The 124931-nt window shown below is 40.0% G+C and overlaps 5 protein-coding genes and 1 long non-coding RNA gene across 15 annotated transcripts; 1 reads left to right on the top strand and 5 right to left on the bottom strand.

The window, feature by feature from the left end:
• Positions 1 to 10040: 10040 nt before the first annotated feature.
• CHRNA9 (cholinergic receptor nicotinic alpha 9 subunit) lies at positions 10041 to 17602 on the bottom strand. Its single transcript, XM_079306471.1, has 5 exons — positions 17393 to 17602; positions 15041 to 15186; positions 14079 to 14233; positions 12900 to 13432; positions 10041 to 11576 (listed from the first exon to the last, which is right to left on the bottom strand). The coding sequence occupies exons 1-5, from the start codon at positions 17460 to 17462 to the stop codon at positions 11032 to 11034; spliced, it is 1449 nt and encodes a 482-aa protein (XP_079162597.1). The 5' UTR covers positions 17463 to 17602; the 3' UTR covers positions 10041 to 11031.
• Positions 17603 to 27808: 10206 nt separating this feature from the next.
• LOC306802029 (uncharacterized protein) lies at positions 27809 to 29967 on the bottom strand. Its single transcript, XM_079305741.1, has 2 exons — positions 29884 to 29967; positions 27809 to 28850 (listed from the first exon to the last, which is right to left on the bottom strand). The coding sequence occupies exon 2, from the start codon at positions 28705 to 28707 to the stop codon at positions 27904 to 27906; it is 804 nt and encodes a 267-aa protein (XP_079161867.1). The 5' UTR covers positions 28708 to 28850; positions 29884 to 29967; the 3' UTR covers positions 27809 to 27903.
• Positions 29968 to 30709: 742 nt separating this feature from the next.
• On the top strand, positions 30710 to 32223 carry LOC306802325 (uncharacterized protein; the record flags this gene model as incomplete). The annotated part of the gene is made up of 2 exons (XM_079306339.1): positions 30710 to 30838; positions 31346 to 32223. The coding sequence occupies exons 1-2, from the start codon at positions 30715 to 30717 to the stop codon at positions 32221 to 32223; spliced, it is 1002 nt and encodes a 333-aa protein (XP_079162465.1). The 5' UTR covers positions 30710 to 30714.
• A 16110-nt stretch (positions 32224 to 48333) lies between these two features.
• Positions 48334 to 65441, bottom strand: RHOH (ras homolog family member H). Of its 7 annotated transcripts, none has more exons than XM_079307258.1 (4): positions 65131 to 65441; positions 63963 to 64067; positions 59217 to 59286; positions 48334 to 51238 (listed from the first exon to the last, which is right to left on the bottom strand). In XM_079307258.1, exon 4 carries the CDS (start codon positions 51021 to 51023, stop codon positions 50448 to 50450), a length of 576 nt encoding a protein of 191 aa, XP_079163384.1. In that variant the 5' UTR covers positions 51024 to 51238; positions 59217 to 59286; positions 63963 to 64067; positions 65131 to 65441; the 3' UTR covers positions 48334 to 50447. The 7 variants fall into 7 exon arrangements, with proteins under 7 accessions (XP_079163384.1, XP_079163385.1, XP_079163383.1 ...); XM_079307259.1 differs by lacking the exon at positions 59217 to 59286 and having other exon boundaries at positions 65131 to 65187; positions 65329 to 65377; XM_079307257.1 differs by lacking the exon at positions 59217 to 59286.
• Positions 65442 to 74033: 8592 nt separating this feature from the next.
• N4BP2 (NEDD4 binding protein 2) lies at positions 74034 to 109501 on the bottom strand. 4 transcript variants are annotated; one of them, XM_079306088.1, is made up of 19 exons: positions 109356 to 109501; positions 105120 to 105234; positions 104659 to 104831; positions 101344 to 101682; positions 98414 to 99644; positions 97606 to 97730; positions 96352 to 96440; positions 94759 to 94835; positions 92907 to 93062; positions 89346 to 91639; positions 87880 to 87965; positions 87132 to 87171; positions 85925 to 86160; positions 84414 to 84532; positions 82952 to 83090; positions 82664 to 82849; positions 80296 to 80464; positions 78372 to 78495; positions 74034 to 77657 (listed from the first exon to the last, which is right to left on the bottom strand). In XM_079306088.1, the coding sequence occupies exons 4-19, from the start codon at positions 101558 to 101560 to the stop codon at positions 77612 to 77614; spliced, it is 5334 nt and encodes a 1777-aa protein (XP_079162214.1). In that variant the 5' UTR covers positions 101561 to 101682; positions 104659 to 104831; positions 105120 to 105234; positions 109356 to 109501; the 3' UTR covers positions 74034 to 77611. The 4 variants fall into 4 exon arrangements, with proteins under 4 accessions (XP_079162214.1, XP_079162211.1, XP_079162213.1 ...); XM_079306085.1 differs by having other exon boundaries at positions 89346 to 91651; positions 109321 to 109358; XM_079306087.1 differs by having other exon boundaries at positions 109321 to 109358.
• An 870-nt stretch (positions 109502 to 110371) lies between these two features.
• Positions 110372 to 113738, bottom strand: LOC306802042. The gene is made up of 2 exons (XR_013774258.1): positions 113589 to 113738; positions 110372 to 110714 (listed from the first exon to the last, which is right to left on the bottom strand). It is a non-coding gene; the product is annotated as an uncharacterized lncRNA (long non-coding RNA).
• Between the last annotated feature and the right edge of the window lie 11193 nt (positions 113739 to 124931).

The following is a 124931-nucleotide window of genomic DNA, read 5'->3' as shown; positions in this document are numbered from 1 at the left end:
GCAGCAGCAGAGATGGCCCTGTGCATTTCAGTGTACAGAGCAGAGGCTAACCAGAGAGCTGGATGCAAGGAACAGCAAAATACCAGCTTTCTGTGATGACATCCTGGTACTAGCTTGCTCCTAGTTACCTCAAACAGTAATAGGTTCGTTTAGGGCCCCTGATGCCCTATTTGCACTCAGGCATAGCTTTGGAAAGTGTATCTTATGCTCAGAAGAACACACTTTCATGAGTGAGTTTTCTGCAGGGGCTAGAGTGAAGGCTGAGTGCAGTTTGTGTGACTTTAGACACCAAAACACTGTGGTTTTATTCTCAGGCTTTGTTCCAGTTTCACCAGCCCAGCAATGTTCTCAGCAAAGGCAGAAAGTTTAGAGGGAAAGCAAAAGCAGCAGCATGACTTCCAGTCTTATGAAGCAGAGGAAGGCACCTATGCAACACACAGTTCAGGATCAGATTTATGTTTGTCAAACATAAACTCTTTCTGATTGTGCCCCAGTAAAATTACAGGTTCCTAACCCAGCTCTGAGATATGATGCAAAAATTTGATAGAAGTGAACTACAAAAGCAAAAGAGCTTTTCTTTATGATGAAACCTCAGAAGAGTAATTAATTTAATCAGCAGACTTCAACACTGCCTTTCATAACCTGAGATGTGCCAAGAGGTTAAACTGTGGAGGCCAAGTTATCTTTGTGACCTTTACCACCAGGAAAATTTACAAATGGCAATTAGTAGATTCAGAGGCCAAAAAAATTAACCCAGACAGAGAGCATGTAATAAACTTCTGGCATTTAACTCAGCAAGGTTGGAAGTAAAAATACCAAGGCAGAAGTTAGCCTGTGCAACATCCACCAACAACAGCAAAAGGAATTAGCATTGATCTCAGAATAGGCATGCAAAACATCAGTTGTTGAATACTGAGGTCATGAAAGTAAACTTATTTCACATGGGATCCAGAGTTGTTGGACAGTATTTAAGAGAACAAAAGCAAACTACAAGTGATTGTATAGATCCTTGATAAGATACTTTTTCCTCTTAGTTTTGCCATGAACCTTGGAACTTCTTGCTCCCTACCAGAGTAAAACCCTTTTCTTTCAATAGCATGCAATTAGGAGAATTACCTGGTGTAGATAAAGCTGCTCTTTGGAGAGATCTTACTTACAGTGACACAGCATGATCCATAGGAGCAATAAAAAGAGGGGAGGCTCACGTACCAGGTAAAAAGTCAGAAAATTCCAACTAAGCTGTGTTTTGTTCAGCACATACTCTCCACCACAGCTCTTTCTGGACTTAATAAAGTCTCTATTCCCCTTACCTACAGATTTAATGCATTTTAAGAGAAATCTTTATCTCTGTAATAGAAATTGCCTGTGTTTATTTACTCAGCAATAACACCTGGGTGCACCTGAATGGTCGATCCTGAGACCTGCAGAGCTGTAGGAGACCCTGCCACACTTGTGGGATAATTCCAAAGTGGTGGTCCTGCTACCAGGGCAAGAAGCACCTCAGCAGGACCCAGAGCTCAAAGCAGCTATTCTAGCACGATGCTCTGCTTCTACAAATGACATCTCTAAACCTGCCAACAGATGCTTCATCTTGGAAGAAAAAAGCTACAATTGTTAAGTAAAAGGAATTGGGAAATCACTACCAGTATACAGTGTCCTAGCTAAGCACCCCCACTAAATACAGTAAAGCAGACAATGAAAAAAACCAGTATCATTCTGTTCTGCCTTGTATTTACTCCAACTAGAGCAATTAATTTGTACATCCTGCTAAAAGGAAAAACACAGGTTGCTTGCTGAAATACAAGCCACAAGAGCAGGTCTCAGTCACAGCAAGACAAGCAGCAGCAGGACCATGGCCCAGAGCTATCATAATACTTTGCTGCCTCATCCTTTAATGAGTATCTCATTAAAACTAAATGCCACACCACTGCAGATCTGCCCATTGGTTCTCTCCAGTCTGTGATAAGACCCCATCATCTATGTGCAAAACTGCAATTTTAGGTCCCACTGCATCTCCACAAGGTTTCCTTTTTTTTTTTAGTTCATTGCTCGTAACTTTTCTGATATCTGGCATGGACATGAATTTCTGAAATCAGTCATTGTGCCATGTTCCTTCTCTGTAGGCAGGGCTTTGTGCATTTAATGGATTTAAGACAATATTGATACAGGTCTGATTAGCATTTACCTTCTTGTTCCAGATATTTTTTTCTGGTTTTGGGTTTTTTAAAGAAAATACAAGTTAGAAAAGAACAATGTAACAGTGACAGTGGCAGCACAGTGGAAGTGAACAGTGACTGATGCTTTGCTGCTGCATGAGATGAATTCTTCCCCCAAAACTGGTCATACCACACCATTCAAGCAAACACAGCCAGGCTGATGGCAGAGTCTGGCAGAGTCTGCAGCCATTCTGCCTGCTCAGCAGCACTGCCTCCTCCCCTGTGCCATGTGCAGGGACAGCTTCAGATGTGAGTCCCTCTGGGATGGAGAGGAAGAGGAGGGAGTGTCCTGCACAGCTGGTCTCAGGAGGACACCTACAAAGCACAAAAAAAGGCAGGTACAGTGGAAACAGTGTCATGGAGGAGGGTTAGAGCATAAACCAGGCCCAGGCAGCAGTTAAAGAGCTCTGGGTCTCTTGAGCTGGACCAAATTATCTCCAACAGTCTTATTACATCTGTTACCTCACAGGAGCAGTTGCACAGTCTCTAAACTCCAGGAATCCTCCAGGGGATGGCAATCTGATGCAACAGTGAAAGTTTAAGTTGGTGTGGTGGGTTGACCCTCACAGGACACCAGGTGCCCACTAAATCATTCTTATTCCTCTCCTCAGTGCAGGGAGGGAGAAAACAAGGTGGGAAAAAAATCCTTCATGGATCAGGATAAAAACAATTTAATAAAGCAGAAGCAAAGACTGTGCATGGAAGCAAAGGGAACAAGGAGATTTATTCTTTACTTCCCATCAGGAGATGATTTCCAGCTTCTTCCTGGGAAGTAGAGCTTCAGTACACATAGAACTTGCTATGGAAGAAAATTCCCCACCCCGTCCCTACCAACACCCTCCCTTCCTCCTTTCTCATAGGTTTTATGGATGAGCAGATGTCTTACCCTATGGAATACCCTTTGGTCAGTAGGCCAGCTGTCCTGGCTGTGTCCTTCCCCAAAATCATGCCCAGCTCCTTGGCAAGGGGAATGTTGGAGAGACAGACTTGCAGTGCTCAGCAGCAGCCAAAGCTCTGGGGTGTTGGCCATGCTTTTCTAGCTACCAATGCAAAGCCCAGCTTTGTGAGGGCTCTCATAGAGAAAATTACCTCCAAAACCTGGCCAAGGGCTCAGGTTCCTCCTGTCACAGCTCCCAGAGCCTCCAGCAGGCATTTTCTCTTGGCCCCAGTAAAAACCAGACTATTTTGACCAAGTGTAGGGATCAACCTCCACAGCTTGTGAAACCTTCAACCTGCAGTAATTCCAGGACCAGCAGCCTACCTCAAATCAGATTTATTCCTAAAACTCTTAGCCCCTGAATCACACTATGAATTAAAGCATTGCTAATGAGGAAGTAATGAAGCAGCCTTTCAGAATAGCAATCTTTGTGCTTACCCATAGGATAGAATTCTTCATTTACCTGTCAATTCTTCATTTACCATGTTAATCCTTAATAGAGGATTAACAGGAACAGCTGTGCTAACAAGGCTGCATCACTTATTATGACTTGGAGAAAACAGCACATTTAGGGTTAAGTGCAGTTATTGGGGTTTTTTTAACTTAAAAAATTGCTTACAAGCATGGTCTTGAAGCACCTCAGCAACTAGAACAGCACTTGTATGACCCCTAGAGGTCTCAGGTTTAGGTGAGGAACTAACTCCTCAGAAGGAACTTTTGCAAGGTGCTTTCACAGCAAAGGCACTCGGGCCCTGGATTTATTTTTTCTGTCCCTCTTAACCTCTCTACCATTTCCCTGAGGGCAGGACTCCCAGGCTGGTTTTCTGCTGGTGCTGCAGAAATCTAGAGTCTCATAAAATGCTGCTAGAGACACAAAACTTGCTGGCTTGAAGCACTGCTGGAAATTCATGCAGTTCAAGGGTGCTGTCCCAAATAACACATTTATCCAGCCATGGTGTTGAGAACACTGTTTGTTTCAGGTCAAACAACCTCTCCAGGGTAGTGAACATGGCATCCAAAGCAGAACTGAGGCACTGTAGCTGAAGGTGAGGATGTTTTGCCTTATACCTGAGCAGCAAATGACTGAGCTCACTTGCACTCCACTACTGTTTCAGAGTGAGGGAGTAAGAAGCCAGTTCACCCTTGGGTTTGGGATGTTAGTGTTAATCCTTTTTAAAAGTTTTTCATAAGCTCTCATCCTTTAAATATGAGGAAAGAGATTATGTTGTGACCACCATTTTGTATTCAGCTATGTTAAAAACACTAGATAAAAGCAGCAGAAGTTTAATTCACCACAGATATCTTGCTGGCATTCACCTAGAATATTAAAATGCTAATCAAAAGTAGGCATAACCTGCAGGACAGGAAAATACACCTATAACAGCTCTGAACCATGTCAGGCCTCCTGTGGAGGAAGCTACCAACTTTCTGTGACAAAAAATTATTTGAATAATCATGGTGTCAGAAGGAACTTATTGCCATGAAGTAGCCCAGAGAAACCCAACCTTTCAGACTGTGCCAGTGACAATCTTCATACTGGAGGCCACCAGACACTCACTTTTGGGAACTGAGCAGAGAGATGAAGTGGAACTGCTTCACCAGGAGGTGATGACAGTGGGTCCTCAGGGTCCCACCAACCCATCAAGTGAAGGTTTGGACACATCACCATGATTTGGGGTGAGCTGACACCCTTGTCCACAACAGAGCCCCAGGGCTGCTGACAGTCCACCCTGGACAGGCTGGCCAGTGATGGGTCATATAACATGAAAGTAGCTATCCCACAGCTTGAACATGCTCTAGTGAACCCACAGGTGCTGAACAACAGTCTCAGTAGTTTACTATTTTTCACTTCAAGTTTAGTTAGCTTTTCCCATCTCTTTCCCCTTCCTCATTTTGCTAACATTATGTAGCATTATTTTGCAATGCAGCTGTGTCTGCTCCCATCCTCTAACCAGTTGTGGCCCTGTGAAAGTCAAACCAATACCTTCATCCTCATTGAACATGGACTCCACATTCTAGCCAAATGCTTTCTCTGTAAAGATCTTTTCTAACTTCTGGAGATTACTCCATCTATTTTTACCATCTATTTAACTTTATTGTTAGGGTACACTTTTGCTGCAGTGAAACATTAACAAAAGGCACTCTTGTCACGGAAATGTCATGAGCAGCTTGGTTGGGCTCAGCTAGAACTGAAAATACAGAATGAATAAAAGAACCACATCTATCACTTACCTATGGCACACTAACAACAGAAGCATGCAGATGTGTGCATTAATGTCAGTATAATTCTTTATTTGTTCATATTATAGTGTCTCAAAAAGCTTCCTGTTAACTTGTGGTTAGCATGCTAATGGAGAATTCAAAGGTAAATAAAACCAGAATGTCATGTGATTATACAGTATTTAAGACCACTATTAATCAAGTTGTCTGTTAGTGGTGACAGACACATAGCAAACAAATAACCCAGTGATTCCAGTCTAATAATTTTATTCATTGAAACACTTTGCCTACAATAATCTGGGTTAGATTTAATTAATTTTTTTAAGACGTGATTTTTTGCTCCACTCTTCTTTTGCCATGTCTGTCATTGGCTTTAAATTAATCAAACTAGTGCATTCTTCAAACCAAGGTGAAATGTAGGAAAGACTGTGATGTGCAGTCTTCTCAGCACTTCCAACACCATAGTTAAAATCTTGTGTGGTGAAGAATGACATGAATAGAAGTAATGGCATACAAAAATCTGGTCCAAGTTCTTCTAAAACAGAGATAAAGATTCATTGTGAGTAGCTGTGTGAATGTCAAGACACAGAACATGATAATGGCAGAGGAAAAAAGTGAGACCTGCTTCCCAGAAAAATCCATAATCCTAGATGGGTTACTTATAAGGTAGTACTGGATCACTTTTTAAATAAATGTTCTTACTAAAGTAGAATAAAAGCCCTACTTGAAATTGCAGATGCCCTTTTTGTTTTTCATTTCCTGGATGTTCACTAGATGGACTTCTACTCTGAAGCAGGAATACTCAAAAAAGAGACCATGGCACCTCCAGATTTCAGCTTTTCCACAGACCATGGTTTCCACCTGCTATGTTCCCCATAAGCTTACATCCCACCTTCTACAGTTAGATTTGTATTTCATCCTGATGCACAGGTACCTCTGGATTGCCTTCTCAACCACAATGGCTACAACCACACCTGACAGAGCTTACAGTACTGTCATGGCCAGACAAAGCAACTCATGTGACTTAGGCATGACTTAGTTCACTGCCAAGGTCCATCCCTGCACCCCAGTAACCAGGAGGCACCACCTGAGACTCTCACTTTGTGGTGCAGTGCATTCCTGGCAGATCTCCAGTGGTCTGTGGCCTGCAGACTAGGAATCAAATCTACAAAAGTATTTAGAAAGACAGACATAAGAACAAAACTGAGCTAAGTATTTGCTACCTCTGATACTCCTTACTGCAAAGGTAAAATGGAGTTCTTAAAAAGTGTCTGTAGACAATGAACCCCTAATTTGCACAGCACAAACTAGATACAAACACTTCCACTACCTCTGGTCTGTTCCACAGAGTTGGACTTGTCTCTAACAAAGAAGAAAGATTTCTCTTTTTTAGTAGGCTTCAAAGAACAGTGAGAAAAGAAGCTCAGCTTGCTCCTCTCCTTTAACTGAGCTCTGGGTCACTCACTCTGCCTGCAAGCACAAAGGAGGTGGCTGCACACAGACTACAGAGTCACCTTTGGTCCTACATACTGGCACTGATGAAAAGATTGTAAGAAAGAAAACAAGAGCCATTATATTCTTTTCTTCAATGAATAACAGGAGTTTGTAAGAAAAGATGGATTCTTCACACTTCTCTAAACAGAATGAGAGGAGTTGCCTTTCACCCCACAGTCTCCTTTTCCAACAATCATACTCAGGTCCTCAGCTTCTCAAACTGGGACTGGTGCACAATCAGGAATTCTTGCCACACTCCTGCATTTCTTGAGAAATGACATCATAATCCTGGCAGTGTCAGAGAACCAAGCTTTGCTAACCAGTGAACAAAAGATGTGGATGCTTGGAATGTGATATCTGAATTCCTGAAACATGGGAATAACCTCTTCTCTCTCAGAATGTCATTTATTGCTCAAGATGATCCTTTTTGGTTTAGTCTGAACCCTCTTGCTTCAATTTCCACAAACACAAGCAGATTTCCTATCTTAGGAAAGGCCATCTTCTACCTTTCTGCACCATTGAAAATTCAACACCCCAACATCCTATTGCAGTTCAGCTCTGTAATTCTGCTTGTGAAAAGAGCAGTGAAGGCATCACATGAGACAGTTTATATTTCTCCTCATTTCAACACTGCAGTGACTCAGTACAAGAAAGGAGAGTTGATCTTTCTGCCAAGAGATGGTACAACAAAAGAATCTGTCAGCTCATCTCTTGAAGGCCTCTGCAGCACACAGATCTAAAACAGTATTTTTACAGCATCATTGTCTTCCTCAGTAAATATTAAGTCACCCTGCTGCCTTCATGGTAAATAGAGTTACTCAGTGCATAAACAGCTAATTTTCCATTACTATAATCATAGTTATTAATAATTTCTGGATTTGATCTTCCTCAAAGATTACTGGATCTAAGCACAAGGCACACAAAGAAAAGAGGAAGAGACCAAGACAGACAGAATTAGATTAAGCAGTCTTGTCTCACTCAGCACTACAGCTGTCATGTACTGTTCTGCCTACTAACACACAAGGCTGATTTAGAACAGTTTCTTCTTGATGAAATTCATGTATGGAAAGGATTGTCAGGCATTGGTATGACCTGCCCAGGGAGGTGATGCACTCACAATCTCTGGAGGTGTTCAAGAAATGACTGGACATTGTACTTGATGCTGTGGTCTAGTTGACAAGGCTGGTGATGAGTCAAAGGTTGAACTCAATGATCTCAGAGGTCTTTTCCAACCTAAATGGTTCTCTGATTCTGCAAGCATTAAGACCTAAGCTGCTGTCCCTTCAATTTAGTCAGAAACTCCAGAGCTAGCTTGAAATCAGGTAATGCAGTATCATGGGCCTTGAGTCAGCCCTGTCACCAGAATCATGGCCATGCAATGTCACGTCATGTTTTTCACCCTGAACAATGATCAAGTCCAAAGACATAACTCAATTTTTTTAGCACCACAAAAAATTCAAGGACCAGCTTCTACTGGCAGTCATCATCTGCTGCTCACAGTCTTTATCAAATCCAGGGCTCTTATGAACTAAAAATGGAAAAGTCTTAAAGTCTTTCTTACAAGGCCAAGAAAAATCACTATATGTAAATAAAGGGTGAAAAAAAAACCACTTGAGAATGTCTGGTGATCCAAAGAAAAGGATAACAATTTAAAAACAAATTTAATAGTTAATAGGTTCAAATTACTACAACTATTTTTCAAATCAAATTCTTGCAAGGAAAGTATTTCTTATGCCATCACATCTTCACATAAAAAGTACTAGGGCATTGCAAAGCATGATTTCAACATCATTATCCTAGCATGCAGAGTACTGAAAAGCACCAGCATAACAGACACCCACCATCCACCTATGATTGCAAACTCTCCCTTGCACATGGAAATTGCAGCACTTTGTTTTGTACAGAGTGACATGAACAGACTCTGAATTTCTAACAAAGATACTCTGAATCAGACTAAAGGGCTGTCTGAATCTTGAAGCTGTCCCCCAGTGGGTGCCACCAGTGGGATGAAGAGCACTGAAGAACATATAGTCATGAATTCCTAAATATTGCTCCTCTTTTAAATGCTTGGTGACTGTATTTAGAAGAATGCCAATAGATTTTTTTTTTTTTTTGCCCCTAAGTCTTGAAATCCATATAATATTTTTACATTCACCAGTCCTGTTGCAAGGAGCTCCTCAGCCTTATCACATTGTTGTGATACTAGTGCCACATACTGTGTACATTTCCTGTACCCTGTTCCTGTATCATAAGAGATTGTGAACAGTAGCTCTTTATGCCACCCATAAGCCTTAAATGAACTCTTGGTCATCAGTTTTCCATCCTGAAGACTCATGTTCTGAATATTTTACCCTTATCTTTAAATACCTCACTCCCTCAGCTTTACAGCCAATAATTTTTTCCACAACAAAGAGCAAACCAGTTTCCTCAAGCAGGCACTGTAAGTGCTAAACCCTGAACTACATGGCAAATGGATGCAATAATTTTCTGCACAGTGAATGAAAATGAACAGTTTGTCTTCTAAAGGAGCTACTCGAAGTTACCCTGGTTGAGTGGGAACTGATAACACTCAGTGAACACACTTGAGACTTTTTCCACATACTGAGTTTATTCTTGGCTAGACACACAGTTTAGCTTTACATTAAAACCTGGACTTTAAGGTCTGCATTATGTATGAGAATCCAGATAAGTTTACAGTGTTAATTATTTCACACAAAAGAAAACTTGCCATTAGCAATTCAATGCATCATTTACATCATCAAAATAAAAAGAACAATTCCCTTTCTTCTAATAAATTTGGGCATAAAAACTGCATCACTTTACCAGTTTAGCTCCTTGCTCTTAAGTTACTGATTCACAGGTATGCTCCTATTAACTGTGACAATTATGAAAATTAGTTTTATCACATGAACTTTTGACTGGGATCCATTACAATGCCATTCTGCCTCTCCCACTGCATCTAGAATATCATGGTTTCAAAGTTCAGGGTGCTTTGCAAAAGCAATTTATTTTGCCATGTGCATGCCCAGGGTACTGGTTTCTTACTTTGCTGCAAGAGACATCCTCCAGAGCTCTATCAGGCTGAGAGGGTTAACAGAAATTAACAGACAGAAGAGGGATTTTTGGTGTTGTCAACAACAAACATTTTCCCATACTAAGTACTAAGGTGTTGAGCAAGGAGTGTTGATTATGGCACTATTTTAATGAGTCCCCAAGATCATGATTTTGTGCTAAGTAAAGCACAGAGCAACCTCGGCATTCCTGTAAGCTGTTGAAAATTTAAGTATTAAAGAGCATGTAACAGTGAACAAGGGACACAAAGGGTGAACACTGGAGGAGAGAAGACAGAAGTCACAGCCTCCTGTTTCAGCAGTCTCAAACAGCATTTAGAGGCACATCCTGCACAAAAGCCCAGGTCAATGAGACATGTAGGAAGGAGAAGTTCTTTCTATTCTTAGGCTCAAGAGAATGAGTTGAAAACAGCCCTCTGACTCAGTGAGGAAGAAACCCTCGGAATCTGGAGACATGGTGACAATACATTAACATTCAGCAGCAGAAAATTATAAAGAGAAAGATCATATTCAGTAAGCTCAACCATATCAGAAGCTAAAGGCACAGCAGATAGACCTGTTGAGCCTATGAAATGATAGGAACAGAGATCAGTGAACTGTAACAAAAAAGTAAGTTTTCAAGTCAAGCTGAAATGAAAGAAAAAAAGGCATTGCCATGAAGGGATTATCTACAGAAAATGTCACCATGTCACTAATACACCTTCTTTTTCCCCTGGAAGAGAGAAAGGGCTGATCAAATGACAAGGTGCAGAGGTGCAGCCCTGTGAATACACAACAGCCTGCTAGGCTGTCTGCTCCACTGCTGCAATGCTCTGGCCCAGGCAGCACAAAGCCATGGCCACCACCCAAGCTGGAACACTGACTGCTTATCCTGCAGCCCCATCAGCACACCCACACTAAAAGGCAAGGGCTGTCACCAGCAAAGTCCTCAGTTATGCAATATCTCAACTCACTGTCACAGCCTACAGAATAAATTTTTTTGTTGCTATAGAATGCAAGAGAAAGATCTCAAAAGCACTCCTATCACAGAACTCCTCCTAAAGAAACTAACATAGAATATTAAAATTTACAAAAGGAACATATTCATTTTCAGTTAGGCAGCTTTCCCAATGATCAGCACACTCATAAAGAACACCATGATAAAGAAAATCCACATGAAAAACCTGTCCATCACTTTTGCAACTTTTTTCCACTCAATTCCTTTGGCCCGGTTTGCTTTATGGTCTCTTACACAATTAGCAATATACTCGATATTTTTAATCAGCATTTTGTAACAAGAACAGCAATTAACAGTCTCCCTGGCATTTTCACCATGAACTCCATAGCTTTTATTCCAATTTCCATTGAGGTTGCAGTCATCATTCCTAGTGGGAAGAGGACTCCTTACCTCTTTGTGCCTCCTCTGGCACCCATCATCCCCTTCTAACCTGCGTTCTTCTTCCTTCTCTCTTTTTGGACTTGTGCAATTTTCACCCACATCATAAACAAAACAGATTTTCGACATATAGTCCAAAATAACCACCTTGGCCCACTGTGGAACAGGCTTTGCTTCTGAGCCACAGTGATGGAGATTCATTATAATGATTGTCAATGCAGTGGAAGCTGTGATCATGGTCATAGTTGCTATGTAGTACTTCCCTAGAACACAAAATAAAATAATATTGAAGATGTTGCTCTAATAAAAAAATTCAGTGAGAAGTAACAGTGTGTTATAGTGGTGTTAAGCATAAATGCAAGTGAAACAAAGTTTCAGTCACTCCAATTCTCTTAGATCATGATTCACCAGTTAAAATCACACGTTAAATTTATTAAAATAAAATCTCACACTCATTACTGGCATGTCCTTATCAGATAAGTAAGTGACTACTGTATAAGCATGATAAATATTTGCAAGCCAACACCTCTGATTACTTGAAACACATCCATTCAGAAAGCAGATCAAAAATGTTTCTCAAGAGCCTTGCTCTTTCCATAGCATCTCCAAAATCCCCATGCCAATGGTTTCACATGGCACCTTGGAAATCCCACTTCCCAATGTATTAACAGCAGTGATGATAACACTTTGAGCTATTGGTGCACCCCACACCAGCAGATCCATGTTTCACACATGCCAGTGAATACCCAGACCTTGTTGGTATCCACAACCAGTGTGCTGCTACCCCAGAGGTCAGAGCACAGAGCTGAAGACTGGTGAGCTGGAGGGAATACAAGTTGTGCTCCTCTGCCCCTGCTTTTGGCAACTGAAATGCAGAGCTGACCACCCAAGCCACCTGTGCAGGCAGGCAGCTCCCAGCCCTGCTCCTCAGCCTCTGCAGGAAAAGCAAGGGCTGACAGCAACACACAGGACGTGCCACAGACAAATGGAATGTGAGCCCAGTTTCAAGGGGTTGGAAAGGATGGCAAGGGACAGTGTGGGAATAGGGAAAACAGACTGAAGCTATAAGCCATGTCCCTTTCATTTCACATGAACTTTTCTGAAGTATCAGATATAAATTAAATTTCAGCATAATGGATTCCCAGGAACCATAATCCAACGTAGCAATTGTCAGATATTAAGCCAACTGTGACTATGCCAGCCAGGCCATCCAACCATCTGGACCTGACAGAAACATGTCTTGAAACAGTCTGACCTTGTGCTTATATCTCTTGATTCTACTTCATGTGTTAGTTCTAAAATTGCTTTCCATTACTAGCTTTATTTCAAGATGTGATACCATAATTCTAAATATCTAACTGTATTTAATAAGTATAAAATAGCTACCGAATGTATAATTTAAAAGAAACACAAAATAACTTCAGAAAACACCAGCATACCTATATAAATTCCACACATATTTTAAGTACTTCATTAAGTTTCAAAAATGTAGCAAAATTCACAAATTACAAATTACATAAAGATTCGCTGATGTACAACCCTGCTATTAATAAGTCATGCTTAAAGACAAAGTGTGTAAAGCTCACCTATCAAAGGTACATTTTCAGATGGGGGCATGATCTCTGCAACCATCAGCTGGAACACAGTCAGAGCAAGAAGAACTGTAACACCCAGAGACACTTTCTCACCAGAGTCTGCAGGGAGATAGAATCCTAGTGGGGCCAGGAAAGAGATCAAAATGCAAGGAAGCAACAGATTAAATATGTAGAAAGAGGACTTCCTTTTCAAAATCAGCGTGAAGGTCACATCTGGATAAGGCTCAGAGCAGCAGCCATAAGTGATAACATTCTTAACTGCTGGCATACCATGAATCTCCCATTCCACATCTTCTATGAAGTCAGAGAGGTCACCACTATCAAGAGAATTGATGATGTCTACCTGATTACCATTATAGGTCCAGGACCCAAAAGTAAGGTTGCACTGCTGGCTGTCAAAAGGAAAATAAGACACATCCACCACACAAGAGCTCTTTGTGATAGCAGGTGCATCCCAAGTGATTTTTCCATCATATCTCAGCACTACATTAGTATTTACTGGTTCTGAAGAGTCATCATCAACCCTAAAAGACAGAAAAATGGCAATCAGGATTGGCAGACAAAAACTTAAGGGTGTGGGCTAGAGAAGGAGGATAGTGGGGAAGACAGTCCTTTCGCACCATTAAAAGCATGCTTCTGAAATCATATTTACACTGAATTTTATAGGAACTTACTATTAACCATTATTTACAGGTATGAGTGCCCATGAATGCCAAACATCAGTGCTGCTAAATTATGCAGTATTTGTTGGTCATAGTTTCTTCAAACTTGCCCTCAAACAGGACACAGTAGGATAAGAGTCCATTAAAAGATGAAAACAATCTGCAGGTCATTATTGACCTGGGAGAGCAGACAAGGAGTGCAGCCTATATGTATCATCTTTTTGTGGACAAACTTCCACAGGAGCCTCAGCAGAAAGCACCTCAGACAGCCAGGGTATTCAATTCCCAGTGCAGAGAAATTCAGAAAAGCTTTGTTGCATAATTTTCAGATCTTGTCTATAGCTTTATTGCAAAATATTTAGATTTTCAACAACAAATGTTAAGACAACAAACATACCCCTTGCTAAGGTAGGGTAGAGTTGAAAGTTCTGACTTTTGTAGGCCAGTTACTCCTTCAACCCCCTCCCTCCCTCAAATATGCAAGCTGCTTTTCTCCAGCCACACTCACTTGTTATATAGGACAATATCTGGCCTCCAAACCAAGTTGCTTGGAATCCTGATAGAATCCAACCCATCATATTTATCTTTGTCCCATCTGAGGTATGCATCATACCAGCTTTGTCGAATCCATAAGTAAGCTGACAAAATTTGGTTCCTTTCATCCTGTATAAAAATGCAGAAATATTTCTAGATGAAGGTGACAAAATCACATCTTAGACAGATAGAATTTGTGATATGGCTTTGATGTAGTGCTCAAAACAGGCAGAATACTAAGAGGCCACAAAATAATTCTCAGACAGGCATCTAGGCCCATGCACTGTACAGGGAAATCACTGGTTTGGACTTTGGCTTGTGCAAACCTTCTTCTCTCACCACCCTCCCTAATTTTAACCAGTGTCTAAAACTCCCAGTTCTTCCTAATTTCCTTTTGCAAGCTTCAGAATAGCAAATAGCTAACAGATTCAGGCAAAGAAATTCTTTGAGAGCTTGGAGAGGCCTTGAAATTATAATTCAGAAGTCACAAAAATAATCTTTCCTTCTCCTTCCAGACACATTTTCTTTTGCCTTAAAGGTGTATCTAAAAAAAACATATTTATAAAAATTACTGAAGGCTAATTTTAGGGATTTTATGTGGAAATTAATTGCATCTTAGAAAAAGCATTTGCTGTATTTAAAACTCAGCAAAAGTTGCCTGGAGGGTGTGATACCAACACCTAACTACAAAAGAAGTCTTAAAAATTCAGCAGCTCTAAGTTTCCAGGCTTATAATGGAAGCCTTAAGTGTTGCAACCAGAGAAGAATCTGGAAAATCTGGAGAGCAGGACACACCCCCACCCCTCTCCCCTGCCCCCGAGGAAGTATTTCTGAAGTTGTGACAACAAAATGCTGCTTTTCCTACTCCAAACAAAAGGCTTATATCTAGTGTATTCCTGTATATTTTTAGAAAAACAGAGCTATACTTTTACTCACCATGTCTTTAATTTGGGACAATGTGATCTGCAGGGTGACATTCAATACTTTATCTGTGTCTTCCACTGGTCTTAGAGCATTGGAGTAGTCCTCAAACAGCTCATTAAACAGCATGTGAGCATATTTTCCTTTGGCTGATTCCACAGCTAGATAACATGAATTTGTTGAGTACATTAGATTAAGCACTGAGCAGCATCACAAAACACCCTCTTTCTGCTGCTTCAAGCTATATTTGCTATAATCATATTTATCATTCATATATGGTAGAATATCATTAGTTGAGATACAGAAGCACCTGATGAAGCTATTCAAACAAAGACAGTGTTCACCTGAAGCAAATGAACAGCTAACTTAAGCTTTTCACACTCATTAAAAAACACTGAATATAGTGATTCCTATATTTTTTTGAAGTAAATAGAATTACTTTTATTTTACCAATGACTTTCACTTACTAATTTCCACTCAGCAAGGTCTGAAATCACACTGAAATCATAGGCTAATTGTTTTTGGTATGTCCCCAAATGCAACACTAGAAAGATTCCTGCTGCTTCCAGAATTTTTCATTTTAAATTACCACCTGTAAAATGTCTGAGCTGCTTTTCTTCACAAGCTGGCAATTGCATGATGTGTGAATACATCTGTGCACCAACATCTTTTCCAAACCATGTATTTGGAGATGCTTCTTGCTATCCAGACTTAGATACTAAAGATAATTGACTGAAACTTGAGGTTTTAAATGACACTTTTGCTGCTCATACTGTTTTGTACATCACACTTTCTCCAGGCAGCCTCTGTATCACCTTCACAAAGATTCACAACTTTCTGCAAGCAAAGGGCAAGGACAACAGAACCACTCTGTTACAACCACCCCTGAAGGTGGGGTAACTGAGGTTCTTCTTAATAGATCCCTTGGGAAGGATAAGACTGAAACACTGAATGACTGGTCATGTATAAATACATATATTTATGTATGGCATGTTTCTTTTAGAACAATTTGGTTGCAATGGTGTCACTGAAACTACAGGAGAAACAGAAACTCTCCAACATCTTTTCAATGTTAGAGAATTATGCATTATTTTACTTTGGGCAGGATGTTATTCTGAGCAGGACATGAAATAGAAATTATTTAATCCACACATACTCGGATTGTGCAGTGAAAATCATTCCATCATACATGATTCTTTACCTGACTTTTTGCCTATTTATACATAGAAACCCCAAAGAAATTCACGATCATTCATCTCAGTTTACTTCTTTATCTTTTAAGTGTTCCATCTTCTATTGGTTATTGATCCTTTCGCCTTTGATACTAATTTGGCCCTCATTCCTTGGTTCTCTTATCAATCTTTTCCCAGACCGGGTGTCTCCGTGGGGTAATGCCCATTAATGTTCGTTTATTTCTTGTGTATCTTCTTTCTATTCCCTATCTGTAGATGTTAAACTCATCAGACCTCACCCGGTGACTTTTGAAGAGAAATTTCAATTCCCCTCCCCCTGGGCAAAGGCGAACAAACCCCTGACTGAAGTCACCAAAAAAAAAAAAAAAAAAAAAAAAAAATAAAAGTTGCATCAATTTCAAGAATGGGAAAGAGGTACGTAGTCGTATAGGTTATTATATATAGAAATGAAAAAATAAAAAAGCATAAAGATTACACTTAAAACACAGAAGGAAAAGAAAGAAAAAGAAAGGAAGGATAAGAATAGATAATGGAGAGGACCGATATCACCATGCATGATAAAAAGTATTATCCTATCTCACAGGATCTGCTTCTTATCGGTCTTCTCCCTTATCTGGTTCAAAATCCAGCTTGTTGCTAAACAAAGGTTAATTTATCGCTGTGATCTCTGGTGATGGGTGCTCATCCCTTTGCACCTGGTGTGTACTTATGCAGGTTCAAAACCTGTCCCCCTCCCCCCGGATTGTGGGGTGCAAATCCGGCCCCATCAGAGCACCCGCTGCTTTTGCAAATGGCCAATTGTTTAAGTCGTTATCACTTCAGCATTTCAGCCTCTCACACACCCGCAAGAATTGCGCAAATGCCAGGTGGCAATATGTAGGGAACAAGTGCTCTGGAGTACATCCCTCTCTGGTGATTCACACCGACTTCCTGGACTAATTAAGAGTTCAAAGCAAATTTTCCTGGCTAAAAAGATATCCCAAAAAAAATCAAAACTTCCCCAAGAGCACTGCAATTCTGGTCGTACATGACAGTTTTGTCCATGCATCAATGAGACCAAGTAAAGCTAAACAGATTAAATACTTCTGGGGCTCAGCCATGTAGGGTGCAAACAAGATCCTATCTGAATAAAATAATTTCAGTGCAACATTTAGTTGGCAAGCAGTATTCTCACCTGTGAGTATCACTGCTGTGAACAGCAACCACAGAGAGACGTAAAAGGAGGAGAGGTTCCTTATCTTCATTTCTGGACCTTAAATAAAACTGTTCACCCAAGGGCACAGAAGTGTTTACCACCATCCAGAGCTATCCAAAAAAGTGAATCAAGCTGCACAGCAGCATCAAGATGCCGACACGCGGATGCTCCTCCAGGAGCAGCTCGGTGCTCCCCGAGCAGCTGCCAGAGCCCTGCAGGGATCATGGATGGGCTCTGTCCCTGCCACCGCTGGGGCTCTGCTGAACCCTCCCTCTCAGGAAACCTGAGCGCTGCCAGCCCTCGAGCTAGTGCTGAGACAGAACACCAACAGATACGGTATCAGTGCCAAAATTGCATTCCAGTGCAGTTTTACTACAAATGTGAATGTCCAGTTTATGACAAACCCTTTTTACGGTTCTTTGGGGGCTTTGTTTTACTGCGCTTAAATTCTGCAACAGCCTGCTCAGAACCAGTTCCATGGAAATTGTGGACCTTCACAAAAAAAGTGATCTGACTCAGTACTTCAATAGGAATAGTAACCCTATACATCACACATCCAATATCACACAGAAAAAAAAACCAAAAAAACCAACACCCACCGCCCCAGCCTACTCACTTCCATGCTGCTGAAACAAGGTTTTCATTACCAAAGTGTTTCTACACGGAAGAGATGCATTTGCATCAAAGTCAGAAAACACATCTAATATTTCCAGTAGCCCAATATCACTGTGCAAACAAGAACTTCAGCAGGTGTAGACAACGTGGAGACCAGTACTCTGCACAGTAAATCAGGAGCAAAACTGGAGCCTGTAGGTAAAATGCCATTTCACTTATACAGCATGATTTTTCACATGTGAACTTGACCAAAAAAAAAAAAAAAAAAAAAAAAAAAAAAAAAAAAAAAAAATTACAGTTACTGGACCACATTTACATTTAACCAAAAGAGTTTCAGGAGAAAAATATGGACATGAAACAATACCTCACCTGCCCTTCCATCTCATCCTGATGGCCAGAACTTCAATAGCTCTGTCTATATTACTCATGTTGTCAAGTTAGCTCCCCAGTACCACAGACATTTTCATTCAAGTTTCTCAGACAAGAGATTACTTCCTCCTCTCCATAGTCTAATCCATCCTTCCTGATACACTTCAGTACATTTTGCTATCCTTTCAGAACAGATAACAGAAAACAGTCACTAAAACAGAAAGTGAAAATATAGAATGAACTACCAGAAAATAAATTGGTCCAGAATAGCCATGACCCACAGAAAACATAAAATACTCTTGCACAGTCTTTTGGCTAGAAGTTATCCTTCCATACACATAATTTCTACACAGCAGCACTACAAGCAGTCACTGGCTAATGATTGTGCTTTTGTGGGTTTTATAAATCAATTACTTTTATGGCCAGATTTACTAGGTAAGCAATAAATAATTACGGCCAAAGCTCCTGTAATGAAATCCATCTCTGTCATTTCATTTGCTGAATTGTCAAAGGAGTAAAAAAGTGGAAAACAGTTTAGAAGTCATAAAGGTCAGAACAGCCCCTAGGCAGTATGTAATAACCTGCATTCTCTGGGGGATGAAGGTATATGATGCTAGGGACAACAAAAATCATGGACGGAAGATGAAAGATTTTTTTTATATGGTCAGATAAGTGAATTCTCAGGGGATAAATTTAGTCTAAAAAAATTTGCCATTCTGTCAGCAAGGAGCTACTGCATAACATCTCTTCCTGAAATCACAGGAGTGATCAGGGGTACTGCTATTAACACTGCTGGAACCAGAGCTAGCCTTGCTCTGCCACAGGCTTGAGACAAATGTGTGACCTGTTACATCAGCAATACATGTCAAGCAGTGTGGACTGAGATGTACCTTAATTTGCAGAAGATCATGTATATTAAAGAACTCTGCACATTTACTGTAACAAAGTTTTCTTGAAGGGAAACAGCAGGTCCCCAAAACACCCATTAATAATGTTTACATGTTGTAAACCAAATTTATTCTTATACACACAATTCCATAATATTAATTATTAACTTGCAGAGGGATAGTTCATAAGCTGTGATTTATAACCTCTAATATTTTTAGTCATCACACTGGACATACAGAGAGGTAAACATGAGCACACATACATTAAATATGCTTGTTATGTTTGAGATGCTGCATTGATTGCACTATGCTTGCAAAAGCAAACTAAAATACATCCAAAAGCCTTTTCCATACTGAAGGCACGAGAAATTTAACAATGTTAGTATGACAGACCATTTGGCTTCTTTATGTGTGTTCACAAGATATCTGATTTGTATTTTTGATCAAAATATCCCTAATGTATACATTTTGTATGAATGCCAAGCATTAACATTAATTTCTCATTGATTTGTGAGATCCATCTACAAACCTAGACCTCCTCTGAACATAGTTTTTGGCATGATGTAAGGCAATACTAGCCCCATACCAAACATCCCATTTAACTTTTGAATGGAACTTAAATTTATAGTTAAAGAGCTGTCTTTGTTTAAAGTAAAAACTCTGCTACCAAGTCAGAAATTAATGCAACATTCGAAGCCGCTTGCAAAGATAATTTAAGAAGAGTCAGGGGTGTTTGGAAGCTAGAATGAAGCCATTAAGCGCTCCCAGAGTCGCTCGCAGCAGAATTCCCAGGGGCTCTGCCGGAGTCCCTCTGCCAGCAGATGGCCCTGTCACCCAGCCGCAGAGACGAGGTTCATTATCCAAAAATCACAACGCATTGTAGCCTACTTCCATCGCTTTCGCGGATTATTTGCCTTACATTTGATGTAAGACACGGTGAGACAAAACCAGATTTGGGGCACACGCTGCTGCTGCTGATGCGGAGAGTGATTGAGGCTCGTGGCACAGGATCCAACCCTGATCCCGCACATTTTGTTCAAACATTTGACTGGGTGGGAATGAGTATGGGCTATTAGCAGAGTGGAGCACTGTGCTCATGTGCACACTCTGTGGCACACATTCACTGGTGCACTGAGCTCCTACACCACTCACAGAACACAGAGTTTTAAATGCTTCTAGACACACGTAAACTATTATACAGACATCCCCAAAAATCTGAATTCAGTGCACTGCCATGTAAGGGAAGTTTGACTTTCCATGTGCTCTAAGAATAGACTGAAGTGGAGATGACATAGGAGAGATCTCTTTCATATTAAAACTTCCAAAGTTAGATATTTATCTTAGCCAAACTATAAGCAATGTAAAGAAGTGCAAAAGCATTTAGAATTTTGTTCTTCCAATCCTTCTTCTCCTGCATAAAATAATAATTTTCTCTTGAGCCTAAGGTTTTTATGTGTACATTTTCAGATTTTTAAGGGATTCTTGCCCTTTTTTGCATAAAAACCATTAAGAGTTTTTAAGCCTTCAAGTGGAAAAGCTGCAGATACTGTACTGTCACAGTCCCCAAGGCCATCTGTACCATTTATAATCCCTCCCTTCATCAGAGAACAATAAAGAAGAACAGATTGGTTTCTAAGCACAGTTTGTAAGAAATGTCTCACAGTCTGCTTCTACTTGCTTTCCTGCCAATTTTTCCCCACAGAAGCTGTTGCATTCACTTACTTCACAGCATTTGCTGCTGAATATTATCTTGTGATAGGGTCAAGCAGCACACTGACTGTTCAGAGTCAGACTTCCCTCCTTAGACTAACTGCTCTCAGCAGCACGGGTACCAGCAGCTCTTGCTGCCAGCAGAGCAGCCTCACCAAGCCTGCTCTGGAGAACACAGCACTTCATTTAGATGCAACATATTTCTCTCCACCTCATTTTTTCTCACCCACCTACTGCCTCCTCCTTCCTTGTCTCTAAAAATCCCCTACCACCAGAAACCAGCACACTCATTCATATTTTCTTCCACCCTGCTATGCACATGGAAGATAGGAAACACATTAGGAAGTGTTCACAATTCTAGGTCATGAGATAATGTAGACTATTAGCCACATTTTCCAGAGGTGGGAAATCCTCATTTGCATGTTACAGTTGTGGGTTTTTCAGAATATAAATTATTCAGGTGCACTTACACAGGCAGCTCTGCCAGCCACCTCCCAGCCCCAAAGAGGAACTTTCTGAACCTGAAAGTCTGATATCACTTAATATGGTCTAATATTCTCAATTGGGATAACTGCCAGCTTTCTTGCATGCCTTTGAATGGCTGATTGCAAAGTCTGTGCCCTACACAAAGGCAAACTCTGAGCCTAGACACAAATCACAAGTTTACTCTGATAAGTAGCCTGATGCTCCAAACCAAGCTGAATTAGAGAAAAATTCCTGTGCTGTTACAAGTGTGCTGACAGACTCGAACATCTTATTGATGATCACTCTTGAGCCGTGGGAGGCAGCACACTACCTCAGCTTTTGGAGCAGAGGGAAGTCCCTTAGCATTGCAGGCTGAGGACAGCTCTAAGTGCCCCAGCTTGTATGCTTGTATCACAAAAAAAACCCCAGACATTAACCCAGTGTCTGAAGAGGTGAGACTGAAAGGCAACAGTTTAGGCACTAACTCAAAACTAAAGTTTCACTCTCTCCAAAATTTAGAGGTGGATGGGAACATCCCTTTGAAAATACCACCAAAACTCATCACAACCACAGGAGTATCTGCATAGAGGGTTTAGCATTTCCTGAAAATGTATGCTTTCCACATACACCTTGCAACACAAAATATGGCACAACTACATGGGGGAGGACACAGCTCTAAATTACCACAATGCATTTACAGCCAAACAAACCTCCCTGTGGGATAAAACAAGCAGCAACTACTCATCTCTGAGGGAAAAGAACTTTTGATAAATTATGGGTTTAGCTACTGAAGTGTCTTATGGTACACAGGTGATGACACTCTTTAAAATGTCCTAGCATGAACACACCTACATTATGCTATGGTTTAAGTAAAAATATAAATATTTCCTCTTGAGCAAAATTGTAGTAAACCTTCTGATTTATTCAAACTCTGCAGCTACACTCATCCTGGCACAAGAGAGTGATTTATATCTGGGGAACAAAGCATCACCATTTCAGCTGAAGACAGCATCCCTTTTCTTAAGTTCCTGTAAGCACAGTGGCTCAGTCAAGAGAGACTATGCTCATATTGTCAGTTTTCATCTGCAAAATTCCAAGCAATTGTCCAAAGACATGACATTATTTTCTTTTTTTCAACCCATAACAAATGCATTGAAATGAAGTACTTCCAAGGGAAAAGGATAAGTGTTAATACAAGGAGTCAGCACCAAGGAACATCTTTTCTTTGGCTGAGTGGGCTGAAAAAGCTTATTTTGCCAATAAAGACATAGGATTTGCCATCTAAAAGTGTTAGCCTACAACACTGACCTGAATCTTACAGGCTTAAGTAGCTGCTATTTTTCAAGTACTGTGGAAGGTGCACAGAATATTCTTAGTTGGAAGGGACCCACAAGGTGATATGAGGTAAAAAAGCTGTTAAGGGGGGGAAAAAAAGTGCTTTAATATCAAATTACTACTATAACCACATATCATAGCTGATTGGTTTGTGTGCCTTGAAAAACATTTGCTCCTTGCTTGCCAACAATTGGCAGGAGGCTGTGAAGAATCTCTGCCAATTGCTCATCTGCCTTTAGATTAAGGAAGTGCATTTTATTCTGAAACAGAACCAAAATGCTTGATGAAATGCAAGAGGGATTAGTGCAGCTTATAGCTATAACAAAGCTATGGGAGGTCAGACTATCCTACAATCATCCTGAAGTTGTTTGAGCATTTGGAAATGTACATAAAAGTACAAGAACCAGTTCCTCAAACTAGTAGCAAAGAGTTAGTATAAAAACATTCCTAGAACATAGAACAATTTTTTTTAAAAAATCCATATTAGCTTTACTCCTAGGCTCTAACAAAAGGAGCATATTACATTCCCAGAAGATTTACATTTATTAGATTAGTACTGAAGTAATGCACAAGAAAAAATCTTTATTTTTTTCTAATTAAAAAAAAAAACAAAAAATCTTAAGCACAGATATGTAAACCAGGAATGGAACCTCAAAGAAGGCATTAGAAGCCTCCTTATGACCACCTGAAGAACCTGAACACACCCAAGTCTATGGGACCTGATGAGATGCATCCCAGAGTCTGGAGAGAATTGGCTGATACAGTTGCTAAGCCACATTCTATGATATTTAAAAAGCCATGGCACTCAGATGAAGTCCCAGATGACTGGGAAAAGGTAAACATTGTACCCATCTTTAAAAAGAGTAGAAAAGAAGACCCTGGAAACTACCAACCTGTCACCTCTGTGCCCGGGAAGATCATGGAACAGATCCTCCTAGAAGCTGTACTAGGGCACATGCAGAGCAGGGAGGTGATTTGAGGGAGCCAGCACAGCTGCACCAAGGGCAATTCCTGCCTGACAGCCAGTGACCTTCTACAAGGGAGTGACTGCATCAGTGTAAAGAGAAGGGCTACAGACATCATGTATCTAGATTTCTGTAGACTTTGACACAGCACCTCTCAACATCCTTCTCTCTAAATTGGAGAGAGATGAATTTGATGGGTGGACTGTTAGATGGGTAAGAAATTGGTAGAAAGGTCACATCCAGAGGGTGATGGTCAATGGGCATCAGTGGTGCCCTTCAGGTGTGCCCCTCAGGGATCTATATTGGGACTATTGTTAATAAATATCTTCATTAATGACATAGAAGAAGGGATAAATGCACCCTCAGCAAATTTGCAGGTGACACCAAAGCAGAGTGGTGCTGCTGACATTCCCAAGGGACATGATGCCATGAGGAGCCTGAACATGCTTGAGAAGTGGACCCTCATGGTTTAACAAGACCAAGTGCAGGGTGCTGCACCTCATTCAGGACAACCCCTGATATCAACAAAGGCTGGGGGTGAACAGATCCAGAGCAGCCCTGCTGAGAAGGACTCAGAGATGCTGCTGGGTGAGAGGCTGGACATGACCCAGCCATGGGCACTCCCAGCCCAGAAGTCAAACATGTCCTGGTTGCATCCAGAGCACCGTGAGCAGCAGGGGAGGGAGGGGATTCTGTGTCTCTGCCCTGCTTTGGTGAGACCCCACTGCAGTGCTGCATCAGCTCTGGGGTCCAGCACAGGAAGGACATGGAGCTATGGGAGTGAGTACACGGGAGGCCACCGGGTTGGTTAGAGGGATGGAGCACCTCTCCTAAGAAGAAAGGCTAAAGAATTGGGTTGTTCAGCCTGGAAAAGAGAAGGCTTGGGGGTGACCTAATTGTGTCCTTCCAGTACCTGGATGAAGCCTAAAAGAAAGATTGAGAGAGATTTTTTACAGGAATGTATAATGTGAAATGGATCCAACTAAAAACCAGCAAGTTTACATTAGATATTAGGGGAAAAAATGTTTTGAGAGTGGTAAGATTCTCCCAGAATTTCCCCAGAGAAGCTGTGGATGCCCCATTCCTGGATGAATTCAAGACCAGGCTGGATGGATCTCTGAGTAACCTGGTCAAGTTTCTAAAGGTGTCCCTGCCCATGGCAGGGGGATTGGAACTCATTGGCCTTCAAGGTCTCAACACAAACAGTTCTGTGATTCTATTATTCTATTACTTCCTCTTTAGTCTTGAATAGTCTAACTGGTTAAATTAGCAATTATAAATTCTAGAAATGTTAAGAGTTTGAGCTTCCACATTAACCAGTATCTGCACATAATACAGTGAATTCCCATAGCAGAGAGCCATCAGTAGTACAAGAGTTTTTCAGCTTTTTCTATGGTCAGTGCACTTAGCCTTTCACCCTTACTATGATAAAAATGCATGAAACCATTAATTAACATGGTAAGAAAAAATGTGAGTTGAAATAGTCACCTGTTTTGCATCTTGAAGTAAGTGCCTTTCTTATTACCTATTATTTTTCTATTCTTTGGAACAGCTAAATGAAAAGAGCCAGTATATTGGGAGTGCATGGCCAGGTTTTGGTAGCAGGGGGCTACCAAAGATGTGGCTTCTGTGAGAAGCTGCCAGAAGCTTCCCCCATGTCCAGCAGAGCCAGTGCCAAATGGCTCCAGGGCAGCCGTGCTGCTGGCCTGGCCTGGGCCAATTAGAAATGGTGGTAACGACTCTGTGATAACATATCTAAGAAGGAAGATAGAAAGTTATTGTGCAGATGTAATTGCAGCCAGAAAAGAGAGGGGTGAGAATGTGAAAGGAACAACTCTGCAGACACCCAGGTCAATGGAGGAGGGGCAGGAGGTGCTACATCTCATGTTTACTTCCCCTTAGGAGGGGCACAAGATCAAAACCCCAGTCATAGCTATAGAATGCAGGCAGAAATAAGATCAAAGATAATTCTCCTTTCTGCTTCATGTATCAGAGACATAGAAAACACAGACAAGACAGGCATCCATTTTCCCAGTATTCCTGAGCAATCATCATGGCATTTGTTTACCAAATACTAGGTTCCCCAGAAGACACACTTATCTAAAACCATTCAAAACAGCACTTATATTAAAGGTGCAAGCATTAATACAGCCATTCCTGTCTGCTAGGACAACTATTCACACCCCTAAAATACTGGCAAAAAACTTTCCTGTGTCCCCATTTGGGAAGCACAATTTATTGCTGAAATCAATTAAATGGAAGAGTCCTAACAGGTAGTAAAATTTTGAGGCACATTCACTGTTAAAATATTTGGGTACTGGGCAAAAATATAAACAGGGCAGCCCCTTTTACTTCTTTCTACAGAAGCCATCCCTACCATCCCCCCTCCTACCACTCCTAAAGCAGAGCAACTTAAAGCCAATATAGAAACCTCTCACAGCAAGGCAACAGACAGTACTAGAAATTAACTGGCCTGCCTAAACACAGCACAAGGAGTGAGCAGACACATCTCATACACAGGGGACAGCAAAAACCCAAAGCTCCCACTGAGCACAAAGCACTTCCTAATGCAGGCATGTTCTAAGCATCTGCTCAGTTGGTGAGCACCTCAGAATAATTCCTGGGGCGATGCTACATTTGCACTACCTTAGCTCTATTTACACTTCAGATTTCATGCACAGAAATAGAAATTACTGTGCAATGCAGGTGAACAAAGGAAAGTAATTAAAAAGACAGCTTTTAGCTGAGCTATTAGCTTATATCTCTGATACGAGCATAACCACAGAAGTGTTGCTGCACTGTAAACTCCCACAGTGAACTCAGCACCAAGCACAGTAGAGTAGCAGATAGATGCTGCCCTGCAAGGACAGAGTGTATTTCAAGTAAAAACAAAGTGTCAGAAACCACAGCTGGTTATCCATATGAATATCAAGCCAGCATTAAATTTCAGCTAGCTACCATCCTTCTGTTCCCCATAATTTTGTTAGAGTAGGGTATAGCACAGACCAAGATACAAAACCAGCCTGTTGAGCTATAATCATAGTCCAGGACTGAAGCAGTGATAGTAATAAATGAGATCTAAAAGGCTTGCTCACCACAGATCTCAGACAGAGTACTGTCTGACTCACCAACTCCTGTCCCAGTCCAGCCTTATGATAAAAAATATTTTCCACCAGAAGCTATCAAAGTGCTACAAATGCTATTAACACCAAGATTAGAAATACTCGAGCCATTGTACTTTATGTTTATGGTTGAGAACTCAATTTTTAAAAGTAACTAAAAATTCAGGAAAAAAGCAGGTCAAATTAAGGCCAGCAAGTATCATACCCTAAGGAAATCATTAACTGTTAGGTGAACCATGTGCTATTTTTGTTATTTAAAATACTGATTAAACTAATTATGCTCACAGGGAATTGAGTCTAGAGGATTAAATTAAATCTTTTCAGAGGTAGAATTTGATGAAAAGTTGCTATCATCCATTTAAGCAGTAAAAGGTATCATTTTGAACATCTAATAATTATCAACATTTTAGAAGATCATCCCTTGGTGTCTGTTATTTGGCGAATAATGTAGCTTATATTTTCCTTTCAAACTTAGTGAAATGTGAGTGTTAAAATGTGTACAGCTATGCCAAAAGATAATACCATTTAAATACTTCCTCTTTACAAGTATTATCTTAAAAGCTCAGTTATTCTTTGCTCTCAAAGCCAAGATTATGATTTCTGAGTAAAGAGCAACAATAGTAATAGTAGGCAGAAACTGTTTTTAAAAAGGCAATATTTATTATCTCAAGATAATAAAGATACTATACAGTAAGATACTATACTATAAGATACTATATATATATAAGATACTATACTATAAGATACTATATATATAAGATACAAAACACTATAAGATATAAGATACTACAAGATGTAAGATACAATAAGATATGAGATACTATAAAGATACTATACAGTCTATGCACAAAGGTTTGACTTCCCTCCACCTTCAAATACAGACAGAACAAACAAGTTCAGGATGAACTTAGGATCACACCACTGTGATGTAGAAAATCAATTTGAAGTGTCAATACTAAATCCCTGTCTAGAGGCTAGAAACTATACAGCTAAAGTTGACTCTACATAAAGAAGATGATTCGTTAGCTTCTATTTTCCTGTTGGTGCCACGGTTGGAATCTTCCTGGGATCTTGCAGGGCCATCTTGCCAGGCGAGTGACATCCTCCCCAGGGTAGCCGCAGCGCGCAGCAGTGACGGCAGTGCCCAGCCAGAAGGAGTGCACGCCGTACTGCTCCGGGGGCAGCCCCAGCAGGAGCAGGGCACTCCGCAGGACGCCCAGGAACTCCCTCTTGGTCACCGTGCTGCCGTCCCAGTGCACAAAGAGCGGCCCTTCCAGCCGCGGGCGGGCTGTCAAATAGCCCCAGAGGGCCAGCACAGGGCACACCCAGGGCTCTCCAGACAGCGCTAGGCTGATGACGTGTCTCTCCTCATTCGCAGCAGAGTAAGGCAGAAAAAGCAGCACTTTCCTCGCCATCAGCTGAAGATCGCTGCGGTACAGCAGCTCAGGCTGCAGTACATTACGGTGCTTTGCCACCATCTCTCCGATTCGAAGTGCCCCAAAAAAAGCGACAGTAAATAATGCACGGAACAATAAGCATTCATAATGAGTTGTGCACACAGACTCCAGAACTCCCAGGAGAGATCGCAACATCTCAATTGTTACGGGCAAGTATCTATCCCTCAGGATACCCGCTCGACGTTTCAACCCTGTCACCATGAGACAGGTTATAGGATCGTCCAGAGGATCCGAGTTACCGGTCAATTTTGATAAGTAAGAAAGTGCTGCAATGTATAAGAGTGACTTCGAGGAGGAATTATTAGATTCCGCAGCCAAAAATCCTCTGGTTTGCTCCACTGGAATTGGCCAGGCTGCAGGCATTCCCATGCTTTCCCTGAAGGCAAGGAATTTCTTCAATCCTTCGAGGTAGGCTTGCCAAAGCCTACTGTCCCCTGAGCGCTCCAGCAACGACAAAGTCTTCAGAGGCCAAGGTCCCAAGGAATGCTTCTGATGACGGCTGATCACGCTTCCTGCAAGAGAAGATCCACATCAGCACATGGTGACAAGAAGCACAAGCATACTACTCAAGCGGCAACAAAGATAGCACTCCTGAGTGCATTACACCGCCAGATAATGCTATGAGCTTATCTAATAGACAGCTCACACACAGCTGCACCAGAGATATTTTTTCAAATGAGAAACAAGCAACATATCAGGCCCATTTCAGGCTCTGGATGTGGAAACATTCCGCGAATCTACAGGGTTGCGGAATAGTAACGGAGAAAACAAATATAAAGCAATTTTTAAACCAAGGGACAGCTTACAGAAATTACAACAACAAAGGTCACACAGCACACTCCCTCCAGTAGGCAACATTATTTCCCAACTCAGGGGAAGAATTCTCTCGACACATCCCGCCAAACCCTCCAGCCTCTCGTAAGAACACGAGCAAAACCAAGGAGCTGCCCGGTCGGGGGCACGGCCACCCGCGATGCGATGTCCAGGGGCAGCGCCCACCACCGTCCAGTCCCGTCCCCATCCCGTCCGTCCCATTCCGCCCCCGTCCGTCCCATCCCCTCCCCGGTCCCCTCCCCGGTCCCGTCCCCGGTCCCGTCCCGCACTCACTGCCCCGCGGTGCCTCTCGGCTGCGAGGTGCGGCGCTGGCTGCCCGCCCTGCAAGGCTCAGCTCCAGCCACTCCATGCCCGGCTCCCGGGCCAGCAGTGCCAGCATCTCCCAGAAGAGATCGGCGGCAGGCGCGGCCGGAGCGAGGGCAGCGCAGGCCATGGCAGGAGAACGGGCAGCCGCTGGAACGGAGACTGCCAGGGATGAGCCCTGGGAGCGCTTTTATCGCCGGGGCCACCCGGAGCAGCCCTGGAGGTCAGGAGTGCCCGGGGCGATGCGAGAGGGGGATGGGAAACAGGACGGGGCCTGAGAACTGAAAGGTGTGAAACGTCCAGGTATTCATGACGTCCTCTGCCGGAGCCTGGAATGTGATTCTGGCAGAAAGCGTAATAATGGATTTAGTGATAAGGTTAAAAAGGTGAAAAAAGCACTTGAGTTACCTCCCAGTTATTCTTCTGGGCTTTGCAAGATATGGTTTCCAGGTTTGGTAGAGAATAGATCAGGGCAGATGGCTCCGTTCTGAATTACTGAACAGCCCTCCTTCGCTGTTAAGTACAGGCTATGCACTGAGATGCTTTCACACAGTTTAGCGAGACAACAAGCCCGGAAAAATCCACAGTAGCTATCCCAGAAAAATCCATAGTAGCCGTTCCAGAAATATCCTAAGAAAATAAACAAAGCTACCAGGCTCTTCAGCCGGCAACATGAGCCTTTGGTACAGCTTTGAAGAAAGTTGTACAGGGGTACAGAAAGCTGTACAGGGAAGGGGCCCGGCGGCCTCCTTCCCTGGGAGCGTCCGCTCCCTCCAGATTTGACCATCACTCCTGGCGGTCATGGAGACCTGTGCCGCGTTTGTACCCCCCTGCTGCCGGCTCTCTCCTCTTTAGTAGCAAAATGGCACAGGTTTGTGCCAGGGGAATGAACAGGACCAGGGACAAACAGGTTAAGGCACCCGCGGACACAACCTCTGCTCCTTCCTTAGCCCTCAGCGGTACACAATGGAGGCGATAATGAGCCGCTTAGGATATTCCCAGGTACTGATCTCGTCTTCCCGGTACCGCCCCCACAGACCCGTGGGCAGAGAGAGGAGGGGGCAGGACGGGGGATCCCGCATGGACCCTCACGCACAGACTTGGATAGGGTCGCAGAAGGGCAGGTAAAGGGGGCGTTCCGATTTGGATAGGATGTCCAGGGTATAAAAGGACAGCACGGTGGCACCATCGAGGAGTTGCTCATCGTGCTTCTCAAGCATGGCTGCTGCTCTCGTGGCGATGCAGAGAAGGGCTGAGCTGCCTGCTGCCCCCTCTCCCTTCTGGGCCCTGCTGGCGCTGCTGCGGCGGGAGCCCGGCATGGGCTGGCTGCCGTGCGGTCCGGATGGCTGCGCCGAACCGAGCGGTACCGCGCCATGGGGCTGGCGGGGGAAGGAGCGGGGACTATGCCCTTGGGGGGACAGCGACGGGTGGCGGGCAGCTGAGTGGTGGGGGAGGTGGGTAGAGTCCTGCCAGGTTCTTCCATGTGCTCTGACCCCACTGTTGGAAGACTTCTGAGACCTCTGCACGCTCCTGGATATATCCTTACTTTGCGGTGCCTTTGTCACTCCCGGCTACTCGTGCCCACTGATGGAGGTCTTGAGGTCACAGAAAATTTGCAACAGGGTGTCAGATAGGCCACCAGGCTTGAGATGTTGCTTTAAATAGACAAATAGATGAGGGGTTATGGATTTTGAGAATGTAATCCTTGTCCTGTGTTCTGTCCGGTGGAAACTCTGCAGATGAGGCTCATAAGAATGCATGGGACAGGCTTTTTTCCAGAAGAGTTCAAGTAAAGGCAGAAGCATGTTGAAAGGGAGGGAACTTCTGTCTGCTTTCACTTGCCATTCCTAACACGGTTTTCTTTCAACAGATAAGCTCAGCCAGGTTCCTGAGAAGCGTTTCTTGGGCCCTTGTCCCCTGAAGGCTCTGCTGTTACTGGAGGACTCAAGAGAGAGCCACGTATGGCAAGTGTACCATGAAGGCCTCAAAAACTTCCTTTCTTTCAGAGAAAGCATGGCTCTGTCTGCAGTCTGGCCAATTCCAGTTCAACAAATTAGAGAGTTTCTGATGGCCATGGAGTTCCAGGATCTGCCTGCCACAAAAATAATAATGTACGTGGAAGGACTGTCCTTCATCTCCAGAATGGTAGATCATACTGATCCTCTTCCAGATCCTCTTATCTGTTTCATGATATCAAGGCTGAAATGCAGGACTCGCCGTTCAAATGATGAATACTCTCCTGTAACAATTGAAGTGTTAAGATCTCTCCTGGGAACTCTGGAGTCTGTGTGTTCGTGTCCTTATGAGTGTTTGCTGTTCCGTGCCATTTTTACTGTTGCTTTTTTTGGTGTACTCCACATAGAAGAGATGGTGGCAAATCACCAAAACACAGCACAACCAGAGCTCCTGTACTTGAGTGACCTCCAACTGACAGAAGGGAGTGCATATCTTTTTCTGCATCCGTCTCATATGGGCCCACAGAGGTTTTTTATCCAACTGAGATTATGTAGAGAGACATGGGTATGTCCTGTTGAAGCTCTCCGTATCTACGTGGCAGCACGGCCACGAGGAGAGGGCCCTCTCTTTGTGCACTTAAATGGTATGGCTGTGACAAAGAGGGACTTCCTCACTGTTTTCTACTCTGGTCTTCAATGTGTTGGACTTTCTCCAAACCAGTATGGGGTGCATTCCTTCTGGCTAGGGAACCCTAACAGGAGTATCTCATGGGTGTTCCCACAAAGTGTTTAATAGAATGGCAGGGTGGTGGTGGTGATGAAGAATCTGTGAAAGACATACTTCTGTCTATCTGTTGCACTTTTATAGTAGAGGGTATCTTCTGCAATGCACAAATCTTGCACAAATGCTTTAAATGGACTAAATTTCTGTAAAGTTACAGAAAAGGAGAAGAATTAGTGGAAGGTGACTTCTCACAGTTGGTGGTGGTGTTAAGAATGAATTGCCATGGTTTTAAATCTGGGGCTTGTGGGGCACTGCGCGTGGTATTTAGCATGTTTATTCTAATTGCACTTTGAGTTTGTGTAATCTTACATTAAATAGTTTTTCCTTACAAGAACTTCTAGGTTGTTGGATTTTTTGTGGTTTTTTTTTACACCCTGGTCAAAGGCCATTCGTTGCAGTGATGACACTGTAACTTGATACAAGACTGCAATTTTTACTGTCTAGTGTGATGAGAGATAAAGCTAACTGACAGCTGCTGATAATGTGACACCAGCAGTGAAGTTACTCTGTTGTCCAAATTACAGTTCCATCGCAGCTGCATCCAACCTCACCTGCTGCTGCTACAGTCTCAGTCTGCTTACCTACAGAAGCCTTCCCCTTGACAATTTTAGTATCCTTCACTGGTCCTTCTTGAAAGGATGTATCAAACCTGGATACCAATCAAAACTAGCCTTTAATTGAAGCCTGAACACATCAGTGTTGGCCCTGCTCAGTTCAAAAGTGGCAGAGGACACACAGATAGCTAACATAAGTAACACTCACTCTGTAACTGATGCACTTGTTAGACTTTTAACACATTAAATGACTAGTGTCTGAGCAGCACCTCTCATACATAAGGATGTTTGAAGAAATGGCATCCTGTGTAGAGCTTCACACCAGGGTGTTCAGGACACAACTGACCAAGGTGACAACTACGTATTCAGAAAACAGCCAGCATCATGCTGCACTCCTCAGTCCTCCAGCCAGTTTCCAAGATCTTTAGTTAGAGGAAGCTCACTCTGCAGAAAATGCTGTGATAGAAGACAACAATCTGTTAATTCCTTGGAATACAAAGTAGCTCCAAGCTGTAGTCCCAGTCATCTTGCTCATATTCATGAATGTGAATCTGGGTCCACTGTCATATTCATCAGGTCACGTTCAAGTATGCATGATGCACTACTTGGGGGCCTGCAGCCTTTTGGGCACTTTCAGTCACCTGATCCACAGAAGTTACTATGGCAATTGGACTGCCTGTCTCCAGGGGAACTCAGCCCACAGCCCAATAGGTGGCTTTTTGGGTGAGGGACCAGGGAGCTCTTAGTTCCTGCAGCTAAGAGAACCCCTCTCAGCTTCTGTTTCTGTTAGCATAAATCACTCTCCCCATTTAAAGGAGATCTTCAAACTTATTTAGTTTCAGTCTCTTTCTGAGTCCAACCATCTTCTATTAATTTAGCCAGTTCAGTGAGAGTAAAAGGTATTTCTCTGGTAATTATGAGAGGGAAAGCATTGTTAGTTCCATGATATTGATATTCTATTTTAATTAACAGATATATTTTTTCATATCCAGTGTCTTGGCTTGCAAAGCAGGATGTTAGCAAAGGTATGTATTCTATCAGCATCTTTTGAAAACAGATGGGGCAGTGATCTTTATCTCCAGGGGACATATCTTCTGCTAATGGATCATACGTTAAAACCAGGTGGAGCAGAGTTGTTTATCTTTTCCACAACCCATCCTTCCTCCAGAGATGTATCTTCTGCTAATGGCTCATTGAGTTGCACTGAATGAGTGATAAAAATACATCATCCCATTGTGAGATGCTCCGCCCAGGGGGAGGAGCCAAGCCTTTCCTACTTGGGTAAAATATGAGATTTTTAACACCAAAGCAGCCTTTTCCACTGGATTCCAGAGGAAAGCCAAACCTTTCCACATCATCAATGGACCCTTAGAGGAGAACTGCACCCTTCTACAAGACCATTGCTTCAACAGAATCACATCTGTCACTCCAGGGGTACTGCAGCCACCATTTAATCAAACTGCTACCAATACCCTGACTGACTGGGTGTCAGGTTGTATTCTGACTCTGTCAGTGGATTGGTTCTTCTTTTTTCTTTTGTATTACTGTATTCTTATTTTAATTTTTCCCTTGTAAATAACTGTTATTTCTGTTCCCATATATTTGCCTGAGAGCTCCTTAATTTCAACATTATAATAAATTGGAGGAATGGGGTTTACATTTTCCATTTCAAGAGAGGCTTCTGCCTTTCTTAGCAAACACCTGTCTTTCAAACCAAGACAATCAGTTGGCACAGTGAGATGCTTTGAACTTAAACCAGTGTACTGAATCACCTCCTGACCTGTTGCTATAAGGCTGGAAGTTTCATTTGGGGCTTTTCTTTACACAGCCCAAGTGAACACAGCCTTTCAGCAGGTGTTTCCGGCAAAGAAAACAGGTCCCTGTGGTTAAGCCACATAGTATACTTGAGTTTATTCACCAACCAGCACCAAACACAAGAAACTCCCCCACCTCATCTGAGCCCTTGTGAACAAGCTCCAGAGCCAGGAGAGTATTTTAACACCCACCATTAACCTCTGTACTTAATGTCACCCAAAGGAGGTAGCTTAAAAAAACCAAACCCACAATTTACTTAGTTTTCTGTGACAGAGGCTGCAGAAGTTGGGCTAGAGCAGTGAACATCAGGTACTACCAGCAGCTGTCATGAAGCAGGAGAAGCTTCCCAGCCTTCCCCAGCCCCCTGAGCACATCCCCACTGCTGGACTCGCTCATCCTAACTTGAGTGGAAGTGTCACTACCTCAGGGAGACAGGAAAAGTAAATTAAGCTGAAAAATCTAATGATGCAACAAATGGTAATAATCCTACAGGCCAAGTGCAGCCAAGCCCAGTGTGAGTGCAGAAAAAAAAAAGAGACTTCCTGGGCCAAAGATTCAGCAGCATGCCTGCCACTACACCTCTAACCATACAGTAAGCACTGATTCACATCCAGATTTTCTTTTTTTTTTTTTTTTAAGGTGTACAAAATTGCCCTACCTTGTCCTACAGAACCCAGTAATATTATTTTTTATTGTTCTTTTTGTGAAGAACCCTGATGAAGGGATGTGGGTGCACATCAATTTTAATTGGAGTGTTGGCCCCTGAATTGAAGATATCATCTGGAACACTCCATCTCCCATTTCTGCCAGCAGTATCTTCCCTTTGCTGTTCTCCAGGGCTGACCTCATGTGCTACCTTTGAGTCAGACTGAGACAGCCAAGACCACGGGGAAGCCTGTAGGCACACGATTTGTGACCATAATGTTTCAAAAACATTGATTTTCCTACTACATGTGCACAGAGGCAGCTTTGTTTTGACATTGCATCTTCCTCACACTGTTCCTCACCCACCATCCAGAAACAGGGTGTTCCTCTGGCTAAAAGCATGAGAACACAAATAAATTTAATTGACAGTGTGACTTTACAGTATGTCATTTATTCCATGGTAACTAGCCATGCATACACACTCCTACTCAGCAAAACATATGGCAAAAAGGTGTAAATTACTTCACACTTCATCAAAGAGCAAGAACATCACCCAGAAGTTTGTAACCAAGCAGTTTACTCTACTGCTTACACATAAGATTTGCCTCTAATCCAGTCCAGATTGTGTCCTTTGAGGAAATTAGCTCCCTAGCAAAGCTAAAGCTTTCACATATCTTCTAATCGAATTATCTGTCTCTATTTTGGGGTCATATTTCTGTTCTGTGCTATAGGATAAAAAAGACCTTAACTCCTTTTTAAATGGTCAGGCTCCCACTGAATAGGATCTATTATGTCCTGTAAAGTGGGAGATAAAAGGACCCAGTAGCCAAATATTTGTGAGCGCAGAACTCAGAGCTGTCCAGTGGTTTCATTTATACAATTGTGGGTCTTCTCATCAAGGTAAGAACCTGCACTTAAAATTCAAAAGAGGAGTAAGATTACACTGTCAAGAGCTCTTATCTTGAGCCAAGAATCTTATCTTCAGACTTGCAGATGTACACTTGCAGTTGATCAGTCAGAAGCTTCCAGGTCACTTTAATTTATGTCAAATGGACAGTTTTTTGTCACTTTGAACCCAGAGGCATCTCACCATCTTCCCATTAAGATCTGAAGGAGGGGTGACAAATGCTGAGAATGCCAGTGACAAACTTTTCAGTGAAATATTTTTTGTTCTGAAATCATCATCTAGGAAAAACTCCAGGAGAAGTTTAATGTAAGGATTAGTGAATGTTAAAGTGGGAGGATACTATTTGCAGTAGGATATGCTGGAGACCACAGAACAGGGAAGGTATTAAGTAGCCAAAGCCCTGTGACTGCTGTCAGTAATTTTTGGTATAGATAAGAAAGTTGCCAAAATTAATATAATTTATAAGTGCATACCAGGCATACTTACAATAAAAACAATTCCTACATCCTAGCAGCAGCTCAGCACAGTGATCTACAGATGTACACAGTAAGGGAGAGAGAAGTTCATCTGCTGTGGAAGTAGGAACTCTGCATCTGAGAGCTGCCCTTTCTTCTCTCATTACAGCCTTCTGATAAAAGCATAGGAGCACGTCCTAATCTTGCTGAAGATTTTGTATAGCAAACAGTGTCTGGCACACAGACTGCAGAGGCCTCCCTATTTCACTGCAATTTCTTATGTGTGTGGACCTTTCCAGATCTAGGTCTTGCCCTCCTTTTCTTCTCCATGAAGAGGATAAGGACAGCAGGTGTGAGATCTCAGCTACTCCATGAAGGTACTATGGATTAAATTATTGCTTGAACTGTGGGTATGACACCTACTGCAGCAGTTTCAGCTCTCCTCCCCCAGAACCTCAAGTAAAATTACCAAGTTCTTAGCCAGGTAAAGGGAATAGTATTTCATTTTGATAATTCAGCTGGCATACTCTTCTGTAATGAGACCACATCAAAAAGTGAAACTGCAGTCTCATGCGGTTGTTTGCAGAGCAGATGAGTCAGAGCCTCTCTCTTTCCATGCTGCAGCTCACTAAACCTGTGCTGAGTTTAATAATTTCCATTCCCTTCAGGACAGAGGGATATACTCAAGAAGGGTGAGTGCCCAAACAGTCTGCACCATGTTGAGAAAGATTTTAAAGTCTTAACCTTAATGAGTCATTGGTGAACGATTCTTTATTTAAATGGTTAGACTTATAACACATCTGCTTTGGCAGAAAAGCATCACAACTACAAATCCAAGAGCCGACAAATTTCACTGTTAATTCAGTGTTAAAATGAACTCTGGATGCAACTCCAGCTGCAAAGTTAACAGGGACTCTTTTATGAGGGAAGATAGTTAAGAGGGAGGGCTCTCCCATTATATTAGCATCAGGCTATGCCTTCACACTGCACAACCCTCACACCCCATCTATGTCCATCCCTGTCTCAATAAATCCTGAATCTGACATCAAGTCATCACAACTGACTTCATGCCCCATGCAACAGGAAAGCTCTGAAGTGGCTAGTGTGAGATTAAACACCTCAAATCTACAGGGCAGAATATCCCTGTCTTGATCTTGATAAAGAAGCTGAACTCCAAAGATTTAGGCACATATACTTATCTTTGTCTCCAACTCCTCTGAGTTTTATTTGATCCTACATCAAATATATATGGTCATACTTCTATGCTGTTTTCTGCTGCACAGTCATTCCTGGCAGTTTATAGTTCTGCTTCTGGTGGGGGAAAAAAGAAGCCTCCAAATTGCCATTAACTTCAGAAAGACAAACAATAAGCTGTGACGAGTGCCTCCACCCCTCTTGATGGCATTGTAATATAAAATAAGGTGTAAATGAAAGCAGAAATCTGTTGTATGTGTGCTCACAGTTCCAATGGCAGTGTCTCAATTGTGTATGATGCTGTGGAATATGGTGCTTGGAAAGATTTTTCCCTAGGGATCAGACTAAGCACAAAAATAAGGTGATCACTCTACTCCCCTCAATTCCCAAGAAAACAAGGCTGATGTGGCTGCTTTCTGCTTGTTTTCTCTGTTATAGCTGTTCATGAGTTGCCAAATTTCAGTTAAATTCCATGGAGGAGTAAAAACCTCAGAGATATTCAGATATTAAAAATGTCATGAAAATGTGAAAAAGATGTCATCTGAGTTGGACTCATCCACCTTTGAGACACAGATCCCTGGGAAAGACAACTTCACCCATTCTGCTGTGACATGGAGGCACCACAGCAGCTGTAGCTGTGTCAGGACTCACCACACCCATGTCAGAAAAGGCAGAGAGGGTCTCAGAAGTTGTGCTGTAGTCTGTGACAGTGTCTGTAGGCAAGGCTGGAATGAATCTCCCCACCTTCAGATGTCATAGTATGGATACCTATGGCTGAACAAGTTGGTTTTTTATGTCTGAGCAACACATTTTTCTGGGCCATGGTTCACCTTACCAATGTCTGAAACAGATCAAAGGAATCACATGTCAGAAGTACCTATTTATCTCTGCCACACTTCTGGGTTTGCTTTTTGGGAGAGTGGGTGGGAGGCAGAAGCAGAATCCTGCCCACACGGCTGCACATCTACAAACGGCTGGCACTGACAGAGCCCATGAGAACACTTCTGCAGGCAGAGGAGAGAACACAGCCCATGACCACATTGCCAACAGCTGTTGATTGCTAATCTCACGTTTCTTCAATTCTGCAAATGCTTCTTCCCTGACAATACTTCTGCAGTGTTACACAGGTGGACACGTGGATCTGAAACACGTTGAAACACCACCTGTGGGGCCAGCAGCTCAGCTCTAAGCTATGCTCAGAATCAGTTGTGCCAAAAGCAAACTCTGCAAAAACCCATTGGTATGTAGAGCTCATATTCCAAGGGGACCCTGTGCCATCAAAAGTCATTTGGTCACTCTAACATTTGCAGGACTCCATAGAAGAATGCCAGTCCCTCAAGACATGCTCTCAAGGCTTGCGTTCTGTGTCCCTTTATCTTAGGTACAAGCTGGTTTTTACTCCAGTCACTCCACTGGCAAATGAGACCACTGCATGCTTGTCAGGCTGCTCCTCAACAAACCCATTCAGCAAACCCTTAGCTCCAGTCCCAGCAGAGTGAAAAGCTTCTAAGATGCAAAACTTGCTTTGGGTGAGGCTGTGTCTTGGAAACCTTTTCTTTAGCAAAACTAAGCCTTGGGTTTCCCTATCACTTCTATAATGTTTGTACTGATCATGCAGGCTCCACAAAGCACCAAAGTAAAAGAATATCAGTAATTTCACTGCCACAAACACAACTCCACCCTGGCTGCTACCACTTGGTGTCACTGGCTGTCATAGTTCTTGTGCCACTCCACACCCCCAGGCATTCAGAGATATTCTTCAGTCCTCTCTCCTCAGCCCTCCTGACCCAGCACCACTGAAACAGCCACCCCAACTGCTCCTGAGCTCAAACCTCTTGTGAGCACAGGTCCAAGCCCCTGACCCTGGGCAGAGCTGCACAGACCAAGGGGCAGCTTCCCCATCCCCCATGCCACAGTCCCCAGAGCCAAGGACACATGCCCTGGGCCCCAGACCAGGTCTGGGTGAGGAGAAGTGGGGAGGTGAGCATAAGGCTAAAAGCATGAGTGTCTCAGCCTGCTGCTGTGCAGGTACAAAGCAAATTGGCTTTTTTAAGGGTGCATATTAAACTTTGCCTTTAACTCTGCCTGAGGGTGCTGAGCTGGGGTTGGCCTTACATGTCCTTCTGCACTCTCCTGCATGGCAGACTGACCTCACTGGGGAGTCCTTCAAATTGACCAGCAAATGCAGGTCATTCCTCATGCTGCCTTTTTTTTTTCCCCAAGGAATTCCTAGCTGGGATATCACATTGGTCTTCTCCTAGTAGGAACATCAAAATAAATTCTTCAAATACATTCTTGTGCTGCAAACCACACCATGAACAGCTTTTGAAAACAGGACTCCAGGGCTGACAAAAAGATCCTTCAGCCTCATGGTGTCTTCTCTGCTTTCTTCAGTTCTCAGCAACTTTTTTCACTTCTTACAGTTTCAGCTATTTCCTTTTGCTCTGCTTTAGCTCCTACCGTTCTGCTTATAGCAGCCCACCTCTCTCCTCTCCTTCCCTCCCCCTTCCTTCTTTGAAGACCTTGAGAGCAAACCACATCCTTACATTCCTCTCATTGTTAGAGCTTCCACCACTGCTGCTGTTAAGGTTCTTCATCACTTTTTGATAAAGTGGTCCTGGCACAGCTATGAACCTAAGTGCTCTTCAGATGTTCCCATCTGCAGGTGTGCAGACTGTCTCAATAAGATTAGTTTATTATATGTTTGAACTAAGTTCCCCCGAACTATCCCATATGCCCCTCAAAATTATTCCTTGTAATAAGTGCAAGCTGTCCATGAATTTGAAACTCCGTGCAGGTTTGTGGTCCAGTAAAAACAGTTTGCTAAACAAACTGCTGGACACTTCAGCAACAGAAGAAAAAGATTATTCCTGTTAGTGCCATTTACTCTGAGCTTAATTTTATGGCCATCAATGTGCATTGTTAGAACATCCAGGGATTACTCAGACTTGAGCTCCCTAAAGCACAGGTATATATATGACTGAATTCTCATTACACTGCCAGCAGCATTTGCTCTTTCCTACAAAGGGCATGGAGAAGTGATCACAAAACCCAGCTTGTGTCAGGTTTTGCAGACTGTATAATTTCTATCCTTTGTCTTGATGATATTTTTCATTCTGTGACTCTGACCCTCTTTGCACTGTAGAAATGTCTGAGTTTATATTTGTCTTAAAGGAGTTGCCTTGCTGTGTTCAAGCAGCACCTCAGGCAGAATTAATTGGTTTTGCAATTTGATCAATATTTGCTACATCAAGAGGGAGCTTTCTCATTGACCTGGAGCACACTGGAGTCACAAGACACAGACCTGCTTCTTAGTGACCTGTTTCACACATTCATGCATTCAGCCTGTGAAAGGAAAATGTTTTTGCAAAGGTTGTACTGCACATGTTGGAAGATCAACAGTAGAGGCCTCTGGACTGAAACAGAAGGAAATCTGCTGTGCTAAACTAGCCAGACAGGGAGAAAGAAGAAAGGCATATTGCTCTTTTGACATCGTGTTGCATTTGGGTTCAAGCCCAAGAATGTGGTCACCATATCAGCAGAATGAGGTTCAGTCCAGTACATCTTGTCCCAATAACCTTCAGTAGTTGAATGCAGAGGAATTCACAAGGGAATTTTTCTCTCCAAGCATTTAGCATGGCCAATGGAAAGCTGGCTCCCTAGGCCAAGCTCTGTTCCTCATGGAGAAGAAGAAAATATGACTGACTGCATTGTCCAGGACAATGAATGCTTTACACCTCCAGCTGGTGTGATGAGACTCATGACAGCTGTACTTTACACATCTCCTGCCTCATAGTTGAGTGCAAATATGTTTGGCACCAGCCTCATGTCCAGATCCTCAATGCACAGAGAAAAATGGAGCTCCTGCCCTTCATAAGTGACAATCCTATCTACCTAGCTGATGTTTTGAAGCAGTTACTACCAGACCCCTTCAGTTCCATGGCCAGTGAATAAGAAGTACTGACAGAAAACCTATTTTTGTGGATTTGAGTGTGGCCCTGCTGGTGTCTGATTCTGTCTCCTGTTTTCCCACTGTCCTGCACAATATCTGTGAAGTCAAGGATGATGTCTTGCGTTGCAATGAAGGATGTGACCAGAAATGTGTATTCTACCACCATCTGTTGAAGATGGGTGGGGCAGTGACCCTTATCTCTGTGACACATATTATCTGCTAATGGGCCATCTTTATAACCAGGTGGGGCAATCATCTTTATCTTTTCCACAACCCATCCTCCCTCCAGGAAAATATCATCTGCTAATGGGCCATTAAGTCTCCCTGTATGACTGATAAAATTACATCATCCCACTGGGAGATGCTCCAGCCAGGGGGAGCAGCAAAGCCTTTCCTACCTAGGTTAAAATTGAGATTTAGAGCACCAAAGTACCCTCTTTCCACTGATTTCAGAGGAAATCTGGACCTTTCCACATTATCCCTGGACTTTCAGAGGAAAACTGCACCCGTCTACAGGACCACTGCTTCAGCTGTACCACATCTGCCATTGCAGGGGGACTGTAGCCACCATTTAATGGGACTGCTACCAATACCCTGACTGACGGGGTGTCAGGTTGTATTATGACTCTGTCTCTGTTTTGGGATTGTTCTATGTAGTACTGTATTTCTATTTTAATTTTTCTAGTAAAAAAATATTATTCCTAATTCCCATATCTTTGCCTGAGACCCCCTCAATTTCAAAATTATAATAATTTGGAAGGAGGGGGTTTACATTCTCCATTTTGAAGAGTCTTCTGCCTTTCTTAGCAAACACCTGTCCTCCAAACCAAGACACCTCATCTCCTCTATTTTGTTTTGGTTACAGCTTGGCCTTCTCAGGTTGCTGCATCTGGGAGACCTTTTCAGCAAAATGGCTGATTCATCATCTCCTTTCCTCTGGGCTTCAGAGAAAGTGTGTCTCATTTCTCTCTAACCTGTGTCTGCCAGGGCAACACCAGCACAAGCTCATGCTTCAGAATCTCACTGTCCATATTTCCCACCAGAAAAATCACAGCATCACCTTCACAGAGCATCAACAGTTCAAGAACCCCTTGGTCCATTCAAACAGTTTTATTTCCCTATTTTCTTAAGCACCTGCAAGTCCTCAGAGACCCTGTTATAACTTCTTTTCCACAGCCCAGGGATTTTTTCAGGGGTTGCTTTAGCACTACAGTTGCTTACGTATCTCTGCACTGTACAGAAATGAATGTAATTTCCATTCACATTCATGCTGACTTGGCCCATCTCCTGCTGCAGCTTTGTTCACTGCTCTTGTGAAGAGCACCTCTGAGCTCCCAGGCTTTTGACTTCTCTTCCCATGCCAGGTGTCTTCTCTTGGTGCTTGCAGACTCCAATTACATTATGTGGTTCACTGCTGCTTCTGTATTTCACCCATCTTGCCTGGCACTCCCATAGCTTCTCATGTTTGTCATGGTACATGCAGCTCAGCAGACTGATTTTGCAAAGTTAAAGGCAGGTTTTTTTCATGCCACCCTGCCTTAGCTTTCAGTTTTCCCATTGTTTTAATTCTTCTGTCATAGGCACCATACCAGAGCACTACTCTGCACAGATCTAAGATTCTATGCTTGGTGAATGCCCTGTAAATTCTGGATTGTTCAATAGCATCCCTGAGTGATTTGTCCCAGATCCCAGTCAGGATTTAGTCTTTTAACCCAGTTAATCAAACCCTTCTGGCTTGGATTTTTCCTAAACTCATTTGTGTATTTGCTATTTGTATATTTGCTATTTGTATAGCAAATGCTATACATATGCTATTTGTCCTCTCAGCTCAAAGCTATATCACTCATGTATTTAATAAACAATGCAGTGATATTCCTCCAGTCTCCTTGTGCAGTTTCACAAAGACTTAACTCCATCAGCATTGGTTGTCACCTATTGCAAAGATCAACTCCACCACAATCAGCTATTTTTTGTGGGGTGTGGTTGGGAAGTTGCAATTTTTTGCCAGGCAAGACTCATGGGATTTCTTTCATCTGTAAACTGAAAATTAAATTGTGACATATCTGTAGTGGGAGCCAGAAGCCCATGTCAGCTATGAAAGCAGGAAAAATCTCCAGAAAGGATACCTCATTTTCTTTAAATGTCTCTGGATATTCAAGGAAAAATAATAAAGATGTATCCCTGATCAACAGAGACAAAAACTTGAAAATGCTGCAAATCAAGGGCACTGCATTGGTTTTCTTGGCAGCCAGGTGGAAACTTGTGGAAGATGTGGAGCTGAGTCAGATGCTCCTCCCCTTGAGTTAATCTCCTTAAATTGTGTCTTGTACAGCATTGAGAGCCTGAGACTATAAATGAATACCTTGACTGCTCCCTCTGCAGAAAAAAGTCTTTACCATCACAACAGGAATGTCCCTGTTGCACACTGAGATCAATCCAGCCCAGAGTCCAGTCACTACAGGGAATATAAGACCATGTTCCAAAAAGAGGGATAAGAACAACCATGGAGGGACCTTCTCTCTACTTCACCTTTCCAGCATTCACATTATCTCAGTAAGAATTTGATTTCTAAATGTATCACTGATGAATGAGATGGTAGCTCATCCCACACTGTTGTTCTGTAAAATTAAAAAGGACATTATATTAATTATAAACTGTTAAAGCAGCAAAGCAATTAATTTTTTATTATATCTTGTCGCTTCAGTTTCTGTCCCTTATGCTTTCCTACTCCCTGTGGCTTCAGTGAATTGAAATTCTGGAAAGCCCTAGTTCCATTATGTGTGTTACAGACCCATTCAAAGCAAACTCTGCAGGTCAAATCTGCCAGAAGGAACATCTGACAGGCCTGACAAATGCAAAAGCACCCACCAGCACCAAGATCTTTCATGACCAACCGAAAGTACTTTAAAAAAAGTCACTGCAATGTGTCCATCTCATGTGGGGGGCCAGTAGAGCTGTGGCTTGCCCAGCTGCAGAAGTGGGGCCAGGGGCACCCAGGGTGTCTGTGTGGGGGCATTTCCTGCCATCCACCAGACAGCCACGGGGAGCAGGCTCAGGCAAAGTGAACTCTTTTGGGTCAAGCTGATTCTAAACTGGTCAGTCTCACCACCAGTCAGTTTGGAGTTGTGTATCTAAAAGTTAATTGTGCAGACTTACACAGGCCTGGCCCAGAGCCTGGTTAAACTTAAAAGCTCCCCACCTGACCTGATTGAGCTTTTGCCAAGCTCTGCCCAATGGTGGAGGGACTGAATAGCAAAGTCCATTGTATAAGCCAATGCCCTAATCATGAGCCAAGGCTTCAGCTCTGGTTTAGTTGATCAATAATTCAATGATGGATCTATTCCACATACACGAGAAAAATTTAGAACATCTGTAAACATTTCAATGCCCAAGATTCATGAGAAGTTCTAAATTAGTCTCTTGTGGATTCCTGTGACCTTTAATGCTTCCTCAGATACATGCTGTGTTAAACACTGCATCACTGGCCTTTAAGCATCAGATCTGGTCACAGTGACAGATAAATGGAAGTGATAAGGCAATAGCCAGAAAGACACTTAGCATTTTATATATTAAAAAGCCTGAGTTTTCTAAGAAAGAGAAAATTCAGCAGTGCTTATGTGTTACAAGAGATTTGGCATATAAGACAAGTCTTCCTCCAGCTGCTTCTATTTAATTCATCTGCCAAGCTGAGAAGCATCAGCCTTGGGTTTCTCCCCTTACACCCTGGCTGTGCAGGTTTGGCCACCACTGCCCTGACGGTGGCTAGCAGACAGCTAGCAGACACAGCCATATTCCAGGCAGCTGGCATTTGCAAGGGGTCTTGCTTTTCAAAGCAAAGCCATCTCTTTGGAAAGTCTCACCCTTCTGTGGTACCTGACCAGCAATGGAGCATTTTGGGAAGGCAGCCAAGGGAGTGAAGGAAGACAGCCAGGTCTTGGCATGAGAGCTGTCCCAGATCAGCTTGTGTCCTCTGGAGCTGCAGGGTGCCTGTGGGAGCCAGTGCCCACTGGAGACTTCTCAGAAACACTGCGGACGCGGTGAGAGAGCACCTCGCACCAAGCGAAGACACTGATCATCATTTCCTTCCTCTTTTCCAGAGACAGAAACAGCCACCACCACACAGAGGCCCGTGCCCTGCTGCTCCTCCCCGCTATGAATCACACCCCGGGTGAGAGGAGACAGAATGCCCCTGCCTGCCTTGTGTGGGGCAGTTGTGAAAGACCTGAGACAGACATGCCTCTCATTCACTTCACAACCAGAAAGGCAGCAATAGTTATTGTTTTGTTTGCTAATAACTCACAACTTGTGCAAGGCTGGAGGCCAGCTCCCCGCACTCTGAAAGGGATGTGCCACAGGGTTTAGCTCAGGGCTTTGAGACACCCCCCTCCTCCCCCCTCCAAAATACAGCTGCTGGAACCCAGCTGCCAGTACAACAGCGGCTGCAGAAACCGATGACTTGGACACTGACACTGATTTTAGAAAAGGCACACAAAATAAATGCGTTACTGCAAGGCCACCTGTAAGGGACAGAGGTCTGACTGAGGCAGGGCCAGCTCTGTTTGCAGAGGAGGGCAGTTGCCTATGATGCAGGTAAGAGGAGTCCTGAGGAGCATCTCTTCTGTCCAGCTAAAAACACAGGGCAGCTTCGTGGCAATGCTCTTCTGCCTCACGAGTGACATGGACAGGTCTGCTGTGAGGTACACGCTGATAACTAGTTAGGATGTTTTGGTCTTACCATTGAGAAGGAAATCTCTGACACATAAAATATGTTTCCTCATAGTCAGAGATAAAAATTCATTACTGTCATTTCAGAGCAAGGGAGTTTGGCTAAAGCAGTTGTGGTCACATCTGGCTTGTTCAAGAAGCTGAACTGACTTTTAATTAAGTTAAGCTAGTTAATTTGCTCACAAATGCAAGAGCAGACAAGTATTCAGATGCTCCGAAATGAAGGGTTTTATTCCTTTTATGTTAACCTGAGCTGTGTGCAACCAAAGCACTCGGTGAAAGTGCTAAAAAGGCATGGATGGCCCCATTTATTAGAAATTATTCTAATGGCTGTATTCATTCAAATGCCATAGTAATACAGGAAAGGCTGAGATACCAAGAGTGCTGACATTTCTTTTTCCTTCATGTCTCATCCCTCTGATGACTTCTTTTATAATAGTGCTATGTATAAAGTCCCTTAAACACATTTTCTTCATTAACAAAAGCATCAGTTAGTTTGTGTTCACAGACTTTAGTAAACACAGACTATGCACAAAAATTGCACAAACATTTGCAAACGGTTAATTGCAAATATCAGGCAAAACAGTATCAATTATATCTAGCAAGCTTGAAAAATTTTCCATATGAAAAATCAGGGGGGCAAGACTGATGATTTGAAACATATTTTTACTATTTAATTGTAGAAAATATTTATATTATGTGCTGCCTATCAATTAAGTTTAAAAGCCTGGGAAATCTGTATTTAAAATAATCCTTTTTGAAAAAAACTTTTAACCTATTTTAATAGCAAGCAAAAATAAGATTAGCAACAGAATAACAAACTGAAAGGGATCCATTTGAGAAGATAGAATATTTGGACAAGGTCTCTTCCCTCAGCTGAAAGCTTGACCCAGCTGAGGTAGGGCTGCATATTTTTTCTGTTTAGATGTTTCTCAGAGCAAAAAGAAGTTGAAAATTCACATGTGCCATTTTAATGTATTTTAAATACCAGAGTCAGATTTTAACCTCTAAACAGTACCCAGGAACCCTGTTACCCAAGTAAACACAAGCAAAACCACCCTGGAGGGGTTTACAGGAGACCTCAGCAGTCCCTTGTTGTTGCCACCACAGACAGCAGAGCTGCAGTTGTGCAAGCTGCAAACCCCAACACACCACCTGCCAAATCTTCGTCTGGGTTCTGGTGTGTCTAGATTTCAACCTCTGTTTTGGGGTTGCCATGCTTTTTGAGCACATCAGTTCTATAGCTCAGGGAAAACTGCATAGTTACAGTTACTAAAATATATGTGCTTCACAGTTTGTTCCCGGTGAAAAGTGTGTTTCAGCTTTGAGAGTCTGAAAATAACCAGGCTGTGAAAATTTGAACCATTTTTTCATAAAGCACAAAACTGAAATCCCCATTTATTCTTTCCAAATTGATTTTGAAAATCATCTGGCTTTCAGTGGCCTCACACCTCACACTGTTTCTAGAATACACAATCAAGAGTACATCAAGCCACTCCTAAATTTTGTGTGTATCTTGTATCGTCAATTCAGGCATCCCAAAGAAGCCTTCCCACTTGGCTTCACAGAATTGCAAAAGACATTGATTTCTTAATTTTGTAACACACCATAACAAGTTTAGTGAAGCCAATACAGATGAGATGAGATTTTCAGTTGCAGTGTGATTCTGGAGCACATCTTTATCTGGCTTCGTCTGTGATAACAATTCTGTGGAGCCTTTTGGTGCCTGAATATGGCACTTTGTGGTAGATACCACAACACAGCATTCTCACCTGGTGATTACTGCTCCTCAGCACATAAAAACTGTATGAACTATTGTAAACAGACTTTAACCCACAGAGGGAAAAAACAAAAAGACAATTGAATAGAGCATTCTGGAAAAATTATGTTTTAAAAGTAGTTGAAACCAGGTATTAAATCCATTAGTGGAGTAGGGAACATAACAAAAATGTCCGCAGTTATAACAGATTTGAAAATTCATAACACGACATTTTGCATGCAATCTTTAATGTTCAAATAATAACAATGGTTACTTTTAAATTAGAGTTACAAAACCTAGGACTTCCAGTGGAGAGGCATTGCAAGAATTGACAGGTAGAAGCGTATTTCTCCCAAAAGCCAAAAGATTTTTAACTGAGGACCGCAAATACCTGGCCACTTGTGTAACACTACACAAGTACAATGCCATTCAGATTCTTTTACAAACATGTCAGTTTTAGTGTTTCAGGAAGAAATCAACACTTGAGAAAAAAGAAGTAGAAAAGAGAAGAATTCAGGGAAGACGGGTGGTGACAGAAGTCCCTGTCTTGTGTGCTCAAGTGCAGAAGTTTGTAAAGATTTAAGGCTGATGTGAAAACCTCAGATGAGACCAGGATTTTTTTATGATCAGAAGCCTCCCTTACAGTCAGGATGATGAGTGGTAAATATTCAGCTGTCTAGAAGCTGGTGGGGCAATCACAACACTGAGTATTCCGTGTCCCACTGATATTCAAGGTACTCACAGTGTAAATACCTGCTCACCTACATCACAGGTGAGATGACCCTACTGGGCTATGTGCCACCTTTTATGGCACCATGCTATAAGACCCCCAAAGGTTAGTTCTGAGCTATCTGAAGGACAGGGAAAAGGACAAAGAAAATCTTGTTGCACTAAGAAATTCTTTTTGGATGAGACAGATCTGCAAGACCTGAGAGAGAGTGCAGGACAGAGGGGACAGATAATATGAAGAGGAGGGGACTGCTGCAATTCACAAGGAATGTGCTGCATCATGTCTTGAGCCTAGTTCATCTTCTACCAGAGTTGTCTTACACACGTGAAGTTTCCATTTCTTTAGCCTGCCTTTCTGTGCAGGAGGGTAACTTGGCCCCAGTACATACATCTGGATTTGGCTCCTAGACCTGACAGGCTCCCCAGGATGTAAAGCTTGTTTCAATCTTACTTAGATACAACCTAGGCAGTTATACTTAGCATGCAAACTCCAAAAAAAAAGCCATTTAGCCATTCTAAAGACACCCATTCAACCTCACTATGTACTCAATTTTTTACTAATGTAGATGACTGGTTTCACTAAAACCAATATTTTGAAAAAAAGTGTACTAAAACTATGTGAGAATTTAAGTGCTCATCTCTGGAGACTGAAATCTTTTGCCCCCAGAATTACAGCAGGGACAACAGAGGTAATTGTAGCACCCTGCCAGCCCAGCCATATATCTAAACCAAGCCTGTCTGCAAGCCCTGCTGAGGTTGTAAGCCAGTGAAGTCTAGGAAGAATCAGATTAGCTTCCCACCTTAGAGGAATAATATTAAGATAACAAATCTCACAAAACTGCAGGAGACAGCTGTTTGATTACTGCTATGCTGGACATACTGATGACTATTATGCAATGACTCAGGCATGTCTAAGAAATGTTAGGCATGCCTGCATGCCATTTATTACACAGATAGGACAATTCATTTCTGTGGTTAGCTAAAGGGAGAACCTCTAAAACATTACAACAAACTTTTGGGATTTTACAGCAATATATCCAAGAGTCCTCTAAATAAAATATACATTGGTCAGGTTTAATATACTACATTCTTAATTAAAAAAAAAATATCCACAAGGACAGAGGTGGGGGCTGATCCAGGCAGAAGTTCATCATTAAATAAATGCAGATACAGACAAACAAAATGAGGAACAATGACAGAAACAAAACCAAAATCAGTACTGTGGTTATCTGCAGATCTGCAGGCTAGGCCTGCTCCCATTCAGGCTAGCAAAGTCCAAACACAGGCTTGTGAATAAGGGCATGCACCTTTAATTGTTCAAGATAGCGCTCTTTTGTAGGGTAGAGGATCAAATAAAGAGCACATCTGTCTCACAAGAGGCACCTGCACTGTGTCCTGCCAGGAGCCCTCCCTCAATTCAGTTCCCATTCTCTCTGCTGCAGCATCATTGTGAGAAAACAGAAAGAACAAACGTGAGCAAAACCACTGCTGACAGTCCTCAAAAGATTTTGCACTCGTTAATGGAGAAGAGCTTCCGCCTGTTCTGTCTTTTGGCTTGATTGACCGCTGTCCTCACGGCATACTCAAACACCTGCTGCACCCCCCTGTTGCTGAGGGCAGAGCACTCCAAATAGCCTTTGGCTCGCACATCCTGGGCGAGCCGCTTTCCATCTATGGGGCTGATGCAGGAGGAGCTGTAAGGACCCACGTCACGCTGGTCGGTCTGAGTGGCCACCACCAAAACGGGGATGCGGGGCAAATGGCTGCGGATCTCACTGATCCATTTGTTCCTCAGGTTCAGAAAGGAATTGTGGTTTGCTACTGAGTAGCACATTAATACCACATCTGCCTGTTGGTAGGAGAGGGGGCGAATGCCTTTAAATGCATCACTGCCAGATGTGTCCCAAAGACCTAAGCTAATCTGTACACCATCCATGAAGACATCCACTCCGGTATTTTCATAGACAGTGGGTCTGTAGTCATCTGGAAAAGTCTCAGAGGTGAAACGGACCAAGAGAGATGTTTTCCCAACAGCAGAGTCTCCAACCAGAACACACTTGACTGAATCCAGCATTTTATCAACATCCAAGGCCAAGAGTCTCTGTGCAGCAGGAGTGGGATGGAGAGATGTGGTGGTCTTAGAGGCCTTCTATATAACTTCCATTTAGTGAGAAACCATCCAAATCTCTTTACTTCTTATGTACTTGATTCCATCACTTGAGACTAAAATTTTGTTTTCTGCCACATGACTTTGTTGGTTTTAAATCTTCAGTGAGTCAAATGACGTTTCTGGAAGAGTAAAAATAAAATGTAACATTTATAACCCACAAAGAACAAACTATTCCTCATCAAGATAAAGATGCCTGGACACATCTTTGGACAGGGATGGCAAATATCCCTTACTGAGGATGATGAACTTTTCCATTTCCTCCCAGCCAGCTGTGAGCAACAGCCATTTGCGTAAATAACCTTCTTGCTGCTCCACAGAGGATAACAGTCTTATCACGCTTGCCATTTTCCACCGACACAAGCTATTTTTTCCCTCCAGTTGTCTAAAGACTAATAAAATTCAACTAACTTTGGTATAACTGCTGCTAATATGCTGTGAGACACTCCCTGCCTCTGACTTTCACCAAGACTGACAGAGAATCCTGAATCCCTAAATGATCAGTTCAGATTCCCCTGACAATGTACCCACACTCTCTAGAGGTAGTCAGGAGGAAAAAAAAAAACAACTCTTTGCTAACCAATTTGGCTATTTAAATAATCCTATACGGTACAGTAACACAGAACCACTTGTGACAATTAAGAAGCAAAGACTTCAGGTGTGAATCTCAAGTTACATGAACCTGAACAATTTTCAAAACCAATGAAGGATTAACAGCAAAAATACCCAAAAATTGTTTTGTTTTTTTTTGTTTTTTTTTTTTTTTTTGGTTTTTTTTTTTGTTTTTTTTTTACAAATTGCTGTCAACAATAAAGAAGCATAAGCCAAAGAAAGCCCCACTACTGATGCTTGCCCCAGTCAAAATTTCATTTGAAGGGGATATAACTGTCCTGGCATTTACTCTCTTGTAAAACTGAACTAAGAGTATTCTTCAGAGTATGTAATTGCTTTTGAGCTCCTGCCAGCATTCAGTCAAATTTTCCTATTTTGAAAGTATTTCTTTCTTCCCCACTAGCTGTGTGCAAGATTCACTGCTCACACAGGGTGACACACAAGATGCTCCGAAAATCAGTAACGGCAAAACTGAAGACAAATAAGTTGTGATGAACAAGAGTAATTAAAAAGAAAGTATCACTGCATAATTTCAAAATGTCATGTGTTTGTTACATAAATAATATATTTGTTTCCTTCATATATGTAGAGAGACATTACAGCTGAAGGCTGTTTGCACAGAAATGAATGATGGCCACAAAGGGCATACACTGTATTTTACTGTAATGCTCTCCCACTTTCAGTACCCTAACACACCACCCCGCTCCTCTTTTATTTCTAGGACACTCCAAGCTTTGGCTTACTCCAGAAAGGGGGAAAAACAAAGGGCAAGTACCAGATGAGCTTAGAGTGCATATTTTACAGGCACTGACTGCTATTGGCCCTGCTTTCATTTTGTATTGAGGCCATGCCCTACCTCCTTGTGCAGCTGGCACACCTGCCTCTCTCCCACCAGATGCCCGGCTGAAGGAAGATGCGTGGCCGGAGCACGTTCTTTATAGAGGTGGCACCAAGGCTGGGGGCTGTCCCTGCACGTCCTGGAGTTACGGTATCTACAGGAGTCATTGCAACACGGGCGCTTCCTGGCCTGCCGGCCAGACCGCGCTCTTGCCATCGCCGCTCGCTTCTGGGAAACGGGATGGAGGCCCAGGCTGCCCCACAGCATTCCTGGCTGCCGGGAAACAGGCTGCCCTGTGCATTTCAGTTTTACTGGCAGCCGATGAACATTTGCTTTTAAAGATTCACAAGGTCTAACTCCACTCTCTCGCCTTCTCCGTTCTCCAAACAAGCTCTCAAGGGAATTAAACAGGACCTTTATAAAACACATCTACAAAAAATTCAAAAACCATATGTAGGATAAACATTTCATATTGCTTATATGAATCATAATGTATCTTTCAGAGTATTGCACTTCAAAATTGGGCCAGCAATATAGTTTGAAAACACCTCAATTTCACCACAAGACAGTAGTGTCCTATTCAGACCTGTATATTCTAGGAGAAAGGCTCCATGTACCAAATATCCTTTTCAGAATAAACACTTCTTTGGTGCAAGTTCTCCTCCGTGCCTTCAGGTTCATTATTTTGTGCACATTGGAATGTGGGGGAAAATAAGGATGTACAAAGCATGACTTTTGCAATTTCATAAATGTCAAAACAGAGAAAGATAGATAAAAGGATTGTTCTGGCACTCAACTTGTTGATTACCAGGTCATTATACTGCATAATACCGTATAAACATATACTGGTATATATAAATTATACTGGCTATTTTGAAAGAAAGTGTAAAAATTATTAAAGACTGAAAGAGATATTAAGTATTAGCAAATATGGCTAGTTGACAGACAATAACAGAAGCTGAAATATTCCACTGTGACACTGCAGAACTGTTTTCAAAGCAAATGATATTGTTCTACATTCTAACAATGAATAACAAAAACCCTCTGGTATATAACAAGGCCCATATTGTGGCCCTGTGGACAAAATGCTCTCAGTGGCTCTGATCTCACATTTATTCACAACAATTCATGTGTCTTCATATATAATCGGGACTACATATGTGCATATTGAAGTATTATCTTTAATTAGGCACATAGCTGGTCCTTGTTGTAGCCTTAATGTATTAAAAGAATTACACAAGTTCACCTCACTGGATGGAAAACACTCGATTAAACATCAACAAAAACAGTGTCCTTTAAAGTGTCCTTTAAAGACAGTACTGGGCACTTCTGTGCCTCAGTATGCAACCAGTTTTATAAATATTTATAGAAGTTTTGGTCTCTTTCTCTCATATTCTGTCTTGTTCCAATAGCACATTGTCCTACAACCATCACAAGATTTCAGAAAACTTTCTGATCACAGATCAGAGATGGAGCCTAGCTGCTGAGGCATTTTTTTTTCTTCCAACATTTTGATTTTCAAAAATTTACCAACTTTATTAGGATCACTTTGTATATGAAATTCAATATATAAACCTCTATCTTCTTTTCTACTTTTTTTTGTTTATGTTTTCATCACTCATAACATTAGAAAATATTATTTTACCTCATTAGGTGTAAGAATGCATGTCTTATTCTTGTGTGGTCATGCTGAGTAGTGATCTTTAGTAAACTTCAGGTTTTGTTCCCTCTGTCTTTGGAATTCAGGCACTAGTGTGTGCCTACAGAGACCTCAGACTTCGCTGATGTTGTGAGCACAAGAAGCCCTACAACAGTTGCTCTTTGGCAGTGTCTGACCTGGTCCTCAACAACCTCATGGTAAAATGCTTCACATTTGATCATGGCTGAATACAATATGGAGAAGGTGAATGGGGCTGGCAACCTGCAAAGAACAGGAGGAAAAGTAGAGCACAACCGCACTGAGCTCTTTGCAGGTAGAGGATTCAAATGAATATATGTCCCATGAAAAACTGATCTGGTATTTGTTGAAAGAGCTCTACCAACAAAGGAAAGCAGGACTACTGTATCAAAAGGGGAACGTTTATCATCCGAACCAAATGGATTTTCATTTATGCCAAGAATATATCTGGCATCTGCTATAAGATCATTAACATGACTCACTATGGCTGAACATCTCCAGGGGATGGACACCATCTTATGACGGGAAAATAAAAACAGTCAGGAAGTTCTAATTTCAAAACATATCTCAGATACTAATAATGCACACTCAGGTAGGCTGGAATTTCAATAGAATTAGCTCATACATAAACAAACCATGCAGGCAAACAACCAGCTTTTCATATCAGACACTCACAAAATGCTTCAGAGAGTTAAAGCAGTTAACATGCTATTATTGCCATTATCTACTCCCTACCTCAACTACATCTCAGCAGAGTTCCTATTTATGTTAGGATAAGAACAGATTAGGTTATCAGTTTGAGCACTGTGTATGCCAGTTCTGGAAGAGATTTGACAAGGAAGTTAGAATATTTATACTAAAAGAAAAGGTTGAAAGCCACAGGAGAGACTTCCACTAGCTGTGCAATGCTTGAATGTACATACTGTCTTTGCCTGCCTACTCTACCCTTTTAAGTCCCACCTCACACAGAGGTGGGGTCTGCAAAACAATGCCTATATACAGTTCTTCTCCAGTGTGCTGATTGTAACCACTGCTCTTTCCAATTGCACCACAGGTATGTGAGAACTCTCCTCACATGCCTTAGTCAGACGCCCTAGAGGAGAGGAAGGAGGCACAAAAACTACCCTCACTGAAAAGAACAGTGTACAGCTTTACACCTTCACCTCCACAGGCACAGTGGGCACTGCAGGGCATGGACAGGGCCTGAGAACAACTCCTGCAAGCAGGAGGGGGAGGAGAAGAAGGAAGGCTGGCAGGAATCAAGACAGGGCAGAGACACTGCTGCCTGGTTAGTGACAGCGCCCAGACATGGCAGCCCCTGTGACACAGAAACCATGGCTGCTGTGACTCCACCTGGACACTCTGCCAGATCACCAGGTTGTCAAGGTCACACTACCTGGTCTTCAGCTCTGTGGATGAGGTGTACTTGCCCCATTCAGATACAAACCTCCAGACTGCTTCCACAGCACAGGTCTCCTGAAAACTACTCCATCAGCTGCAGTCTGTCTGGAGACTGCTGCTGGTGTGCAAGCAAATGGCCTCTTGCTGCATCTGTCATGCATTCATTAAGCTGATTCCTGGACATCTGCATTAGCTGCCTCCTGTTTTTCTAACTCCTTTTAAGACAATTTTGGTCCATAGCCCTGTCTTGCCAATCAGCCTCTTTCCACCTCAGAGAGCGTCGGCGTTTCAGTCCATAGTGGCATTCAGTGGTGGTACCACTGCCACAAAGGAGAACAGGCTCACAGTCTGTACCTTTGCAAGGTGCTGCATCTTTTCCCCAAACTATTCTACCAAAAATTCTCCATTTCAACTCATTCACTTCCTAAGCTGGCTACCACAGGGGCCACCACTATTTTTTGGTCCAAGGGCAAGATGGCAGGTCACTCATTGGCAGAATACTTCAGCTGTCTGATATATTTATAATACTGCCAAATTATGTTTCAAGGTGCTTTTATATTTCAAAGAATTGAAAGGATGCTTAGAAACTTGGATGAGAGCATTTATACAAGTATTTTATCCCTAAGTACAATCATATCTTTGATGCCTTTCTAAAGTTAAAAAAGCAAGCAACATGCAATGAACCCCTGTTTTCAAAGCCAGGATATCTTGTCATCTCAAAAAGAACCTCCTTCCAGAATTAAAAAAAAAAATAAAATTTGCAGACATAAAAACTTGGAAAATTTGCTTTTACTCCCTTATTCACAAAACTGAAATCCTGCTCCTGTTTTCAAATTTCAATGTTTTGCTTTGAAAAAAAATACAAAACTAAATTTTGAGTTTCATCTCTAATTTATGACATTTAGAGAAAATACAGAAACATTTTCTTAGAAGTCTCTGAAAAAAATCACTTCTGAATCAAGACAGCACCTGAAAATACCTCCATTTCTTTCTCTGGCAGTTTTAACCACCGCAAATGAAGTGAAAAATTTATGATCAAATATTCTGTAATCTTGTCAACGTTATTATTAGCAAAATAACTCAAGTTATCAGATTTAAAGAAAATTCCCTCATATTGAGAATCTTGAAAATCTTGATATAAAACAACAACAAACACAGACAAATTTTATTTACAAGATTAAACAAGATGTGAAGTCCTAGTAAAGGGACGAAAGCTTATTGTGTAACAAAATATAGGTATTTACACACATCTTACACATTGCATGTACATATAATACTGATTAATAATCTATATTAAATTTTAAAAAATTCAATTCAATTTCTTTAGTAGTAGTACCTACAATAAAATATATAAGCAATGGATAATGACACATCTGAAGGTCTATTCAATTTATTATAATTGCATAGAAAAACTATTTAAATCACATTCTAATTATAGAATTAGACAAAAGAAATATTTACTTTATCTTCAAGAACCCTCTTTCTGCAGCTAATCACCCCTTGATTCAGCAATTTACAAATTACACATGAGCACAGGCTATTAGAACCACTGCAAAAATTAACAAAAAGCCTGTAAGACTCTCATATTGATTCAAGATCCTAAATCTCTAAACAGAACTCAGTGAGATCTGGCAATGCTAAGTACCCACTTAAAGATGCCACTGTCTGAAGTAATTTTTCTCCATGGTTATAGCATGACATGGTAAATTACAAACTATGTGGCGTTCATAGTATTACGGATCATTTTCAAAAGGGATCCATTTGCAGTACAGATGTTCTCTCCAAATTAAAACTGGGGTAAATCAAGTGTAGGAAAGTAATCCCTTCAGAGAGGACCAGCTCATAAACCATTCTCAGCCTGATTCAACACCCTCAAAGTCACCAGAAATGGAGCAGCATGCCATGCCTGAAGTTAGGTAAGCCTAGTGTTCTCCTTCTGCAGGATGCTGGATACATCACCGCTCTTTCCCACCCTTCTCTGTGCTAATTTTTCTCCTCTGTGCTTAAACAGAGAATAAATTTTTGAGTTTCACTACAGATGCAGCTATACATGGAGCAGCTGGCGTGCAAATGTCACACATGTGTTATGTTTGAGCACAGAAATCCATCAAACATCTGTTCGTCTGCCTTCCCTCATAGTCGCTGTTTCTGCACACACATACAGATACATATATATATATATATATGTATGAATACCTGCATGTATATCTTCACCACTGACACAGAACTGCCTCTGGCTCCAGATGGGAGATACACTTGCAGATGAACATGGATAAAGTGCTGCGTGCTGTCTCCAGTGCTATCACACGTACCTAGGAATAGTTCTTCTACCCAAATGACTTACAGGTCAAATTTTCAGCAAGTCTAACTGCACTGTAGACAAGCTGAACCCTTGATAATACAAAACACACTATATTTAAAGAATTTATTTTAATCAGACTACTCTGTGTGTAGAATTACTAGCACATGGAAATGTTAAATGTTTGCAACTTTGGGCCTCAAACCACTTAAAATTTTTCATGCCACATCCTCTTTTAACACAGTTCAATTACTTGAAGTTTGATAAAAATCAAAAAGGCATTTACAACATATTTTTGTAGGAATTTTTTTAAAACAGATTTAACTCTTCAAAACCTCCCCCATTTTTTTTGACTGTTGAAATATTCATTGGCCATGGAAGTACTCTTTTATTTACAACCTTCAGCAATTACTGTGTTTTTCTTTCCAATGAGCCTAATCCTACCCCTATTTCTGCTTGTTCATTTTTTTACCATCTGCAGACACAGGAATAATCATCATGAATCTATTTATTTTTCATACACAATCAATATTTTTCCATTTTGAATAATAATTGCAATTTCTCAGAGAATGATGCATTATTTGCATTGATGCATAGAAGTATATATGCACAGATACAGATAAACAGAAATACTGAAAATAAATCAGTGCATATTTAAAATCTAACTTTTTCAGTAGTGAATTCATGTATAAAAAATTGCATCCATATGTACATGCATGTATATATATATATATAGGCATATTGATATTAATTCATTGCAAAAGTCATTGCTACAGATTGCTGTAGGAAACAATGTATTGTGGGCAAGATATCTTACCATAATTTGAAAACCTACATACATACTTTGCATCAAATGGATGCATTATTGAAATGACTATGGTCTGTGTACAGGTACGTATATATTTGTATGCACATGAGCAGAGATTACCACTGTGCTAATTGGGGATTTGCAATAACCTAGGCATCTAATTAATAGAGTTTTACATGTAAAATTACACAGTCACCCATTGTAAACTATTATATTTCTGCAGAGTATGCAGCCATTACATTTATTAGACACATCTTTACAACACATTACAATGACCTGCTGTCAAGGAGATGCACGGATTTATATTAAATCCCCCAGATGTGTAACATGATCAATTGTTAAAACAAACTGGCATCTCCATATACAAACTTGCATTTGCAGGCAAAAGGGCTTCCCCTGTTTCAGAGCCTGTGCCAAGCCCACTGCAGTGCAGAAGGCTGACCTCTGTGTGTTTTGGCTCTAACCTGCAGTAGGACTGCACTCCTCTCCCTTGTTTGCACGCTATTTGATCTTCTTGACTGGCTCCCTTACATGCTGTAAAGTAATCATCAGTAACAGTATAGCTAAAAGTTAATACATGAATGATACAGGTGATATAACGTGCTCCTCAATGTTAAAAAGTCTTAAAAACTGCCTTATCATTTCTCCACTTTCCTCGATGGATCTCTTGCAAGAGATCCAACTTTACTTTCAGAAATCTCTTCAGGTTTAACTTCGCTTTGATTTAATAAAACGTCTAGCACAAAATAAGGAGATTCTCAAGTCTAGATTTTCTCCCCCTAATATCAGCAGAAGAAAGAGGTTCTCCACATTTATTAAGTTATGTATTTGCTCAGGTTTGATTTCAGTGGGAGGTAAAGGCAGAGGAGGAAAATGTTAGTTAGAACAGAATTCGCTAGTGTTCCATGGAAGATTATTTTTGCATATATTGTGATAAGAATAAAGTGTCAGATGTTTGTACAGGTGTTCGGAGTAGTAATAATGATATTGTAGTGGATCAAACAATTCACAATAATGATCTATTGCTAAAACATAATGATTTGTTTTCAGTTTAAGGAGAACTCATATTTACTGCATGTCACCGTTCATTTTGTTGTGATTAATATTAAACTTCTCATGTTAATGAGCAAAGCTAGCAAAGGAAGCAACAATAATTTGATTGGGTATTTATTTTATAACACATAAACTCCCTGATAATTTTAGCTTTTTCCCCTTTTAGCCAGCAACAAAAACCTTCTTGTCTCTGTATATATAGAGTGTTTAAAATCATAGTCTAGATTTCACACAGCAGGAAACTGCCACCTTTGATATAATTCTTAAATTTTGTGTGCACATTTGTACATAAAAATGTTAAAAATATTAAGAGCTTCCTTAGAAATAATTTCAACTACTTTTCAAGCAGCGGGTGTGATATAAAACATACAATTATCATAACTTATCCTGCATTTGTGGATTTATTATTTTTATCTTTTTGATTTGTTTTTTAAATTTTAAACAAGCAGTTGTCTTCCACAAGATACGCCATGACTTAGTATTCATGCACTGTATTTAGCACATGGATAAAAAAAGAGATAATATGTATCAACAATACAAACAGATTTTTTTTTCTTACAATGCAGTCTCTCTAGAATTCCTTAATTGAAGAAGATAAAATTAGATAAAATGAACGGGCATGTATACTTGCTTTCATCAAACTGCCTACGTTCCATGCATAGTTATGATTAAAGCCCAATTTCAAAGGAACATGGTTAATTTTTTTTTTTTTCTGTAATTAGAACAAGTTATACCTGGTAGCTCAGACTTTATATTGATTTATGCCTTACACCAACCATATGCCAGAGCACAATATATATTTTAATGCCTGTTTTCCTTTACTTTTCCCTGATTCCATCACAACCTTGATCTCTTGCCACCTATATAAAACATATGATACTGCAGACAGCAGCGGGTCATATGGAACAGGTTAAGAGGAGAAAAGACTCTACCACTCATAGTAATACATAAATCCTTCTCACTCATTCTTCAGCTGAGTATTTTGAGAAGCCATTTCATATATTTATAGCTGACATCTACTTGGCTTTCAGTTGGTTTAAAGATCATGCAAATCCCCATGCTACGGTAAATCTTAATGTAGAGTTCTCCAGTGGGAAGCATAGAAAGTTTTCCTTGATTTTTTGATTTTTACATATTGTGAATGAAAATTACCACACATATGAAAAGAGATATATTTTAGGAGAGAGATGTTTCAACATTATGAGAACATTTCCCATGCTTTATTTTTGAATCCTGATGGACTTGATTCAAACTCAGAGATACTTTACCCAACGGCTTTTCATCCAGAATTAAAACTCCACTGAAAGAGATGGGAATTAAAAACTTGCATTTAAATTGTTGGAAACTAAAGAAATTACATGAAGGGTTTTTGTGACAGCTGTTCCATAATACATTTTTATAGTAAGAAAAACAAAAGCTCACAGATAATTAGATAATAAATAGATAGATAATTAATATATAGATTAATTAATAAATATTTGAGTATATCAGTAGCTCAGTAACTTCAAACTCCAAAATTTTCACCAGTTTTTAAGCACAGTCATTTGATGGGAAAAAAAGAGGCAAGCAGAAGACTGTGTGTCCACTGGCACACCTATCAATGAAAGGAAAGAACATTTTCTTGAACGTTGGAGAGGTTTCATATTCTTCCAATGACCATGGCACAAGAAACAACCAAAAGAGACCTCTAGCTACACAGGGGTCTTGGTCTCGTGTTTTTATATTAGGAGAGCCAGTTATATCTATATTTTGACATAAATCAGCCCACCCTTCTAAAGCAACACACTGTCACTCATAAGGAGAAGTGGCATCACCAGATGGTACAACAACCTCAAGCTGGGAAGTGTCAGTTCCTGGTATTCCACACTCACACTTGTGTGTGAGAAGCGGCGTCATGCACAGTATGTAACCACAGCCCACTGTGCCAGCTTCTGCCAGGAGAGCTGTTTGCTCCTTTTCCAGCACTTGCTGGGTCTTTCCTATGTAACAGGTCACCACAGCTCCCCAAAGAGAAATCTCTAAACCACAGCAGAAACTTTGTGTTGTTTCCAGCAGGTTCATACATTATGTCAGGTAAAGAGAAGCATGCCAAGTTCAGCTCCACCCTCATCCCTCAGCAATTTACATTTCTCCTTGGCTTCTGTAACCAAAGATCAAATGCAATTGCTCGTGCAAAAAGGAGTGATAAAGGGTCTGTGATAACACAGAGCATGGCCACAAGCAAGGCTGGGCACTAACCACTCCCGTGCCTGCTCTGCGAGGAGCATGCACTAAGTGCTCAGATCTTGTTCCCCGTATCCTCCAGCCACCCTGTCAGCAGTGACAGACTGGGACTGCTGGGACTATAGCTCCCTGCCACCTTGCCAGCTGCTCATATTAGACCTGATACACCAAGGTTTGTAGCCATGACTTTCAATACTCACACTCACTGCTGCACTACAGAGGTTTTGCAGGCTCCCCCTTCCCCCACCCTGATTCTTCTGGTGGATTGGAAAGGTTTTCCAGTTTTTCACTGACATAAAAATAAACTAAATCCTGCTAAGCAAATATGAAATTCTACTTGGTTTTGTGGAGCAGAGCTAATGGTAGGCTACAGTCCACAAATTTTGTTGTTGTATTTGTGTGATTCTGTCCAGTATTTTAGGGCCATAATGCTTTAATAGTGGGCTTGAGAAAACTGCAGCCAACGTCCTTTCTTAATTGCTGTGCTGGGGTTATCTCAAAATATTTTTCAGCTGTAAGTTGTGTCATAGCATAGAAACATTTGAAAATTATGGATTTAATAAAACCATACACCACTAGCCAAAAACATGAGAACCTAATTTGGGAATGATGTTGTGTGATGTGATGTCTGAAATGTTACAACAAGATTTTAAAAATTGTAAGTTTCACAGTTACTTATTTTATCTATTTTCAAACAATAATCAAAAGCACTGTCGAAAAATCTGCAGTTTTTCATTTTATGTTCAATGTCAAATTAATCACTTGAATGGTGCATTCAGTAACATTCAACTGTTTCTTAGAGAAAACTATAGAACCATAGCACCAAAATTGCACAAAGAAAATGGGCAGTTAAGAAGCAATTTTCACAGAAAATCTTTTTATTTTAAAGTGTCTAACCCACCTACTGCTGTACATCTAGAACTATAGCAAAATAAAAAAAGCAAGAGGAGAAACAGCAGAATTGAATCTCCCTGCCTGCGTGTCCTCCTGTCAGGTTATCGGAAAGCGTCACTGAGAAAAGCTCCTTGGGAGCTTCCGCTGGTACAGACCCACAGCTCTGCACAACGGGCACAGCTGTGACACCGCCACCACACCGGCTGCTCACTTCCTGTGTGCTCTGCCTATGCTGCAGGGCACCCACTTACATCTTCCAGCATTTAGATGGCTTGCCCCTCACTGCACAAGAGATTACTTCCCTAACATCACCGGCACCAGCAGTTGTTACCAGCATTGTGCCTTCAGCATCAGTCTCTCTTGATGTTCTTCTGCTAGGAGAGGATTTCACACTGCTTTGGCACAGTAAAATTATCTTAACATGGGATTAAATAACAGTAATTTACAGTCATGTTGCCCTGCTGATTGCCTATGAATTTATGTCTTGCTATACATGAAAATCAAACCCATTTTCAAATTTAATTCTTTGCTCTGGAACTTAGTAAGTACAGATTACTTATAAAAACATCAATTCTGTAGAACTAAAAACCTACAATTTCTCCTGGTTTGCAGTACCTAATATAGGGAATGTAAAACATGGTATTATGCTTCACTAAGACCTACTGTCTAAACTTAGCAGGAAGCAAGCATACATGTGACTTTTCAACCCTGCAGTTACTGCCCAAATCTCAAACATGGTGTTCACATGAATTCTGTACCCACTTTCTCTGGTAGATTTGACTTAATTTGTATGATAGATCTTCAGAGCAGTCTCAGAAAATCTACATCAAACCCCATTTTAAAGTCAAGTAAGTATACATATGTGGTCCTTCCTACTGGAAAACCACAAACACACCACACACTGATCTAAATGGCAGGGTTGAAAATGTGGAATAGGAAGCAGCATGATATAACAGTCCCACCTTATTCCAACAGCAACAGACACCAAAATTTGCTGACAGATGTGCCTGTTAACAATTAACTTATCTCATTTACCCTACCTTTTTCTTCTGCAAGTATTTTATTCAGGACAAATCCCACGTTAAAGCTGGCCTCTGCCAGATTCCACAGTTCAACTCCTGCCCCATCCAGAGGTGCAAACACAGCTGAAAGGAGAAGTTAGACAATCTTAAGTCCATGTTCAGATTTTTTGTGGGGACTTGTGTCAGAGAGATGGTTCCAGCCTCAGTGTGCTCTATCGTCGTTCACCTTTCAGATTAGCTGCATCTCACTGGCAATGTGACAAGACCATCCCATCATCACTAGAGCATCACAAGATGCAGGTTTTATGAGGAGAATCTGGAAATGGGTGTGCACAGATGTGCACATGTGCACAAACACACATACTGCTCTATAAGGGGACTCCACACCACAATCATGCCACAGTTGGCTCAAAAAGCAGAGAAGAAGTTGTGGGAGTTACCTGAACACAGAGTTACAGACATGGCCATTTAGATTGAAATCTTCCATCTCAGAAGGTGGCACAAGAATCTGTTAGACCCAGCAGGGCCAGACAGCTGCTGGAGCCAGAGCCAGCCACAGATATGTCGCCAAATAAAAAATACTTTGAATCTCGCTTCAATCCTAAGAATGCGTTTCTTAAATTCTCACAATAACATCTTCATCTGAATTTGTTTGGGAATATTTAAGATGAAGCAAAGCAGTTCTCTCATACACATGATGTACTTAACAAATGGGGAAGACCATCATTTGAAATGCTGCAGATTTATACATGTCTGTCACTCCTGAGTTCATAGTTCATACAACAGAAAAGAGCATCAGAATCAGATCCACCATCTTAAGAGTAACTGCCAGTTTTTCTTTTTTCTTATATCAGTTAACATGGAAGAAACTGGCATTGTACAGCCCATCACACCCTTTTTTCTACTTCTATATAAGGCCTTTTTCTGCTGAGGTGAAAAAAAACTCTGGAACAAATGAAAATCCAGAAAATGCAACATCTAGGCCAGTGTGTAATTGTATATCTCAACACTGATCATTTAACAGATGGTATTTAACAGAAAAGTAAAACTGATTGTGTGAACCAATTTTACAAACTTATTAATTAAAGTAATTAACAAAAGTAAAACAAAATATATTGAATTTGATTCAGAATATCAATTCATATTATGACTCCTAGGAAAAAAAAAGAAAATGCAGTGAACTCACCAGAGGCAGGAAGCTGAAAGAGGCTGTTGAAAATAAACGTTACGGAAGTCAACTATCCTAGATGAGACAAGAGAAGAAAAAAAGAAGAGCGGTGTTCTGTGTTCCTTTTTCAGACTGCCTTCTTTTTTAGCAGATTAGAACAATTATATCATGGAGAGGACAAAAAAATCCAAAAGCTTTAAAGCTAACCAGAGACACCTGTGCATACAGGCCAAGGCAGTCCTGGCCACTGGGTGCAGTTCATCTGGAGGCAGCAGTGATAGCAGACTCAGATGCAGTGTGACGAGAAAGAGTGGAGAGGTTTAGCGTAAGTCAGCTTCCTGGTGAGAGCTTCACAGCTCTGCCTCTGTGGGTTTCTTGTGGGTTGGTATATCTTTCTCTCTTTGGTGACTATGGGAGCAGATGTAAAAACCTTTAAGATGGGGGAGGGAGGCAAACCCTCCAAGCTGCAGAAGGCTTTCTCTCTGCACTTAGCTGCTCCTACAGCTGCCTCCTCCCTGCTACAGGGGCAAAGGCACAGCACAGCCCAGCAGCTCAACATGTGCAAGGAAAAAAGGAGCAGATGGAAACTGCCCAGCATGGCTACACAAGATTCACTCTCCAGAAGCAGAACAACACTTGGGATTTTTCTGCAACCTGGAATGTGGCCCTGCCTTTACAGAGGAGAGTGTGCATGTTTAGCTGACTTTGTGCAAACACCCAAGGCAGGTACTTTGGGTGATTAAACATTGGTGTACATGGTTTTGTTATAATACAGTGAGGATCCCTGTGAAGCACTGCTCAGGATTGTTCAGTATATATGTCCACTCTTCTACCAGCAAAAGGAAGCTGAGCAGGTGGAGGCAACAGATATTGAGACTCCCACCCTTCCCAGCATAGACAAACTGAGCTGGCCAGATCTGCATCATTTCCAGCTACCACAACACTGAAAGCAAAGATGTTAGTTTCAGGATTTAAAGTGTCTATGATATATACTTTAGGAGCCATCAGCACAAGAGGTTGCCCACTTTATATCATCAGGCAAACAGACTGCAGTAGGGCACTCCTGTTCCATTCTCCAGGAGCAGCCCAAGTGCACTGGCACAGCAGGAGAGCTGAAGGCGAGGGGCCCAGATGACCAGTGATGTGGAATGTCTGGTCCTCAGGCAGAGCACAAGCACTGGTCTCCCAAGCAGCCTTGAAACCCAGAAGCATAGAAGTGGAAACAAAGTCCTTCTCAGCAAGTATTTTGGGCTCAGTGAATTTATCTCAGACCATCTCTCTTTTCATCTCTCATGAAACCATAGCAGCGGACTGCCTGATGCAGATCTAACACCATGCATTTATGTTCCTTGCAGGATGGAAACTTTCTGAAGACAGCCAATGAATTGGTTCACATTAACATTATGACAGTACAATGCATTCCAAGATAGAGTCATATTGCTTCCCAGAAAGATTAAAAACCAACAGAACAATTTACAAGATAAAGCAAAAAGAAAAGAAAAAGATAATTTATGTGTAGATGAAAGGTAGTTTGTACCAAAAAAATAAAAATAATATAGCCCATGTAAATAGGCTATATTATTTTTATTTTTGGTACAAACTACATTTGTATTTTGGTACAAACATGCTGTAAACCTGCTGATGCAAAGCTTGCAGAGAAGGTTAAGCTAGGGAATCAATTTTTTTATTTTCCCTACAAAATGAAATTAATTTAGATTATTATCAACCGTGATGAAGGTAAGGAAGGCTCACAGAAAGCATTTTGGGAATCTTTTGTTCTTAAAATTTTCAATCTTCTTTAGTTTGAGACAAGATTTTGAATAAGGGGCTTCAGCACATCACCAGTTATGTGAGAACTTGTGTTTCCTTATTTTCACATTAAACATCTATTAGACTGTTTTTAACTGGGTTTGGGTTTCCCAGTACCAGCTTAAGCAATCAGGCAGTAAGTTTCCATTGCAATTGTGATAAAGCAAATCAGACACCCAAACATCTTGAAATGTTTCCATCTGAAACATTCAGAACTGTCAGAAGTAGAGAAATAAATACTATTTGCAAATTATACTGATATAAATGTCTTTGGTGATCATCACCAATTTTAGGTCTGCTACAGAGGGCAGATACTTAAAAATGCAACTACTCTTCTCTGTTTTGTGCTAAGATTAATCCAGATGTGAAGCCATCTGGCTAAGTAGTTTGCATTTTGAAGGAGTGCATTCCATCTGTAAAAACTATCATAAACGACTTTTGAACTGAGTGAACGCAGCAAAGAAACAAAACTGTAGAGTAAGAACATGTTCTAACATGTCTTGATTTCCACCATTTCCCTCCACGACATTTCCTAAATTATTATGACCCAATAACTTCCCAAAAATATTAAATTTATTATTTGAGACTTTCTCAGTAATACACATGCTTCACACATTTGATCCATTATTTGCTTCCAAGAGACCTGGAACTCCACACAAAAGATCTTGAACTCCTTGCACTCGGGACATGTAGGGGATTCCAAAGTTAGATGTAAAATTGACACCTGACCTGTTTCCTTCTCATCCTTGGTTATTTGTAGGGTTGGGTTTTGGGAGTTTTTTTGTCTTTCTTACTGCAGTTTTTCTGCTCCTTTTCACCTCTTCATGCTGTGCAATGAAGGAAACATCTGGCTGTGAGAGAATACTAATAGATTAAAAAATACTTGCTTCTCCTTTTAAAAAACTCATTATAGAGTCATTATCTGGGACTTTAGAACAAACATCTTGTTGCAGAAAATGTTTATGGGGCGGAGCAAGGCTTGCAGTTTAATTTTGCACTGAGAAGTAGGTTGAGAGCAAAAATAAAGTCTTAACCACAGGTAACTAAGGGTTTATAAAGAATTATAAAATATTAAGTATAACAAAAATAACATTAAAAGTAAGTAACATTACCCAGGGTCTTGACATGGGTCAATGTCCTGCAATGAAAAGTCACATTCCTTCTTAATCCACTGTCTTCTATCCCTCTTGGAGAAAAAAGAAAGCTGCAGGTGTTAGGAAGGGGGTTGAGATTAGAGGAAGGAAAGCTGTCCCTGTCCCCTCTGCCTGATTTCCTTTTGTTCTCAGGTTCACTCAGCTCTGATTTGGTCTGTCTTGGATAGTGTGGTATGTGCAATGCTCAGGAAGTAAACCATGACACTCTTAATACTCACTGTACTTAACCCTACAAGCCTTTCTCCTGTCCTGGATGAGCATTAAATTACACAAAATAAAGCTAATTGTTGCTTATGTCTAGGCAATGCACCAGATATATAAACAAAACCAAAGAAAAAATAAGTTTATTTTTTGAAAAAATAGCCTAATTATTTTTTCATATAATTTTCAAAGGGAGGCAGGAAAAATGTATGTGGTCAAGGTTCCAGATATGTGTTGGGAAAACTGGGATGTGTCTATTTGCTTCCCCCTGAGTTCCTGGGCAGTATAGGGGAAATAAGGTAGGGCACCCAGACACATTTCAATCTGGGGGTGAATTCATTCCCTTCCCAGGAACAGGTACCTCAGCAAAAGGGAGGCTTCCTCACAGCATGGCAGAGAGCATTGCTAAGGGAGTCTGTAAAGCAGACCAGGCTCAGTAATTCACATTGCTGCGAGAGCACTCAGTCTGAAAGAGGAAATGAAAATGCAGTCTCACAAGCACTTTCTATATGGATTTTGCTAAAACTCTCATGCATTATTTACTATGCCTTAACGAGTTTAGGCTTTGGTTCATCATCAACCTAACATTGTAGGTTAGACACCCCTCAAGTTTGGTAGTGAACTGGCACAAACTGAAGCCTATGCTGGTAAGAAAACCCAAAATCTAGCATGAGGCAGGCTCCTGACACACCGTGTGGGCTGGACTAGAGGCCTTCAGAGGGTGAGTCAAAGCCCTCCAGAATACTCAGACTGGAGCATGCCTGACAGAGAAGCCAAAATGAAGGAACATGCTTGAAGTGCCACCCTGTCTCTAGGGACTTTCTTGCCTCCCTCCTGAATTACAAAGCTCACCTTTTAAGTCAACTCAGCTCCTGAGCCCCTTCCCATGCCATTGCCTCTTCCCCTTCAGTGATAGGCTTGCCCTATGCTTCAGGTGCCCACAGAGCATCCCTCCAACTACTCCTGTTCTGCAGGATTTGTCCCTAAGCTGCCCAGTTTCTGGGTGCAGTGCTGAAATGGGTGGAAGGCACAAAGCAACTCAGGCCAGGGCATGCCTGAGCAGAACAGATCTCTCAGACCCAAAACAGAAAACACTGAGTTGTGCAAACAATGATCAGACTTGGGTTTGGCACCAAGATTTGGGTGCAGTCATCTCCATTCATCCAGCCCCTTTTCAAGACTGATGCAGCTCCATACATTAAACCCATACACTTCTGAAGGAAGGTAGGCAGAGATCTCCCCCCTTTCTGAGACCACAGCTTTCTGCTACCTCAACTACAGAACTATTCTTTATTACTTTGATGTTACCCCACTGCATAGAGGTTACTAATTAACTATTTCTCTAGTTCTCTTGAGATCAGGCTGTCAACAAAATGGACTATGTGACAAAACATTTACATACTTAATGTTTTCTTGGAATCTGATACACAGAATCTGGTAGCACAATTCCTCCCGTGATGTCAGTGAGAACTGGTGGACAATGTACAGGAAATTATTTCCTCCAGAGCAACATGAAAACCTACATCCCGTTTCTTGAAAGCGAAGCATGCTTAGGAACTGCACTGAGGGTTACGTAACTCCCCCGTCTCTCATTCTGAGAGAGCCCAGCATAAAAAGTCACATCACATAATCACGCAATGTTTAAGGGTTGGAATGGACCTTAAAGATCATCCAGTCCCAATCCCCCAGGCCATGGGCAGAGACACCTCCTACTAGACCAGATTGCTTCAGGTCTTATCCAACCTGGTTTTGAATAGTGCCAGCGTTGGGGTGTCCAACAGCCTCCCTCCTGTTCCAGTGTCTAAGAACTAATTCAGTCTTCTTCCCCCAAAACAGTTATTGATTCCAAAATACCCATCTGCTCTATTAAAGGAGCAAGATTCTTTCTGTGTTTGCCTGGTTATGGCTTTGTTTGCTGGCACTCTGGGAGACACTTGCCACCTTAAGGGGCAGACCTTGGGCTAAGGGCAGACTTCTCCGACTGGCAGAAGCTGATTTTGGTCTGCCTCAAAGAGTGTGGAATGCTCACTAAGTAAACTACACCACTCTTGATATCCACTGCATTTAATCCTACAAGCCTTTCTTCTGTCCTAGATGATCATAATGAAATAAAGCTTATTGTTGCTTATGTCTAGCACCAGAGATATAAACAACACATAGAAGTGTGCTTATTTTGTTTTAAAAGAGCCTAATTTAAAACTTTTTTCCTTAAATTTTCAAAGGGAGAACGTGCAGAACGTGCAAACCCACATCTGTTTCTCTAAGCTCTCCGACTTTGGCAGTTTTCTCTCTCCCGGGGGACATTCACACTTCCTTCCCCCACCAGGATCTAGTGCGAAACTAACGCCAGTGGCTTTGCTGCAAGCGTGGAGGAGGCTCCAGTGGTTTCCTCGCTGAAACCACCCGCACCTGAGGCGGCCCCGGCCCCGGCCCCGGGCCCAGACCCGCCGAGGCGCTCCCAGCGCGGCTGCCCGGGCCAGCAGCCGCCGCCACCGGGAACCAGCGCCGAGGGACTCGCAGGCTCCTCCTTCGGCTCTGCCCGGGGGTCGCCGGGCTGGGCTGTGGCACAGCAGGGAGGTGGCGGAGGGAGCCTCTTCCCTCAGCAGCCCCGCTGCAGCCGCCCCGGGGCCGCCCTGCTCCCGCAGGCCTCGGGCAGCGCCGCTGCTCCGGCAGCTCCCGGCTCCGGCCCGCGGGACTCGCCCGGCACACGGAGGGAGCGGACACCCTGCTCCCTTCGCCCCAGTGCCCAGCCCCTTTGGTGCTGCTGACGCTGCATTCGATTTGTCAGGAAACAAAATAAACCAGGCCTCCTGCCCCAGCTGTGGGAGAGGCCATTGGGGCTCCCCTTGGGAAACTCAGAAATCTGAAGACAGACTCTGGTTTTGTTTTGAATGTGCTTTTCCCACTTGTTTCTGCTTCAAAGGAGATAGGGATAGTTACACTGCTCAGGCTCTCTGCTTCACCAGCTAGTTTCTCCTTTCTAGTCCATAAACATGGAGATGTTACCCCGAAAGAAGACTCAGAAAGGGTGGCTGACACAGGTGCCCTGTCCTGCTCCCAAAGGGAAGCCCCCCTGCCAGCCAGAGTGCATCCTCCCTGTAATGTAATGTAATGTTCTGCCGATTACAGTGTATCAAAGTAGCTACTTCACATGGCTATCTTGATAAATGCTCAGCCTGTCTATATGGCATGGCAAGGGGGGCACACAGGTGAAGAAGCCTACTTTTACCCTGATTGAGAGGCAGGAATCCAAATGCCTTGTGAGTTAGCCGACATGGAGGAAACACTATCATGGAGAGCACCCACAGACCAGCTTCACAGGCTACCATTTCTCCATTTACAGACCAAACTGATTAAATCTGTGGCACTGGCAGACGATTTCCACTGCTTGCTCTCCTGGCCAGTGTGTATGACTAGCCACAAATGTCTATGAAGGAGAGTACTCTTTTTCAAGATAATACAAAAATACCACTGATCCATGCAGTTGCTTACCAGTTAGTGGCAACTAATGAAAAGCCACTGCCAACCCAGCCAGGCATCGTGATGCAGAAAATCAAGCATCATCAAGGGGGTCCTTCCCCATCAGGGTTTCCAAGAAGATTGTGCCACCAGCAACATCCACAGTGGCACAGAACTTCACCAAACAGCACAATGCCTTTATGTCAGTCTCCAAACAAACTGATCTGTCCAAGCATCCAACCTACAAAAACTAACCCAGGGTAGCTGATGGAGAAACCTTGACATTATCATCTTCAAACCTGTGTGCAAAAATGAACTTGTCTTGCCCATCTCTAGCACAGAGCAGCAAGCATATTTTGAAAAACAACTCTACCCCACCCAACTGTAAAGAAAAAAAAAATCACCAAAATAATACTCTAAATGCAGTGTTCTCCCTCTGAGGAAAAAATGAACAGCATGTGATGTGTAATAACATCCTTTAGCACCTGTCATACAAACAACTCCACTCTGGTAGGGGCACAGTAAGAACTGCTGCCACCATCACTCTATGCCATTGGCAAGGGCACCACCTATTGTCAAGCTACCTCACACATTCCACCAGCAGGCACATTTAATTATGCTTCAATAATGTGAGCTGACAAACTGCCTCAAGCAGTTTTCAGTCTAAAGTTCAAATAATTTTCCTAAGTAAGGGAAGACTACAATGTCCTATTACTCTTATGTAAATAGGGAGACAGACTCTCAGAAGTTCCCAGGGTTGTTTTTGAAGAGCAAACTCCCATCTGGAAGCAGAGAGGTGCTCAAGACTATCCCAGCACTCAGGAAATAAAGGGCATGAATTGAAACAGAAGCTGATGAGTCAGGATGGACAGTCAGGATGGACAGGCTGGACCTTCAGCCACACTGCCAGAGCAGGGAGTCCTGTAAGTAAGGAGCACACAACCAATGAGACATTTAGCAATGCTGTGGTCTATTAACTGTGGCTCAGGATCAGCCACGTCACATTGAAACCAGCATCTGCCAAGCTTTCATGTGTTCCCCAAACCTGTTTTCCCTGCTCTCTTGAACAGCTTGAGTTAGGGCTTTGCTGTGGAAATGCACAAGCCTGACTTGTTTCTGCAGTCAACCCAAACTGCAAGGCAATGAAGCCATAGAAATGATTCTGTAGGAGTCATCTTGGGTCACAGCAAGTTGTCCTCAAACTGAGCTCATAAAATAGGTTAGACTCCAACCAGCACTTTTGTCTCAGGTGTTGTTCCACACTTCCAGGACAATACACAGGAAAATACCTGCACCTGACCAGAACAGGGCAGGCTTAGGCAAAGCCAGGCTTACTAGCTCTGTATCCACCACAGTCCAGTGTTGTGCTCCCTCAGGGTCCTGCCTCTCACTGCCCCTGACCTAAGGGCTCTTGCTAAATGAGCTCTCTGCAGAACACTTCCCATTGTTTCAGTGGTCAGACTGTCCCTCCCCCTGACATACACTACTGCTCTCACTCTCCCATGAGTATGCCAGCCTGGAATAGAATCTCTTTAGCTACTTCAGGCAAAAAAAACCCCCTGAAACCATGACCCTCGTTTCAGTAGTTTGAGCATTCAGCTCGCACTCGCAACACTGAAATTCAGGCCACAAATCTGTTCCTTTTTATGCCTGCAGATGGTTGCTTCATCTCCCTACAGATGGTATCCTGAAGCCAAGCAAGTGGCTTTCATGCAGAACTCCAAGACTACTATTTGAAAAAATTTTATACAAGCTGAAACATAATTTTCCAAAGAAAGACAGAAGGCTATATTTGTGACAAAAATCCTTTATTAAACTAGATTTTGTAAGTTCCTTTTCATATTAGAAATTCTAAATCCAAATTACAAAACTATTTCAGTAAAAAACAAAATTATAGTCAACAGCAAAAGTACAACTTTATACAAATAAAAAATTCATTTTTAAATTTTAATTTAAAAATATAAATTTATATATTCCAATGTACTGGTCCTAACAGCTTTTACAACTGGTAGCTGCAATGCTAGGTGTTTTTACATGCATATTCACATCTAGTGATTTAATCCTCTGCAGAGTTTATTTAGCTGAAATAGCATGAGCAGTTGGGCTTTGGTTGGGTTTTGAGGGGGGATGTACCACATGATATTAAAAGCAAAATTAAGTATTGTCAAGGTATCCTGAAATATTTTTAATATATTTTAATTTTAAATTTTTGCCCTACTACTTTCACAATCAACTGAAACGCTTTTGAAGTCACATTGCTTCAGACAACTTTCTTCATTCTTCTGGCCTTTTTTTAAATTTTTATTCTAAGATCCCTCATTAATGTTAGAATGAGCATTAATTTTGTATATTAAAAAACTATAATTCTCCAAAATTAAAACTTGGGATAACTATTAAAATGTTTTGTAAAAGAAGACACAAAAAATCACATATTAAAGGCTACCATTCATCACAATCACATGCTGTTGAAGAACAGAATAGAAAGTAGTACACAAAATAGGTATTTTAACAGTTGCACATTTTTTCAGAGTGCTGGTGGCAATACTGCTATTTTAATTATAAGATGATACAGCATTTACACGATACCTCAGGATTCTCACTGATGTAACTGCAAGAGACATCAGAATAGCTGGAACTTCTAAAACATAACCTACTTTGAAATACCATTTTGAAATAATTGTATTTCAAATAATTCATCCTAGACTACATTATAAAATCAGTCAGAGAAATACAAGAATTCCAGTGTTGTTTTTCTGGAATACTGCCAAGTAGCTGAAGGCATGGAGATCCTTACTGATAAAACTCTACTTTTTTTTACTCTGTGCACTGATCTTCTGACCTATTCTGTATCCAGCTCAGCACAGCTTTTAAGCACGTGACTGAGATCCTTCAGAGGATCATCCTATTTTCTGTGAGTCAGAACTGCAATGCCTCATTTTGAGCTGCTGAAGCTGATAGAGGCTCTGTCATTATTTTCAATAGAGGAAAGATTGGTTCTGCCAGTGTTAAGATTTTAAGCCATCATGTCCATCAAAGTTCAGCTGGTAGTCAAACAATGCATGCTAGGTAAATGACCAATCTACACCAGGCAGGGCATTCAGAGAAGGAAGACAGAAAAATATTCCAAACTGCTCTTGAGCTGTGTATTTCTCTGCTGACTTTGACAGACTGGAGAAAAATTCTCTCAGCAGTGGGTAAAGCTGATTTTACCCTGAGTATTTTTCATGTATTTATCCAAATAGGATAAGGGATGAAAAAATAATATGAAAGGACACTGAAGCTCTCCAGGAACAGCTCCTTTTTGAAAAGTCCTAGCCCACTTCCAGAGACTGTTTATGCACTTTTAATTCTTTAATCTCTTTTGTCCCCTTAAGCTTGCACTTTTAGCATGCAATGGTAATTTTGAAAGAGGAAGCGGCAACTTCAAAAATATTCCTGAAGACATTGGCCAGGGCATTTCTGGGGAAGTGAGAGTCGTGCAATCATCATCATCCACTTGCTAAGCCAGAAGAAGGCAAAAAGCTGTGTTTCTCATCTCCAGGGTAAAGTTGTCAACTGGATTATGATGAACAGATGGGCAAGACGACAACTTTTCCTCCTTGTCTTTTGAACTAAAATCTAATCTGTCTTTGTCCATGTCGGGAATGGTGTGAATATGCTGAGTGAATCAGGCTGCCTCCCAAAACAACCACAAGTGTTGGCACTTCCTTGTTTACAAGCACATCTCTGTAGGGCTTGGGCACCCAAGCAGCCCGACACACAACAGCTACCCAGGCCAATCAACAGGGACTATACTACAAAGAATTGTCCCAGAGAGCTGCAACTCCATTTGTTATAAACAGCAGCACTAAGGAAAACCTGTTCAGGAACAGAAGGAAGTTCCTTGGTCCAAAATGAAGATTTTGGCTCTGCTGAGACAAGTCTAGCATTTGCAACCCAGTACAGCTCATAGTCTGAACTACTGTCTTGAGGCCAAGTGCCTAAATGGAATCTCAGTCCATTTTAGGCACTATCACAGAGGATGGAGTGTAGACTTCACCACACAGGATATCATGCAGTGTCAGAAACAGTTCTGTTGGTGCTATTTGGAGACTACAGATCTTTTCTATTTCACCCACTGATTGCCAAAGCAGTGCAGAGAGAAGGAAACAGAGAAAGGACACAGTACGGATTAACTAGCGACCCAGAAAAATATAAAACTTACTATGGCAGTCTATATTATAGAAAGAGTCCCTTTAATTATTACTCAAGCTATTCTTCCACTTGAAATCACCAGGAAAAGAGTACTGTATCTGTTGATGCACAACAAACTCATTTTTAAGTCTACCATGCATCATATTCACTGTGTATGTATTAGAGTAAATACAGATATATTCAGGAAAATCATGTCTTTCAGCCTGTCAGCAACTTATGCAGACACGTTTTCAAGTGAAACCTATTTCTGTGGACAGCTTTTCTCACAGAAGTTCTTTGTTTATTAGTACTCATGCATACAAATTGCAGAACTTGCACACACATATGGATTCATATACAAACTCTATGTGCATGTAGTTCCTGGATAAAATTTACTGCAAAGTGGTTAAAAATTTAAAAACTCCTCACATTAACCCCTAATCTGTGAATATTATTCCTAATACACAACTCACACCTGTTCTGAAAAAGCCTTACAACAGAAATTCATATGCCTTTCAGGAAGCAAAGATGTAAATAACAATAGCAATGTGTTCTAGAAGATATTTATATTTAAAAAGTGTTCTGATTGTTTACTGGAAACACTTGCCTAAGTACAGATGTTTATATGTAATTTTTGAAGGGTTTTGTTTGGGGTTTTTTATGTTGTTTTGGTTTTTTACATGGGTATTTCTAGATGCTGATGCAACACCATCAAAATCAGAGCAACTTTTGTACTCCCAGATTTTCCAGTTAGGCAATTACTATTGCAATATTAGCATTCACTTTGATGTTAAAAATACATTTAAAATGTCTCATTATCATATTTTCTACAAGGAAATCACCAAACAATACTCAGAGAATGAAGACATCATTATCATACACTTGTAAAGTGAAACAGTACTGCATTTGCTGCATTTTAAAAGCCACGAAAGTAAGAAACAATTTTAATCCAGTAAGTGGATCTCCAGAACAGATTGAATAAAGGCATTGTGTTTTTCCCCTTAATAGATCACACTAAATCAGCCAAATTACCAAACACACAGATGACCTTAATGCACAGACCTTATATGCAACTTCCTGAAATAGTTGCAGAAGTTTAGAATGAAGTAAGGATAATAGAACTGGTCAACCCATCATAACATAATCATTAAAAAGACACCAGATTTTTGAAGAAACCTGGAAATACTCAGCACTCAGATGTAACTGGACTTGAAATACCAGTAGCTGCCCATTTTTTAACTTCTCATTTGCTCTTTTGAAGGGTTTAGCACAAAGTTCTGAATTACAAAATAACTTTGTACAGTATGCTTTAGAAGTACAGAAGCCACAGCAATCAAAATGTGCAAGGGTCAAAAGGAAGATTAGGTATGCTAAGAAGACAGTTACATTAAAAATTGTACTTTAACTTCCCTTAAAAACATCATATATTTCTCAGCAAAATTCTTAATCTGCATTTCTGAGATTTCAAATCCTTTTAAGTATCCTCCTTTTGCAGGTTCAAAAAATGATCTATTACACACAAAAATTTATTGGAAACATACTGACAAATACACTTGCTGTAAATTAAGACCAGTTCTAATAAAACATCTTCCTTTAAAACAGATTACAAAATACCAGTGCAGTTGTTCAAAATATGGGGCTTTTTTCTGTTGCCCAGGAGTCATCTGACACCTCAGTCTCTATATTCCTCTTTCCACAACTCTTCAATTCAGCATGACTTTCAGGCAGCCTGGTTTTATTTCTGTGAACCTATGAAACAAGAAAAAAAGAAGCTTCAACATGTCAACTACATGCAATGCCATCACCTTCAATTCTCATCAAACATAAGAATGTGGTAAGGTTCTCAGTCAAGTACATGTGCATGTGAAAGACCTGGAAAAAGCAGAAACTAAGATTAAGATTTGAGAAAAGAAAAAGCTGCTCAATATTATTGGTTATATTTATTCTGTTTCTCTATTCCTGTTCCCCTTTCATTCCCTCTTCTTTCAAAATGGATCTTCATCCTTCTGTTTTGCAGAAGCCAAGAAGGAAATGGGAAGTCATTGATGCTTTTGAGTCTCACCTTCATGCTCACCTTCCTACACTGCTCTATATAAAAAGCAGCAAACACACTGGTGCCAGCTCAGACTTACTAAATTGCTGTACCTCATAAAATACTGAACACAAATGCAAGTATTGGGAACCAATAAAAAGCAGGATTAACAACTTTTCACAGTAAAGCTAACAATTTTGAATGGATATACAGAATTAAACTATCTCAGAGAAAAGGATCTCACCTTTAATAGGTGCTACACAACTGCATCAGATTTGTGAAAAAACAACAAACTTAATTTAAGCTGAAACAGCAGACCTGCCCTAATCTGTGTAATAGCTTAACAGCATTCTAAAACTAAACTTCAATTTTCAGTTAGTTAAATGTGGGTTAAAAAAAATAAATTATCAGTAACAAAAATCTAAACTCACCTGAAGTTGTGGCTTGTGAGGTATCTGATAGCTGCTGGTCTGATGCGAGCGACTCCTCCCTGACTATGGCTTCCTCTTCCCGTGATAACAATGAGATATGGTTTACCACCAGTCTGCTGGTACTCTGCAACAGCAGGAATTGCAACGGTTCAAATTGCCCTCAGCAGAGACTTGGCATTCAGTACAACCCTTCCATGCATTCTTCTGAAAACTCTCACTATGCATTTAGAACCTTGCTTTCCCATGCTAATATGTATATTTTATAAAAAAAAAAAATTTTCCGTTATGAAAAAGTAAAATTTTTTCAAATCTAGATTGCTTGCAAGAAGTATATTGTGATCATCACAATATCTTTCCTATTTCATAGAAGCTTCACTGTTCCTGTAATCTAATAATCAACTGGAATTTACAATCTGTGATGTAAATTTAAATTGCAAAATTAAAAGAGGTGGGTGTCATTTACCAAATTTTTAAGTGGTGCTTCTGTATTGTTTCATGTTTTATCTTAAATGATTGTGAACAAAAAAAAAAAATATTATACATTTTACTGCATGAAGAAATTAAGAAGAAAGAAAACATAAATCCAGCTTGTGACATATCACATTATTTAGACTATCTTCTGCTATGCTGGAGCATGAAAATCAACAGATCAACATATTCCATGAGTTTTATTAGGGCATTTACTCCTAATAACAAAAGAAATTGCTCTCTTTCCAGAGGTAACAGCAACCTAAATTGATGAAGAGCCAGACAAAGAGGAAAAAAATCAACTGAACTGGATTCTCGTATCTAGTCAAGATTTGCCAGTTTGGAATCAGTTCACATGACATGTTTCTTCAACTACTCTCCTCATACCATAACTTTATTTAGGTTTTATATTTATTTACTGTTAATTCTGCCAGAAAAAAAAATCCCCGTATTGATCCTTTTCCCATGTATGTACAGTGAAACTTTTTTTTTTTTTTTTACCAGATTTAGGTGAATAGATTGAACAGAGAGCCTCTACTATCAATTTCAGCATTCCTGATTAAAGTATGGTTCTGGAAACTTAGTTCTAAAAAGCACCGTGTTACAGTTTAAATTATACAAATGTCATTGTAGGAATTACATGAGATAATGGAATTTAATTATCTTTGATCCATATTGAAAGACAAGGGTTATCTAAAGCCCCACTGAACACTTTTATTTATACTCTGTGGAGTAGCTGATTTAAAAAAATAAGGTTTGTGCAGCAGTGGCTTGTGTAAGAAATGTTTGTTACACAAGGATTCCCAGTGTGCTTAAATTTAGAGGGTAAACTAGTAATGTGGAAAATGTATCTATTTTACAGCATGGACATTCATTAAGTACTTGAACTCTCCACCATGAGAAAAAATGAGCTCTCAAGCTAAGTCACATAAAATGACATTTCTGGAAGCAGCAGTATTCTGATCTCAAGCAATGCTGCCAAAAACTGATAGAGAAGTTTCTAAAAGGTAGCTCAAATCTCACATACACATGTAGAAGTTGAAGACATCATCATCATTGTGGTTAAAATTACAACATGGCAATTTTTAAGATTATAAAATCAACATAGTTATGACAAAGCAATGCAATGGTGACATATATATTTGCATCATCATCTCACTTAAAAATGTCAGACCAAGTATTCAATAAGAGTAATTTTAAAAGGGTAAAACAGAAAGAAAAATATTTACAAGATTTACAAGAAGCAGGGGGAGGGCAAGACAGAAAGCAACAAGAATCATTATCAGGTGAAAGAAAAACAATTCCACTAGGGTACTTTGAAAACAAGACAACACAAAGCTTAGGCCTTTTTTAACCACAGGTGTTATTAAAGCACATTAATATTGCCATGTATCATGCTTTCTTAATAGCAAAAGAGAATCATTTTTAGGGGTAAGAATTATTACCTAAACCCTACCTTCACTTTTTTCCTGCAGCACTCTGGACAACTGATTGACAGCTTCATCCACATGGAGACCATGCAAATCCAACACATTCATAGGCAGCAAGGAAGAATTTACTCTCTCAAAGATTTGCACAGCAGCAGCATGATTAGCTTCTTTCATCTTCTGCTCATGAAGGCGACCCTTTATTCATAAGCACAGTGACTGTTACACACTAAGAAATAATTTAAGATCCACACTGGTCATTGGTTTCAAAATGACAGCACTGGGAGGGTGCTTTAAGTTCAAGTTTGAACCAGTAAAATTTATAATTCTAGCAGAACTTCTGCAAGGTGCTCAGTGAGACCTATTCACAAGATTTCATGAAATCTGTTTGTGAGAAACTACTCAAAGCTGGCACAAAGAAGATATTATAACAAAAGTCTTACAAGTAGAAAAAAAAGGCAGAAAAGGGACAAAATCATAAGGTTTCACTCCATACTGAGTTGAAGATTTATTTTCCTAACAATAGATTTTTATTTTCTGCAAGTATTTTGCTAAAACTACACTGAAACAGTGTCACAGAAACTGCCCAACAGATCAGGAAAAGCCTGGTGACTGTTGTATTTGAGGTTAATTCTTCTGAATGCATTCCCAAAATTTCAGACAAGCCAAGGGTAAACACTTTTAATACTAATACTACTAAAAATAATGCAATGTCTGTAGTAATAATAATGCCTATTATCTCTCCTAATACTTTTTGACATCTTTTATGACATGCAAGGGCAGTAAGTCTCTTCTGGAATGAGGGCAAGGAGTGGTACAGTTAGTCACCTTACAGAGTGAATAAGTACCACCTCCTTATCATAAACCTTTCAATGGTAATATCTGAGAGATCAAAGTCACAAATTATGTCCTTGAAGATCTGAAGGCACAGGCTGAAAAGGAATGGAAGATTTAACACCAGGTATTGGACTGACAAAGGCTCAAGAGAACAAAAGTGAAAGTTTGTCTTACACTTTCTTAAAATGGATCATCTGATGTGCATTAGTGTCAGACCCAAGACAGCAGCTCTGTAATCCACTTGCAAATGAGTCCCAAGACAATGGCCACCAAGCATAAAGTATTTTTTATGAACAAAGGTAGCTTAGCTTTTTATTACTTAAAGGAAAGTATATAATAAATAAATTTCAATAGATTTGCAATACATTGTATTTGTTCTTATGGATAAGAACAAAAGTAAGATATGACTTGAAATTACATTTCTATTTAAAATCCTGCACACCTTTAGTCTCAAAAATTCAAGAATATGAATGAAAAACATAAAAGGTTCACTATAAAGATTGTTACTGTGCATGTAGGAAATACTAATTATCAATCTAAACATTTAGAGTTATACCACTTACATGAAAGCTTTTTGAATAAGCAAATTCAAATGACTTATTATTACATTTTTGTTCTGTCATAATATGTTGAGAATTAAATGCTTCTATAATGGGAATTCTTACCAAATTTTTGTATGCTACTAGATCAGGGGAAAAGTACAATCTTTGAAGATATTTGTAACAGATTTTTTAAGTGTGATGTCAAGGGAGGGGTCTCCCGTGAAGGCACCAAGAAACCAATGTAGAGGAACTTTGATTGCAAGAAGAGATGAGACTTAAAACCAAGAGTATGATCAACAGCACTGATCAGCAGTACTCAAACTGGTACATACTAAGAAATGTGCCTGAATCAAGACCAAAGAGCCTGTACTCCAAGGCCAGAGCATGCAAGATTGATCAGCAGCAGATCTACACTCCATAACTGAGCTGTATTGTGAAAAGCATGACATACACACCTCATTTATCCCAACCCAAGACAGACTGTAGCCATAAAGATAGTCAGAATGAAGAAGTGAAGACAGCAGGCAGCAATCTTGCCCAAGATTTATGGAGGATGAAGCAAGCAAGATCCTTGCAAAAGATGACATCTTAACACCTGTCTGACCCCTATAAAGTACAGAAGATGTGTCTAAAAACAGTTCAGCACCAACAAGATTTTAAAAAAAAAAGTGTTTGTTGCAGTCCATGTCACACTGCAGTGAACCTAGCCAGACCACTTGGAGACAAATCTTGGTGTTTACAAGTACATCATGTGATGTGAGAGAGATCTAAGACAAAGGAGTACGTGTGACTAGATATCACCTCTCATGAGATCTCACACCGGATTTGGTTACATTAGCTTTCTGTGCCAGTATTGTTACCAGTGGAAGTGAATTCACTTGTGACTGTCAATACAACACACAGGGAACAGTGACCAAATTCATCAACTCTAGTAGGCATGATGCTTTCCTTATCACTTCCAATTCAGTGTTTAAGTACCTCCCAAAGTTCAGACAAAAAGTACAATATTACTGTTTACCTGATGTGCATAAAAAGCTGCCACAGGCTTCATACCCATGCGATAGGCCTCCCCAGCCTTTTTCAAACATTCCTGTCTCTTTTGCTGGTGACAAAAAGCTTCTGCTCTTAAATCATCATACTGTGGATACTCAAAGTCTTGAAACATTTCGCATAAAGGATCATCCTCTTCCTTACTTTTTTTTGCCTGTAGGAATTTGCATTGTTGAAGTTATGGATGCATTGTAGGGTGTTTCCATTAGCATAGTTATAAACATAGCCAAAACCATGGCTAAAAAAATATAAATACCTTCTTCTCACGGTTCTTTGCAGCACTGTAGGAAGAAACAGTTTCATTTTGCTGACCACTTTCTTGAGCTATAACTGTTTGTACAGGATCTGCCTCCAGAACACAGTTCAGAAATTGTTCAGTCTGTTCTAAAGAATAGCTGTAAAGGACAAATAAAATCTGTGACTTCACACATATATATTAATAGCTGCTATATTTATTTAAATTCATTGTAAGAAACCTTGATATTTTTACAGAACTAGATTACAATGAAAATAAACAATGCAATGGAATACTCCAGTTTATTAAAGAAAGGCTTGCAGACTCCTTATAGGGCATTACTGGCATTAACATACATGGTCTTGGTCAACTGAAATGTAACAGAGGGGCAATTGAACATTAAAAGGAAAATTACATACTGAAATAAATTGCATCCTACCTTAATCAAAGAGATATTAATAAATGCTTATCTTTGGGCTGGATAAGATAGTTCATCTTAAATCTTCTCTGGTCAGGGTTAGACAGTTTGAACTAACTCAAAAATAGCTCAGTTTTCTGAAACCCTAGCAAGGGAAAATCCTTGTATTTTTAGTCAAACTTGGTTATCAAATTTAATTAAGACATCAGTTGCCAACAACTTTCTAGTAAGTCCTTTTTCTTCTTTATTCTTGTTCCTTTGTAAGCTAACAGAAGCAGACTGATCAAAAGTAAAGACAGATTTTGGGAAAGGCAACACTATAAGAACAATTTAGAATGTGAAAAATGAGATGGTGAAATGTTTGAATTATAGAAATGGATGAAGGATATATTTTAAAGAGGAAAGATTTTTATAACAACCTGGACAGGCAGCATGACTGACAAGTAGGTATGCAAACCCATATGCAGAAACAGACATTCAAATGGCCAAGAATGAAAAAGGATGTTTCTCTTGGAAAAAAAAAAAAAAGTTCACTTCTCAGAAACTTGGATTTAAGAAGGTAGACACATATCCCAGAAACATAATGCAGAAGAAAGAAAGAAAGAGAAGTCAGCAGGAAGAGATGGAGAGATGGCTCATTCCTTCAGAGAGGTTGTAATAACCAGGAAAGTACTCACAGGTCACACCAGGTGATGGTAGTGTTTTCCCCTTGGGGAGATGCCATTTCCTGTGAACCTACTATTACCACACCCACTAATTTCTCACACTAGATTTAAACCTCAGCTCGTGAGAAAATATGCAGTTCCATTGACAGTCAGTCAGTGCTTAGTAGCCAGAGACATTCTTCTCCCAGTGAAATAAACTGTCTATTCCACCCTAAAAGGAAATGTGTCTAAACAGAGTTTTTATACCCTTTTTGCCTTTAAGACCAGCTAGTTTTGCTAGTATTTAGACTAACCAAAAGTGATACTTTGGAAAAAGCCATTCTTTAGCATTATTTTAAATCTCAATATTTATGAGTGCAACTGAGTACCATTTTTGCAAAGAAGTAAAAAGATTTCTTACTTGTTGTCCCTGAAGATATCCATTAAGAAATTTTGATTAATAGTTGGAAACATCTCAAAAAGTTGCTTCTCCTTTAGTTTAGCAGCACAGTCTTTTCTAGCTGTAGAAGGAACACGATTCTACCCAGAAGACAAAATAAATATATTACAAGTTCTTGATTAGAACAAAATGCAGTAAAGGTGTAGCTAATCCAACCTTGCCATTATTTGTTATGATTTTAAAACTATTTACTCAGCTGGTATGTACCCACAGCAATGACAACGTGCCATATCAGCCTGCCACACTGATCAGCATAAAGTGAGGACAAGTGAGTTCTATTATACACCAGTACAGTACTCTGCAGTCTTTTAAAGTAATGTAACTGGGGATCCCTCATACTTTTGACAAAGTAAAATGATGATTTTTTAGTAGGGATTTAAGTTTTGGGCAGTCCATCTAGTCCACTGCTCAGCTTGTGCAAAGTTCACCTCTTTTCTCAATGCTGAGGGTCTGTGGTTGAAACAACACTTTATTAGTTAAGCAGCATAAACAATTTTGCTTTGGTGTATCTGAAGCTGTGTCTGTGTTAAGTGTTTTTACTTGTGAAGTCATCTGAGAAGATGACATTATTATAGTCTAGAATCCATTGGAATGATAATTCCAATATTCAGATTTTTTTTTTAAAGAAAAAAAGTGGTCAAAATAAAAGCCAAGCTCCATGAATTAAAACTGAAAATAAAGCTGTGGACATGATAGTAGTTGTTATCAGTAGGGCACATACATGCAGTTCAAAGAAAGAATCCACAAGCCATTTTCAAAGTATAGGGTAATTCATACAACTTTCTACACCAGTTCAGAGTTCCTCTACTCTGCTTATCAGAGAACATTACAAATAAGAATGCAGGTTCTGAACATGGGTGGGGCAGTAGAGGGCAGCAACAGGCACAAGCCAAAAGGCGGGGTACAAGATTTCTGTGTGGAAAACAAAGAACTAGTAAAAAGTTATTAAAGAGTTGCTGTTTTCTCAGAAGTGAACACAGAATCTTGTTTGAGATTAACTTCAAGTACTTATTTTCACGTCTCATCTTTTGGGAATGTTGTGGGTTCTCTTTACAAAAAAAAAAAAAAATGCTAAAACTAATTCAGTACACTTCTAAACAAACAAGACATGGAGCCAACTAAGAACTCCTTTTGATACTGCTGGCACAATAAAAAGCATGGAAGATGAAACATCTTTGGTCTTAGCTGAGCAATGAAACCAAACATTTCAACCAAACCTGGATAGTGAAGTGCAGCACAATCTTTTCATGAAACAATCAAAATATTACATTCTAAATGAGACTGTGTATTGCAAACAGAGCCATCTACTTCAAGCAAACAAACTCCTGTATCACAGTAATCAGCAATACTAAACAGCATGCATTTGTCTCAGAAATTTAAGCTGTAAGGGATGAGTCACCAAATAAAACATAGTCTATTTCACTAAACAGTAATGAATCTAAACCACATTTTAAAAATGGTGCTATGCATACCAGGTCCTCTCTCTCCTGCATCGCTATTTCTTCAGAAATTATTTGCCTGAGAGAAACTTTCTGAATCTGAGCATTCCAGTGATCCATAAATGGAAAAATGTCTGATGTTGCTGAAGTTTTGGTCTGTACATCATTAGATGTGTCTGCAGCCGAGCTCGATTTTTTCTTCTGTATTCTGCTGTCTGCACTCTGAGATAACAGCATTTCTGAGTCATCTGTATCTACCTGCTGAATCACTGTAGGACATTCAAAAGCAATAGAAGTAGGGTGAGAAAACACTTATTAGCTTATATATGCATGCAATAGCAATATAATTGAGACAAGTTTTTCAACCTATACAGTTTGGGTTTTGTTAAAACAAGATTAATAATGCAAAACAGAAAACAACACATTGCTTTCATCTTCTTCACTTCCATTTTCCAAAGACTGTGTGATCATCTTTATCTATTTTGTGAAACAAAAGTAAACCATCAGACTTCCTCACCAAATTTTTAAGTGCTAAGACATATCTTACATCTGTAAACAACCCTGCACAAACATTAAGTGGGGAGCTGTTTGCTTTTATAAAAGAATCACTGACTTGTATGTTTATCTGCCTTTTTTCTAGAATTCAATGACAGATGCTTAACGATTTGGTTTTATGCTTCTACAAGTTAATGGCAACAGCATTGTTTGGTCACCACTTTGCACCCACACTGCAATCCAAGTCTGCAGTGGGGCTCTGCAATAGAAGGACTTTCTTCTGGGAGCTGAATGAAAACTGGATTGTGAGAGATGTTAACATTTTTTGAACAAGGCATCCATCTTCCTGCTAAAATCACCTTTGACAAACAACATGCAAATGTTGCATTCTTGACCTCCCTTCCTCACCTGCAGAAATTCTACTCTGCTAGTAATTCTCTGCCTGCTCCTTTTCTTGCCACATAGAATTCCTACCAAACAGCTGTCTGCTTCAACCAGAGCTTCTCTTTCTGAACTATCTAAAATTACAGGCTTGATCTGGAACTAGTGATTCTGCTTAACTTCTCTCGCCTCTCCCACATCATCATAAGAGATTGGTAAATGGATCCAAAGGCAATCAAATTTACCCTAATAAAGTCATCATTTTTCAACTGATGGACTATTTGCAACCTTAAGTTTCAAATAATTAACTGCTTTTATAATGAGCATTAAGTATTTTTACAATTAAAAGAAATACACCACATACTTTCTGCAGACGAACATGATTCATCTCTCCTCTGACGCTTCTAAATAAAAATAGCAAAATCATGTTATAAGTCACAAATTTTGCAGGAAAACTTCAAGTATTAGCTTCTAATTAAAGCAGTTTCAAAATAAGGTCTCACAATACTTCTCTAAGATTCAGTATTTTAAAATAAATATATTTAGGAAAGATAATTATGAAGTGAAATTTGTAAGCTAGAATTATCTTTCTAAAACCACATCAAACCAGAGAAACATGCCCACTGCTAAGACTTCATAGCCTTAATTATATAAACCAAACAAAAATTTTGCAAAAAGGTATTCCAAGTTTCACAGAGCTGTGAAGAAACACAGGTTAGAGAACTCATTATTGCACCCAAAGATGTTTTGTATAGGGAATAATTCATAAAAGAATTTTTACAGAATAAGGATTTTTGTAATAATCCTTTTTACAGTAAGGATTTTTGGCCAGGGGACTTATTCATCAATCTTGTAGTGAAATTGTGCACTATGATCCTACTTTTTTAAGAATCTTGTTTTCATTATGAGGTTCTCATGACATCACTTAAAATGTCTTTAAACAGCTCCAATGATTATGACATACTGATACACTCCACACATTTTATGAACGACTATTACATTTTATCACTGTTCTTGCAAAGATAACATCTTTACACCAAGACATGTGGAGACAAATGGTCTGACAAAATACAAGCATGCCAAACTGTATCATAAGCAAGAAATCTACTGACCAGAATAGATTCTTTCCATTTTTCATGAATCACTTTTGCCAAATTCAGATCAATATAAACCACACAATCCTCAACAGTTAGTGAACCTTGCGAAACAAAGAGAATATATTCATTAAAAGCATTCAATAAAAAGGTATGCAAGCAATTAAAGTACAGTATCCTAGACTTACTAATTTTAACTTTGGAGATTCTAAATAAACTGGTTATGCCTGAAAAAGACTTCTAAACAATAAAAGCTTTCCACAGAAATTGTTTTCAGGTGCTCAAAAACTCTGAAAGAGTAGGAAATAAGCAAGTTAACATTAACTGTATATTGCCAAAATATGACTACCTGGACAACCTTTTTTTTTTCCTCCTGTTTTCCATTTTTCTAGAAGACTCTTCTTTTACAAAGCCATTGTTAATTGAAAACAATAGTTTCATCCATGGAACTGTGATTCCCCCTATTCCACTGCAATCCACATGGCAACTGCTTTTCTGTACAACATAGCCACCCCAGCCCAACCAGTCACATCCCTCCTTCCCAACACACAAAATCAGAGAAACAAACTCCAAGCATCCCCCCAAACTCTAGAGAAAACAGCAGGAATTATTATGGTATCATAACAAAAGCTCTTTTTCCTTAAAAAGGTGTTTCTCATCCTTTCAAAAATAAAAAGAAAGCAGGATGCATTTGTATGCATCAAATACAAATTTTTGGCACACCTGAGGCACAATAAAACACTTTCCTGCTATAAAAAAAATCTTTTTTTTTAAGGAGATAGGCATGTAAGACAAAGAAGCCAGCAATCAAACCCACCAACAGATCAGGTATCCAGGGTTTCACATAAAGCAATATTCAAGAGGAAAGATGAAAATGAGAAAAAATAAGTGTGGAGAAAAAAAAGGAGAGATAAAAAACATCAAACTGTATATTCCTCCTATTTTCTTTTTTCCTTTTTCTACCACTTTTTAACTTTTAAGATGCATTTTCAAGCTGCTTATGGCTTCCTTAACTATAATTTGCCAGTGGACTGGTCTGTTGTCATCTTTTAAGTATACAGCCACACTTCATCTCCCTTAAACATCTATCTTCTTGTTCCCCAACTTAACTGATGTAAAAGGTTGGAGTTTTTTCCTTTACTTCTTCCTTAATCAGCCACAATTTGCATATTCCTTATCATCTAAATATTTCTTCAGCATTTGAATATAAGTTCAAAGGCCTGTTGGCCAGAATGCAAATAAGCCAATATATTTTCTTTTTTATTTTGAAGTATGTGCATGTACAAAAAGACAAAGAGAGAAGTGCACTACTGCACTTATATTTTATGCCATGCTTAGTTCAGTTTCATTTCTGCATTAACAACAGTATCATGAGGAATTACAGGAATCTATCAAGCACGAAGGGAAAAAATACAGGCAGAGAAAGGTTTCCTATGCAAATTTTTTTTTTTTCCCATAAGAACATGTGTTTAATTACATCATACCTGCATCAATGCCAACAGGTCCAAATATCTCTTTCAGCTGGAGTGCCAGTTCAGGAGGCAATGTTAGTTCTAGGCAATCTATACTGAAGGCTGCAGGTGACGCTGGTACAGGGCTTTGTCTCTTGGCTTTAGTTGCAGCCCAACTTGGAGTTTCAATTTCTTCTTTACCACATATCTCCCTGGAATTCTCCTGAGTTTTTTTATCCATCTCCAGTTCTTTATTGCTCCTAGGACTGAGCAGAGGTGCATGATCTATTTCCAGTAACAAACCAGCCCCTTTGGAATTTTCAGCATTGCTTTCTGAAGGGTTACTGTCACTTTCATTGATTAATTCAGTTGTGTTAGGGTCATCAGGCAAGCCTGCATCAAGTTGTGAAAGTGATGGCTTATTTACAGTTTCTTCAAGAGGACTCTCACTCTCTCCCATCTGGTTTCCTGAAACAGGCAGCTCAATGATACCTGCTGCTGAGCTGCTTGTGTCAGTTCTAGGGGCTGAATCCACAGAATTTTTCAGTTCCACTGAATTATCCAATGAGGTAGCAGTGAATGAGTCAGACACATCAGCATTTGTCACAGCTATCTTGGCAGCCCTACTTTCTGCAATGCTGAGTGATGAGTTCTTCCCTTCTAAAGCCTCAACGATATCACCAGCCCCAAGTACTTGAGGGGTTTGTTTGAAGTCTTTGAGATTCTCATCATAGTTTGTATTTGCCTTGAAATCAAGGTCTGTGACCACTGGCTCAGCTTCACTAACCTGAAGTCTTTCAGTATCAACAGCTTTACGTAACTTCTCATCGGAGTCCAACAGCAGACCTGTGGCCCAGTCTATGTCTTTGTTACATCTTTCATACAGATCTTTCAGAGCTTCAAATGAAACAGAATCAAAGAGCTTACAGAGCATATCTAGTTTTTCAGACTCATCAATATTGATAAGCTCATTTTCCTCCACAAAAGTACTTTTATCATATGTAACTCGATATGGTATTTTTTCTTGAGAATCTGAGGCATTATCTGTATCTTTGGGTTTGAAGCCATCTAGCCTGCCATGCAATATTTTTGTTGTCTCAGGAAAAAGCATTTTCTTTTCTAATCTCCACAGGAGAGCAAAGTCCTGTGGTTCAGTCTGTGAATGTCTACTTTTTTGTCTACATAAGTTTGTGTCCTGTTTCTCTTCTGCCACAGTAAGTTTAGAGAAGTGGTCCTCTTCTCTGGGATGCTGCAAGCTGCTGTTTGTAAAAGTGAGGGCTAATTTGTGATGTTTTCTTGTTCTCTTACTTTGCTGGGATTTTTCCTCACTTACTGTTTCACTAGCTGCTATTTCCTCTTGGTGCACAGACAAGTTCCTTTTATCTGGTTGCTCTCCAGTGTTCACAGGTGACCCATGAATCACATGAACAGTTTCAAGAGCATTCATATCAGTGTCGTCTTCAGTATTTCTGTCTTCATCACACTGATTTAAATTTGTTTTTCTCATTCTCCTTGACTTTTGTTGTCTCTGTTCCAATGAGGCTGAGACAGGCCAACATCCTAACATCTGCAATTCTGGTGTAACTGTATCTGAACTAACAGAGTAACAGCTACAGGGTAGATTTTCATCCTCATGTTCTTTCTCAACAGTACATGTCTCAGGCAGGCCCACTTGCTCTTTACTTATCTCAGAATGCTTCTCACTGGGAGTTTCACCTTCCTTATCACTCTTCAGAAGAGATTTGTCTAGTCTTCTAGATCTTTTGACTCTCTGTCCCATTGTTTGTTCCACGGGCCAGTCACCCAGAAAGTTTAGCACTTCTGTTTTTCCTGATGTGTCAAAAGCCAAACTGCTTGGTTCCACTGTGTTACTCATTTCTGTTGATTTTGGTTCCATACATATTTTGCCCAATTGTTCAACTACAGTTTGAACTTTGAGACTGTTGTTATCACTGTGTTCCTCAGCTCCACCTGTGTGTAAGTTCACAGTCTCTTCAGTTGGGATCACATCAACCTCATCCATGTCTGCTTCAGATTTTTCTGTTTTTAATCCCTTCTCTTCTTTCTTCTCCATGGGCAGCTCTTTTTTTGTGCAATCTGATAAATTAATTTCCAAGTCATCTTGAACAGTGCTGTTCTCAGAATTGTGTTCCACTGAGTTATCTTCCATTTCTTTTTCCTCCTTCTGAAAATGCTCAGGATCACAATTACTTTCTAATGTTAGAGAAATACCAGGAGAAGTTTTATCAACTTCACTTAATTCAATAGGCTCTGCCTCAGAAGCAAAACATTCTTCTTTCTTTGCATCTGAATGTACCTCTCTCTTTCTGAAAGACAAATTGAAATGAGATGTAAACCCATTTCAAACCTTCTTAAAGCATTTGTCCACATTTTTAACTCCAGTTAGAACTAGAGTAGAGAGTTTAACCTAGTTAGACTCCTACTGAGAGGAAAACAAATTTATGATTAGCTGTAACTCCAACACTCCTGGATAAAAAAGGAGCTAAGCAAAGATGAACTTGCTTTACTAAGTATCCTCTTCTTACTAGAGCATAGGTCTAAGAATAGTTTCTCAGGGGTCAATCTCATCCCCTTCCCATTTCTAGCATTCAGTTTTGTATCAGAGCACTTTGCTCTTTTTCCTCATTTGGATCAGTAAGTCTGGTAAATATACTTTTATCTAATGACTGTTGCTCTCTCCTGTTTGACTGTTGCTCTCTCCTGTTGGCTTAATGCTAAAGACAGTCTAGACATTAACTAGGAGAGAATGTGCCTCTTCTTGTCACAATTTTTCACAATCAACTACATTCCATTAATTATCATTTTGAATACATCACATATACAAAACCCAAGTGAAATAAAATCTGATTTCCTGTGTGTTCTAGTTTTGGCCAGAACACAGAGGTTATTCTATACCACCTTACACTGTTGCTGGAGCAGGAATGGGAAGAGGAAGGGGAGTGAATAAGCAGTGTGTGGAGTCTCAGTGGGGGCACTGAAGTGGGGAGTGCCATTCCTGAGCCATGACACTCTGCATTACAGAACACAGCATGATCCCGACTGGCAACTACAGAACAGTCCTGGATATAACCACCAGAAACCTAAGCAAGTTTAAGTCAAATATACTGAAGAGCAAGTAGGTAACCTGTTACTACTGCACAAAGAATCCACCTTCTACCACAAAGATATAATCTAACATCAATATACAAACTTGGAAACAGTAATTTGCTCTTATCTGGCACTACATTCTTCTAAAAACAATTTATAGATTTTAAGTGCTTTGTATCTATAGCATACATCCCACAACATTTCTGTGATAACAGAAACTCAGTCAAGACTGGCTTCCTGGAAAGTAACACAGCCATAATGGGATGCTTTCAAAAGCATTTGAAAGTTGACTACATCCCTTGACTGCTCATTTCAGAAAATCCTGAAATTCTTAAAAATTAAGAAAACTAAGTAGGGAATTTTTTTGTTATTTAACTATCTTTCTTAATGCATTCACTGTTCAACACTATTACTCAGGTTTTGTTGCTAAGAAGCTAAAAGGCCTCATTTTTATTTGATGCTACAAAGCTAATGGAAAAATCTAACCTCTGGCTTTCCTCCTGACAAGGATCTTCACTCCAACCAGCAGCTTCTGATTTGTCTGGAACTGAAGAATCCAATATTGATCTAACAGTAAGACAGCGTTCATACCGTTCCAACATTCTTTTGATCTTTTCTTTAGATACACCATGAATGTTTCTCCTATGAATTGAAAACAAACAAAAAGGGATATTTCAGATTTGTGAAGTACAATGACAAAAGAGAATAATTTAATAAATTTAATAATTAGCAAGACTAACCAAATAATTCAGGGAGCCAGACAAAAAGCTATGAAACAGCAACTCTTTCTGTATCAGTACACTAAGGCACTGCAACAGGACACGTCAGACAAATTGCTGCTCCACTTCTCCACCCCATCTGGTCTGCCTGTGCTGCAGTTGAATATTTTGCACAATACTAAAATCTAAAACTGTACTAATAATGCATCTTCTTCAAGCAAGTTTCAGAAAACACACTATATCAGATCCTGACAACAATACAGGATATCAGACTGGGTATAGAAGACTTCCAAATTCAGTTTTCTTTCTTTGGTTTTGCTAAACTGAGAACTCACTGAGCATTGAAGAAAATCTGTTCACCTATTATTCCAGACACCCTTTGGCCAGAAATTTTCACTAACTCTGCTAAGCACCAGCTAGTACCATGTTCTGCTGCAGTTCTGCCTAGAAGCTGGAAGGATAGTAAAAGAGAAATTGAAAATACTGAAGAAAAGGTTTAGCTTTTATTCCAAGAAGGAAAATAGTCTACCTTACCTCACTTTAAAAGCAGCCAACCTTAAGCTAAACATGCAAATTCAGATGACAACAGATACTATAAAATCACAACATAACTTCTGTTGGAAGGGATCTCTGGAAGTCTCATATGTCAGTCTCCTACTCAGAGAAAGCACAGCTAGATCAGGTTGCCCAGAGCTTTTTGTCTGTTCTTAAATATCCAAAATGACTGAAAGTCTACAGACTCTCTGGGCAAACTCTTTCAGTACCTAACCACTTTTAAAGTAAATGTTGGGCTTTTTTCTTTTATGTAATCAAAAGTTCCAACTTGATGATGTTTGGTTTGTCCTATCCCTGCACAAGTCTTCTTTACTTTTCTCTATAACCTTTTAAAAGGTAGCTGAAAACAACAATTGATTCTTTTTCAATGATCTCTGCTTAAGGCTGAATAAACTTGCTCAGTTCCACATCACCTGCAGATATGCTAAGAGTGCACTCTGTCCCAGTATCCAAGCCATAAAAAGGACATTAAAGAGCTGCAGTCTCTCCCCACGGGGACACAAGCCTTCACTTTGGACAGTAATAATAACATTTGAAACTGGCATTTGGCCAATTTTCTTATTATGTTTTCTTATGTCTTATTATTCACTTACATAGGGTTTATGTCTTGGTGATTTCAGTCCCAAGTAATAAATGCTCCTGTTAAAGAAGAGCTAAGCATCAATGATGATGCACAGAGGTTTGTCCCTCCTAGGCCACAAGGTGCTGACTGCCCTAATTTCAGTGACAGCAGAAACACTTCAACTAAAGCAACAGACCAGGATGCAAAAACAGCCCAACATGGTGTAATTTTTGCAACCTCAGTAACCCAAAATAACAGTCACTATACCTTACATGCAAAGAATTCTAATAATGAAAACATTACAGTGTCTACTGCTAACAGTACCTTTTGCAGGTAACTAAAGTGATGAAAGATCTTATCATACATACACACTTATTCAAGTCCACAAAATATCATTAAAAAGCTACTTATTATCACAAAAATTTTGACAGACACCTTGCTACTTCCATTATACTAAGCTTTTTAAAAATGCCCAGTATGTTATTTTCCTTTACACTTTTACCTTTCAAGTTCTTTTGGTTTAAACTTCCACCAAGTGTCTGGTTCTCGGAACATTACTTTGTATTTGAACTGTTGAGCCTGAATAAAAGAGATATAAAACAGAACATGCCACATCACCCGTTTCTTATTTCTATGACAAAGCACACTATATGCCTAGCTTGCTTCTTCAAAACTGTCTTTTACATTTTTCATGCCTATAAAACATTTGGAACAACATTTTTGTTCAGTGTTGCACTTTGGTTTATATAACTGAGATTTTTTTAAAACACGTATATGCATTTCTCACCATAAGCTTAAATATGTGCCATGATGTGTCTTCCCTGAGACAACACTGCAAAACATCTCTTCCCAGATACAGCAGGCACATGTATACACAGCCTCTCCAAGACAGAGGAAAGTGCACAGCTTACATTCAGAGCTGACCAGATGTGAACCAGCTCCAAAACAAGCAATTCAGATACATTAGCACAGCTATTGTGGACAGCCTTCCTGCCACATGGGAAACTTGCCCAAGCTGCAAGTAAATGGTTTCTATATAGTCCAGTCTCATCATGGAGCCTAAAGTCTAATCACATGAAACACTGCAAGTACTGTGATGTTTCTTACTGTTTTCAGAAAAAAAATTCTTATCACTGTACCAAACACTGCACTTCTGGAAGAACTCTTCCTGCATCTTGATTTCAGTATACAGGAAAATGAAAGACATAACTTATAAAAGAACTACTAATCTGACAGGTGCTAATAAATGCAATGATAATAAAATAAGCATTTTATTAATGAAAATTATCTGTGTTAAAGTCTCACTGTTCATTAATCCATTACCACATGCAGCATATGTAGGGTATGTGCTCAAAAGCTGCCAATTACATGTACTACACTCTCTGCACTGTGTTTCTGTTACAGGCAAGGAGAAATCCCAGATCTAAAGTATAATACTTTTTTGCAATGTATTATTTCAGTTAAATAATGCTGTTCTAACTACCAACCAATATGGTCAATGATCAATAGCAAAATATGCTCTAGACTCTAAAAGTGCTGATGTCCATTTAGAAAATATTAAGTGAAAAGGTGGGATCACTTCAATAAAAAGTATTAAGTAAATCTGCATAACTTCAAGCAAGTGAGCAATATCTGGCAACTCTAGCCTCCAACTGCTACTTGCCTCTATGTCATATTTAGGATGAAACTGAATTTTCAAGTTTTACAGACCATCACACCACTCATCCACTAGTGCTGAATACATTTTTAAAGTAGCTTTAAATTGTACTGATCATACAAAAGAAGTACAAAATTCAGTTTCTTTAACAACATCTGCTTTTGGCCTCAAGTACAAAGCACTTGCCTTTGGCTTTTGGTATCTAGGCCAGGTTAATGCTCATATACCACATGACACATGACACTGAGTCACACAACACGACGCTGGGCAATATGATCCCATGCGACACTTTTTTTTTTTTTTTTTTTTTTTTTTTTTAAACTCCAGAGTTCCCTGTGGAATAGCAGCTAGACTGAGAAAGACACTCCCATTTTAAAACATATGTTGCTGCCATGATAGTCAATAATCTCTTTTCACTGGTCAAATTGCAATACTAACCAAAGTAACATAAGGCTTCATCTCCCATGCTTGTATGTTTGTGTTGTCAATTATTATAGGAGAGATTCTCATTTCAAATGCTTCTTTGGCTGAAAAATACACATGTACAAAACCATGTAATACAGTTAATTTCATTACAATAGGGTGAACATAATATTTATACTAATTCTCTAAATTTGTTAAATTTTTATGTGGATAATCCATAATGATTAACCACTGTGTGAAGAACTCTTGGCACAGCATAACCTGTTTCAAGGCCCTCAATCTCAGAAATCCCCCCCTCACATGTAAAGCTACTGAGATATGGCATTAGCTTTTAAATTAACATATGTATGATAATCAAGGAATGAAAATGCAGATGTAAAATGCACCAAGATGACTAATCAATCAGTAAATTAAACTAAAAAACTACATGATCACCTTAAAGTGGACTTCTTTGTAGCATACAAAATTCTTGGCTTTATAACAGTCTTAAGATTAGTCCACTCTGTAAACTGTATAAAATATGAAAAACCAAAAGAATTATTGTAATTTAATTACACAGTAATGAAATTTATAGAACCACTAACTTTGAGACACAGCACCATGTTTCTGCAGCCATGTTACAATGTGTCTGAACAATCACAGTTCTTGTCAAGGCCCACATTCATTAATTCGTTTTTCCACTGGTAGAAATTTAACAGCAGAAAATGGATCATAGTTCAAATTTAGGAAGTAAAAGCTTAAAAAGAATTGTTCTATGGTGAGTTTAGCACAGGTCACTGACAAAAACACCCCACCCAATTATGAAAATAGAGAAAAAATAATTTATTCTGTCTTGGTCTTATAATTTTCTTGAAATTGACAACAATTTCGTGTACAAGAGAAAAAAAGAGATAATGAAGAGCAGGAAGATATCTGTGTATTATTTGTATCCTCATTACTTACTACATATGCATTATGGATCATCTCAGAAGAAATATCTCTGGGAGATAGTATAAGTAACCACTCTGGAAATGAGACACTACCCCAAATACATACCATGGTAAAATCTGAGGCCAAAACATACTCTTCACAAAGACACTGGCATTTTTAATTGCAAAACACACAATGAATAGATGACTTCTGAGTTTGTGCTCATATCTCTTCTCCACATATTAAAAATACTTCTACAATTTGATAAATACTTGTCACATAACAAACCAGGCAGATTTTTAAACAGCACACAAGCACTGTACCGTAAATGAGCAAGCTAATCCCTTATTTATATCTCACCTCGTTTCCTGTTCCAGTCATGTGCTTCCCCTAAGCAATCAGGATCATAATGGTATTGTCCGTGTTTGTAAAAGTAATCATCAGTACTAAGAATTATTCCACCTGGATTATCCTCAAGCAAATTCCTGTGAAAGATCAAGAAATAAACAGCTTTTTTCCCTTCTCCTCCCAGGTTTCAATGTCTACTACCATATATACTTCTTTTAGTCTCTTGCACAAAACCAAAATTATTTGAAATGGAGGCAGCAAATGTAGGTAAGAGAAGAAATAAAAAAATCAACCTCCAAGCAAATACAATCTGTTATAATTTCCCTCCTTTGTTTTCTCCAAAGGCTGAGTATTATCTAGGGGAGAGAGCTGATATAGTTTCCCTACAAGTCTCTCATTTCCAAACAAGGGAGGTATTTTTCCATCTACCTGTAATGACATACTTTCACACTGACAAATATCCGGTTTTAATTGCATCAAATGTTTCAGATGTCAGTCAAAAGGAGTCTAAGTTCAAATTAGGCTTTTGGAGAGAAAGAAAAGAAATAAAAAATCAGAAAAAGAAGCTTCACATATACTACCCATAAAAAAAAAAAGTCATACAGTGAAAGGAGAATTTCTGCCTGTAAAGAGCTGGCATATTTCCATCAGTGTTACTCCAAGAAACCATTAGAAATAAAATGGACTGAAAGTATAGAGCAGACCTAACACCACAGCAGTGATGCCTGCTGACAAATTCCTTTGTCTGTGCCTCTACCTGTACCAAATCCTGTACACAATTAAGCATTTTTTTTAGAAGCTCACAATATAAATGTTCTACCTTGCCAAATATGATTTTCCTGATCCTGGAACACCTCTGAGAAGGACAAGTACTTGACCTACAAGTTGCATCTTTTTTCTCATCATGTGACAAACACGTGGCTGCTGTGCTTGAGAGAGGCTCAATTTTGGGTTTCTATCTTGATTTCCCCATACCTTCAGAGAAGGGCTGCCATCCCAGGCATTTGAAACCACTGGGGAGGAAAGAAAAAGTCCTTTTTCCGAAGTTCTACAGTCAGAAACAGGTATCCACTGCCCTGGACTGGCAGCCACAGGAATTACAAAGCTGTGACTTCCACTGGATGGATAAAACACAGGAGCCATGAGATTCCAGTGTTGTTGAGATTGACCTGATGGTGTAGAAAAATTTAAGTTATAACCCTGCTGAGTTTGCTGAGTATCTGCAGGTTTCTGTGTTTTGAAACTGGATGTTTCAGGAGAGGTATACACCTCTGGAAGAGAAGCACTCTGGTATCTGCTAAAGGCAGTCACTGCATCTTGGTGTTGTTCCAGGCACCTTGAATTAGCATCTCCAGTAACAGCTATTCCAAGTTCCATAGGTCTTTGGGAGGACCCACAAGAAGCAGCAGTCACACTACTTTGATCCAAAACAGTATCTTGTGTCTGATCAGAATTTTCACATGATATTTCTCCATTTGATAGTTTATATACTTCTGAATCCACATCATGTTGAACATGCATTTCCAACAAATCAGAATCTTCCAGTATCTGTGCAAAACTGTCTGATGCAGACGGTGAGCTTGTCCGGATGCTCAGCTGACTCTCCGGTGCCTGGGAACAGCAGGAACTCTCTAAAACCACATTATTTGTCTCTGCTTGCTGTGGAAAAAGTAGGGCATTGCAAGCCAAATCAGATTTTTCCCACTCGGGAAATTCAGTAAAACCACCGTGTTCCACAGGGTGCTCAAGTACTATTTGGTCATTGGCAGAATTAGGAAATTCCTCACTCAAGCTGTAACTCTGAAAGGCAGTTTCTGGTAAGGAATTCAGATCTCCAGTCAGCTGCACATCAGGTGATGGGACCTTTTCTACTGCTGCTCCAGAATAACTATGTGCTGCAGCCCCTTCCCTCAATCTTTCATTTGCAATAGATCTTTGCTGATTAACAAGAGGTAATGATGATGCTGCTAAATCAAAACCCAACATTTTTGAAGATGCTACTCCTTTGGCATGAGTGGACAGCTCTAGAAGATGATCCATAGCATTTTCTACTGTTGGGTAAGAAAACAGAATAAAGCATGGTCAACTAAACAAACACAAGCTGATATGCATGCAATTTTTTTACTTGAAGGAGCATTTAAGACAACTAAAGAAACAACCAAAGACAGTTCACTAATTCACCTTTAAACATAGATTCTGAAACCCCCTTGATCCATCATTAGAAGTAAAGGCAGCACTCAATACAGACATATTGAAAAATAACAACCTAATAAACCTAAAAATTACTAAGGAAATACTGCCTAAAAATTACCAGTTTTAACTGGAAAAAATATCAGAGCTGGATATTTAAATGCAGTTTGTGCATTAATTCCTTGTAAAGCCATTAAATGGAGCAGAGGGTGCCAGTGATGAACATGAACAAAATAAAAAGCAGGCACAAACATCATCTGAGTCCTAAAGCTAAGTTGGTTTTCCTGAAAGACAGTGTAGCAAAAACCTTAAGCTCACCTCAGTACAACTCTGTCTGCACTCATTAAACAAAATCTTTTTCACCCTTGCAGCTTCTCCATTGTATGAAAACAACTTATTGCACTCAAATATGCTAACTTTTCCAGTTTTAAACTACTGTTAGCAGTACAAGGCTGTGAACTCTAGATGTTTACTGCATTCTCCAATAAGCTTTAGATAAAACTGTTATTATGATAAAGTCTAATCATATTAAGATATATCTCTTATTAAGAGATCAAAGCATGAATCAGTAATTCCATCAAATTAGATTTTAAAATTGTAACAGTACTCTCACATTTGTTCTTAAGTTACAAACTCTGTACAATTTAGGCAATAAAACAGTCCTTTTAATGGTTACCTAGTTTTCATACATATAAAAAAACTGCCAAAATCTGCTTTCTTTGCACATATTCTTACAATAATCTCAGTTAATCACATCTGATCATATGAATCCAAACTGATAAAAATGCTCCATATATGGCTTATTCCCCTGACAAGTAACTCCTCAGACATTGCTATCCAGCACCTCATGCAGTACTTTTATCATAAGCAAATGACCTTGCATATAGAGGAATTTTAAAAATCACAAAAGAATGGGAGGGACTGGGCATAAACAAGAAAATAGTCTGCCAGGAGAGTTGGGTATGTAGGCTGGCAGAAGGCAGGGAAAGAAACTAGTTCCTTGCTTTAGCTCCAGCAAGGCTGCAGAGAACTTAACACAGCAAACAGAATTCCTCCTGCAGAAACTAATCTTCAGTGGACACAGTAAGATGACAATGCAAAATAAATGTAAAACAAAAGCTCAGTTCAAGAATTTTAGGAAAAGCAAATGCTGCCAGGACCACATATGGCATACCAGCAAAAAATTGTTATCTAGAACATAAAATATCCCTCCTGCAGAAACAGCTTAGGCATCTTGCAGATAGAGCACAGAAACTAATTGGCAAAACCAGATTCTCCTCACAACTCCACCACCGCCTGCTCTGTGTCACAGAACAATCCACTCTAAATAGTGCCTCCATTTATGGAGCACACTGCTCCATTTACCAGCCTCACAGAAACATTGTTAAACTTGGAGAATCTTACATGGTTGTAAAATTTCAAAGTATTGTTACTCACTTACTTATTAAAAGTTAAACTCACAAATCTGATTGCAACACCCACACCAACCTTGCTGGAGTTGCACTAGTTAAGAGCTATGTGCACATGAAACAAAATGCATGTCAGCTGTGTATTATTTACCTTTAAAATCACATTCAGACAGAACCATATAAATCACACTAGGATCTAGGTCAGAAAACATCTCTGACATGCTGTTGAAGAGCTTTTCCTTATTGACATAATGCATTGCTTGTGCCACTAAATGGCTTGGGTCCCCCTGGGATACAGCAGCAGGAGTTCTGTCAGAATTGCCATTCTTCTGAGAAGGACTCCCACCAGTTTTCCTCTTCCGTGGCATTTTGTTTTCTATACCCAGGGTGCTTTTTGTTCTGGTTTGTTCACATGAGGCTGACAGCACCAAGCTTAAAAATCACAAAAAAAGCTCTCCCAACTGGGATAGAACGAACAGAAATTGCAAGCCTGGAATTAAAAAAAACCAAAAAAACAAAAAACAGAAAAATTTTAATAAAATATATAATCACATTTCCATGTCTTCCTTTTAAATGGTTAATAGATTTAAAAAAATACACAAGCATACAGGGAAGCATTTTCTACGTGTCTGCCTTTCTTCTTTTCAAATGGCTGACAGCTAGACCAGCCTCATTTTCCAGTTAACTAGACGCTAAATCTGTGTCTGGAAGACAGAAAAAATAAAATGTAGCTTAAAAGAGAAATTCAGCAATGTAAAGGGCAATGCCAGGCAGCCAGCTCACAAATATTCCTCTGCTACTGAGTATTGGGTTGTTTGTTTTCCTTAAAAGAACTGAGCAGTTACTAGTTGCTATAAAGTTGCTTATTGTAAAGGCGCATCAGTCTCAACAGGCAGAGTCCCAAGCGTTAAGGTCTGAGCTGCAAGATTTCAGCAGAGTCCTAAACAGAAGTGAAGTCCCCATCAGAAGTGGAAGCAGCTCTTGGTGGAAGACCCCAAGATGGCCAAAGCTGCAGCTCCTGTCTTCTTCCAGGTGATGATGATGGCAGTGAAGGGAGAGAAGCAAGAGAGAACATCTCTCCCCACTGCATAGATTCTTATACACAAATTACCCAGTAAGCTACAAACATGAATCTGAAGTATTTCTTCTTAACCTATTAGAATTCTAGTTTCTTAGTATGAAAGTTTACATAAAAACTACATGTATAGTCTGTCTGTTCTATCTAAAAAATGTAAGCAATATTCTTACTATATTTTTATTATGTCTAAAACTGTGTTTTGGAGCCTTCACAGAGACTTGTTTTTAAGAGTTGTTTTCTACACTGGTATCTAGGACTGTGTTTTTCAGCTCTTCCTGCAGCTTGTTGATCTCTCTCTGAGGAACTCAGAGAGGCCTCTGTTCCAGACTCCAACACTGAGGACCAGTTAACATAATGGAAAATCTACATGGTGTTAACACTCAGAAACTACTCCTCTAACAAAAGTACTGGAAGACGTACCCTGTTATCAAAACCTTCAAAAGTCTTTTATGACTTCCCCCCACCCATGGTATTTTAAGAATAAACAGAAGTTCTTTGGTGTTCAAACACTGGCAGAGAGGTTGTAGAGTCTGTGACCCCACATATTCTCAAAACCTGACCAAACAGCCCTGCTTGAACCAGGCTGTTTCATGGTCTCCTTTATTTTTGTTATATCAATATCAAAGCTCTATTGAGTTATTGTGGTGATCATAATAAACCAATTTATATTTTTACAAATAATTATTTAGAAGACTAGCAAACCTCAGTAAGGCTCAGAAATCTGAAGTCAATTACAGAAAAGACTCACTATTTAACAATAACAATACTAAGTAGGCCATAAAATACCTGGTTTTATATAAAACAGGTATTTTGCCAGTGATGATCAATTCAAACACATGCAGATAAATCAATGGCAGTGCTTCCATTTTCACTTAGTCCTTCCCTGGATCACTGGCACACAAACAACAATGCCAGATTAATGCCAGATTCAAACAGCATTTCTCCATTATCCTCAATCAATCTCTTTGAACAGACTGAATGCTTAGCAGAATGTTGACTGCTATGTTCTCAAGTCACAGAAATCTGTGAAAGCAAAACAGAGAACTCTAGAATCCCAGGAGTTTCTATCATGTGTAAATGGACTTTAGAGAGATAAGACTGATGTCTGAAACAATAACAAAGTCAAGGAAGTCTGAAATGCATGACAAGGAAAACAATACACAGGAAAAGGAAGAAGCAGACTTCCAAAAATAAAGGAGAAACCACAGTGGAAAATGCTATTTGGCCAGACTGAACTGGGACAATTGCATATGGTTTTTTCATCACACTTTTTTCGTTCACCTCTCTGATTAGCCATCCTTACACCATTCTTTACTGTCATAAAGAAGTATTCAATGATCAAAAAAAAAGTTACAGCAGGTCTTGTTTTTCAAACTACTGTATCTAACTGTTTATGCACTAACCACAGAAAAGGCTATGCTAACTTAAACAACATTGACAGTGTTAAAAACTGTGATTGCTCCTCAGTACAAAATTCAGTGACAAAGGAAGCACCCTGCAAGAGAGAAAGTTATTCATGCACCTTGACATTACTATGCAGAAGTAGTCTTTAAGCAGAGCACTTCAAGTGTTGTCAGTGTTTGAATCCAGCTCTCTTATAATGATCAATCCTGTAAGGACATGCTGATGAAAAACATGCTCTGACTGCAAGTCCTATTACACATAACATCTCAAATAAGGAAAAGAAGCAAATAGGTAGTATTCAAGAGCAGGCAGAACACACAGAACACACAGAGAGGAAGAAGAATACTAAATAACTTTCATAGTTTATAAATGAGTTAAAGTTGATACCAAAAGTATTCACAAAACTCTTTAAATCAAAGAGATTGCATTAGGAAACCATTAGCAGCAAATACAGTTTTTCAAAGTCATTACAAGGCGTTATTTTTTTAAGCAAACAGATCAGAGAAGTATTCTAACCACTACTAAATGTTTACTAGAAGCATTAAGCAGCATAAGACACTTCTGGTTTAACTGTAACCAAGTTCAAAGGGCAAATAATTTATTACTTCTCATCGATTTTTAAGGACAGAGGATGTCCTCTAGCCTTGACACAACACAGAAGGCAAACAATTGAACAAAGCTGCCTAATTTGTATATATTTTTAAATAATACTTTAAGGCAGTTTACACCATATATATAAAAGAGGTTGGTTTGGTTTTGGCTGGATGGTGGTGGTGACCGCTTTTTAGTTTGGTTTGCTTTTGGGGTTTTTGAACAATTTCTTAATTTCAAACAATATAAAATATTTATCATGTAATGTCCATGTGAACCTTCTGACTTTAAAAAACCCCAAAAAAATACATGCACATATATACTTACAACCTGGGACTGGGAAAAAAAAATCCATTTGTAATACATATAAAATAGCAATGGCACACAACTTACATCTTCAGCTTCACTGAGTTGCCCCACAGTGGGTCCTTTCTCATCTTTCCAAAACCACCACTCACGGCACATTTAATAAAGATCTGCTGTTAAAAACTATAATGCACTCTTCTCTCAGGAAACCATACTTTCTAACATACAAATCAGATGTCAGCAGAAGTGGCTGCTTCCTCCTGACAAAGGAATAATCAGAACACAAATTAAAATTTGCACTTTGTTCACTTCAAGCAGTTTTAACACTGAGCAATAAACTTAATAGGTTAGAGCAGATTAAGCTCAGCTAATATCTTAAATAAGTACCCAAAATGTCAAGTTGAGCTCAACTGTAAGTTTTTCTAAGGATAAGAACATCTACCTAATTTCAGTTTTTAGATGATTTCTTATCTTAAAAAGCTGGCTTACATCAGGTAAAGAATAACATAGCAGAAGAATTAGTTAGAAATAAATGTAAGTTTCCTCACTTGTCATTCCACTTGGTTTTTCGCCACAGTTCTTAACCATCTTGAAAAGGTCTACGTATCCATGCTGGTGAAGATTACATTCATTCCATCATGTGGGAAATTAGGCAAATAAAACCTGGCACATCAAAACAAGATTATGTTACTTGCACAACTTATTTGTATAGTCCTACTGATGCTAAAGAACTTCAGTTCATCAAAGCATCTGCCAAATCCTAACCCACTGTGTACATACCAAAGATGTTTGGTCTACTCAAAGTCTGACTTAATTCCAGTGTACATATTAGCCTAGAGCTAATACTTACACCTTGCAGGTCTTGTGCTTCCAAACAAACTTAAAAAAAACTTCCAAACAGCAATAAAAACACAAAAAAAACCCCAAACAAACAAAAAACTCAACAACAACAAATGAAACCAAACACTCAAAAAAAACACCAAAACCAAAGTAAACATGTACACCTAAATTAGGTTAAGAATTTGGAATAACTATTCTGTCACACTCCTAACATGACAAGTTGATGGCCTAAATCTTCACAAGAAATGGAGATACCCATCTCACGTTTTACATCTAGCCTTATTCCACTGCTCCAAATAACTAAAAACTGCTATCAAAACACACAAAATACTTCACTCAAGCAAGAACTTGATAATGAGAATCCAAATTTACAAAATAAAGGCCAAGTTGCAGACACACAAAGTTATTCACCTCAACAAAGTGGCTTCAGGAAAACCATACCAGGAAAAGCTGAAAAGCCATTCAATGATTTTACAGAACAATCTTTCAACAAAGCCTATTTCCACATTTCTTCATTTCACTTAGAGGTTTCCTGAATGCAGGAAAACAATAAAGTATTTAAATACAAGCACAATAGGAAAAGCAGCCAATAAAGTCAAACTGACACAAATTAACTTTACTGTCTAGTATCTATAAAATAAGAAACTTTTCTTTTTTGGACAGTGTTTGAATGCCCTCTCTAAAAACTGGAATGTAAAAAATGAAAGAAAAAAACAGGAAATGCAGATTTTTCTCAGTAAGTGCAGGAGTAGCAAAGGAGATGGTTTAGGAGCTTTTTGCACTCTTCCATTTCTGCCAGCAGTCAGCAAGGGAACAGGACACTTTGTTATTGAATGTGAAAATCTATACCCAGCTGAAAACAGTGCTTCAAGAAACACTTCATAGATCTTTTCTACTCTTTCCTTCTTTCAATCTGTGTTATTCCCACTGGTTGTTCCAAGGTCTTGTTCAACACTTTTAACAAAGGTCCTCCTTCTTCATATCAAGTTCTGTCAAAGTGCAAGACACTGACAAATAAGTCTCACTCCTAACTAACTTGCATACACTTGCTTTATGCAATCTATTCTGCTAGGATTTTTTCCACTTTTGTGATTTTTAAGTCTGGCTCAGGTGATTCTTTTGAAGCTGCTGCAAAAAATAAGTATTCCTTTGAGTACTAAACAAAAACTTCACCCAATTCCACGCACAGTTCAAGAGTACAAATCCAGCACAAACTCATCTGAAGTAGATGCTTATGAAGCAAACACAACCTGCAGGAAGAGCAGAGCCCTGTTTGCTTGGAAGGACTCAAAAGCTCTTCTGCACATGCCATGTCATGAGGAGAAGCCAAGCTGCAGTGGCAGTCACGGGTGACAGAAGCTGTGAAACTCCACATCGTGCAGTTTCCTTTCAAGCCACAAAGCTGCTCTTGCTAGAGCCCTTCCACAGAGCTCCCAGAAAGGGACAGGCCTTTCTGCTGGATATGGGAGGAGGAAAGCCACCAGTAAGTGTGTTCTTCACTACCAGGTCTGCTGGACTTTTGTAGTACCTTCCTTCTGCTGTGTACTGAAGGAGAAAGCTTGGATTTTGGTAAAAATGTGAAAGTGGCCTTAGTATTATGGAAAGTGCAGATATGCAGCAAGCCAAACCAGAAAAAAACAAACAAACAGTTGTTCTTGTTTAGCTGGGTAAGATTGTTGCTTGGGTTTTTTTGGTTTTTTTTTTCAGAAAATACTAAGATATCTACAAAATGTATTTTCACCTCTAGGGGAGTTCAGAGATATTTAATCCTTTTATAGCTTCCCTCCTATATCCTTCTCCCCAGCTCACAGCCCTCTAAAGCAGAAAGCCCTCTGAAGAAAGGGTTTCCCGTGGCAAATTTGGCTTTGGGGGGAGACCTTTCAGGATACAGAGCTCTTGGGCTACCTGGGCTGTCCACAGTGCAGACTCCACACAGCCCAGCTGTGTTACTGTGACCTATGCCCAGCCTCCAAAGCAATGCTGCACTTTGAAACGAAGAGATGACACTTGTGGTAACGTTGGTGTTTCTTCAATTCTACCTGACATTAGTACTACTGCTTAAGATTTTATTCCAACTCCACACTACAGATCACAGAGGAGTATATGGGAAGAGAACTCCAGCAGTCCTGGAGCTGCAACTTGCCCACACCATGCTTCCAGAGAGTATTCAAAACTCAGCCTTACTCAATTCTGACAGACAGTATAACTGACAGCTAGTTCATGTCCTACTGGCATTTCTATAGTGGCAGAGCCTCTGAGAAAAACTAAGGCAGCAACTTCTTAAAATTTAAAGATTATTATTTTAATGGAGTTCTTCTGCATGTGAATTTACTTCTATAAACACTCCTGAAATAATTACTCCACTATGTCAACCACTTAGCATAGATTACAGATCTATGTAGGTAGGAGTGAAAGACAAGAGACTACACAACACCTCAGACCTAAAACTCCCCAAAGCCCCTAATGCAACATTTTTATACTCTCTCTATATCAGTGGCTTCCCCAGATGAAATGCATTAAGATGAATACAACAGAGGTGCTTGTTTATTTTTTTTTTTAATAAAGTGTAAACAAGGCAACAAGAAATAGAGGGCAACTCCACAGATAAAACAAAACAAAAACCAGGAGACATTAAGAAAAAGCCTATTGAAAATACAATACAGGATTTTAAGATGTGCTTTGATGCTGTTAAATTTCCCTCAGCGGTTCATCAGGCAGTCTGCAGGAACCCAAACTGCAAACACGTGCTGCAACCATGTGACACAAGCAAGCCCCGGCCAGGCAGGGTGACTATGCCAGAAGAACGAGGGTTAAATACTTTCAACATGACTAACGTATACCATCCTTAACTTTTTCTGCCTGTATTTTTTTTCTCCGTTTATATTTCAGCCTTTGGCTCTCAAATCACAGCTAGAGATGGGTTATCTAAAACTTTTACCCCTTGTGGAGTTCTTTTGCTTAAGCTCTATAGGAGCTATTCACAACTTTTCACTCTAAGGTTCTCCTCCTGTAAGACTAAGATGCAGAATAAACTATGTCAAGGTACTGTATAAAATAGCATTAAAGTGTCTCTTAACAGTCTCACTGTCTTAGTCTTTTTGTACAAGCGTTAAGAAAAGTACTCGTAAATTTACAGTGACCTTATGGTATTTGATCAGCAAAACGGCAAACTCTGTCCAAAGCACGGAGATACTCTGCTAAGGAGGTCACAAACAACCTCACGGATAAACTCGTTTAGGAGGTTTTCGACTGCTAAGAACGAACAAGCCCTCAGAGTACTTAGAATCCCTTGATTTCATTTTGAACGGAGGGAGTGTATCTCGCGGGCTCTGTTCTTGGCGAGATGAAGTTCACAAGCACTCTGCACTGCCCGCTGCGGGGCAGGCGGCAGGAGCCCGCCCGCCACTCGCCAGCCCTGACCCTTCTCCCGGCGGCCACAGCTGCAGGCAGGGCTCCAGCCGGGATTTCTGCAGAAGGCCAGGCAGTTCGGTGGTGGGCGAAGAGGCACCGCGGGCGGAGGGGACAGGCCGGCGGAAGCGCCGAGGCCAGAGGAAGGCCCCGCGGAGAGCAGGCCCGAGCGGCGGCCCCAGCCCGGCCGAGGGGCCGATCGGCGACCACACCGCCCCGGCCGCTTCTCGCCAGCGACCACCCGCGCCCAAGGCCCGGCCGCGGGCGGGCGGTCAGGCTGCGCCGCCCCTGCCCCGCCGCCTCCCCTCCCACCCGCAGGCAACTCCTTTGCAATGACGCTGGGGACGGGCTCCCCGGGCCCGCCACCATACGGGGACGCGTCGCGGGGGCCGCCCGCTTCCCGCCCCCGGGAGACCGCGCCGAACAGCACCGCGCCCTATCGGGAGCGGGGGGAGGGCAAAGCTCCTCCCCGACCCCGCCGCCAGACCCGCCGGCCGTTACCTGGCTCGGCTCGGCTCGGCTCGGCTCGGCTCGGCTCGGCTCGGCTTGGCTTGGCTCGGCTCAGCTCAGCTCGGCTCGGCTCGGCTCGTCTCGGCTCGGCTCAGCTCGCTGCCGCCGGCAGCGGGCGCGGGGCTGCGGCCGCGGGAAGGGGAGGCTCGGGCGGGGCGTGCGCCGCGGAGACACAGCGCCACTCCCCGGCCGCCCGGGGAAGCGCAGCTCGGGAGGAGGTGCCGCCCCGCCCCGCCCCTTCCCCTGCCCGCCCGCGGTCCCGCCCCGGCCGGCGGAGGGCTCGGGGCTCGGGCCTGAGGGCCTTGCCGCCCTGCAAGCCGGCTGGGCAAGCGGCGTGAACAGAGGGCACAGCTGCGTGGTGGGAGCCGTGCTGCTGGGTACGGTACGGTGAGGTCAGGAACGGCGCGGGATCGCCGACAGCTAACACGGTGACATCTCTCAGCCGTGTAGCGACAGGTTTCACTCTTGTAACAAAAAGCGTGAGTGTTCTGTTTCTACTGCCCAGTTTCACTAAGCAGTTTTTAACGCTGGGTATAGATAGGTGCCACAGTCTGGAATGCTGCTGTGGGTCTGCAGGCTCTTACTGAAGGGGAAATAGCATGTAAACGGCGGACGAGTGTTTTTAAAAACTGAGTAGTGTCGTGGGGTCTGGCATCAGTGATTGCTGTGGAAATTACGAGCTGCAGCAGAATAGAGAAACAGCTGATTAGGGAGGAGAGAGCTTCATTATCTCCAACAAGCACTGGACACTTGTTGGAGATGGACAGTGGAAGGTTATGGAAAGATGACAGAAAAGAGATGTGCTCTTGATGGACTGTAATGATGCCAAATAGCCCTAAATTAGAACTGCTGCGAAGTCACCATGAAAAGAACTAAGCAAACAAGAATTGAATTGAATTTATCGATGTGTGTTGATATACAAGGTGCAAAAGGGTTTTAGAAGCAGAGCTCTTAAAAGTTATTTTAAAAACAGAAAATCAAACAAAAAAACAACCAAACAAAAGCCAAACAACACTCAAGATTATAAGATTTTACTGGGAGAACTTTTCTGTAGTTTTTATAGAAGTTCATTGATCTGAGAAATTTCATGGTCACCAAATGGGCTTTAAAATACAGTTGTAAAATTACATATGAAGTTTGCACATTACTGATACCTGAAAATAGGACTTCATTATATTGCCATAGGCATCCTTGTCAACTCTGTCTTCCTGCCTGTCCCAGCAATGTCATAGGCAGGGCCTCCACTACTTCATGCTTGTACATCCAGTTCTCAGGAGATGGATTCCTGTGCTCCATTGTCTTAAGATACCTGCCTGCCGTCACCTCCCATCACGGCACAGTGTCTCAGGAGGACATTTGCTGGAGGTGTCCCGCTGTGATCTTCCCTAGGGAACAGAAACAGGATGCTCCTGTGAAAGGGGAGAAGCATATTCCTTCCCAGCTAGGGTGTTCAATGTTCTTTATAACTTCTCATCACGCTGTACAAATACACCAGTCCATGTGTCAGGGAACTCTTATGTCGTATTGTACCATCATCTTAACTCCAGCAAACAGCCCACTATTTAGTCTCAAAAGTGTTGGCTAACAAGCCCTTAACTTTTACAATGAACTTCAACAAGCTCCCAACTCCTGCAACAAGCTTCAGGTCTTGGAAGTGTTGGCTAACAAGCTCACAATTTAATATGCTCCTAATCCTACCAGCATTTCAGGTTCCATAGTGGTCTGGATCCAGGGTAAGAGAGGAGGAAGAGACAGGCACACTGAGCTTGAGTCTCAAGGCATAAAAGAACGTTTTCTCCATACAGCACTGCCCCACCTCCACAGGACCCTCTTTTACAGTCACAGCTTTCCTGTCACAACAGTCAGAATGTTTGAGACAAAATATGCTTATGTGCCTGGTCCTCCAGAAGGGGAGTAAGGTTTTCTCCCAACCCACAGATCTCTCATGGTGTGATTCATTCCAGTCAAAGGAGGTGGCATCCCCGAATCTCATTTGTCCTTCATTTTCTTTCAAAGAGGGAAAAATGCAAGATGTGGCCTTCTGAAGATTACTAAACGTGTGCTTATTTAGCTCCTAATCTCAGATTCTTCACAAGAAGGACCGAGAAGTCACAGCTGCCTTTGTGTCTCAATCACAAGTACTCCCACTTCTGGTTCCTTAGGCCTGCTGGAGAGCCTCCTTCTGCCACCGGGACCCAACTGTTTCCATTGTAGATGTAAATTAATTATAAATGAATAAGCAAGTGCAAAAATAATATTTGGTTTTAGGGTGAACTATGTAAGCACAAGTAGCTCAACACAGTTGTCCTGTGAAAATTGCAGAAGGCTGCTTGGGGTAATTTGTCTAGAGCTTGTAGGGATCATCCCAAAGTGCTGACTATTTGGTAGCACAGCAACAGAAAGGGAAATAGTTTATTTTTAATGTAGGATTTCTCATTGTATACATTCCTCAATAAAAGTAATATAAGAAAATTTGAAATTCATATTCAAAACATTTAATATTTTAGGAAATAAATTGATTTAGGCATTGCTAGTTTGCCTGTGACTTTGCCATTTCAATACTTATCTTGTAGCTACATAGTGGACAATATTTAAATAAACAGGACAAACATTTACACTTCTAATACAATACATAAAACCTATAAATAATCATCCAGGGAATGTGCTCATAAACCTCAAAAAAACTGTCTCTTGCCATGACTCACAGAGCAAAATAAATAATTATTCAATACACTGCCATTGTATGTGTGAAAAAATCTGGAGGAAAATTTGCCTTGATCGGAATTTGTGTGTGCAGGTGGTGTCAAGTGACAGTTTCATGCATGTACCAGGAACTGTTCCCTTACTTCATGTGTTCAGTGTCTGGACAAGTATCAGAAACAAAATCGTTTTTCTTTAAGGGTGTGATGCTGGTAATGTGTTAATCATACGTTTGGAAAAATAGGTCATGTAAATTCCAGTGTAATGACTGCGTCTTTATATTTTTAAGGTTGCCAAAATAAAAAGAAGAGGAAGAGAGAGGTTTTCAGTGTGCTCTAATCTGATAGCCTCCATTAAACTGCATTGCTAGAGGGGTGTTGCTGCTGGCACTTGATGCATGAAACTACGTTGTTCTTTGCCAGTTGTACATATTACAGTATTTGACACCCTGAAAATACCAGACTAATTTGGGCACTGGCAGATTTCTCACTACCACAGTTAACACTGTAAATAAGAGGGATTTGATTTAAATAGGAAGGATTTTTGAAGAGAAAATTATAATTACTGTAATACAGGCTCCTTCAAGCAATTGTGTCCTTTTTTTGCAAATTTTCACATAGCTTGTTCAAACAACACCAAAATCATCTATTATATATGCTGTTGGTTTGGGTTGGGGTTTTTTTTCCATTCCTTTGCATTTCCTTAGGTCTACACTTGGCTTGTTTTTACTTGGAGTGGCTTGAACATACAGCATGTAATCTGTGCTGTTTGGCTAAAGTGTTTAGTCTGGTCTTCACTGAGTACTTTAACAACAGATTTTCCATTTTATTTTCTTCAATGTTGCCTTCTTAAAGTAAGAATACTTTAATATGTTTTTGCTTTTGTTATAAATCATATTAAAGTAGTAATATTACCAGAGTGGAGCCATAGAACAAGGAAATGTCAGTCGCTTATAATGTTTCTGATTATATACAGCCTACTTCTACTCAGCAAATTGTGATTTCCTTTCTTCTGCATTCAAAATGTATTTATAGTTTAAAAAAATTAGGTTTTGATTTGCAAGAACAATTTGCAACTAAACTTTTGGCTTGAAGAGTGTACTGGTGTGGCAAGAAAGACACGTTTAACTTTGCCAGTTTAAAAACTCGTTATTACTTACAGTAATGTGTTGAGTATACAATAATAAATACTGTAGAAAAGGGCCTGAGGAATAAGTGTGCATTAAAAATTAATGCCTGCTGCAGTAAATCTGAAATAAGTTATCTTTCCAGGAGCTTAAGGTATAGTTTTTATCATTATTCAGAACTTTACTTTGGACCATTATTATATGTAATTAAAGCCCCAGACTATCGTAGGTTTTTCCTTCAGAAAGGAGAGATGAAAATAGCCCTCATCTAGTTCCTGCAAAAACCATTTTCACAAAAGTTGATCCAGTCCTCCATGCTGTAACCTTCTTCCTAAGGAGCCTTCCACATTCCATTGCCAGCTTTAGGTTTCATTTAACATCGCAAAAACTAAAGAGTGTTAGCTATCCCTCCCTATTTTTAAAATCCATTTACCTTAATGCTGATTTAAGATGTTTAACTTGGCTTCTTGTAATGTCTCTGTCTCCTGTTAATATTACTTTGTCGATGATCTTAGACTTCATGTTCCGACAAAAGATAAATCTACCCTTTGCCACAATGTGATTTCCAAAGCAGAAATTTTATTCCTTAAGGAAAAAAAAAAAAGAGAGTTTTATAGAAGGAAATGTGTGCAGAGTAACTCACATACCTGTCTCTTCTCCTCCACCCATCTCTAGACTTTAGCCAAATGCATAGTGGATATTGGTGTTTTATCTACATTAAGAAACTCCATATCTGGCTTCTACATTTGCAGGATATTGATCTTCTCTTCCATATCATGATCAATTGCATAGTTAACTGAAGAAAGGTTGTTATCACTGCAGTAATGTTAGTTATTTCACACATTCATTTTTAAATTCCAAATAGTGCAGATTTATATCTATATTTTAATAGTGCCTCAATTCACTCTATACAGGGTTCTATTTCGCCATTTTTTAAACAGGAAAAAAACAGTATTTAGAAGCAGCAGAAATCTAGACCATTAAGGCACTTTTTGCCCCACTGAAGACAATAGCAAAAATTCTGCTGTTATCAATAGGATTGCATTTTTAAGTAAACAGGTCACAGCTATTCCAGCATTACCACTAATGGATACTAAATAAGTCACTTAACAAATCAGTACTTTGGTTCACCTATCCATCAGTAAACTATCAAAGGAGTTTATAACATTACCACTGAAGGTTAATAGTTGCAAATTTTCAAATTCTTGTTTAAATGCATTCTAAAGCAGTATATTACTAGTCTTAAAGTACCTGGACTTTAATGAGGTACTCCAGCTATATTGCAGAACAGAAATAAAATTTGCTCATTATACCTGCTATGCTAAACATGTTTGGAATATATGAACTATAAAGATCCTTGGGTTTTAGGAAAGGAGGTGCAGAGAGATAATGACAATAAATGCTATTATCCAAGAACTGAAGGATTATAGTTAATTGTATTTTCTCTGCAGGCATAAAATGAGGTCATGCTTATATAGCTGACAGAATCCTCACTGCTACAAGGTCCTTCTGAATTTGAAATAAGCTCACACTTCAGATTTGATTTGTGGTGACTGATTCTTGTATTGGATGTTCTCTGCTCTGCTGTTTTTATCAATCTGATACGTCAAATTCAATAGATACCAAAAATCCACCCTAATCTGTTTAAACTGCAGAAATGGAGAACAAACAATCCTTAATATTCCACCTTGGCATATGATAAAAAGCAATAAGCTGACTTTCATTGTAACTGTCATATTTTTATCTGTTGAATATCACTTCCTTTATTTTTAAAAACTGCATTGATCCTATCCTATGGTAAATTTAATATCAGATATTTAATATCAGATCCACATATTTTAATAGCCTAAGAACAAGATTAGCAGTAAAATTGCATTTCTGTGTTATTTTTTAAAAAACAGATTTAATGTATATCATTGCAGGAATTAGACTTAATGGGAAAAAATGAATAATGGTTGACACTTCTGCAACTTCTACCATTCCCAAAACATTTTGTTAAAAGAAACAAAACAACAAAACCATGGGGGATTCACTTAAATACATCTACATCAAACAAAATGCAACAGCTGCTTAACTATGCCATGTAGTAACACAGAGTAGGTTAACAGGCAGTTATTATCCATCTGAAGTGGTAGGAACTTTGTCAGCAGGGTGCTGTTGTCTAAACTGGAATTTGACCTGGATGTGAAAGTTTACTTATGGTTTTTTACAAAACAGTTATTGTCTGCTGATTAAGATAGAGGACATTTCCATGGAACAGTATCAGTAATGGCCTCCATTCACTCGTAAAGCCAGAGTTGTAAGAACATAACTGCCCCAGGACAGAAAATCTCCAGGTTTCCAATCTGCAAGGTATCTGCCTTTAGGCAGCTGTTAAGAGGACAGGCACAGTTGCAGAAGAAACGTCACTGATTTTGAACTGAACTAAAATATTCTACAGTAAGACAGAACTAAAATAATCCAAGAATTTGCAGTCACACTCCAGCATTTTATGTTCTTGGGCAGCTCAGCTTCTCCTGAGATGTCTTACTAAGAGCCAAATCCCTAGCATAAGTGATAGCAACTGATTCCAAACAATTCCATGTTGGACTTAGTCTTCACTAAGGAAAATTAAAACAGAGGCAGAAAGGAAAATAAGTTTGTTTCCTTTAGTTAGAACAATATCTCATTATATGTATTAGATGGTTAAAATAATCTTATGCTCCTACCTGTTTACCTTCATCAAGATAGCAAGTAATAACTACAAACTACCTTGCTCATATTAGGATTTTATCACTTTAAGGTACTCTATATCTCCTGAAATAAGTATTTTCCTTAGAGCAAAAGAGATGCATTTCCTAAAATATCTTAATTCCCAAATTTACTTGATGTGGCCACATCATACTGAGATGCAGAAATAAACACTTTGAAATGAACCGTTTAAAATTTGAAACAAAAGGGGAAAATAAGCTATCAGTTATTTTCTTTCAACTATATGTAATGCTATTAGAATTATAATATACTATACAAAACACAATATAATATACTATAGTATAATATACTGGAAGTATACTTTTATGTAATACTATAAGTAAAATCTAGTTTATCTATTTTTGTATTTTATGGGTTTTGTGATATTAAGTTATCAGTTTATTTACCCTTATTAAATTCTGGGAAAAAATCATTAAAACTCTTCAGTGATTGCAAATAAAAACCAGTACTTTCATTCTACTGGAAATTGCAAGATGTCTTGTTTGCTCTGATTCAGAAATTTTAAATGTTAAAATGTTGGGCCTTGTTGCAGGATGGAGTTTCTAAGTACATCTAATATTAAGTGCAGGCCTGGATCTTAGGCAAGTTTCAATCATTTATTAATGTTACTCAAATGAAAAAAATGCTTTTACCTGTCAAGACAGACTGTACTACATTGCCTGTGCAGTTAATTTACCAGAAGTTAATTGCTTGCCAATCACAAGTGATTTACAAACCTGTTTGCCTCACAGTGACTGACCTTCAATTAATATAGGATTAAAACAATATAAAAATCTGTTTTATTTCTTTCTAAAAATAGTTTCACAAAGGCCTTATTCTCAAGTAAAGATAAGTATATGTCCTATTGAGATATGAATATTTTACAGAATTTTCTGATACCACAACTGAGTGGCTTCAAAATTCTACAATATAAAAATATCTTGCAGGTATCCTGCTTAGTGTGTTTCCTCACTTATTTGCTACACAAAAGCTGCTAGTTACAGCAATCCTTGTGTTTGACATCTGTCACAAACATCTGTAGATTACTGCAACTGCTTGTAAAAATAAATTAGGGAACTTGTTACGGTCTTAACCCACTAGCACTCATTTATTAATTAGATTTCAGTAACTAGTTTCTGAACTTGAATAACTTGTATGCCAGATGTCTTATGCTGAAACAAGAAGCCAAGGAGATGGGGGAAGGGAGCAACAAGTGAGTGATGTACATGTAAAAACAGCTGTGTAGACTACAATTTTCAAAGAAAATTCTGTGTTTAGTATGTGCTTCTTTGTAAGTGTCACATGATAGAATCTAATTATTTATATAGAAAATGAACAGATATCTATTTGCTTGTTGCTGAATGGGGAAGGCCTTCTTTTGCTTTCCTGTAAATTCTGACTTCTTTCAGGGTTTTTTTAGTCCATTTAAAATCCACCTATCACTTCTATTTTTTAACATTTCATACCCTCTCTCACTGGAAATGGGGCCACATTCTTTCCCAGTGAATAACACCAGCAACAAAAGAAACTCAAATTTAGAAAGCCACAGGCAGCTGAGGACCATCTTACAGTTTAAGTGACATAAAAGGACAGTTACTCCTTCTAACAGGACAGTGTACAGTTTCCAATTTATTTAAGGACTAGGCAGAAATTAGTTAGCTTGTACCTGTCAAATTCATGACAATTCCAAGTTCAAAGAATGAGGGAATCATATGTTAAGACAAGCTCCACTCCACCCTGCTCTAGCCCATGACATTCAGATTGATATCTGCAACCTGATACACACAATTCAGGATGGAGCAGAGGTGGTGTCATTTGGATCTAGGCCCATCTGTAATAAACAACTTATTAAAAACCCAGACAAACAAACCAACCCCAAACAAAAACAGTTGATACAACCAGCATGAAAATATGTTTAAGCTTTTTTCAAGTAGGTGATCAAACTCTGAACTCTTTCAACTGCTTTATTCCTCTGATTACATTCCCCAAAACCTGGAAGAATGAACACACTAACTTAAAAGAACATTGAAGTGGGAGTAGTTCATATTTCCTGTGTAGTTCTTCAATTTCTGAGTCGGTATTTCTTCTGTACAGTGGTGATGGTTAGGAGACAAAAATGTGTTACCTTAAAGCTTAAGTGATTTAAGAGATGTATCTTTGTGTCAGTTTTTGTTATGAACTCGCCTATTTTCCGTGCACAAAAAATAAACTAAATATACTACATGGTAGAAGAGTAGAAAATGAAAAGGTTTAATATTCAGCAGAACAAATTGCCAATTTGTTTGCATGGGGTAGAGTTTGTTATCTTTACAGTGGCTGGCATGGGACTGTGTTTTGGATTTGTGCTGAAAGCAGGGCTGATAATACAACAGAGATGTTCTTGTTATTGCTGAGCAGCCCTTACACAGTGTCAAGACTGTGAGGAGGCTGGAGGTGTACAAGGTGTTGGGAAGGGACACAGCTGGAACAGCTGACCCCAACTGACCAAAGGGATTTTCCAGACCATACAGTGTCATCCTCAGTATTTAAAGCTGGGGGAAGAATAAAAAAAGGGGGGGGGACATTTTGAGTGATGGCATTTGTACTTTCCAAATGTATGTGATGAAGCCTTGATTTCTTAGGGATGGCTGGACACCTGTCTGCCCATGGGAAGTGGTAAATGGATTCCCTGGTTTTCTCTGCTTGTGTGTGAGGCTTTTGCTTTACCTAATAAACTGTCTTTATCCCAACCCATGAATTTTCTCACTTTTACCCATCCAATTTTCTTCCCCATACCACTGTGAGAGGATGACTGAGTGGCTGTGTGGGACTTGGAGTTAAAGCACAACAGCCATACACGTGTTGGTAATTATTTTCCTCAGCAGTGTTATGCAGTTTGTGACTTTGACAACTCTTAAAGACTCATGTTTTTGGACTTTTTTAGTTGTTTCTGGTTATACATGTACTTTTCAAATTCAGCAATTATAAAAGGCACATACAAGTAAATCAGTATCTAAATTATGTTTATACCCATTAATGGGATGAAATAGAAAACAAACATTTCCATAATTCAACCTTTTTTTCATTTATTTTTCAAAACTCTACACTGTCAGGTTCACTGCTTTAATGACTGCAGTCACTATCACACATATGTTCTTCCCAGGTCTCAGCAAGAAGACTAACCATGCAGCATCAAAAAAAGCAGGATGTATACACACAAATAAAAGTTCACAATATATTTTGATGTAGCTCTCCAGCTGACCTTAAACTCCCCTTCACATGTAAACAGGGGGCAAAAGAAATCCACAACAGCCTTTTTAACTTTGAATTTTAATAGTATGCTGTGTTTTTAAAAATCTTCTTGCAAGTTTGTTCAGCTAGTTTCCAAAGAGATTATAATAGTGGTTGCTAAATATGGTAAGCCAAAATAAAAACTGAAAGGAGCCTTTATATTAAGTAAATAGAACTGTAGATGTAACTTGTTTTAAGATCTATAACAGAACATTTAATTATATTGTTCTCAGAATTTGGCTTCTCTAGTTCATCTTGAATTTGGCAAAATTGTACTTACAGATCACAAATAATGGTATTTAAAAGATACTTACAATTCACTGTGTACTGTTTATTTCACCTTCTATCTCTGCATTTTTTGTTTGCTTACATGAAACTCCTACTGCTCAACCAGCTGCAGATTTTCTACTACATGTGTTCATCTTTGCTCATCCCATTTCTCTGGTTCATTCATACCTTTTCCTGAGTTCCCATTTCCCATACCCAGCAGCAGGTCAAGGAAGAAATCTTTTAGAAAGAAACAGAGAAACAAACACCAAAATAAGGCTTTGGTAAGACAGAAAAAACATTACTGCAAGTTTGCTTAAATTAAGGAAACTGTAGAGGCTTTGGTGGGTTTTTTTTTGCTCATAGGTTATGTCAGCTTTTTTTTACTTCTTTTAGCATTATTTTGTACTTGCTGTAGGAAGGAACTTTGTTAGGGTATTTAAGGATCTATTGCTTTCCTCCCCTAGAAGTAACATTATTCTGTTCTTACTATATTCAGAATCTGATAGACTTGTCAACATATTTTTTCATTTAAATGGAAAAATTAATTCCTAACAGAGTGCATCCAGGCAGCTGAATGATACTGAAAACGGATGAAAAATATGGTTCACTCCAGTTTTCATCAGGATTAAAGGCTGCTGCTGAGCAGATCTTGAAGGTTTAAAAATTATTGATTAAATATAAGTAAATGGCAATTCATAAACAAAACCTGACTACATCTAAAATAGTGATTTAAATGTTCACATGGTGGCTAAAATTCTTTTTTTGCCTTATTAAAGAATTTAGATAAAGGAAGTTTACAATTTTAGTGCTTCCCTGAAAATATAAATGATTAGGTATAAGTATGCTGTGTCTGGAAGATAAAAGCACAGTACAGAGATATAGTTAAGAAAGTGTTTATGTGCTTGATACATTGTAGTTACAGTATATTACACAGAGTACACATGAGTTGCCTTGCCAAATTCAGATAGGATATTGTGGTATTAGATGTTGGTGAAATTCTAAGTGGATACATACCAGTCTACATTACAAGCAGTAATCCTTCTGCTGGCATTAGTATCACCTTCATTGATCACTCTACCATTATGGACTTTTTTATACTGCATTAGGAAGAATTTTGGGCTAAAAATCTGTATATTGTTAATACAGTTCTTTTATATTTCTAAGCATTATTGTCAAGATTGATCTTTTCTCATTTCTCTACTTGCTCGTGCCTTGTCCAGGCTACTTCTGGCTTTTCTCAATACTTGATATTATGTACTCTCTTCAAACACCAATTAAATGTCTGCTTCGTCAAGCATCCACACAAGGACTGGCTCAAATAACCTTATTTAGCTTCTCTGCTGCCACATATCCTGAATTTAGGGAAATTTTCTTCCACTGATACTCAGTATTCCCTGCTGGAATCACTATGTTATCAGTGTGCTGCTACTGTCATGCTGGCTGATGACTTTAATGCAAATGTCCAGTGCATTAACTGAAGTAGTATTGAAATTATGAAGTGAATGGAGCAGCACAAACCAAAGAAATAATTTCATTTCATAAATTCAAGTGCAAATTGTTCTTTATGAGGGTTTGAAATTCCAGTTTTCATATTCAGGTTCCAAAATGGTGCAGTGGTGTAATGTTTTAATGATTATCCCCTTGAGCCGTTCACAGAACACATTGACTGGATCATCATTAGTTGCTCCCCTAGTGCATAAACCTATATGATCAATATATTTTCTGACTTTGTTCAAAGGCAAACTATAATGATTCTGTTGCTCACACAGTCATACCCACATACTTTGATGCTTCCCTGCATTTGACAAATGCAACCCTTTTTTAAGCCTCTGAACACACCACATAACCTACCCATCAATGTGAAATGACCTCGTCATTACAGCACAGCTCCGAGGCTGAACATCCATTCATCAAACATCTTTCTTTGACCATAATGGTAAATTCCAAGTTCATATTAATTTGTAAAATTTCATATAATTCTTTTCTTTACTGTGAGAAGCAGACAGTATATCTGTTGGAAGAATTAGCAACAGCAGCATCATAAATAAAATCAATATTTTTCACAAATGAGCCTCTTAATCAGAACTTGTTAGTACCACACATGCTCTCATTTTTTAATATATCATAGGACAGTTCTTATTTAATGGGGCAGAGGGCATTGTTTAGCATCCAGAAAATAGCTGCCACAGGCTAAATATACTGCCAAACTTTCCCAGTTTCCCCAGTAGTATTTCTTCTAAGCAGTCCCATACACTCAGAATTTCCCCAAATCTGCCTTGCTACTTGAAAAAAATACCAAGTGAACATAAAGAACCATATTCTACTGGTAAAACAGCAGGTAACTGCAAATTTACTTGTAGTCTGGCTGGGACAAAAAAAAAAAAAATCTCAGAAGGACTTCACAGAATGGAAAATTTAAGTTTGAAATTGACTTCTTTTAAATGACCTTCAGCTGATGACATAGCACTCTGTCACAACCCCGTCTGCTGTACACCAAGTATTAAAGAGACAATAATAGGCTAATGAAAAACACAGGGTATTCTTGAGTATGTCATAAATAAAATAAATATACTTAATTAATAAAATAATAATAGTAAAAATAATAAAATTAATAAAAATAATTATTAGTGGTGTAGCTATAAAGACTGTTCATAAACTCAGTTTACCTGGCATCAATTTTACTCAATCAGAAACTGTCCAATAGAAACTGGAATATTTTGAAGAATAGTTGATCCATCCATGGCTTCCCTTATAAAATCCTGAAAAAAATATCACCATGAAAGTAGAAAGATTTGACTGGTGAAATGCCTAATTTTTTGCTGTAGCAACTTATGAAGGTGACTTTTGAGAAATTTTTGATTGTGACAAAGAAAATTGAAGCTTTTGCAGTCTGGTGCAAACAAAGACTTACATATCTTCTGGACAGAAAAAGATGATAAATGCACATATTAAATATATTATTGGAGAAAAGTAGACTTGGTTGTCAGAAATAGGTGTAAATGTATGTGTTCTGGACACATCAGAAGCAGAGATAGAAATAACCTTGAGAATGTAATTATGGAGAGAATAGTGACAAGTCATCATAATTGAGAGCAGCTAGAAGGGAGGTGGATAGATGGCATGCAGTAGGCTGCTGTAACTTCAGTTTCTGAATGTTCAAAACTAGCAGCAGATCATGGAGGCTTCTAAAAATTCTCCTGCAAAGTCACCAATCTGCAGGTGCCAATAAATCGATTTTACATCACTTGCAAGCAAATGAAAGAAGCGCAATCATTCTGTCAATAGAGTGGTTTGTAAATTAAAAATGTATTCACAAATACACACTTTTTCACAATGGCTGAAACATTGTGAGCAGTGACAATCCCTACCCTTTCTGAATATGCCAGGACAGTACAAACGTTCAGTGGCAACTGTAATTATCTCTGGCAAGTGTGTATATATGTGTATATGTGTGTATGTGTGTATGCTGGAGAACTAATGAATCAAGAACAGCCCTACTGAGAAGTATTTGGTGACGCTGGTGGATGAGAGGCTGGACATGACCCAGCCATGGGCACTCCCAGCCCAGAAGCCAAACGTGTCCTGGCTGCATCCAGAGCACCGTGGGCAGCAGGGGAGGGAGGGGATTCTGTGCCTCTGCCCTGCTCTGGTGAAACCCCACTGCAGTGCTGCATCAGCTCTGGGGTCCAGCACAGGAAGGACATGGAGCTGCTGGAACTGGTCCAGAGAAAGGCCTTGAAGATGATCAGAGGGCTGGAGCATCTTTCCTGTGAGGAAAGGCTGAGGGAACTGTGATTGTTCAGCCTGAAAGAAGTGTCCAGGGTGACCTTTTAACAGCCTTCCAGTACCTGAAGGGACTTAAAAGAATGATGGTGACAGACTTTTTTAGCAGAGCTTGTTGGGATAGACAAGAGGTGATTGTTTTAAACCAAGAGTGTAGATTTAGTCTAGATATAAGGAAAGTATTCTTTACCAGGAGGGCTAAAACACTGGAACAGGTTGCTCAGAGAGGTTATGGATGTCTCATCTGTGGAAACATTCAAGGTCATGCTGGACAGGACTTGGAGCAACCTGATCTAGTTGGAGATGTTCCTGCCTACTGTTGGTGGGCTGGACTGACTAGATGACCTTTAAAGTCCCTTTCTACCTGAAGTATTCTATAATTCTATGATAACTGCCCTATTTCCAAGCATGATTCAAAATAAAGACATTTTTAGGCACCAAAGGGAGAAGACCTCCTTACCAAAACCAGAGCAAAAGTAACATTTAAACAAATCATGGCTAGGGATCAGTTTCAAGAGAGTTTATCATCCATACAGTATTTGGTCCGTCCCTTTATTCAAAACTGGTACTACTCCATGAAGACTGAGTGAGCTGTGGGACTCATCCACAGAAGCACTCTGTGTCTCCATCTGATTGTCTTTATGATACAATGCACGTAAGATCTCCTGCACCCTTGTACAGATTTTATCTTGTGAATGTAGAAAATGGGAGATACACAGGTCCCTGGTTTTCTGACAAAGCTCACTTCCTGGGCTGTTCTAAGAGTAATTTCACTGTAAACATCCCTGGAATGGAACATCTTTTGGAGCTTTTTCATTATAGCAATGCACATTATCAAGAAGCCCACCTCTGACCCATCTCAATTTATAGCAGATATAAAAGACATCAATTATTAAAATAGGCAGTTAAAACAATAAGGTGGTGTTATCAAAGGTATGTTATACTGCAATGCCAGATATTACTTATTGCAGTTCACAACACAGTGTCATGTCTTAATGTGACTATTTACTTCTTAGTCATTGTTACTGTCCATGTTTACTGTATTAACAAAGACGTGAGGAGAAGCAGTAAGCAGTTCCTGGAAACATGTGAGCACATCTTAATTTAATCAACATGAATTAAAGGATTTTCTGTGCTTGAAGTAATCACTTCCTACTCTCTCCTGTTTCACCTGAAAGTGTTTTGTTCTGAAAACCCTGTGGTGCATTATTTTCCCTACCAGTAGAAAACGTTTTTCCTTTCTTGACCCTTTCCTTGAACCTGTGCTATCACAACACAAAGAAAGAAGCGCCTCACAAAGCTGCCCCACAGGTGTTTGGCACCCTTTATTTCAGTCTGTTTATGAATAATACTTGCCATCATAGTCTAAAATATAATCAAAACAAACAAGCAGATCAGAGTAAATACATTCCAATAAAAAATAATGTGAGTAAAGGTAATAAAATTCTGATGGAAACAGCAAAAATCTGGGTAAAGACTAAAGGACTCAGTCATATGATTAGACAGAGCCATCCAGTAAAACCCAAGGGATCATGTGAACCTGGCTACAGCTGTACAAGCATAGTCCAAGTCAGATCTCAGCTGCTTGCTGAAATTAGAAGGGTGAAGGTCAAACAAGCAAAAGCAACAAACCAGACACTAGCAGCTGTAATCGTATCTGATGAGAGCAGATTTCAGGACTATTCAGATTAAAGAGTACCACAGGTCAGATTATCCGAAGCTT

The sequence above is a fragment of the Erithacus rubecula genome, assembly GCF_903797595.1.
Source record: "Erithacus rubecula genome assembly, chromosome: 5".
Classification (NCBI taxonomy): domain Eukaryota; kingdom Metazoa; phylum Chordata; class Aves; order Passeriformes; family Muscicapidae; genus Erithacus; species Erithacus rubecula.
The sequence above is the reverse complement of the archived record's forward strand: the minus strand, read 5'-3'. Positions and strand labels throughout refer to the sequence as shown.

What these genes read in the sequence shown, in the direction of transcription:
- CHRNA9 (XM_079306471.1), bottom strand. Translation starts at nt 17,462, where the DNA reads ATGAAGATAAGGAACCTCTCCTCCTTTTACGTCTCTCTGTGGTTGCTG. An exon ending in CACAGCAGTGATACTCACAG is followed by an intron (nt 15,187 to 17,392) that starts GTGAGAATACTG and finishes CATGTTATCTAG; the next exon opens with CTGTGGAATCAGCCAAAGGA. An exon ending in TGAAAATGTACCTTTGATAG is followed by an intron (nt 11,577 to 12,899) that starts GTGAGCTTTACA and finishes TTTGTGTTCTAG; the next exon opens with GGAAGTACTACATAGCAACT.
- LOC306802029 (XM_079305741.1), bottom strand. Translation starts at nt 28,707, where the DNA reads ATGGGAATGCCTGCAGCCTGGCCAATTCCAGTGGAGCAAACCAGAGGA.
- RHOH (XM_079307258.1), bottom strand. Translation starts at nt 51,023, where the DNA reads ATGCTGGATTCAGTCAAGTGTGTTCTGGTTGGAGACTCTGCTGTTGGG.
- N4BP2 (XM_079306085.1), bottom strand. Translation starts at nt 101,560, where the DNA reads ATGCCACGGAAGAGGAAAACTGGTGGGAGTCCTTCTCAGAAGAATGGC. An exon ending in GGAAAATCATATTTGGCAAG is followed by an intron (nt 97,731 to 98,413) that starts GTAGAACATTTA and finishes GATCTTTCACAG; the next exon opens with GAATTTGCTTGAGGATAATC. An exon ending in TGACTGGAACAGGAAACGAG is followed by an intron (nt 96,441 to 97,605) that starts GTGAGATATAAA and finishes TGTATTTTTCAG; the next exon opens with CCAAAGAAGCATTTGAAATG.